This window comes from Pleurodeles waltl, chromosome 7 (genome assembly GCF_031143425.1).
Source record: "Pleurodeles waltl isolate 20211129_DDA chromosome 7, aPleWal1.hap1.20221129, whole genome shotgun sequence".
Taxonomy (NCBI): Eukaryota; Metazoa; Chordata; class Amphibia; order Caudata; family Salamandridae; genus Pleurodeles; species Pleurodeles waltl.
In genome coordinates, this window is record NC_090446.1 from 1,503,539,446 (window position 1) to 1,503,683,624 (window position 144,179).

At 47.1% G+C, this 144,179-nt stretch overlaps 1 protein-coding gene across 1 annotated transcript; it reads left to right on the top strand.

Annotated features, from left to right (window-relative positions):
- Positions 1–48,846: 48,846 nt before the first annotated feature.
- On the top strand, positions 48,847–118,126 carry LOC138247449 (phospholipase A2 inhibitor NAI-like). Its single transcript, XM_069202075.1, has 5 exons — positions 48,847–48,940; positions 88,603–88,722; positions 95,789–95,935; positions 114,320–114,463; positions 115,383–118,126. Exons 1-5 carry the CDS (start codon positions 48,886–48,888, stop codon positions 115,916–115,918), a joined length of 1,002 nt encoding a protein of 333 aa, XP_069058176.1. The 5' UTR covers positions 48,847–48,885; the 3' UTR covers positions 115,919–118,126.
- The last annotated feature ends 26,053 nt before the right edge of the window (positions 118,127–144,179 follow it).

Below are 144,179 nucleotides of genomic sequence, written 5' to 3' on the forward strand. Positions count from 1 at the left end.
GATGGAGGACCAGCAAAAAGAAAACAGTTTTGAAAGCTCACGTCGGGTGAATATTTTTTGGGTCAGAAATAAAAAAAAATGCTTTGTAAAGGCAAGAAAGGTGTACATTTTGCTGGGCACAAGGCACATATTGGAGAGGTGCACATTGAAAGAGGCATGCACAGATTTCAGAAAACAAGCTCGCAGCGAGCGAGCGCTTTTTAGCCAGGAAGCAGTTCGAACCAAAACACGCACACAGGACAGGAGCACGGAGACCGAGTCCCAGGAAAAACAAAACCTTTCTCAAAGTTTGCGTCGGGTGGGCGCTTTCTGGTCACTAAACAAAACACCATTCTTTGCTTTTCTAATCAACTTTATTATTGATTTGTGACCAAAAAGTGCTCACCCGAAGCAAACTTTGAAACTTGTTTTTTTCAAACTTGTTTTTTTGTTTTGCTGAGTTCATGACAAAGTGCTCGTGACTGTCGTATGTGTGTGTTTTTGTCTGCATTGCTTTTAGAAGATGTTTAAATGTTTATTTCAAATAAGCTAATCAAAAGGCCAACAATTGTGTGTCTTTTAATCCAAATGCTAAAAAACATGGTGGTGGGGGGGATCATGGGGAGATTTAAGATTTAATAAAATGCCAGCAGCATGTGTGGGAGGTGTTGGGTGGGGGGGAATGTCACGGGCAGGTGAAGTGATTTAGGAATTTAATTAAAATTAAGTAACTCTGCAGGCAGGGAGGGGATCCACAACAAGCTTGGAGGATATAACGTTCAAAAAGAACTCGGAGCAACACGGAAAAAAGTCCCTGACAATGGAACAAGTGGAAGAGTACAAGTACTAGGGGTTGCTCGTGGGAGTAGACAAAGGAGGCGAAGGTGAGACAAATAGGAAAGATTAACCACTTGGAAGGATTTTTTAAGGACACTCTCTTAAACTAGTGATAAACAGTGGGGGGGAATTGAAGTCCACAAAGAAGTATATACTAAAGTATATAAAAGAGGTCTTGAATACTCGACCTAAAAAGGCCCAGTGCCCACACCAGCAGTCACTGGCTCAAATTAAGCACTGGACTATACTCTGCCCTTTCCTTCGGAAGAGTGCCACTATCACAGGAGCTGCACATATGTCGTGAGCAGGTTCTCTCAGGACATGTAATAGCTGAAGTAAAGCCAGCTGTCACCTGTGCCTGGCTCAGTCACAGTCAGTGCTGCCAAAAGGGAAGCTAATGAGGTAATCACTGTTTACAGGCCGTTCTGACACATCTGGGCCCAGCACTCACCCTTCCAGAGCCTGTGCAAAGAGATATGATCTCTTAAAAAAATGATCTCAGTTTATTGCAAGAAATTAAGGTCTGGCGTTTGTTTTAAGCATTTTGTTATCTTTAAATTCAACAATTTTCTTTTTTTGTATTAAGAAAATATTGATGTTTTCTGCTGTTCTGTATTCTTTTCAGTCTTTATGTCATGGTAAATCCACAAAATCACAAACTTGTGAACCCTGAGTTAAGAGTTTCACTCCTGCCCACTGGAATGTATCACAAATGATTGTCGGTCATCCCATGCTATCCTCAAAGGCACCACACTGAGCCAGAAATATAAAGTATTATAAAAGTACAGTGCTTGCCTTCTCAGGGCAGTCTCTGCATCCTTCCATGGACTTCTGGCATCCCAAATAAGTACAAAGATTTATCTACGAGACATGCACAGCTCATGCAAGACCACTTATAATCACACAGCACATATACACATGAAAGAAAACACTCAGTGTTGCAAAAATAAAGGTACTTAAGGTAATACAAATACTAGAATACTGAATAGGCAGTCCCTCAACTGGAGGTAAGTAAACACACTTGGCATTGGCAAACGTATAGGTACTAAAAAATGGAATGTGAAAGGCAGTCCCTTACACTCGGAAGTGGAATCAGTAGAAGGGAGCTGGAGGAACTAGGAACCCCAAGAGGTGAGTACCAGAGTGACCCCAAGGGACCAGGAGAGCAGAGGTAAATGCCTGTTTCCCCCCCAAAACTAACAGGAGGACTTTGGAAAAGGATTATGCAAAACCCAACAAAGACTGGAAGAACCCAAAGGTGGAACCTGACAGAAGAGGACCTGCAAAAGAAGAGGACCAACTCCAGTTTGAGACGGAGTGTCCGGTTGTGGCAGGAGCCACTACATGCTCTTCTGTGGATGCAGGAGCAGGTCGACGGTGGACAAAGAAGGTCAGCAGTGCAGCAAATGAGCTGAAAAGAAGTCCCAGAAGTGATGGCAGTGATGTCCTACGTCGAGATGCAGTCGGTTAGTGGTGCTGGAAAAAACACCAATAAGCCTTAGTAAATGCAATAGATGAAGATGAAAGTTTGCAAGGCTGAAGCGGACCATCAAGGTCCAGGGCACTCGACCCAAGGAGGGGAGTCCAGACTGACCCTCAGCAGCTGGGAGAGTCCCAAAAAAGGAGATAGCTTCCACAGGCAACCCACTGGCAGCAGGCACAGGAGTCGCAGTGAGGCCCACTCAGCAAACCGGAAGAGGAGTCCCACGTCGCTGGAGCAGCAGGGAGAGGACTGTGCTTTGTAGGAAGGAGTGCTGGGAGCCGGGGATACACAAAGCCTGAAGGTCTCTTGGATGAGTAGCAAACAAGCTTTGGTAGCTGCAAGAGTCACGGTGCACAGGGGTACTGCCCTACAAGGAGGGGCAAGGGCTTACCATTTCCCATGTTGGACAGCTGGTAGGGAAGATGAGGGGGACCAATCCAGACCACCACCTGTGATGCAGGATCCCTGCAGTTCCGGAGTAGAGCAGATCCAGGCATCCGGTCATCATTGCAGTTGATGCCTGCAGATGGAGGGGAGTGATTCCTTCACTCCTAGGGACATTTCTTGTTACTTTTTGTGTAGGCTAAAGACTCACCACCCTCAGAGAATGCACATCCAGCGAAATGTTGCATTTGCTAGAGGTGTCAGTGAAACAATGTTGTAGAGCAGAGTCATCGCTGAAGTTGCATATTGTCTTTCCTGGAGGGTCCATTTGCAGTTCCAGTGGCCAGAAGATGAAGTATACAATGCAGAGGAGTCCTGCTGGAATCTTGTACATCAAAACTGAGGACCCACGCTCGAGGGGGACCGTAAATAGCCCAGGAAGGGGGATTGGTCACCTAGCAGGGTGGCCTTCTATCAGGAGGGGCTGTGACATCACCTACCCGACCTGGCCACTCAGATGATCCCAGGGCCTTTGCCCACCTTACATTCAAGATGTCAGTATCAAGTGACCACCTGGAGGAGCTCTAGACAGGGAGTGGTCACTTCCCTTTCCTTTGTCCAGTTTCACCCTAGAGCAGGGACCCACACTTTTTGCCTGTTTGTCACTGTGTTTGACTGTGTTCACTGGGATCCCGCTAACCAGGACCCCAGTGATTATGCTCTCTCCCTTCTAACTTGGTAACTTAGTTACTTACACCCCACATTTAGCATACTGGTGCCCCCATGTAAGCCCCTAGTATATGGCATCCACGTAACCAGGGCAATGGGGTGCCAGGGGACCCCCATAGGCTGCAGTATGTATTATGCCACCATGGGGAGCCCATGCAAAGACTGTCTGCAGGCCTGCCATTTCAGCCTGTGTGAAAGGGTGCATGCACCCTTTTCACTATAGGTCACTGTACCAGGTCACTTTAAAAGTCACCCCAATTTCAGGCCCTCCTAGCCCAGAGGGCATGGTGCAAGTGAGAGGGCACCCCTGCACTAGCAGAGATGCCCCCACAAACTCCAGTTCTATTTTCCTGGACTTCATGAGTGCAGGGACGCTATTTTATGCGTGTACTGGACATAGGTCACTACCTATGCCCAGCTACATAATAGTAACTCTGAACCTAGGCATGTTTGGTATCAAACATGTCAGAATCATACCCCAATACTGTTGCCAGTATTGGAAGTTTGAATCCATGCACTCTGGGGGCTCCTTAGAGGACCCCTAGCATTGCTCCTACCGGCCTTCTGGGGTTTTCCGGGCAGCCCAAGCTGCTGTCACTCCTCAGATGGGCTTCTGTCCTCCTGCTATTTGAGCAGCTCAAGCCCAGGAAGACAGCACAAAGGATTGTCTTTGGGAGAGGGAAGTAACAGCCTCTCACTTTGGAAATAGTACCAAGTACTGGTATTCAACTGGTATGCTGTGAAGGGCACATTTGGTGCCCTCCATGCATAAACCAGTCTACATCAGTTCAGGGACCTCCAGTCCCTGCTCTGGCCTGAAAATGGACAATGGAAAGGGTAGTGACCACTCCCCTGTCCATCACCACCCCGGGTTTGGTGCCCAGAGCTCCCCAAGAGGGTCCCTGGGCTCTGCCATCTGGAATCCAAGGTATTGTGGGAGCATATAAGTGGCCCAAGTCAGGAGGGGTGATGTCAGAGCCCCTTTATGATAGGTGTTCATCTGGCTAGGTGACCAATTCCACTTTCAGGGCTATTTAGGGTCTCTCTTTTGTGGGTGGGTCCTCAGATTCAGCTTGCAAGATTCCAGCAGGACTCCTCTGCAACTTCTACTTTGACTTCTAGCCACTGGAACTGTGACTGGACCCTCCAGGCACCGACAATCTGCATCCTTGATGAAGACTCAGCTTGCAACATTGTTTCCATGGTTCCTTCCAGCTTTTGAAAAATTTCCCCGGCTGTGAATCCTCTGATTGTGGCAAATCTTCAGTCCGCACAAGAAGGAATCTCTCTTGGACTGAAGGAGTCACTCCCCTACATCCGCTGGCACCAACTACAATGACGACCGGCTGTGTGGATCTCCTCTCATCCTCAGTTGCGTGGATCCTGCATCACAGGTGGTGATCTAGAGTAGTCCACTTTATACTCTTTGTCAGCTGTCCAACTTTGGTGGAGGTAAACCCTTACCTTCCCATGCAGGACGGTACCCCTGTGCACGGCATCTGTTGAAGGTGCCAAGGCTAGTTTGCATCTCCTCCAAGTCATCTTCATGCTCCATGTAGCCCCAGCCCCCAGCAGTCCGTGCTGTAATGCACAGCCCTCTGCATGCTTCTCCTGCAGCGTGGGACCCTTCTCAAGTAGTGCTGCATGGGCTCCTCTGCAACTCCTGGTTCCTCGTCCAGTGGGTGTCCTGTGGGGGCTGTCTCTTCTTCTTTGGACTCTCTGCCTTGCTGAGGGTCCACCTAAGACTCCCCCCATGGATTGAGTCCTCCTGGACCTTGTTGGTCCTTGACAGCTCCACTTTTGCTTCACCGCGACTTCTGCCTTTGCCAAGGCTTGTTGGTGGCTTTTCCATGCCACTTTCCGACTGCAATCATCCATCCAGCATGGGATGTCGAATGCATCCTCAAAGAACTTTTCACCTGCTCCAGGGCTGTATTCCTGACCCTCTCTTCTACTGTCGAACAACTCCTGCCTCCACAGCTAGGTGGGTAGTAGCTCCCACTCCTCCTGGACTCTTCTGTGACTTCTGGACTTGGCCCCCTTCTTCCAAAGGTCTTCCTCTTCAGGAATCCACCACTGGTTTCTTGCAGTCTTGTCGGGGTGCTGTATTTTCTTCATCTTTTTCCTTTTGGGTGGTTTTGTTGAAAATCCAGTAACTTACTCCTTTGTTCCTGGTTGCTAGGGGGCACAGTGGTACTTACCTTTGGGGTTTCTAGGTATCCCCAGCTCCCCTCTACACATTGCATTTACCAAGGTGGTGGTCCTGTGTTCGCATTCCATTTGTTTTGTATATGGTTTTCGCTCTGAAGAAGGCTGGTCTGGTTTGTAGTGGGTACCTAAGGTACTAACACCTTATACCAGGTCCAGTTATCCCTTATTAGTGAAATGTAGGCAGTGTCTAGCAGCTTAGGCTGTCTAGGGGTAGCTGTAGCAGAGCAGCCAAGGTTGAACTAGGAGACATGCAAAACTATTGCAATACCAGTATAGTCACACAGTACTTATACACAATAAAGGACAATACTCAGTGCTACCAAAAATAAAGATACTTTATTTTAGTGACACAAGGCCAAAAATATTTTACAGGCAATACTCCTTCTGAAGGTAAGTATTATAGACAACATATACACTAGTAATCAAAATCAGGTAAGTAAACAGACATAGAATAGTGGAAACAGTGAAAAACACAATAGATTGTAATGGGCCTAGTGGTAACACAAACCATATATTGAAATAATGGAATGCGAAGGTCGGATTACCCCCTAGGCAAGTGTAGTGTGTAGAGGGGCGCTGGAAGTGTAAGAAAACACCAAAGGTAGGTAAAGTACCCCACCTCAGAGCCCAGGAAAACAGGAGTAAAGTACAGCAAGTTTCTTCAGAACACACTAGAAGTTGTGGTGAAGGATGATGCAAGAACCAAGTAAGACTGCAAGAAACCAACAATGGATTCCTAGACCTGAAGACCTTTGGAGAGCGGAGACCAAGTCCAGAAGTCGATGAAGAGTCCAGTAAGAACAGAAGCCCCTGCCCACCTGGAAGAAGGTGCAAAAGTGGATTGTCCGGTTGCAAGAAAAGTACAGAAATGCACCAAAGAAGATAGCTGCGGGTTCCTAGTTGGTGCAAGAGATGTCCGACGCCAAGTCATTGGATGTAGGCTGTTTGCATCGCTGGATTCCCGTCAACAAGCCTTGGTTTACGCAACAACACATTTTGCATCAAAGAGGAGCTGCCCGTACCCAGGAGGGACCAGGGGGTATTAACCCGGACTAGGGAAACAGAGGGGACTCTCAGCACTTTAGAGAGCCCTCAGCACACCAGGCAGCACCCGCGGGAGTCCCAGGAAATGGGGACCTAGGAGTTGCAAAGTGCGGTCGTTGCAGCACTACACAAAGGGATCCGACACCGCCCGAGAACAACTCAGGGAGGTGAGCGTCGCAGGATAGAGTGCATGGGACCTTGTTATGCTGTGCATGAAGAACTTTTGGAAGCAGTACACAGGAGCCCAAGGAGCTGCAGAGGACGTGATGCACAGGGGTACTGTCTGGCACGGGGAGGCAAGCCCTTACCTCCACCAAATTTGGACAGCTGGATCTTTGGGCAGTCAGGATCACATCTGTCCACCACCTGTGTTCCAGGGATCACGCTTGTCGAAAGGAGAGGAGTCCCAGAGTACCGTTCGTCATCGCAGAGAAGTGCCTGCTGAAGTGGGAAAGTGACTCCGTCACTCCACGGGAGATTCCTTTGGTTCTTCTGGTGCAGGATGAAGACAGGCAGTCCTCAGAGCATGCACAACCTGGAAACTGTTGCATTTGCTGGCTGGAGCTGAAGTTGCAGGTCACAGTAGCCTTCCTGGATACTTTGTTGCAGCTACAGCAGTTCCTTGAGCAGTCTGCGTTTTTTCCGATGGTCAAAAGCTGAAGGAGAGGATGCAGAGGAGTCCTGGTGGAGTCTTGCAAACCGATTCTGAGGAAACACCCAGAGGAGAGACCCTAAATAGCCCTGAGAGGAAGATTGGCTACCTACCCACGTATGCACATATCAGGAGGGGTCTTTGACGTCACCTGCTGGCACTGGCCACTCAGATGCTCCCAGAGGGTCCCCACACCATGGAATCCAAGATGGCTAATGCCAGGGACACTCTAAAGGAGCTCTGGGCACCACCCCTGGGGTGGTGATTGACAGGGGAGTGGTCACTCCCCTTACCTTCGTCCAGTTTCATGCCAGAGCAGGGACTGGGGGTCCCTGAACCGGTGTAGACTGGATTATGCAAGAATAGTACCATTTGTGCCCTTCAAAGCATTTCTAGAGGCTCCGGGAAGGTCCCCTCTCAATCCTGTAACACCTCTTTTCAATGGGAGGGGGTGTAACACCCCTCTCCTAAAGGAAATGCATTGTTCTGCTTTCCGGGGATTGAGCTGCTCAATCCTCAGGAGGGCAGAAACATGTCTGTGAGGTGGCAGCAGCTGGGGCTGCAGTGGAAATCTCAGAGAGCTGGTTTGGCAGTACTGGGGGTCCATGGTGGAGCCCCCATGGTGCATGGAATTGGCCCCCCAATACCATATTTGGATAGGGGTTTCAATTTCACAATCTTAGACACCTCACATGGCCATACTCAGAGTTACCGTTGTGAAGCTACATATATGTATTGACATATATGTAGTGCACGCTTATAATGGTGTCCCTGCACTCACGAAGTCTGGGAATTTGGGCCTGGACAACATGGGGGCACCTTTGCTAGTGCAAGGTCGCCCTCACACACAGTAACTTTGCACCTAGCTTTCAGTAACTGAAGGTTAGACATATAGGTGGCTTATAAATTACCTTGTGCAGTGAAAAATAGCTGTGAAATAGTGTGTGCATAAATTTCACTCAGGCTGCTGTGGCAGTCCTGAAGGAGTTTTTGTATGAGCTCCTTATGGGTGCAAATGGAATGCTGCAGCCCATAAGGATCTCCTGGAACACCAATGCCCTGGTTACCTAGGTACCATTTACTAGGGATTTATAAGGGGGGGTCCAGTGTGCCAATCAGAATTAGAATATGGAGTCACTAAACTATAGTGACAGATTGTGTAAACAGAAAGAGCATAAGCACTGGCGTTCTGGTTAGCAGAACTCGAGTGGCACAGTCAAGCATCCTGACAAAACATATAGGCCACAAACTATGAGCACTTGGGTCCTGACTAGCAGGATCTCAGTAAGACAGTAAAAACACACTAACAAACAGGCAGAAATTGGGGGTAACACGCCAAGAAAGATGGTACTTTCCTACAGGCTTCCACTACAGTCACTATTGTCTATCTGCATTTGCACTGTTTTCTATCACTTTTCATACCTATTGCTGATAACTAGTGTAAATATCTAGTGTGTTTCTTACCTTCTATTGGAGGGTTGCTTCTCTAGTACATTCTGGTATTTTTTCACTAAAAATAAAGTGCCTTTGTTTTTGTAACACTAAGTGTTTTCTTTCATATGTGTAAGTGCTGTGTGACTACAGAGGTATTGCATGAGCTTTGCGTGTCTCTTGGATAAGCCTTGGCTGCTCATCCACAGCTACCTCTAGAAAGCCTGGCTTCTTGATACTACGTAAACAACACTAATATGGGATACCTGGACCTGGTTTAAGGTGTAAGTATCTAGATACCCACCACACACCAGGCCAGCGCCCCACAGGCACCAAATGTGCCCATCAAAGCATACCGGTGGCTTGGGGAGGCTACCCCTCCCAAGCGATGTAACACCTATTTCCAAGGGACAGGGTGTTACCTCCCTCTCCTACAGGAAATCCTTTCTTATACTTTTCTATGCCTGAGCTGGTCAAGCAGCAGGAGGGCAGCAACCTGTCAGAGGGATGGTAGCAGTGCAGGCTGCCCGGAAAACCCCAGAAGACTGGTAGGAGTAATGCCGGGGGTCATCTAAAGAGCCCCCAAAATGCCTGGAATCATACAACCAATACTGGCAACAGTATTAGGGTATGATTCTGACATGTTTGATACCAAAGATGCCCAGGTTCGGAGTTACCATTATGTATCTGGACACAGGTAGTGTGACCAGTGTCCAGTACACTCGTAAAATGGCTTCCCCACACTGGCAAAGTCCAGTGCAATGGAGCTGGAGTTTGTAGGGCCACCTCTGCTCATGCAGGGGTGCCCTCACACACAGATATCTGCACCCTGCCCTCTGGGCTAGGACTGCTACCATAGGGCTGACTTACAGTGACCTGGTGCAGTGACCTGTAGTGAAAGAGTTCATGCACATTTTCACACAGGCTGCAATGGCTGGCCTGCAGACACATTTTGCATGGGTTCCCATGGGTGGCACAATACATAGTGCAGACCATGGGGAACCCCCGGTGCCCCAATACCTGGGTACCTAAGTACCATATACTAGGGATGTAAAAGCATACTGACAGCAGGCAAAAACTAGGGGTAACCAAACCAAGAAGAGGGTACTTTCCAACATAATCCCTGCCCCCAAACGAAGGGCAATAAAACTAACCTTGTTGAGTTGAGTCTTCATTGTCTAAGTGGAAGTATCTGGACAGTCCATCTGCATTGGAGTGGTTACTCCCAGGTCTATGTTCCAGTGGATAAACCATTCCCTGTAAGGATATGGACCACTTCAAAAGTTTGGTTTTTTCACCTTTCATCTGCTTTCATCATAGGAGGGGCTTTTGGTCTGTTTGAACAATGACGTGAGTGCCACACAAGTATGGTCTCAGCTTCTTCAAAGCCCAGACCACATCAAAACCTCCTTCTCTATAGCTGACCATTGCTTTACCCTGGGGGTCAACCTTCTTCTTATGAAAGCCACAGGTTGGTACTGGGCCTATTCATTCAGTTGAGACAGTACTGCACCTATCCCTACCCCAGAAGCATCTGTGTGTACAATAAATTGCTTGGAGTAATTAGGGTTTCTTAGTATAGGTGCAGAGCACATGGCCTGTTTGAGGTTATCAAAAGCTTTTTGGCAGCTAGTTGTCCATAAAACTTTCTTGGGCATCCTTTTACATCTAAGGTCATTTAGGGGGCTACAATGGAGCCATAGTTCTTAATGAACCTCCTATAGTATCCTGTTAGGCCTAGGAAGGTTCTGGTTTGGGTCTGAGTGGTAGGGGCAGTCCAATCCAGAATGGTCTGGATTTTGCCCTGTGGTGGTTCAATCTGGCCTCTACCTACCAGGTGGTCCAGATAAACCACTTTTCCCTGCCCTATCTGTACTTTGATGCATTGATAGTGTGGCCTGCTTTTTGCACGGCGTCCACTACACTCCCAAGGAGGACTAGGTAATCCTCCCAGCTGGAGTTAAAGACATCTATATCATCAAGATAAGCTGAACTGAAGCTTTCCAGGCCTTGGAGAACTTTATTCACCAGCCTTTGGGATGTTGCAGGGGCATTCTACAGTTCAAAGGGCATCACTGTAAAGTGATAGTGCCCACTTGGAGAGGAGAATGCTGTTTTTGGTTTGGCATCCTCTGACAGTCTGATTTGCCACTAGCCAGCCGTCAGGTCAAAGAAGCTCAGATACTTGGCAGAAGCCAGTGTATCTATCAGCTCATCTACCCTATGGATAGAGTGAGCATCTGTTATATTTACAGTACTGAAGCCTCTGTAGTCTACACAAAACCTAATTTCTCTTTTACAATTTTGAGAGTGGGGCTTTGGGACAAGCACTACAGGACTAGCCCAGGGGCTGTCTGAAGGCTCAATAACTCCTAGGTCAAAGATATTTTGCACCTCAGTTTTGATGCACTCTCTGACATGATCAGGCTGCCTGTATATTTTACTTTTGACAGGCAAGCTGTCACCTGTGTCAATGGTATGTTCACACCCTGTAGTTTGACCAGGGGCCAGAGAGAGCAGTTCAGAGAACTGTCCTAGGAGATTTCTGCAGTCATCTTTTCGTGACTCAGAGGGGCAATCTGCAAGCACAACCCCATCTACTGAGTCATCCAGCGTATTGTGAGAGAGGAGGTCAGGAAGAAGGGTCACTCTCTTTTTCCTGTCCCTCGTCAGTTGCCATGAGCAAGGTCATGTCAGCTCTATCATAATAGGGTTTCAGGCGATTCACCTGAAGCATCTTGTGTGGGCTTCTAGGAGTGCCTAGATCAACCAGATAGGTGACTTCACCCATTCTCCCCACAATAGTGTCTGGTCCATTCCATTTGTCTTGGAGTGCCCTGGGAGCTACAGATTCCAGGACCCACACCTTCTGTCCTGCCTGGTGAACAGTCAGTACAGCCTTCTGGTCATGCCATTGCTTTTGCAATTCTTGGCTGCCTGGAGATTTTTAGATGCCCTCTTCATGTATTCCGCCATCCTAAATCTGAGGCCTAATACATAGTCTACAATGTCCTATTTTGGAGGCTTGAGAGGATGCTCCCAGTCTTCTTTCACAAGAGCAAGGGAACCCCTAACAGGGTGTCCAAACAAAAGTTCAAAGGGGCTGTAGCCTACTCCCTTTTGAGGAACCTCCCTATAGACAAAGAGGAGGGAAGGTAACAGGATATCCCACCTCCTTCTGAGTTTCTCTGAGAGTCCCAATATGTTGCCTTTGAAGGTTTTGTTAAACCTATTAACTAATCCATTGTTTTGAGGATGGTAAGGAGTGGTGAAATTAAAAGTGACACCACACTCCTTACACATGGCTTTAAGGTAAGCAGACATGAAGTTTGCACCTCTGTCTAATACCAACTTTTTAAGAAAACCTATCCTGGAGAAAATTCCCAGGAGGGCTTTGGCCACTCCAGGAGCTGTAGTGGTCCAAAGAGGAATGGCCCCTGGATACCTGGTGGCATGGTCCATCACCACCAGGATAAATCTATTTCCAGAGGCTGTTATAGGGTCCAGGAGGCCACCAATATCCTCCTTAGCCCTCTCAAAGGATACCCCAACAACTGGGAGTGGAATTAAGGGGGCCTTTGGGGCGTCACCTGTCTTGCCACTGGCTTGGCAGGTGGCACAGGTGTGACAAAACTCTGTGGTGTCTTCAGACATGTGGGGCCAGTGAAAGCAAGGGACAAGCCTGTCCCAAGTCTTGCTTTGCCCCAAGCGGCCTGCAAGGGGAATGCCATGTGCAAGAGTTAATAGGAACACCCTGAACGTCAGAGGGATGACCACTCTCCTGGTGGCACCAGGTTTAGGGTCCCTTGCTTCTGAGTTAAGGAGGCTGTTATCTCAGTACACCTTATGGGTGCCACTGACAACCCATGCCTCTTGTGTTGCAGCTTGCTGCATTAAGCTTTCCAGTGTGGGACAGGTTTTCTGTTCAATACTGAGTTCCTCCCTGGTGCCCCCCCCTGCACCCAAGAGCTCAGCTGTGTCAGCTTTGAGCTCCTCTGCTGTAGACTTCTCCCAGGAAGTAGATTCCTCTGCCTCAGGAGTAGAACCTTCACTGGAAGCTGGAACAGGGGGGTAACTTTTTACCCTCTCTGCTATTCTTTTTAGGAGCCTCCTGGGCCATTGTTCCAAGCTCCAGGGATTCCTGTTTGCTTTGCTTCTTGGCCTGTGCTCTGGTCAGGGAAAAGATATGCCCAGGGATGCCCAGCATTGCTGCAACTCCACTTCAACCCAAGCTGAAATCTCCAAGTAATTTTCTAACAGATATTCTACAGGTAGGTCACAGGATACTACAACCTTTTTAGGGCCAGAACCCCCCCACCGAGATAAAGTCAATAACTGCCATGGAGTAGCACAAAGTGTTATTGTGAGTATCAGTCACTTGGTATGTATGACCAAGTGGGTGTTGCTAAGGTGACACCAGTTTTTGAGTCATCATAGTGACACTGGCACCTGTGTCCATGTAGGCCTCAGCCTCAACACCATTTATTAAGGGATGCTGTTTGTACTTACCCATATTTTTTTGATAAACCAGTTTTATTGACTTTTGGTATTATACATGCAGAAGCAGTAAACAATTAACCAACGACACATGAGCACTTCATTAGCTACTTGGAAACGAAAATCTAATGACCTTCAGCTTTCAAACAGTATGTTCACAGTATGACAGTGTTCGACGTGTGAGATCTCCCCTTATCACAACCACCTAAGCCCAGCTGACCCCACCATTTGCCCCAAATTTGGTTGTGCTTCCATGGACACCCCCTAGCCTCCTCATTCCTGTCATGCACACCAGTCCACCCCCGTCGCCACTCAGATAGTGACGCGGGGAGGTGATATCCAGCGTGCAACAATGTATCTCTTGGCCACCAGGAGGACTGTACCTAGGAATAATCTTTCTGCTCTTGTACCCCCCTGAGCTGTCCATCACCCCAAGTAGTATCAGCATGGGAGAGAGAGGTACTTCCCGGCCTAAGGCCTCCATCAGTTCCTGTGTTATTCTGACCCAATAAAGTGTAATTCCCGGACATAAGCACACCATGTGGTAAAAATCTCCTGGCTCATGTTCACATTTAGGACAGGAGGGGTCGGGACGAAGGCCAGCTTTATGCATTGGGAGGGGTGTGAGGTAGGCAGTGTGTAGGTAGTACATCTGCACTAGCCGCAGTCTGGAGGAGATGGCAAGCTCCCGTGGGACCATCAGAGCATCAGGCCAATCCTCCTTCGCCAGGGGGCCAATCCATCCCTCCCACCGGTGCCACAGATGTTCCAGGGTATCCGATGTGTTGGCAATCAATGTACAATATATTTGGGAGATATCCCCTTGTCCCAGGTTCCCCATAAGGAGTTTTGCCTCGAAAGGACTCAATTCAGGTAATGATTATGACATTGAAATCTGGGCCTGAAGCGCGTGCCTCAACTTCTTCTGTGAAAAACAATGTCAACAACAATGAAGAATTATTCCCAAATTTAACTCGAACAGATGGAATCGTCTACTATGAACCACAAAGAGAGACTTCTGCCAATTCTCCTCTTCCAAACGTGGCTCCAGTTTCTGCACAAACTGCTTCTGGATATTTTGCAGGCGTCAATGACTCTTTCACTGACTCATCAGCCTCTTCTGCAACAAGACTGTCAAGAGCACATGAGCTGATAAATTGGTTCAAAATTAACCATTTCATTCATCCTTGGAACGACCTGCGGCTCTTATTAACTGTACTTGCCTTACTTTTTTGTATTGGGAGTGTCATTGTCTTTTTCTTATTAATATATGGTCATTACCTTCCTGAAAACTTTGTAGTTGAACCGGTGGATGAGGTCCTAAAACCAATTTTTTCTTCCTATGAGGTCCATCGTGATTTGCCCCTAGTGAACATTTCTGCTATATCAATTCCTGATGGGATTGTTTGGGATAAAGTATCCTTTGATATATTTGGCCGATGGAAGTTATTCAAATTCCATATGTATTTAAACTTTCAATGAATGATGTAATAACACCTGGAGTTGTTCCTGATGATTGGGATGTAAAAAGAGTTGATTCTATATTTTTTTAACTAGAACATTTTATTGTATGTGAAAGTGAAGATGTTTATCAATCAAAAGAAAATTATGGAGATATGTTCTGTTATAATTATTAAGGACATCATTTCACTTATAGAGCATGTACCACAAAGACTATTTATAATTACACACAATGGGACAATTGTCCAACTCCTCCAATGGGGAGTTATAAAACATATTCTGAAAAGTTTGCATATTTTTCTAGATACAATGTTAAAAATGCTAAGTCATATTATTTTAAATTGCCTGTAATGGAAATGTACAGTGTTCTATTGATTGATTAATTTATTCTGATTCCTTTGTTTCACGGTTGGCTATAGAAGGCTATGAATATTGGCTGAAGTTGATTAACTTAAAGTGTGTATGGGGAACTAAAAATTGGCAAATAATGGGAAAGGATCTTTATTTAGAGCATGCCTGATACCTGTTCAAATGATATTTGTAAATGAAAGTGTACAACAGACAAGTTGTTTAGGCTTGGCAAAAAATAATACATTGAATGTGCCCACTATCCCTGCCTCCTGCTAAAATCTATAAATGGCAAAAATTAATTAATACAACTGAACATCAGCTTGATGGGTGGGTCCAAAATGGAACATTTAACACATCACTTTCACATACAGGCGGGTGGTTAGTGTGACCAGTGTACACAAATGGTTGTCATGCATGTTTTGTATACGCCACAGGGGTTTTTAGAACAAATAGAGCAGACCCTTGCTATGTGCCATCAGAACATTTGGGTATAGTAACAACATACAGTGCAGGGAAATAATGCCCGCAATGGTTAAAAAGTTCCTCACTAGATGCTGTTAAAGAACACATCAGTCTCCTGTCGAACAACACAGACTTGCAGGGTTTCCTGTTAGGCCCAGACGACAACGTAAAAAGTGCTTCTTATGTTCAGTTTATAATGAAATTTTGGAAACTTTCCCAACAAGAAGACGCTGCCCAGTTCAGGAAAACTTACAGAAAGCATTTGCCATTGTAGATAATGGGATTAACACCTTGTCTGATCGCATATACATTTTTAACAACTTTGTTTCCTCTGCAATACACATCGTACAAAGTGATGTAATTTTTACAATAGCTGTGGTCCATTATGCAGTTAGGTTGGACAATACAAACATTGAAGTCTGGTAGCATTCCCTGGCAACACGTTAGCGCAAGAGTCATTTTTTCAGCATTTAATTTGACATGACAACAGCAAATAATGGCTAAGAAGGAAGCGACTTATGTTATGCTAAACATCCAAAAATTTGAAAAGTTGCCTTTTACCGTGGCTGAAATGCTTTCCGCTGAATGGTTAATACACAGGGTTATCAATCTACCTATTTCAACAATGTAATTCACATCCTGCTTAAAACACATTAAAGTGGGCAGATATGAACGGCTAAGAGCTAGTTACATCCATGAGGTGTGGGAGCTACCCTTTTTGCACAAATGTCTCAATGGCATGAAAGAGGTCTTTCTTAGCGGCAGCAAATGCAAGACTTCTATGAGCCATTCAAGAGTTTGTCAGCAGCTGTCCTTGCACAGGGGGTGCAACGCTTCGGCAGCAAATTTTGCTTCCTATCTGAAGGGAGTTCCAGTCCCCTTGATTGGACCGGTGTTCCAGGTGCTCTCTAATGGAAGTTATGTGCTTCTTAATTGTGAGAGCTCTTGTGTAATGCAAGCCGGAACTGCCTATGTAGTTTCGGTCTCCCAAATTGTCACCTGTTGCGGTAATGTTCTGTTCCCCCCATGCAACACAAGAAAGTAGCAGATATTTGGCCTCATATTGCTTCTTCAAATGAGAATTTTGACAAGTTAAGCAGACTAAAAGTTTTATTGTTTCAAAAACATGTGGTGCTAACATTTGCACGCAAGACCCATGCACTCCAAGTGGCGAGATCATCTGCAAGGATACAGTCCCTTTTAAATACAAACTTTCTGAGACACTTTGGTGAACTTGTGGGACAAATTTGTAACATATCCAGTACTACAGGGATTGTGCATTTCTTGAAGGCTGTTGGTTCTGGTTCCGTTAGCACTTTCACCTCTATATTTGACATAATACATACAGTCATACACTTTATATTTTTGAGTATCTTTGGGGGATTTCCAATTACTTTGGCTATATTAGGTGGCATCTTGCTATTGTTGTTTTTTATTCGCAATGGCTGTCCCAACAAGGAGGACTGATGGTGCTTCTACCAGCGCACCTGTGTAGTAAATGCATGGTGCAGTATTTTAGAACACCACTCCTGGAAGAAGTGGAGTGTAACTGGTCTCCATCATTCAGACAGGTTTTGGATTGTGTGCTGCCCGTGTTTCGATGCCTTTGGTGCCTTTTCGAATGTGCACTAAAAGTTTGTCTTTCTACGCAGTGCTTACTTTCATTGGATGCTGATCCGTTGATGTTCTCGCTGAGGGCTCATTTGCAGACATGCGCGTTGAGGGTGTGTTTCATACAGGAAGCCATCTATGATCTGCCCTTCAGTGATGATGCGGCTCTTGCTTCAACATCTGGCACAACATGGAATGCTGCTGTCTCAGCTGGAGCTCAGGCTCTGGAACATGAATGCGCTATGGGTTTCCTTGGCAACAACTGGTTCACATTACCACCTGCCGAAATGAAACATTTCCTTGAGTCAAAAGTCCCAGCTGTAATCAGGGGGTTTTGAAAGGACATTGACTTTTAAATTTGGCTTCATGGGCGCCACTGCTAAGCTTTTAAATTGTTACCTCCAAATAATTTGAATTCACATGCTCAAGTGTGCTTTGACTTGTCACAGTTGATATTTATGTATATATGTTTTACAGTATTTTGTGGCTTAACGCCGCCTTGTAAATGTGGGCCCCTCTGATGTAGTTTTCTGCATCAGAGGGGCATGCAATGGGTATTGCTGTTGGCATTCCACTGCAACATCCATTTCTTTTGAGGCTGCCACAGATTTACTAGAAGGTGTAAATCAGTGGAAGCGGAAAAAACTAACACCACCCCAGGGGTGGCAATAGCATGGCACAACGAGGAAGAATAATTTTATTCCTCCTCATTTTTTGCTTTTTCCAGAATGCAGCACACATAGAAAGAGCCAAAGGCAGTGAATGATTGTTTATAACAATCATTCAAAAATTAAGATTTGGTACATTCTGCAGCACACATAGAAGTGCCAAATCGCCATTGTAGATTGTTTATGTGCAAGAAGGTATACCTTCCTGCACATAAACAATCACTCCTCTAAACTAAGACACCCTTTGACTATGGTGCAAGGATACCTACGTTGGCGCAGACTGCTTAATTTATCGCCTGTGCAGGGGGAATTGCATGGGTGCACCGTATTCTTGTAAATACAGTGCATCCCTGTGTTTCAAAACTGGTGCAGTGCTGCTATGTTTGGCGCAGCACAGTGCTGCGCCTGTTCCTTGTAGATCTGGCCCATAGTTCCTTAACAGTAGCATAACTAAAAGTAAAAGGATAACTGCTGAATTTCTATGGCTTTGTGTGTGTAAAGGCATGTGCAGTATAGGCATGCTTGGTAAAGGCATCTGAGTGATAACGGCTGTGTGGAAAAGGCATGTGTGGTAAAGGCAAACACTGACCCAAATATATCACAACAGCATGGTGTGGTAGTGTACTGTCATTTATAGACAACACATTCTCCATTGAAATGGCCACAAACTTCACACTGACCTGATGTTTTCCCAATAAAACTATATAACACACAAACAATAATGTGTACAAATCAGGTTTCAGCAAATAATTGTCATTTGCACATCACCTAGTAAAGTCTCTTGATCTGTTTTGATTATATTCAAATCTTTCCATCACACTTTAGAAAAAAAAAAAAGTGTTTCATTTGTGCTTCACTCTCTGCTGGTATATTTTGAAATAGCTGTACAGTCCATTTGCAGGCACTTAAATGTTGTTGTGTTTTAGAAACACACTGCCATCCTAGTACCCCAGCAAGTTTTCCAGTTCACTTTACAAAACCCTTTACCTTTGCAGCCAGAGAACGAGAGGTAAACACCAGTCTCCAGGTTAAAAGAATAAGCACCAGTTTGTAAAAAGGCAAATCCTGACGTTTGACCTCTGTCTTTGAATGCACAGCAAATGTGACAAGATAAAAACATTAAAAGCATCTTTATTGCCCATTCACTTTCAGAACCTGAGCATGCTTACTTTGGGGGTGTTGCTGCACTCCCAGCACCCCTACGTCCAGGGTTTATGGAGATCCACGTGCAGATCTCAGCTTTGTCTCTCTAAACCCACAGAGCACCAAGTGCAGATCTCTGCTTTGTCTCTTTAAACCCTAGAGACCTGTGTGCACATCTCTTCTTTTTCTCTATAAATCTACAGAGGACCAACCACATATCTCAGCTTTGAATCTGTAAACCTGCAGAGGACCATGTACAGATCTCAGCTTTGTCTCTGTATACCCACAGAGGACCATGTACAGATCTCAGATTTGTCTCTGTAAACACATAGAGAACCAAGCAGGGATCTCAGCGCTGTCTCTGTAAACACATAGAGAGCCAAGATGGGATCTCAGCTGTGTCTCTGTGTAGGAGGCTGGCCTGGTTTGTAGTGAGTACCAAGGGGTACTTACACTCAGCACCAGGTCCAGGTATCCCTTATTAGTGTAGAAGAGGTGTCCAGCAGCTTAGGCTGATAGAAAAGGTAGCTTAGCAGAACAGCTTAGGCTGAACTAGGAGACATGCAAAGCTCCTACTATACCACTGGTGTCATATGCACAATATCATAAGAAAACACAATACACAGATATACTAAAAATAAAGGTACTTTATTTTTATGACAATATGCCAAAAGTATCTCAGTGAGAACCCTCAGTATGAGGATAGCAAATATACACAAGATATATGTACACAATACCAAAAATATGCAGTAATAGCAATAGAAAGCAATGCAAGCAATGTACAGTCACAATAGATTGCAATGAGAGCACATAGGTATAGGGGCAACACAAACCATATACTCCAAAATTGGAATGCGAACCACGAATGGACCCCAAAACTATGTGAGCTTGTATAGGGTCGCTGGGACTGTAAGAAAACAGTGAGGGTTAGAAAAATAGCCCACCCCAAGACCCTGAAAAGTAGGTGTAAAGTGCACCTAAGTTCCCCAGAGAGCACAGAAGTCGTGATAGGGGAATTCTGCAAGAAGGAACAACACCAGCAATGCAACCAAAGTGGATTTCCGGACGAGAGTACCTGTGGAACAAGGGGACCAAGTCCAAGTGTCGCGACAAAGTCGAGATTGGGCAGATGCCCAGGAAATGCCAGCTTAGGGTGCAAAGAAGCTGCCACCGATGGTAGAAGCTGAGGATTCTGCAAGAACGAAGAGGACTAGGAACTTCCCCTTTGGAGGATGGATGTCCCACGTCGTGAAGAAGCTTGCAGAGGTGTTCCCAGGCATGTTACCCCCATATTTCACTGTATATATGTTGTTTTAGTTGTATGTGTCACTGGGACCCTGCCAGCCAGGGCCCCAGTGCTCAAAAATTTGTGCCCTGTATGTGTTACCTGTGTTATGACTAACTGTCTCACTGAGGCTCTGCTAACCAGAACCTCAGTGGTTATGCTCTCTCATTTCTTTCCAAATTGTCACTAACAGGTTAGTGACCAATTTCACCAATTTACATTGGCATACTGGAACACCCTTATAATTCCCTAGTATATGGTACTGAGGTACCCAGGGTATTGGGGTTCCAGGAGATCCCTATGGGCTGCAGCATTTCTTGTGCCACCCATAGGGAGCTCTGACATTTCTTACACAGGCCTGCCACTGCAGCCTGAGTGAAATAATGTCCACGTTATTTCACAGCCATTTACCACTGCACTTAAGTAACTTATAAGTCACCTATATGTCTAACCTTTACCTGGTAAAGGTTGGGTGCTAAGTTACTTAGTGTGTGGGCACCCTGGCACTAGCCAAGGTGCCCCACATTGTTCAGGGCAAATTCCCCGGACTTTGTGAGTGCGGGGACACCATTACACGCGTGCACTATACATAGGTCACTACCTATGTATAGCTTCACAATGGTAACTCCGAATATGGCCATGTGACATGTCTAAGATCATGGAATTGCCCCCCCCAATGCCATCCTGGCATTGGTGAGACAATCCCATGATCCCACGGGTCTCTAGCACAGACCCAGGTACTGCCAAACCACCTTTCCCGGGGTTTCACTGCAGCTGCTGCTGCTGCCAACCCCTCAGACAGGTTTCTGCCCTCCTGGGGTCCAGCCAGGCTTGGCCCAGGAAGGCAGAACAAAGAACTTCCTCAGAGAGAGGGTGTTACACCCTCTCCCTTTGGAATAAGGTGTCAGGGCTGGGGAGGAGTAGCCTCCCCCAGACTCTGGAAATGCTTTGATGGGCACAGATGGTGCCCATCTCTGCATAAGCCAGTCTACACCGGTTCAGGGATCTACCAGCCCTGCTCTGGCACGAAACTGGACAAAGGAAAGGGGAGTGACCACTCCCCTGACCTGCACCTCCCCTGGGAGGTGCCCAAAGCTCCTCCAGTGTGCTCCAGATCTCTGCCATCTTGGAAACAGAGGTGCTGCTGGCACACTGGACCAGTGGCGGCCGGCAGCTTTGGGAGGGGGGCGGGCGGGGCACACACGCAAACACACACACAAACACACACACACAGACTCATTCTTTCACACACAGACACGCACGCACGCACGCTCATCCATTAACAACACTCATTCCATTTAAACATACACGCACGCACCAAACATTCGCTTTACAAGATCACACACATTCATTCTTTCACACACACACGCACATCCATTAACAACACTCATAGCACTCAAACATGCACGTGCGCACCAAACATTCAATGTAAAACATAACACATGCATACATACATACACACACACACACTTACCTTTAGCCTCCAGGTCCCAGGAGGGTTGGGACTGCTGCCTTCCCTCACTGGCTGACCTGAGGTCAGCCAATGAGGGAAGGCAGCAGTCCCAGCCTCGTCACAGAGTGGGATGGGGTCAGTGAGACTGCTGACCCCACCCCACTCTGTGACGAAGTGTCACTGATTGACACTCGCCCTGGGCACTTCAGGGCTTAAACCTGAAGCGCCCAGGGAGAGTGTCAATGGGTGATGCTTTCCTTGTCACCCAGGGGAGGGCCTCGAGGCACCTTTGCTGGGCTGAGGAGGTCACGCCCATAGGGGTCGTGATCTCCTCAGCCCAGCAAAGTTCAGCTCAGGCAGCCAGGAGTCTGCGCAAATCGGCATGTCTGCTCCTGGCTGCCTGACCTGAACATGAAGAGTGTCTGTCAGGCTGACCTTTGTTCAGCCTGACAGACACTCTTCATGGGGTGGGGGGGGCGTGGCCCCTCCGCCCTAAAGGACGGGCCGCCACTGCACTGGACTGCTCTGAGCGGCCAGGGCCAGCAGGTGACGTCAGAGACTCCTTCTGATAGGCTCCTTCAGGTGTTGCTAGCCTATCCTCTCTCCTAAGTAGCCAAACCTCCTTTTCTGGCTATTTAGGGTCTCTGCTTTTGGGAAATCCTTAGATAACGAATGCAAGAGTTCATCAGAGTTCCTCTGCATCTCTCTCTTCACCTTCTGCCAAGGAATCGACTGCTGACCGCGCTGGAAGCCTGCAAAACTGCAACAAAGTAGCAAAGACGACTACTGCGACCTTGTAACGCTGATCCTGCCGCCTTCTCAACTGTTTTCCTGGTGGTGCATGCTGTGGGGGTAGTCTGCCTCCTCTCTGCACTAGAAGCTCCGAAGAAATCTCCCGTGGGTCGACGGAATCTTCCGCCTGCAACCGCAGGCACCAAAGAACTGCATCACCGGTCCTCTGGGTCTCCTCTCAGCACAACGAGCGAGGTCCCTTGAACTCAGCAACTCTGTCCAAGTGATTCCCACAGTCCAGTGACTCTTCAGTCCAAGTTTGGTGGAGGTAAGTCCTTACCTGCCCACGCTAGACTGCATTGCTGGGAACCGCGTGATTTGCAGCTACTCCGGCTCCTGTGCACTCTTCCAGGATTTCCTTTGTGCACAGCCAAGCCTGGGTCCCCGGCACTCTAACCTGCAGTGCACGACCTCCTGAGTTGTCCTCCGGCGTCGTGGGACCCTCTTTCGTGACTTCGGGTGAGCTCCGGTTCACTCCACTTCGTAGTGCCTGTTCTGGCATTTCTGCGGGTGCTGCCTGCTTCTGAGTGGGCACCTTGTCTTGCTGGGCGCCCCCTCTGTCTCCTCACTCAATTGGCGACATCCTGGTCCATCCTGGGCCACAGCAGCATCCAAAAACCCTAACCGCGACCCTTGCAGCTAGCAAGCCTTGTTTGTGGTCTTTCTGCACAGAAACACCTCTGCACTACTCTTCACGACGTGGGACATCCATCCTCCAAAGGGGAAGTTTCTAGCCCTTGTCGTTCTTGCAGAATCCACAGCTTCTACCATCCGGTGGCAGCTTCTTTGCACCCACAGCTGGCATTTCCTGGGCATCTGCCCACTCCCGACTTGCTCGTGACTTTTGGACTTGGTCTCCTTGTTCCACAGGTACTCTCGTCAGGAAATCCATCGTTGTTGCATTGCTGGTGATTGTCTTCCTTGCAGAATTCCCTATCACGACTTCGGTGCTCTCTGGGGAACTTAGGTGCACTTTGCACCCACTTTTCAGGGTCTTGGGGTGGGCTATTTTTCTAACCCTCACTGTTTTCTTACAGTCCCAGCGACCCTCTACGAGGTCACATAGGTTTGGGGTCCATTCGTGGTTCGCATTCCACTTCTAGAGTATATGGTTTGTGTTGCCCCTATCCCTATGTGCTCCCATTGCATTCTATTGTGACTATACATTGTTTGCACTGTTTTCTATTGCTATTACTGCATATTTTGGTATTGTGTACATATATATTGTGTATATTTGCTATCCTCATACTGAGGATACTCACTGAGATACTTTGGGATATTGTCATAAAAATAAAGTACCTTTATTTTTAGTATATCTGTGTATTGTGTTTTCTTATGATATTGTGCATATGACACTAGTGGTACTGTAGGAGCTTCACTCGTCTCCTAGTTCAGCCTAAGCTGCTCTGCTAAGCTACCTTTTCTATCAGCCTAAGCTGCTAGACACCCCTCTACACTAATAAGGGATACCTGGGCCTGGTGCAAGGTGTAAGTACCCCTTGGTACTCACTACAAGCCAGTCCAGCCTCCTACATTGGTTGTGCAGGGTTGGGATAAGTACTTGCAACTACTTACCACTTTGTCATATTGTACTTTTCATAAGAGAAAAATATACAAAACAAGTTCAGTGTATGTACACCTAACCAAAAAGTTTTGCTTTTCTTCTCTTACTCTTTTTCTAAGTGCTGAAAAGTACCTCTAAACTTTCAAAAAGTTCTTAAAAAGTTTTAAAAGTTTTTTTTCTGTACTTTAAAAAGTTCTGAAAACTTTTTCTTTCTTTTTCTGTCCCTTAAACCTTTTCTATAATGTCTGGTACAGGCCAAACTGTTGATCTGACCAAACTTGCTTATGATCACCTTAGCTGGAAAGGAGCAAGGAGTCTCTGCATTGAAAGAGGTTTAGGGGTAGGGAAGAATCCCTCTAGAGAACTGTTAGTTAACATGCTCATTGAACAAGATAAGATCTTAGTTGGCACTTCTGTTGAGGGATTAGCTGATGGTTCCCACTCTGATTCTGGGGCACCCCTAGTAAAGGAGTTAGAAGGGAACCTTCCCAGCCTGCCCTCTAGCAAGCCACCTAGCATGGCTGGTACTAATGTGACTTCACATCACAGTAAGAGTGTTACTTCTCATCACAGTAGGAGTGTTACTTCTGTAGGCCAGAATGTTAGAGTGCCATCTGTTAGGGACAGGTCTCCCTCTGTCCATTCACACCATTCTTCTGTGTTAAGGCATGCCCAACCCACCCTCCCTGAAGACAGAATGTTAGAAAGGGAGCTCAATAAATTGAGGGTGGAAGAATCCAGGCTGAAGCTCAAGAAGCAACAGCTGGATTTAGATAGACAAGCATTTGACTTAGAAAAAGAAAGGCAGAGGTTGGGGTTAGGACCCCATGGTGGCAGCAGCAGTATTCCAAATAGTCATCCTGCAAAAGAGCATGATTCTAGGAATCTGCACAAGATAGTTCCCCCTTACAAGGAGGGGGATGACATTAACAAGTGGTTTGCTGCACTTGAGAGGGCCTGTGTTGTACAGGAAGTCCCTCAAAGGCAGTGGGCTGCTATCCTATGGCTATCTTTCAGTGGAAAGGGTAGGGATAGGCTCCTTACTGTTAAAGAAAGTGATGCCAATAATTTTACAGCTCTTAAGAATGCACTCCTTGATGGTTATGGCTTAACCACTAAACAGTACAGGATGAAGTTCAGAGAAACCAAAAAGGAGTCTTCACAAGACTGGGTAGACTTTGTTGAGCATTCAGTGAAGGCCTTGGAGGGGTGGTTACATGGCAGTAAAGTTTCTGACTATGAAAGCCTGTATAACTTAATCCTGAGAGAGCATATTCTTAATAATTGTGTGTCTGATTTGTTACACCAGTACCTGGTAGACTCTGATCTGACCTCTCCCCAAGAATTGGGAAAGAAGGCAGACAAATGGGTCAGAACAAGGGTGAACAGAAAAGTTCATACAGGGGGTGACAAGGATGGCAAGAAGAAGGATGGTAAGTCTTCTGACAAGGGTGGGGACAAATCTAAAAATGAGGCTTCATCAGGCCCACAAAAACACTCTGGTGGGGTGGTGGGCCCAAATCCTCTTCAAATCAAAACAAAGAAAAGAAACCATGGTGCTATTTATGTAAAATAAAAGGCCATTGGACAACAGATCCCAGTTGTCCAAAGAAAAGCACCAAGCCTCCTACCACTACAACCCCTGCTGCTACACCTAGTGCCCCTAGTAATAGCAGTGGTGGTGGGAGCAAACCTACTAATAGCCAATCCAAGGGAGTAGCTGGGATCACTTTTGGTAATTTAGTTGGGGTTGGTCTTGTTAGGGAGACCACAGAGGCTGTGTTAGTCTCTGAAGGTGCCATTGATTTGGCCACCTTGGTTGCTTGTCCCCTTAATATGGATAAGTACAAGCAACTTCCCCTAATAAATGGTGTTGAGGTTCAGGCCTACAGGGACACAGGTGCCAGTGTTACCATGGTAATAGAGAAACTGGTCCACCCTGAACAACACCTACTTGGTCACCAGTACCAAGTGACTGATGCTCATAACAACTCTCTTAGCCACCCCATGGCTGTTGTGAATCTCAACTTGGGGGGGGGGGGGGTTACTGGTCCAAAGAAAGTTGTGGTTGCCTCAGATTTACCTGTAGACTGTCTACTAGGGAACGATTTAGAGACATCAGCTTGGGAAGAAGTGGAGTTGGAGGCTCATGCAGCAATGCTGGGCATTCAAGGCATATTTTTGCTTTAACCAGGGCTCAGGCCAAAAAGCAAAAAGGACAGGGTGACTTGGATCCTGGAAGAATGGACCAAGTGCTCTCTAAAGCTAGGGTTAGTAAAGGTAAAACACTACCTACTATTCCTCCCTCTACAGTGGATTAAACTTCTGAGGAAGAAGAATTTCCACCCTCTGTAGAACCTACACCAGAGGAGCTGGAAGCAGACACTGCTGAGCTTTTGGGTGAAGGGGGGCCTGCCAGGGAGGAGCTGAGTGTGGCACAGCATACCTGTTCCACACTAGAGGGTCTAAGACAGCAAGCTGTCAAACAAGCAAATGGGGATGTCAGTGACTCTCACAGAGTTTACTGGGAGGACAACCTTTTGTATACTGAAGCAAGGGATCCAAAACCTGGAGCTGCCAGGAGATTGGTGATTTCTCAGGAATACAGAAGGTTCCTCCTAACTCTAGCCCACGACATTCCCTTAGCTGGACATTTGGGGCAAATGAAAACTTGGGACAGGCTTTTCCCCTTGTTTTATTGGCCTAGAATGTCAGAGGACACAAAGGAATTTTGTAAGTCCTGTGAAACCTGTCAAGCCAGTGGCAAGACAGGTGGCACTCCAAAGGCACCCCTTATTCCACTGCCTGTGGTTGGGGTCCCCTTTGAAAGGGTAGGGGTTGACATAGTTGGCCCCCTTGACCCTCCTACTGCTTCAGGCAATAGGTTTATCTTGGTGGTAGTGTAGGAGGCTGGACTGGCTTGTAGTGAGTACCAAGGGGTACTTGCACCTTGCACCAGGCCCAGTTATCCCTTATTAGTGCATAGGGTGTCTAGCAGCTTAGGCTGATAGATAATGGTAGCTTAGCAGAGCAGCTTAGGCTGAACTAGGAGACGTGTGAAGCTACTACAGTACCACTTAGTGTCATATGCACAATATCATAAGAAAACACAATACACAGTTATACTAAAAATAAAGGTACTTTATTTTTATGACAATATGCCAAAGTATCTTAGAGTGTACCCTCAGTGAGAGGATAGGAAATATACACAAGATATATATACTCAATAGCAAAAATATGCAGTATAGTCTTAGAAAACAGTGCAAACAATGTATAGTTACAATAGGATGCAATGGGGAAACATAGGGATAGGGGCAACACAAACCATATACTCCAAAAGTGGAATGTGAACCACGAATGGACCCCAAACCTATGTGACCTTGTAGAGGGTCGCTGGGACTATTAGAAAATAGTGAGAGTTAGAAAAATAACCCTCCCCAAGACCCTGAAAAGTGAGTGCAAAGTGCACCAAAGTTCCCCTAAGGACAAAATAGTCGTGTTAGAGGAAAAATGCAAGGAAAACACAAATCAGCAATGCAACAACGATGGATTCCTGACTGAGGGTACCTGTGGAACAAGGGGACCAAGTCCAAAAGTCACAAGCAACTCGGAGATGGGCAGATGCCCAAGAAATGCCAGCGGTTGGTGCAAAGAAGCTCTTACTAGGCTGAAGAACTGTGAATACTGCAAGAAAGACAAGGGCTAGAGACTTCCCCTTTGGAGGATGGATCCCCCACGCTTTGGAGAGTCGTGCAGAAGTGTTTTCCCGCCGGATGGACGCCAACAAGCCTTGCTACATGCAAATCGTGCGTTTGTCGTTTTTGGATGCTGCTGGGGCCCAGGAGGGACCAGGAGGTCGCAAATTGGACCTACAGAGAGAGGGGACGTCGAGCAAGACAAAGAGCCCTCACTGAAGCAGGTAGCACCCGGAGAAGTGCCAGAAACAGGCACTACGAGGATGCGTGAAACGGTGCTCGCCGAAGTTGCACAAAGGAGTCCCACGTCGCCGGAGACCAACTTAGAAAGTCGTGCAATGCAGGTTAGAGTGCCGTGGACCCAGGCTTGGCTGTGCACGAAGGATTTCCGCCGGAAGTGCACAGGGGCCGGAGTAGCTTGCAAAGTTGCGGTTCCCAGCAATGCAGCCCAGCGAGGTGAGGCAAGGACTTACCTCCACCAAACTTGGGCTGAAGAGTCACTGGACTGTGGGGGTCACTTGGACGGTGTCGCTGGATTCGAGGGACCTCGCTCGTCGTGCTGAGAGGAGACCCAAGGGACCGGTAATGCAGCTTTTTGGTGCCTGCGGTTGCAGGGGGAAGATTCCGTCGACCCACGGGAGATTTCTTCGGAGCTTCTGGTGCAGAGAGGAGGCAGACTACCCCCACAGCATGCACAAGCAGGAAAACAGTCGAGAAGGCGGCAGGATCAGCGTTACAGAGTTGCAGTAGTCGTCTTTGCTACTATGTTGCAGGTTTGCAGGCTTCCAGCGCGGTCAGTGGTCGATTCCTTATCAGAAGGTGAAGAGGGAGATGCAGAGGAACTCGGCTGAGCTCATGCATTCGTTATCTAAAGTTTCCCCAGAGACAGAGACCCTAAATAGCCAGAAAAGAGGGTTTGGCTACCTAGGAGAGAGGAAAGGCTACTAACACCTGAAGGAGCCTATCACAAGGAGTCTCTGACGTCACCTGGTGGCACTGGCCACTCAGAGCAGTCCAGTGTGCCAGCAGCACCTCTGTTTCCAAGATGGCAGAGGTCTGGAGCACACTGGAGGAGCTTTGGACACCTCCCAGGGGAGGTGCAGGTCAGGGGAGTGGTCACTCCCCTTTCCTTTGTCCAGTTTCGCGCCAGAGCAGGGGCTAAGGGTTCCCTGAACCGGTGTAGACTGGCTTATGCAGAATTGGGCACATCTGTGCCCAACAAAGCATTTCCAGAGGCTGGGGGAGGCTACTCCTCCCCTGCCTTCACACCATTTTCCAAAGGGAGAGGGTGTCACACCCTCTCTCAGAGGAAGTTCTTTGTTCTGCCATCCTGGGCCAGGCCTGGCTGGACCCCAGGAGGGCAGCTGCCTGTCTGAGGGGTTGGCAGCAGCAGCAGCTGCAGTGAAACCCCAGGAAGGGCAGTCTGGCAGTACCAGGGTCTGTGCTACAGACCACTGGGATCATGGAATTGTACCAACAATGCCAGGATGGCATAGAGGGGGCAATTCCATGATCATAGACATGTTACATGGCCATATTCGGAGTTACCATGGTGAAGCTACATATAGGTAGTGACCTATATGTAGTGCACGCGTGTAATGGTGTCCCCGCACTCACAAAGTTCAGTGAATTGGCTCTGAACAATGTGGGGGCACCTTGGCTAGTGCCAGGGTGCCCTCACACTAAGTAACTTTGCACCTAACCTTTACCAGGTAAAGGTTAGACATATCGGTGACTTATAAGTTACTTAAGTGCAGTGTAAAATGGCTGTGAAATAACGTGGATGTTATTTCACTCAGGCTGCAGTGGCAGGCCTGTGTAAGAATTGTCAGAGCTCCCTATGGGTGGCAATAGAAATGCTGCAGCCCATAGGGATCTCCTGGAACCCCAATACCCTGGGTACCTCAGTACCATATACTAGGGAATTATAAGGGTGTTCCAGTAAGCCAATGTAAATTGGTAAAATTGGTCACTAGCCTGTTAGTGACAATTTAGAAAGAAATGAGAGAGCATAACCACTGAGGTTCTGATTAGCAGAGCCTCAGTGAGACAGTTAGTCACTACACAGGTAACACATTCAGGCACACTTATGAGCACTGGGGCCCTGGGTTACCAGGGTCCCAGTGACACATACAACTAAAACAACATATATACAGTGAAAAATGGGGGTAACATGCCAGGCAAGATGGTACTTTCCTACACAACCCCCCCCCAAACGAAGGACAATAAGACTAGCCATTACCTGATGAGTCTTCATTGTCTAAGTGGAAATATCTGGAGAGTCCATCTGCATTGGAGTGGCTACTCCCAGGTCTATGTTCCACTGTATAGTCCATTCCCTGTAGGGATATGGACCACCTCAACAATTTAGGATTTTCACCTTTCATTTGTTTTAGCCAAAGTAGAGGTTTGTGGTCTGTCTGAACAATGAAGTGAGTGCCAAACAGGTATGGCCTCAACTTCTTCAGAGCCCAGACCACAGCAAAGGCCTCCCTCTCAATGGCAGACCAACGCTTTTCTCTAGGGGTCAACCTCCTACTAATAAAAGCAACAGGTTGATCCTGGCACTCAGAATTAAGTTGTGATAGGACTGCCCCTACTCCTAATTCAGATGCATCAGTTTGGACATAGAATTTTTTAGAGTAACAAGGGCTTTTCAGGACAGGTGCAGAGCACATGGCCTGCTTCAGCTCCTCAAAAGCTTTCTGACAGCTTGCTGTCCATAATACCTTTTTAGGCATTTTCTTGGATGTGAGGTCATTAAGAGGGGCTGCAATGGAGCCATACAGGGAGTGCAGAATTATTAGGCAAGTAGTATTTTTGAGGATTAATTTTATTATTGAACAACAACCATGTTCTCAATGAACCCAAAAAACTCACTAATATCAAAGCTGAATATTTTTGGAAGTAGTTTGTAGTTTGTTTTTAGTTTTAGCTATGTTAGGGGGATATCTGTGTGTGCAGGTGACTATTACTGTGCATAATTATTAGGCAACTTAACAAAAAAAAATATATACCCATTTCAATTATTTATTATTACCAGTGAAACCAATATAACATCTCAACATTCACAAATATACATTTCTGACATTCAAAAACAAAACAAAAACAAATCAGTGACCAATATAGCCACCTTTCTTTGCAAGGACACTCAAAAGCCTGCCATCCATGGATTCTGTCAGTGTTTTGATCTGTTCACCATCAACATTGCGTGCAGCAGCAACCACAGCCTCCCAGACACTGTTCAGAGAGGTGTACTGTTTTCCCTCCTTGTAAATCTCACATTTGATGATGGACCACAGGTTCTCAATGGGGTTCAGATCAGGTGAACAAGGAGGCCATGTCATTAGATTTCCTTCTTTTATACCCTTTCTTGCCAGCCACGCTGTGGAGTACTTGGACGCGTGTGATGGAGCATTGTCCTGCATGAAAATCATGTTTTTCTTGAAGGATGCAGACTTCTTCCTGTACCACTGCTTTAAGAAGGTGTCTTCCAGGAACTGGCAGTAGGACTGGGAGTTGAGCTTGACTCCATCTTCAACCCGAAAAGGCCCCACAAGCTCATCTTTGATGATACCAGCCCAAACCAGTACTCCACCTCCACCTTGCTGGCGTCTGAGTCGGACTGGAGCTCTCTGCCCTTTACCAATCCAGCCACGGGCCCATCCATCTGGCCCATCAAGACTCACTCTCATTTCATCAGTCCATAAAACCTTAGAAAAATCAGTCTTGAGATATTTCTTGGCCCAGTCTTGACGTTTCAGCTTGTGTGTCTTGTTCAGTGGTGGTCGTCTTTCAGCCTTTCTTACCTTGGCCATGTCTCTGAGTATTGCACACCTTGTGCTTTTGGGCACTCCAGTGATGTTGCAGCTCTGAAATATGGCCAAACTGGTGGCAAGTGGCATCGTGGCAGCTGCACGCTTGACTTTTCTCAGTTCATGGGCAGTTATTTTGCGCCTTGGTTTTTCCACACGCTTCTTGCGACCCTGTTGACTATTTTGAATGAAACGCTTGATTGTTCGATGATCACGCTTCAGAAGCTTTGCAATTTTAAGAGTGCTGCATCCCTCTGCAAGATATCTCACTATTTTTGACTTTTCTGAGCCTGTCAAGTCCTTCTTTTGACCCATTTTGCCAAAGGAAAGGAAGTTGCCTAATAATTATGCACACCTGATATAGGGTGTTGATGTCATTAGACCACACCCCTTCTCATTACAGAGATGCACATCACCTAATATGCTTAATTGGTAGTAGGCTTTCGAGCCTATACAGCTTGGAGTAAGACAACATGCATAAAGAGGATGATGTGGTCAAAATACTCATTTGCCTAATAATTCTGCACTCCCTGTAGTTCTTAATGAACCTCCTGTAATACCCAGTGAGGCCTAGGAAGGCTCTCACCTGAGTCTGGGTGGTAGGGGTAGGTGACCGCTCAGCCCTCCACAGGTCGCCCCACTCACTGCTGCCGCTCCTGCCTGCCTTTGCCGCCTCCTGCCTGCAGATTCCTTCGCTCGCTGCTCCTGGGATTTCCCGCCGCTGCCTCCCTGCGGCCCCGCCCCCCTGTGATTCCATTCGCCGGACCGCTCCCGCCACCCAGCTGCTCCTCCCTCCCGGCTCCTTACTTAAGGGGACCGTAGGGGACCACAGAGTGTGACCGCTCAGCCCTCCACAGGGCTTGGTCGCCCCACTCACTGCTGCCGCTCCTGCCTGCCTTTGCCGCCTCCTGCCTGCAGATTCCTTCGCTCGCTGCTCCTGGGATTTCCCGCCGCTGCCTCCCTGCGGCCCCGCCCCCCTGTGATTCCATTCGCCGGACCGCTCCCGCCACCCAGCTGCTCCTCCCTCCCGGCTCCTTACTTAAGGGGACCACAGAGTGTGACCGCTCAGCCCTCCACAGGGCTTGGTCGCCCCACTCACTGCTGCCGCTCCTGCCTGCCTTTGCCGCCTCCTGCCTGCAGATTCCTTCGCTCGCTGCTCCTGGGATTTCCCGCCGCTGCCTCCCTGCGGCCCCGCCCCCCTGTGATTCCATTCGCCGGACCGCTCCCACCACCCAGCTGCTCCTCCCTCCCGGCTCCTTACTTATGACGCCCCCAGAGCGACCGCGCAGCGGACGCCCGCAGCGGGAGCACCGACTGAGCGCCGAAGGTGCGCCAAAGGTAAGCCCGTCTGCGCCCGTCCGCGCCTGGACCGCGCCCAGCGCCAGACCCCCTGGTCCTCGCCCTCGCCAGCACACCCTGCACAGCTACGATGCCAGAACCCTCCACGCACTCAACGCCGGCCGAAACACCGCCTGCTACCGAGCCACCCCGAGACGCACCCACGGACCCTTCACCTGCCTGACCTGCCGCTTCACCAGCCTACGACCCAACACTGCACCTACTAAACCGAGCCCCAGCAACAAACACCTGATGTGCATCCTGCTCAACACCCGCTCCGTTCACAGGCATGCCGTCGAACTCTGGAACCTCCTCGACTCGACAGCACCAGACATCGCCTTCCTGACGGAAACCTGGATGAACGCCTCCTCAGCACCCGACATCGCCATCGCCGTCCCAGAAGGCTACAAAATCACCAGGAGGGACCGCGTCAACCAGACAGGAGGAGGCATCGCCATCATCCACAAGAACACCATCCGCATCACGACCAACTCCGATGACACCTTCACCTCCGCCGAACACCTCCACTTCCAGATACACACCAACCCCAAGACCACGCTCAGAGGCACCCTCATCTACAGACCACCGGGACCACGCACACAGTTCAGCGAAGACATCACAGACTTCGTCAGCCATCAATTCCACCGACTACATCCTCCTGGGGGACCTCAACTTCCACCTGGAGGACGACAAGGACCGCAACACCACTGCTCTACTGGCCAACCTGGCCAACCTCGGACTCAAGCAACTGGTAACCACCCCTACCCACCACGCCGGCCACACGCTTGACCCAGTCTTCTCATCCAGCAAATATGTCACCTTCAGCCACTCCACCAATCTCCAGTGGACTGACCACAGCTGCGTCCACTTCAGCTTCAGTAAAACGACGACCCACCACCACCCTCAACAAACCCCCCGCAGGAGCTGGAACAAGATCACCGGCCACCAGCTCACCACCTTCCTCAGCCAGAACCCCCCCACCAGCTCAACGGACCCCAACGAAGCCGCCAACAACCTCACACAGTGGATCACCAACTGCGCAGACGCCCTCGCACCACTGAAGAAGAACCCCCCCAGCAGACGCAGCAGCAAGAAAGCCTCCTGGTTCACCGACGAACTCATCACCTCCAAGAAGAACTACCGCTCCCTGGAGAACACCTGGTGCACCAACCAGACCACAGACAACATGACGGCCCTCAAACACGCCACCCGCAAACACCACCAACTGATCCGCGCCACAAAGAAGACAGCCTTCAAGGAACGACTGGACAACAACACCCACAACAGCAAGGAACTCTTCAGCATCGTCAAAGAGCTCTCCAACCCCGACGCCGGAAACAATGACATCACTCCCTCGCAAGACCTCTGCGACTCCCTCGCAGCCTTCTTCCACGACAAGATCGCCAACATTCACAACAGCTTCGGCCCACCAACCACAAACCCCACCACCGAACCGATGCCCCCCACCGCCACCCTCCGCACCTGGACCCCAGTCAGCACCGAAGACACAACACGCACAATGAACACCATCCACTCCGGATCCCCTACGGACCCCTGCCCTCACCACATCTTCAACACGGCCGACCACATCATCGCACCCCACCTCCGTGACATCGTCAACGCCTCCTTCAACACCGCCACCTTCCCGGAGTGCTGGAAACACGCCGAGATCAGTGCCCTGCTGAAGAAACCAACTGCAGACCCCTCCGACCTCAAGAACTACCGCCCCATCTCGCTCCTCCCGTTTCCTGCCAAAGTCATCGAGAAGACCGTCAACAGACAGCTAGCCGCCTTCCTCGAGACCAACGGATCCCTCGACCACTCGCAATCCGGCTTCCGAGCCAACCACAGCACGGAGACCGCCCTCATCGCAGCCACAGACAACATCAGATCCCTAATGGACAATGGGGAAACTGCGGCCCTCATCCTCCTGGACCTCTCCGCAGCGTTCGACACTGTCTGCCACCGCACCCTGGTACAGCGCCTGAACAACACCGGCATCCAGGAGAAGGCCCTGGAGTGGATCACCTTATTCCTCGCCGGAAGAACCCAGAGAGTCCGCCTCCCCCCGTTCCGGTCAGCGGCCACCGAAGTCATCTGCGGAGTTCCACAAGGGTCATCGCTCAGCCCCACCCTCTTCAACGTCTATATGAGCCCCCTCGCAACCATCGCACGTCAACACAACCTCAAGATCATCACCTACGCCGACGACACCCAGCTGATCCTCTCCCTCACCAGCGACCCGGACGCCGCCAGAGCCAGCCTACACGAAGGGATGAAAGACTTCGCCGAATGGATGAAGAACAGCCGCTTGAAACTGAACTCAGACAAGACGGAGGTCCTCATCCTGGGATCATCACCATCCGCCTGGGACGATTCCTGGTGGCCCCCCGCCCTGGGAGCCACCCCCAAGCCAACGGACCACGCTCCAAACCTAGGCTTCATCCTGGACTCCTCCCTCTCGATGACCAGACAAGTCAACGCCGTCTCATCTTCATGCTTCAACACCCTGCGCATGCTTCGAAAGATCTTCCGGTGGATCCCCACCGAGACCAGGAAGACGGTCACCCAGGCCCTCGTCACCAGTCGGCTGGACTACGGGAACGCCCTCTACGCCGGCACCGCCGCCAAACTCCAGAAGAAACTCCAACGGATCCAGAACGCCTCAGCACGACTCATCCTGGACATCCCCCGACACAGCCACATCTCCGAACACCTGAGAGACCTGCACTGGCTCCCCGTCAACAAAAGAATCACGTTCCGACTCCTCACCCACGCACACAAGGCCCTCCACGACGTGGGCCCCAAGTTCCTCAACAGCCGCCTGACCTTCCACAAGCCCACCCGCCAGCTCCGCTCCGCCAGCCTCGCTCTCGCCACCGTCCCCCGCATCCGCAGAGCCACCGCCGGAGGAAGATCCTTCTCCTACCTGGCAGCCAAGACATGGAACTCCCTCCCCATCCACCTCCGGACAACGCAAGACCATCTCGCCTTCAGGAGGCAACTCAAGACCTGGCTGTTCGAGCAGTAGCGTTCCCCCCCACCCCAGCGCCTTGAGACCCTCCGGGTGAGCAGTGCGCTATACAAATGCCTTTGATTGATTGATTGATAGGGGGAACCCAATCAATAATTGTTTGGATTTTCCCCTGAAGTGGTGCAATCTGTTCCCCACCAACAAGGTGTCCCAGATAAACCACCTTACCCTGCCCTATCTGGCACTTTGAAGCCTTGAAAGTGAGGCCTGCCTTTTGCAGGGCCTCCAAAACTTTCCATAGGTGGACCAGGTGATCATCCCAGCTGGAGCTAAAGACAGCTATATCATCCAAATATGCTGCACTGAAAGCTTCCAGCCCTTGCAGGACTGTGTTCACCAACCTCTGAAAAGTGGCAGGTGCATTTTTCAAACCAAAAGGCATTACAGTAAACTGGTAATGTCCTCCAATGGTGGAAAATGCAGTCTTAGGTTTAGCATCTTCTGACAATTTGATCTGCCAATACCCTGCAGTCAAATCAAAAGTGCTTAGATACTTGGCAGATGCCAGTGTATCTATAAGCTCATCTGCCCTGGGTATAGGGTGAGCATCAGTTTTGGTTACCAAGTTGAGACCTCTATAGTCTACACAAAACCGCATTTCCTTCTTTCCATCTTTAGAATTGGGTTTTGGTACCAGTACCACAGGAGAAGCCCATGGACTGTCAGAGTGCTCAACCACTCCTAGTTCCAACATTTTCTGAACTTCTTGCTTTATGCAGTCCCTGACATGGTCAGGCTGCCTATAGATCTTACTTTTGACAGGTAAACTGTCTCCAGTATCTATAGTGTGCTCACACCAAGAAGTGGTGCCTGGCACAATGGAGAAGAGTTCTGAAAATTGTCCTAGGAGATTTATGCAATTATCTTTCTGCTCAGCAGTAAGACAATCAGCCAAAACTACACCTTCCACAAGAGCATCTTGTTCTGTGGAAGAGAAGAGATCAGGTAGAGGATCACTGTCTTCTTCCTGTCCCTCATCTGTTGCCATGAGCAGGGTGAGATCAGCCCTGTCATAGTAGGGTTTCAGGCGGTTGACATGGAGCACCCTAAGGGGACTCCTGGCAGTGCCTAAGTCAACCAAGTAGGTGACTTCACCCTTCTTTTCAACAATTGTGTGGGGTCCACTCCATTTATCTTGGAGTGCTCTTGGGGCCACAGGCTCCAAGACCCACACTTTCTGCCCTGGTTGGTACTGAACCAAAACAGCCTTCTGATCATGCCATTGCTTCTGGAGCTCTTGGCTGGCCTGAAGGTTTTTACTGGCCTTTTTCATGTACTCAGCCATCCTTGATCTGAGGCCAAGTACATAATCCACAATATCCTGCTTAGGAGCTTTTAAAGGTTGTTCCCAACCCTCCTTTACAAGTGTGAGTGGACCCCTAACAGGGTGTCCAAAAAGAAGTTCAAAGGGGCTGAAGCCCACTCCTTTCTGGGGTACCTCCCTGTAGGCAAAAAGGAGGCATGGTAGAAGGATATCCCATCTCCTGCGGAGTTTTTCAGGGAGTCCCATAATCATGCCTTTGAGAGTTTTATTAAATCTCTCCACCAGTCCATTTGTTTGTGGATGATAGGGTGTTGTGAACTTGTAAGTTACACCACACTCCTTCCACATGGCCTTTAAGTATGCAGACATGAAATTGCTTCCCCTGTCTGATACTACTTCCTTTGGGAAGCCCACTCTGGAAAATATTCCCAGGAGGGCCTTTGCCACTGCAGGAGCTGTAGTGGTCCTTAAAGGAATAGCTTCAGGATATCTTGTGGCATGGTCCACTACCACCAAGATAAACCTATTGCCTGAAGCAGTAGGAGGGTCAAGGGGGCCAACTATGTCAACCCCTACCCTTTCAAAGGGAACCCCAACCACAGGCAGTGGGATAAGGGGTGCCTTTGGAGTGCCACCTGTCTTGCCACTGGCTTGACAGGTTTCACAGGACTTACAAAATTCCTTTCTGTCCTCAGACATCCTAGGCCAATGAAACAATGGTACCAATCTGTCCCAAGTTTTCATTTGACCCAGGTGCCCAGCTAAGGGAATGTCATGTGCCAGTGTTAGGAGGAACTTTCTGTACTCCTGAGGAATCACTAATCTCCTGGCAGCTCCAGGTTTAGGATCCCTATGCTCAGTGTACAAGAGGTTGTCCTCCCAGTAAACTCTGTGAGAGTCACTGACATCCCCATTAGCCTGTTTGACAGCTTGCTGTCTGAGACCCTCTAATGTGGGACAGGTTTGCTGTGCCACACTCAGCTCCTCTCTGGCAGGCCCCCCTTCACCCAAAAGCTCAGCAGTGTCTGCTTCCAGCTCCTCTGGTGTAGGTTCTGCACAGGGAGGGAATTCTTCTTCCTCAGAAGTAGAATCCACTGTAGAGGGAGGGATAGTAGGAAGTGGTTTGCTTCTACTAGCCCTAGCTTTAGGGAGCACTTGGTCCATTGTTCCAGGATCCAAGCTTCCCTGTCCTTTTTGCTTTTTGGCCTGAGCCCTTGTCAAAGCAAAAATATGCCCTGGGATGCCCAGCATTGCTGCATGGGCCTCCAACTCCACATCTGACCAAGCTGATGTCTCCAAATCATTCCCTAATACACAGTCTACAGGTAAATCTGAAGCTACCACAACTTTCTTTGGACCAGTTACCCCCCCCCCAGTTGAGATTTACAACAGCCATGGGGTGGCTTTGTGTTATGTTGTGAGCATCGGTTACTTGGTACTGGTGTCCAAGTATGTGTTGTTCAGGGTGCACCAGTTTCTCAATCACCATTGTGACACTGGCACCTGTGTCCCTGTAGGCCTGGACCTCAACACCATTTATTAGGGTTAGCTGCTTGTACTTCTCCAAGTTATGGGGGCAAGCATCCAAAGTGGCTAAATCAATAGCCCCTTCAGAGACTAAAGTAGCCTCTGTGGTCTCCCTAATCAGACCAACCCCAACTAAATTACCAAAAGTGAGCCCAGCTACTCCCTTGGATTGGCTATTAGTAGGTTTGCTCCCACCACCACTGCTATTAGTAGGGACACTAGGTGTAGCAGTAGGGGTTGTAGTGGTAGGAGCTGTGGTGCCTTTCTTTGGACAACTGGGATCTGTTGTCCAATGGCCTTTTATTTTACATAAATAGCACCATGGTTTCTTTTCCTTGTTCTGATTAAAGGAGGATTTGGACCCACCACCCCCACCAGAGTGTTTTTGTGGGCCTGATGAAGACTCATTTTTAGATTTGTCCCCACCCTTGTCAGAAGACTTACCATCCTTCTTTTTGTTGCCATCTTTGTCACCCCCTGTATGAACTTTTCTGTTCACTCTTGTTCTGACCCATTTGTCTGCCTTCTTTCCCAATTCTTGGGGAGAGGTCAGATCAGAGTCCACCAAGTACTGGTGCAACAAATCAGACACACAATTATTAAGAATATGCTCTCTCAGGATCAAGTTATACAGGCTGTCATAATCAGTAACTTTACTGCCATGTAACCACCCCTCCAAGGCCTTCACTGCCTGGTCAATGAAATCAACCCAGTCTTGTGAAGACTCCTTTTTGGTTTCTCTGAACTTTATCCTGTACTGTTCAGTGGTTAAGCCATAACCATCCAGGAGTGCATTCTTAAGAACTTGGAAATTATTAGCATCATTTTCTTTTACAGTAAGGAGCCTATCCCTACCTTTTCCAGTAAATGATAGCCATAGGATAGCAGCCCACTGCTTTTGAGGGACATCCTGTACAGCACAGGCCCTCTCAAGTGCAGCAAACCACTTGTTAATGTCATCCCCCTCCTTATAAGGGGGAACTATCTTGTGCAGATTCCTGGAATCATGCTCTTTTGCAGGATGACTATGGGGAATACTGCTGCTGCCACCATGGGTATCTAAACCCAACTTCTGTCTTTCCCTCTCTACTTCTAAAGACTGTCTATCCAAATCCAGCTGTTGCTTCTTGAGCTGTGAATACTGCAAGAACGACAAGGGCTAGAGACTTCCCCTTTGGAGGATGGATCCCCCACGCCTTGGAGAGTCGTGCAGAAGTGTTTTCCCGCCGGATGGACGCCAACAAGCCTTGCTACACGCAAATCGTGCGTTTGGCGTTTTTGGACGCTGCTGGGGCCCAGGAGGGACCAGGAGGTCGCAAATTGGACCTGCAGAGAGAGGGGACGTCGAGCAAGACAAAGAGCCCTCACTGAAGCAGGTAGCACCCGGAGAAGTGCCAGAAACAGGCACTACGAGGATGCGTGAAACGGTGCTCGCCGAAGTTGCACAAAGGAGTCCCACGTCGCCGGAGACCAACTTAGAAAGTCGTGCAATGCAGGTTAGAGTGCCGTGGACCCAGGCTTGGCTGTGCACGAAGGATTTCCGCCGGAAGTGCACAGGGGCCGGAGTAGCTTGCAAAGTTGCGGTTCCCAGCAATGCAGCCCAGCGAGGTGAGGCAAGGACTTACCTCCACCAAACTTGGGCTGAAGAGTCACTGGACTGTGGGGGTCACTTGGACGGTGTCGCTGGATTCGAGGGACCTCGCTCGTCGTGCTGAGAGGAGACCCAAGGGACCGGTAATGCAGCTTTTTGGTGCCTGCGGTTGCAGGGGGAAGATTCCGTCGACCCACGGGAGATTTCTTCGGAGCTTCTGGTGCAGAGAGGAGGCAGACTACCCCCACAGCATGCACAAGCAGGAAAACAGTCGAGAAGGCGGCAGGATCAGCGTTACAGAGTTGCAGTAGTCGTCTTTGCTACTATGTTGCAGGTTTGCAGGCTTCCAGCGCGGTCAGCGGTCGATTCCTTATCAGAAGGTGAAGAGGGAGATGCAGAGGAACTCGGCTGAGCTCATGCATTCGTTATCTAAAGTTTCCCCAGAGACAGAGACCCTAAATAGCCAGAAAAGAGGGTTTGGCTACCTAGGAGAGAGGAAAGGCTACTAACACCTGAAGGAGCCTATCACAAGGAGTCTCTGACGTCACCTGGTGGCACTGGCCACTCAGAGCAGTCCAGTGTGCCAGCAGCACCTCTGTTTCCAAGATGGCAGAGGTCTGGAGCACACTGGAGGAGCTCTGGACACCTCCCAGGGGAGGTGCAGGTCAGGGGAGTGGTCACTCCCCTTTCCTTTGTCCAGTTTCGTGCCAGAGCAAGGGCTAAGGGGTCCCTGAACCGGTGTAGACTGGCTTATGCAGAATTGGGCACATCTGTGCCCAACAAAGCATTTCCAGAGGCTGGGGGAGGCTACTCCTCCCCTGCCTTCACACCATTTTCCAAAGGGAGAGGGTGTCACACCCTCTCTCAGAGGAAGTTCTTTGTTCTGCCATCCTGGGCCAGTCCTGGCTGGACCCCAGGAGGGCAGCTGCCTGTCTGAGGGGTTGGCAGCAGCAGCAGCTGCAGTGAAACCCCAGGAAGGGCAGTCTGGCAGTACCAGGGTCTGTGCTACAGACCACTGGGATCATGGAATTGTACCAACAATGCCAGGATGGCATAGAGGGGGCAATTCCATGATCATAGACATGTTACATGGCCATATTCGGAGTTACCATGGTGAAGCTACATATAGGTAGTGACCTATATGTAGTGCACGCGTGTAATGGTGTCCCCGCACTCACAAAGTTCAGTGAATTGGCTCTGAACAATGTGGGGGCACCTTGGCTAGTGCCAGGGTGCCCTCACACTAAGTAACTTTGCACCTAACCTTTACCAGGTAAAGGTTAGACATATAGGTGACTTATAAGTTACTTAAGTGCAGTGTAAAATGGCTGTGAAATAACGTGGACGTTATTTCACTCAGGCTGCAGTGGCAGGCCTGTGTAAGAATTGTCAGAGCTCCCTATGGGTGGCAAAAGAAATGCTGCAGCCCATAGGGATCTCCTGGAACCCCAATACCCTGGGTACCTCAGTACCATATACTAGGGAATTATAAGGGTGTTCCAGTAAGCCAATGTAAATTGGTAAAATTGGTCACTAGCCTGTTAGTGACAATTTAGAAAGAAATGAGAGAGCATAACCACTGAGGTTCTGATTAGCAGAGCCTCAGTGAGACAGTTAGTCACTACACAGGTAACACATTCAGGCACACTTATGAGCACTGGGGCCCTGGGTTACCAGGGTCCCAGTGACACATACAACTAAAACAACATATATACAGTGAAAAATGGGGGTAACATGCCAGGCAAGATGGTACTTTCCTACAGGTAGTGGACCATGCCACCAGATATCCTGAAGCAATTCCTCTAAGGACCACTACAGCTCCTGCAGTGGCAAAGGCCCTCCTGGGAATCTTTTCCAGGGTGGGCTTCCCAAAAGAGGTGGTATCAGACAGGGGAAGAACTTTCATGTCTGCTTACTTAAAGGCCATGTGGAAGGAATGTGGTGTGACATACAAGTTCACCACACCCTATCATCCACAAACAAATGGACTGGTTGAGAGGTTTAATAAAACTCTCAAAGGAATGATAATGGGACTCCCTGACAAACTCCGCAGGAGATGGGATATCCTGTTACCTTGCCTCCTTTTTGCTTACAGGGAGGTACCCCAAAAAGGAGTGGGCTTCAGCCCCTTTGAACTCCTATTTGGACACCCTGTGAGAGGTCCCCTAACACTTGTGAAGGAGGGTTGGGAACAACCTTTAAAAGCTCCTAAACAAGACATAGTGGACTATGTACTTGGCCTAAGATCTAGGATGGCTGAGTACATGAAAAAGGCCAGTAAAAACCTTCAGGCCAGCCAAGAGCTCCAAAAGCAATGGCATGACCAGAAGGCTGTTCTGATTCAGTACCAACCAGGGCAGAAAGTGTGGGTCTTGGAGCCTGTTGCCCCAAGAGCACTCCAAGACAAATGGAGTGGACCCCACATAATTGTTGAAAAGAAAGGAGAAGTCACCTACTTAGTTGACTTAGGCACTGCCAGGAGTCCCCTTAGGGTGCTCCATGTCAATCGCCTGAAACCCTACTATGACAGGGCTGATCTCACCCTGCTCATGGCAACAGATGAAGGACAGGAAGAAGAGAGTGACCCTCTCCCCGATCTCTTCTCTTCCACAGAGCAAGATGCTCTAGTGGAAGGTGTAGTTCTAGCAGATTGTCTTACTGCTGAGCAGAAAGATCACTGCATAAATCTCCTAGGTCAGTTTTCTGAACTCTTTTCTACTGTGCCAGGCACCACTTCTTGGTGTGAGCACACTATAGATACTGGAGACAGCTTGCCTGTCAAAAGTAAGATCTATAGGCAGCCTGACCATGTCAGGGACTGCATAAAACAAGAGGTTCAGAAAATGCTTGAACTTGGAGTGGTTGAGCACTCTGAAAGTCCATGGGCCTCTCCTGTGGTACTTGTACCAAAACCTCATTCCAAGGATGGAAAGAAGGAAATGAGATTTTGTGTAGACTATAGAGGTCTCAACCAAGTAACCAAAACTGATGCTCACCCTATACCCAGGGCAGATGAGATAATAGATACACTGGCATCTGCCAAGTATCTAAGCACCTTTTATTTGACTGCAGGGTATTGGCAGATCAAGTTATCAGAGGATGCAAAAGCAAAAACTGCATTTTCAACCATTGGAGGGCACTACCAATTCACAGTAATGCCTTTTGGGTTGAAGAATGCACCTGACACTTTTCAGAGGTTGGTGAATACAGTCCTGCAAGGGTTGGAGGCTTTTAGTGCAGCATAGCTAGATGATATAGCTGTCTTTAGCTCCAGCTGGGATGATCACCTGGTCCACCTATGGAAAGTTTTGGAGGCTCTGCAAAAGGCAGGCCTCACTATCAAGGCTTCAAAGTGCCAGATAGGGCAGGGGAAAGTGGCTTATCTGGGACACCTGATAGGTGGAGAACAGATTGCACCACTTCAGGGGAAAATCCAAACTATTATAGATTGGGTTCCCCCTACAACTCAGACTCAGGTGAGAGCCTTCTTAGGCCTCACTGGGTATTACAGGAGGTTCATAAAGAACTATGGCTCCATTGCAGCCCCTCTTAATTACCTCACATCTAAGAAAATGCCTAAAAAGGTATTATGGACAGCTAGCTGTCAGAAGGCTTTTGAGGAGCTGAAGCAGGCCATGTGCTCTGCACCTGTCCTGAAAAGCCCCTGTTACTCCAAACAATTCATTGTCGAAACTGATGCATCTGAATTAGGGGTAGGGGCAGTCTTATCACAACTTAATTCTGAGGGCCAGGATCAACCTGTTGCTTTTATCAGCAGGAGGTTGACCCCTAGAGAAAAGCGTTGGTCTGCCATAGAGAGGGAGGCCTTTGCTGTGGTCTGGGCACTGAAGAAGTTGAGGCCATACCTGTTTGGCACTCACTTCATTGTTCAGACAGACCACAAACCTCTACTTTGGCTAAAACAAATGAAATTAAAAACCCTAAATTATTGAGGTGGTCCATATCTCTACAGGGGATGGACTATACAGTGGAACATAGACCCGGGAGTACCCACTCCAATGCAGATGGACTCTCCTGATATTTCCACTTAGACAATGAAGACTCATCAGGTCATGGCTAGTCTTATTGTCCTTCGTTTAGGGGGGGGGGAGTTGTGTAGGAAAGTACCATCTTGCCTGGCATGTTACCCCCATATTTCACTGTATATATGTTGTTTTAGTTGTATGTGTCACTGGGACCCTACCAGACAGGGCCCCAGTGCTCATAAGTGTGCCCTGTATGTGTTACCTGTGTTATGACTAACTGTCTCACTGAGGCTCTGCTAACCAGAACCTCAGTGGTTATGCTCTCTCATTTCTTTCCAAATTGTCACTAACAGGCTAGTGACCAATTTCACCAATTTACATTGGCATACTGGAACACCCTTATAATTCCCTAGTATATGGTACTGTGGTACCCAGGGTATTGGGGTTCCAGGAGATCCCTATGGGCTGCAGCATTTCTTGTACCACCCATAGGGAGCTCTGACAATTCTTACACAGGCCTGCCACTGCAGCCTGAGTGAAATAACGTCCACGTTATTTCACAGCCATTTACCACTGCACTTAAGTAACTTATAAGTCACCTATATGTCTAACCTTTACCTGGTAAAGGTTGGGTGCTAAGTTACTTAGTGTGTGGGCACCCTGGCACTAGCCAAGGTGCCCCCACATTGTTCAGGGCAAATTCCCCGGACTTTGTGAGTGCGGGGACACCATTACACGCGTGCACTATACATAGGTTACTACCTATGTATAGCTTCACAATGGTAACTCCGAATATGGCCATGTAACATATCTAAGATCATGGAATTGCCCCCCCCCATGCCATCCTGGCATTGGTGAGACAATCCCATGATCCCATGGGTCTCTAGCACAGACCCGGGTACTGCCAAACTACCTTTCCCGGGGTTTCACTGCAGCTGCTGCTGCTGCCAACCCCTCAGACAGGTTTCTGCCCTCCTGGTGTCCAGCCAGGCTTGGCCCAGGAAGGCAGAACAAAGAACTTCCTCAGAGAGAGGGTGTTACACCCTCTCTCTTTGGAATAAGGTGTCAGGGCTGGGGAGGAGTATCCTCCCCCAGCCTCTGGAAATGCTTTGATGGGCACAGATGGTGCCCATCTCTGCATAAGCCAGTCTACACCGGTTAAGGGATCCCCCAGCCCTGCTCTGGCGCGAAACTGGACAAAGGAAAGGGGAGTGACCACTCCCCTGACCTGCACCTCCCCTGGGAGGTGCCCAAAGCTCCTCCAGTGTGCTCCAGACCTCTGCCATCTTGGAAACAGAGGTGCTGCTGGCACACTGGACTGCTCTGAGTGGCCAGGGCCAGCAGGTGACGTCAGAGACTCCTTCTGATAGGCTCCTTCAGGTGTTGCTCGCCTATCCTCTCTCCTAAGTAGCCAAACCTCCTTTTCTGGCTATTTAGGGTCTCTGCTTTTGGGAAATCCTTAGATAACGAATGCAAGAGCTCATCAGAGTTCCTCTGCATCTCTCTCTTCACCTTCTGCCAAGGAATCGACTGCTGACCGCGCTGGAAGCCTGCAAAACTGCAACAAAGTAGCAAAGAAGACTACTGCGACCTTGTAACGCTGATCCTGCCGCCTTCTCGACTGTTTTCCTGGTGGTGCATGCTGTGGGGGTAGTCTGCCTCCTCTCTGCACAAGAAGCTCCGAAGAAATCTCCCGTGGGTCGACGGAATCTTCCCCCTGCAACCGCAGGCACCAAAGAACTGCATCACTGGTCCTCTGGGTCTCCTCTCAGCACGACGAGCGAGGTCCCTTGAACTCAGCAACTCTGTCCAGGTGACTCCCACAGTCCAGTGACTCTTCAGTCCAAGTTTGGTGGAGGTAAGTCCTTGCCTCCCCACGCTAGACTGCATTGCTGGGAACCGCGTGTTTTACAGCTACTCCGGCTCCTGTGCACTCTTCCAGGATTTCCTTTGTGCACAGCCAAGCCTGGGTCCCCGGCACTCTAACCTGCAGTGCACGACCTCCTGAGTTGTCCTCCAGCGTCGTGGGACCCTGTTTCGTGACTTCGGGTGAGCTCCGGTTCACTCCACTTTGTAGTGCCTGTTCCGGCACTTCTGCGGGTGCTGCCTGCTTCTGAGTGGGCTCTTTGTCTTGCTGGGCGCCCCTTCTGTCTCCTCACGCAATTGGCGACATCCTGGTCCATCCTGGGCCACAGCAGCATCCAAAAACCCTAACCGCGACCCTTGCAGCTAGCAAGGCTTGTTTGCGGTCTTTCTGCACGGAAACACATCTGCACGACTCTTCACGATGTGGGACATCCATCCTCCAAAGGGGAAGTTTCTAGCCCTTGTCGTTCTTGCAGAATCCACAGCTTCTACCATCCAGTGGCAGCTTCTTTGCACCCACAGCTGGCATTTCCTGGGCATCTGCCCACTCCTGACTTGCTCATGACTTTTGGACTTGGTCCCCTTGTTCCACAGGTACTCTTGTCAGGAAATCCATCGTTGTTGCATTGCTGATGTTGGTCTTCCTTGCAGAATTCCCCTATCACGACTTCGGTGCTCTCTGGGGAACTTAGGTGCACTTTGCACCCACTTTTCAGGGTCTTGGGGTGGGCTATTTTTCTAACCCTCACTGTTTTCTTACAGTCCCAGCGACCCTCTACGAGGTCACATAGGTTTGGGGTCCATTCGTGGTTCGCATTCCACTTCTAGAGTATATGGTTTGTGTTGCCCCTATCCCTAAGTGCTCCCATTGCATTCTATTGTGACTATACATTGTTTGCACTGTTTTCTATTGCTATTACTGCATATTTTGGTATTGTGTACATATATCTTGTGTATATTTGCTATCCTCATACTGAGGGTACTCACTGAGATACTTTGGCATATCTGTGTATTGTGTTTTCTTATGATATTGTGCATATGACACTTGTGGTACTGTAGGAGCTTCACTCGTCTCCTAGTTCAGCCTAAGCTGCTCTGCTAAGCTACCTTTTCTATCAGCCTAAGCTGCTAGACACCCCTCTACACTAATAGGGGATACCTGGGCCTGGTGCAAGGTGTAAGTACCCCTTGGTACTCACTACAAGCCAGTCCAGCCTCCTACATGTCTCCGTAAACACATAGAGAACCAAGCAGGGATCTCATCTGTGTCTCTATAAACTAAGCAGGGATCTCAGCTGTGTCTCCGTAAATACGTAGAGAGCCAAGCAGGGATCTCAGCTGTGTCTCCGTAAACATGTAGAGAACCAAGCAAGGATCTCAGCTGTGTCTCTGTAAACACATAGAGAGCCACGCAGGGATCTCAGCGCTGTCTCTGTAAACACATAGAGAACCAAGCAGGGATCTCTGCTGTGTCTCCGTAAACACATAGAGAGCCAAGCAGGGATCTCTGCTGTGTCTCTGTAAACACATAGAGAACCAAGCAGGGATCTCTGCTGTGTCTCTGTAAACACATAGAGAACCAAGCAGGGATCTCTGCTGTGTCTCTGTAAACACATAGAGAGCCAAGCAGGGATCTCAGCACTGTCTCTGTAAACACATAGAGAGCCAAGCAGGGTTCTCAGCGCTGTCTCTGTAAACACATAGAGAACCAAGCAGGGATCTCTGCTGTGTCTCAGTAAACACATAGAGAGCCAAGCAGGGATCTCTGCTGTGTCTCTGTAAACACATAGAGAACCAAGCAGGGATCTCAGCGCTGTCTCTGTAAAAACATAGGGAACCAAGCAGGGATCTCTGCTGTGTCTCCGTAAACACATAGAGAGCCAAGCAGGGATCTCTGCTGTGTCTCTGTAAACACATAGAGAGCCAAGCAGGGATCTCTGCTGTGTCTTTGTAAACACATAGAGAACCAAGCAGGGATCTCAGCACTGTCTCTGTAAAAACATAGGGAACCAAGCAGGGATCTCTGCTGTGTCTCCGTAAACACATAGTGAGCCAAGCAGGGATCTCTGCTGTGTCTCGTAAACACATAGAGAGCCAAGCAGGGATCCCTGCTGTGTCTCTGTGAACACATAGTGAGCCAAGCAGGGATCTCTGCTGTGTCTCGTAAACACATAGAGAGCCAAGCAGGGATCCCTGCTGTGTCTCTGTGAGCACATAGAGAGCCAAGCAGGGATCTCAGCGCTGTTTCTGTAAACACATAGAGAGCCAAGCAGGGATCTCAGCGCTGTCTCTAAAAACCTACAGAGGACCGAGTACACACTTGACCCATTAAACAGGATTTGTGTTAATCGGATCCTGTAATGCCTGACACCTTACACTATGTAGAAGGAGGTTGACGCCAAGGGGCGGACAGATTATCAGTGGGCAGAGTTTGACACACAGTTGGCGCTATAACAAGAGTTCTAAACCCAGCCATGTCACACCAGCGCTCTGCTGGAAGTCTACACAGTGCAATAACCACTCACCGAGCTGTCATGGAAAGCGTGCTGCTGACTCAGGCTTCAATCAGCTGCTTATTAGCCCTTTATCGCCGCTGGAGTTAATCTCAGTGGAATATACTATTGATTTTTGGGTACCGCAAGCCCTATAAGTGCAGGCCCAAGGACCAGGCGCGGTTCAGTGCGTGGCCGCGACCTGAAGCCGTCCTGTGGCTCCCTCACCCTCTGGTCACCATGACTTCCACTCCGGCCATCATCACCTTCATCATCACAGGGCTGATCGCTGAAGGTGAGGTTCCTCCTTCCGCCTCTTGTGGGGCCCTCACCACAAATCTTCGTCTCTTTCTTAATCCGCTGCACATACTTTTACCAAATCACACCAAAAGTTCACGCACATTCGATTGCCCAGATGATACTTAAAAACCTCAGTGACTGGGGTGAATAAAAAACACCCCCGCAGCATCCAATAGAAAAGGAGCATTCTGTCATTATCTGCAGATCACATACTGACAAAACTGATCACTACACCACACCTGATGCCTCACAGGTGTTAATGTGCTCAGTCTTACTGGAGCTTAACATATGGACCCTGCCAGGATGAAAGCCTACGATTCAGGCCTCTACCATCAGGTGATACAGAGATCTCTACAACACGTGCTTAGCCCATTCAGCTATCTTTCCAGCCCCTGTGTTACTGAGCAATCTGTTTTCATCCCGATACCGCAGCACAACCAAGAGCTGTGACGGGGCCTCCACATTATGTTGTTATTCTGATTTTTCGTGATTATTCACGGGGACGTTGCACCCACCTTGGTTCTGGGGTGTTGCCTTGAGTGGAGCTTGGACTGTAGCTTTTCGCAGGCAGTGTGTCTTGCCATTGCTGCATACAATAGAATATAATTTTACCTCGGGCAGCTGTTCTTCGGCATTAGCCATCTTCCAGCCTGACCTGCTGTCATTTGAAAGTACGGAACCCCCATCTGAGAGGTCTCGTTCTTTAACAAATTCACTTTTAAAGAACCTCAGTAAAATCAGTGCTTAATTTTTGTTCCTGGTGCGGGGCACCAGCACTTAGTTTGGAGGGCCGGCGTTTAGTTTTCTCTATCGGGCTTTTACAGAGCAAAAGACACTAAGGGGAAAGACAGAGGAAGAGAAAAATTAAAAATCGTCACAATGGGAGAAAGCAGAAATCTGCAAGAGTGAGCTGAAGGGGCAGGGAGTGGCTGTAAATGGATTAAAGAGGCCCCGAGATGGCTTCAAGTTACGCTGCCTCAGTATTATGTGCTGGCACACTTAAATGCATCAGCCTCGTGTTTCTGAGGAGGGCTTTGGGCACCGGCACGTTTTTATTTACAAATTAAGCGCAGAGTAAAATCCAACCACTTATATAGGCACTTAAACTGTAGTTGCCTTTGTGATGGAGATCTCACCATGCGCGTGAACACTCTCCAAGACACTTAAAAAATGGAAAGAAAGAAACTGAGAGTGACAGAAAGAGAGACTGACAAAGTGAGAGAGAAAGTGAGAGAGAAAGAGGGATGAAGGGGAGCATAGATAGGGAGGGGAAGGAAGAGGCAGAGAGACGGAGAGATTTCAAGAGGTAGAGATGAAAGAGGGGATAACACGCATTTGCAAAGCAACAGGTAAATGCATAACTGGACTTTTCTTGCCACATAAATTGATCAACCCTGCCACATAATTTGGGCCTCTCTGCCGCATAATTCCTGTGGCCCTGTATACACTTAAAGCACTTCCTTTACCTTCTCCCTCCACCTGCAGCAAAAAATGAAAATATTGCCATTTAGCATCCTAATTTAAATCTGCCGTGCTAATTAGACTAGAATACCACTTTCAGTGCCCACCATCGGAGTTGCTGGCTGACTAACAGAAACGATGGGGGAAGGCTAGGAGTAGAAATATTAAAAATAGCGGTTAATGTTTTGCTAAATAGTTGAAGCATCTTGGATGTTGTGACAGGGTGAGAATGCGTCTTGGGGAAGAGGCAACGCCAAACGGAGAGCGACAACACGAGCTTGAGTGTTTAAAGAGAGAAAATTAAAGCTATCTCATATTAAATAATCACTGCTTTTTGGAAACAGTGCTGTGACCGCATCGATTTGAAAGCAAAAAAAATATTGCACTTTTCAAAGGCAACAGAGTACTTTAGTAGGTGCAGATGACACTTAGTAAAAGATAGTTGCTGAAGTTGCTGAAGAAGGGTAGAGGAGGAGGCCGCAGGCATCTTTCTGTAGCAGCAAGCCTTCTGTCTCTGCTAAGCTCACTTGTAATTAAAGCGTTAACACTTAACACTGCCCTGCTGTGAGGAGGCAAAGGGGGTCATTCTGACCCCGGCCGGCGGCGGAAGCCGGCGGCCTGGCTGGGACCGCCAGAATACCGCTGCGCGGTCAAAAGACCGCCGCAGGTATTCTGGGTTTCCCGCTGGGTTGGTGGGCGACCGCCAGAAGGCCGCCCGCCAGCCCAGCGGGAAACACCCTTCCATGAGGATGCCGGCTCCGAATGGAGCCGGCGGAGTGGAAGGGGTGCGAAGGGTGCAGTTGCACCCGTCGCGATTTTCAGTGTCTGCATGGCAGACACTGAAAATCTTTGTGGGGCCCTGTTACGGGGGCCCCTGCAGTGCCCATGCCATTGGCATGGGCACTGCAGGGGCCCCCAGGGGCCCCACGCCACCCCATACCGCCATTCTGTTCCTGGCGGCCAAAACCGCCAGGAACAGGATGGCGGTATGGGGGTCGGAATCCCCATGGCGGCGCAGCAAGCTGCGCCGCCATGGAGGATTCCCCAGGGCAGCGGGAAACCAGCGGTACACCGCCGGTTTTTCGTTTCTGACCGCGGCTGTACCGCCGCGGTCAGAATGCCCATGGGAGCACCGCCAGCCTGTTGGCGGTGCTCCCGCGGTCGTTGGCCCTGGCGGATTTTACCGCCAGGGTCAGAATGACCCCGAAAGTATTCTGAGCCTGTGTCCCATAGGATCCAGTAATTAGTCTCATCCAGTGAAATGTGTAAATGCTGAAGGCATCCAAGACACTCACCACTGCCAGAAACAACGTGTGTTTCCAATCTAAAGCATTTGTTTTCCACCAAAGTTCATATTAACTACTTGGATGTATGTTCTTTTCAAATGAAATGTATAAACCTTCACCAAGAACAAACAAATACATTTTTAAAACTATATCCCTTGCTTTATCCAACAATAAAGCGAGCAAAAATGATTTTGTGTACTTACAATTGTAAATGCAAAGCAGCATTTGAGGCTTTTTTAAGAATCGTGTTTTAGATATAATTCATAGACAAAACAGCAATCCTTGTTTTCTACTGGCAAGCTTATGTTCTGGAGCCTCTACAAAGTATTTCTTTCCTTTCTGAATGTAAAACGCACAACCAATGTGAGTTTTCAAAAATGTCTACAATTCGCAGTGATGGAGGACCAGCAAAAAGAAAACAGTTTTGAAAGCTCACGTCGGGTGAATATTTTTTGGGTCAGAAATAAAAAAAAATGCTTTGTAAAGGCAAGAAAGGTGCACATTTTGCTGGGCACAAGGCACATATTGGAGAGGTGCACATTGAAAGAGGCATGCACAGATTTCAGAAAACAAGCTCGCAGCGAGCGAGCGCTTTTTAGCCAGGAAGCAGTTAGAACCAAAACACGCACACAGGACAGGAGCACGGAGACCGAGTCCCAGGAAAAACAAAACCTTTCTCAAAGTTTGCGTCGGGTGGGCGCTTTCTGGTCACTAAACAAAACACCATTCTTTGCTTTTCTAATCAACTTTATTATTGATTTGTGACCAGAAAGTGCTCACCCGAAGCAAACTTTGAATATTTGTTGTTGTGTTCTGGGTTCCTGACAAAGTGCCTGTGTCATATGTGTGTGTTTCTGTCTGAATTGCTTTTAGAAAATGTATAAATGTTTATCTCAAATCACCTAATTAAAAGGCCAACAACTGTTTGTGTTTTCATCCAAATGGTAAAAAAAACAAGCAGCGAAGAGTGAAGGTGGAGGTGGGGGGGATCATGGGGAGATTTAAGATTTAATAAAATGCCAGCAGCGATGTGTGGGAGGTGTTGGGTGGGGGGGGGAATGTCACGGGCAGATGAAGTGATTTAGGAATATAATTAAAATTAAGTAACTCTGCAGGCAGGGAGGGGATCCACAACAAGCTTGGAGAAAATAACTTAGCCTCTGGCTCAAAAAGCACTCGGAGCAACAGGAAAAAAAGTCCCTGACAAATTTGCTATAATGGGACAACTGAAGGGGTACAAGTACTATGGGCGTGCTCCGTGGGAGAAGACAAAGGCGGAGAAGGTGAGACAAAAAGGAAAGATTAACCACTTAGAAGCAAGGATTTTTAAAGGACACCAATATAAACTAATGAGAAGCAGTGTGTGTCCACCAAGAAGTACATACTAAAGTATATACAAGAAGTCTCAAATGATCGACCTAAAAAGAGGAGCGGTGGAGAGGGAAAGATGTATATATGTATGTAAGTGGAATTTCTAAAGAATGAACTTAGCCAAAGAGGCAGGCGACCGTTGTACAGGTTCAAAGGTAATCATAAGATCGGGTGATAGGGGAGGGAGCTGGTTATTGAGCGCTGCAGCTTTCTGATGTAGTTTCCTCTAAAGCGGCAAGTCTTCAACGCTTTCCTAAATTGGAGCAGCGTCGGGTGGTCCTGATGGATGCTGTCTTCAGTCTGATGGTGGCTTGGATGCCGGTGTGCTGAGAGTCCCAGGGATGGCGAGCTTGTCCCCAAGATAAGCAGAGGTGCTTTCAAGATGGCTTTGTAAATGATGCAGCTGTTTGTAAAGATGGTGTGGGCCGCCAAGGGGAGCCAATGGAGTTCCATCAGGATTGGGAGACGTGATCATATTTCTTCTGGCGCTGGATGAGAGATACTTTAGGGAGTAAGGTGCACTGAAGAGGTGCTGGTCTGGAGTCTGGGAGGCCCTGGAGCAGGGCATTACACCCTCCAGATGCAAGCAGAGGAGGGCCTGGACAGTTCTGTAGCTGCTTTCTGAAGGAAACAATTTCAATTTCTATGGGGAGAGAGCTGGTACCAGGCTGCCTTTGTGTTTTCAAGGTTCATTCTATTGAGCCAGGCTTGTACTATTTCCTGCTTATTGTTATTGGCAAATAACATTAAATCTGTCTTAGAATGACACAAATTCTGCCTTGGTGCACAGGGACAGTGAAAGAACAGTGGAAAAGAGCACAAGGAAAATGTGAGATGAAGGGATAGGGATGGAGTTAGTGAGAGGGAAGAGAAAGAAATATAGGAAAGAACAAGAGAAAGTCACAAAAAATAGAGTAGAGAAAAGAGTTTGAGTGATGGTCAGGAGAGAGAGTGCAACAGGAGAGAGAAAGATAGAACAATAGATGGAGGTACAGAACGTAAAAAGAAGAATAGGGAGATAGCAACCAGAGAGAAAGGGTGAATGATGGGGAGCAAGAGAGAAAAAGACTGGGAGAGAGAGGGAAAGAGAGAGAGAGAGAGAGAAAGAGAGGCAGAGAGAGAGAGAGAGAGAGAAAGACACAGAGAGAGAGAGAGAGAGAGAGAGAGAGAGAGAGAGAGAGAGAGAGAGAGAGAGAGAGAGAGAGGAGTAATAAACAGATAAGGAAAATGACCTACAAATAGAACAGAATCAAGAAAGAATGAAAGGGGAGGGAATATGAGCTCGAGAGGTGGATATAGAATGAGAGGAAAAGTCTAATAACGCCTAGGAGCGAGAGAGTTAGGGAAAACAGGAGAGAGATAGAGAGAGAGAGAAAGAGAGAGAGAGAGAGAGACGAGAAAAGTTTTGAAGAGAAGACCATATGAGACTTCTACATTGGAAAGGGTTTTCTCTAAAGTATGACTCCCTCAGTGGAACCCTGGATAAAACAGTTTGGTTCCTTGTCATAACTGATATTCCTGAAGCAGTGAATGTGGAGCTCTGTTGAAGCCAGTGATTATAACATGTGGAGCCCAAAAGGAAACATGTCCCTACTGGTGCTGTGCAAACAGGTACAGAAGATGGACACAAAGCCTTCCCACTATGTCACTGGAGAAGACTAGGTGGTGAGTTTGACTTCTAGGAAGGCTGACTCGGCCTGTCATCCTTCTAAGATCAATACGTTGAGTGTCGCTAACTAGGGTAATAGTGGCAACTGTTGTTTACAGCAATATGATGCACTGTATTAAAGCAAATAATTAGTATTTTTATTGTTGTTATTATGACCAGGACACCACCCATTGCAGCTTGGCAGTCACAATCTGCTCCAGTCCTAACAAATCAAGAGAAGTAGAAGAAATTCTTCCACCACAAAAAATATGCAACCCATAAACAATGTGATCAGAAATCCCAGCATAATGGAGGAACAGCACCAAACCTAAAGAAGCAGACGGGGTGGATTACCAGTGGCTGAGGCTGATTCAAACTCCTCATCCTTCTGTTTGTATACTTTAGCATGTCGCCCTATGTGGGATGGGCATGCCCAGACATGGGTCCTGTGCTTACTGTCTCACTGAAAGCAAGCTGTACCTGGCTGGTGAGCACTAACAAGGGTGAAACCAGTCTTGGGTTACCTGTGTTCTGGTTCAGGGAGGACCTGACCTGGCAGATCGTGCTGGACTGTTCCAAGTGGAGCAGGGACAATACTGGTTTGCATATTGATGGGCCCAAACTGAGGTGGCATGGTGGGTAAAATAAGGATGGACTGGGATGTGGACCTGAGTGATTACCAGTGGCTGAGATTAATTCAAGCGTTCCATCCATCACTTTGTTGTACACATTCAGGGCTGTGTTTTATAGAGTTAACTCAGCCATACGTAGTTGCACATCCAGCAACAGATCCAGACCAAACAGTGGCTCTGGAACTATTTCCAAGTGAGTGCTGGGCAACAACATTACCTGACTGAAGTCCTGCTGTTGTACTTTCAGTCCTGGTGTTCAGTTATCAATAGTGCAGCACTTGCAGTGGCACTAGTGCCCTGGAGGAGTGAGGGGCTCTCTGCACCCCGGTTAAGGCATTTTTATTCTATTAGGGTCACAGCCCCTGCCAAGACTCTGCTCAATGCTGCTGACATACATTAGGTGTTTCTTATTTACTTTCTGAAGTACATTAGTCTCTTTACTGCCCTATGTGTAGAAAACCCCTTGAAATACTTTCAACTCTACCTCATCAAGAGTGTCACCACTTAAAATGATAAAGTGCTCTAAATTTGCAGTCCAAGAAAGGAGCAGTAAACACAGTTCTGGTGCTCAAATAATTAGCAACAAACCACTAAGAAGGTTGCACGTCACATGACAGTCTGTACTCCATTGCCTTTTTACAATTAATTGCCCTGAACGATGTTTGAGGGTGCTGCAGTGGCCTCACCCCTCACCCCTGCTTCCAGAGCCACTGGTTATGCAACTAAACTAAGTTTAGAAAGTCACTGAGTTCATGGTCTCACGCACTGAGGCCCTCACCAGCACCCTCTCACTGACTACAATCTCACGCTTTCTGCACTCTGTGGAGGCAGCAAGTGTCTAGGATACAGCGCTTAATTTGTGAAAGAAAGAGTGCCGGAGCCCGAGGTTCTGTTCGGATGTTCCTTGATCCACTATCAGACACTCCCTGCCGCTTAATCACACTCTTGCAGGCTCCTGTATTCTCTCTCGGTGTCGGTTTTTCCATCATTCTCATTCTCTGCCTTTCAGATGTGAAGTCTCTACTGCGGGAAAGTAAGTGCTTGTCACAACAAAAAGGCCCAGCGCCCCCACTGGCAGCCACTGGCTCAATTAAGCATTGGGCTGTACTGCCCTTTCCTTCGGAAGAGTGCCACTATCACAGGAGCTGCCCACATGTCGTGAGCAGGCTCTCTCGGGACATGTGACAGCTGTCTGGCTCAGTCACAGTCAGTGCTGCCAAAAGGGAAGCTAATGAGGTAATCACTGTTTACAGGCCGCTCTGACACATCTGGGCCCAGCACTCACCCTTCCAGAGCCTGTGCAAAGAGATATGATCTCTTAAAAAAATGATCTCAGTTTATTGCAAGAACTCAAGGTCCGGCGTTTGTTTTAAGCATTTTGCTATCTTTAAATTTAACAATTTCCCTTTTTCGTATTAAGAAAATATTGATGTTCTCTGCTGTTTTATTCTTTTCAGTTTTCTTTTTGTCATGGTAAATCCACAAAATTACAACTTTGTGAACCCTGAGTTAAGAGTTTCACTCCTGCCCCCTGGAATGTATCACAAATGATTGTCGGTCATCGCATGCTATCCTCAAAGGCACCACACTGAGCCAAAAATATAAAGTATTATAAAAGTACAGTGCATGCCTTCTCAGGGCACTCTCTGCATTCTTCCATGGACTTCTGGCATCCCAAATAAGTACAAAGGTCTCTACTGGTTTGTCATGGAGCGAGGTACATGTTCATAAGTGCTGGTGTTGATCTATGCAGGGGTTTAAATGCCTTGTGAGTATGATGTGGTCTGGTGATTGGGGCAGATACATCAGGTTCGGTAACATAGGTACGAATGGTGTTTACTGGGCACTTCCTTGGGCAGCATTGTAACATGGCGGACGGGATATCCATCACGTTTGTGACAGAGTAACCTCCAAACTCTAACCCCGGCTCTAATTTTTATGGGCCAGGAATTATTGTTACCAGTGCTTTAAATGGAAAAATAAAAGTGCAGGTACTCTGTGATAGAGTACCTGCTTGTTTCTGAGAAGTGCCGGTACTCTCCAATTAAAAGAATTACGTTTATCTTGAAATATGCCGGTACTCTCCCTCTCAAAATAAAAAAGTGCCGGTACTCAGTACCGGAGAGTACTGGCCCATTTAAAGCACTGATTGTTACCAAGCCCGTCTGGATCTGAACTGGAATTAGAAAAGTTATGCGATGACTGAGGGAGATCCCGGCTAGATGGAGTGGAGGGTTCAGAACTTACCTGCAGGGATGTGAAATACATATGTTGATATGTGTGTTTTGGTATTTCTAAAGTGTGAACCTAGCTGGCTAAGAATGGGTCCAAAGTTGCCAACATGCACTGTAAGGAATAGTTGTCATTGCAGCCTGCTTCAAATGGGTGCATGCACCCGTTTTCCCTACAGGTCACCGCAGGAGGCTGGCCTGGTGTGTGGTGGGTACCTATGGTTCTTACACATTATACCAGGTCCATTTATCCCTTATTAATGTATGTATAAAACTAACCTCTTTCTAGCATAGTTACCCACACTTTTGGAATGGTTGTCAGTGTGTAATCGACTGTGTCTACTGGGATCCTGCTAATTAGGACCCCAGTAGTTATGCTTTCTCCCTTAAGTTATGGTTATAGGGTACTGGCAATCCACTATTCCACCCACAATTGGCAAACTGGAGCCCCTTTATAAGTCCCTAGTATTTGGTACCTAGGTACGCAGGGTATTGGGGTTCCAGGGGATCCCTATGGGCTGCAGCATTTCTTTTGCCACCCATAGGGAGCCCACGCAAAGGCCATTGCAGCCTGTGTGAAATGGTGCATGCACCCTTTCACTGCCATATACACTGCACCAGGTCACTTTATAAGTCATCCATATTGCAGGCCTTCCAACCCTGATGGGTGCAGAGTACCTGTGTGTGAGGGCACCCCTGCACTAGCAGAGGTGCCCCCACGACCTCCAGGACCATTTTACCAGAATTTGTGAGTGCGGGGATGACATTTTACACGTGTACTGTACAGAGGTCCCCACCTATATACAGCTTCACAATGGTAACTCCGAATATGGCCATGCTTGGTATCAAACATGTTGGCATCATACCCCAAGGCTGCAAGCATTGGTTGTATGATTCCATGCACTCTGGGGGCTCCTTAGAGGACCCCCAGTACTGCCATAACAATCTTTTGAGGATTTGAAGCCTCAGCTGCTGCCCCCTCACAGACAGGCTTCTGCCATCCTGTTGCTCAAGCAGATCAAGACCAGGAAGGCAGAACAAAGGATTTCCTTTGGGAGAGGGAGGTAACACCCTCTCCCTTTGGAAATATGTGTGGCTGGATTGGGAGGGGTAGCCTCCCCAAGTCAATGGTTTGCTTTGAAGGGCACATTTGGTGCATAAATCAGTCCACACCAGTTCAGGGACCCACAGTCCCCGCTCTAGCGTGAAACTGGACAATGGAAAGGGGGGGCACTCCCCTGTCCATCACCGCCCCAGGGGTGGTGCCCAGAGCTCCTGCAGAGGGTCCCTGGGTTCTGCCATATTTTTTCCAGGGTTGGAAGGAAACTCTGGGAGCATCTGAGTGACCAGCCCAATCAGGTGATGTCAGAGCCCCCTCCTGATAGGTGCTTACCTTCTTAGGTGACCAATCCCCCTTCCAGGTTATTTAGGTTGTCTCTCTTGGGTGGGTCCTCAGATTCAGCTTGCAAGATTCCAGCAGGACTCCTCTGCAACTTCTGCTTTGACTTCCGGCCACTGGAACCGAGACTGGACCCTTCAGAAACCAACAAACAATGCTACAACGAAGAAGACTCTTCTGCAACTTTGTTGCCAGGTCTCCTGCCAGCTTTGCAACATTTCCCTGGCCGTGCATCCTCAGAAGACAGCAACTCTTCAGCACGCACAAGTAGAAGAAGAAATCTCCCTTGGAGTGAAGGAATAACTTTCCTGCAACCGCAGGCACCTACAACAAGCAACGACCGGCTGTGTGGATCTCCTCTCATCTTCAGCTGCATGGATCCTGCATCACGGGTGGTTGTCCAGAGTAGTCCTCTTGGTCCTGTCTGCCAAATGTCCAACTTTGGTGGAGGTAAGCCTTGCCTCCCCAAGCAGGACAGTACCCCTCTGCACTGCTTCTTTTGCTGCTGCCAAGGCTTGTTTGCATCTCCTCCAAGGGATTTTCAGGTGATGTGTAGCTCCAGCCCACAGCACTCCATCCTGCAAAGCACAGCCTCCTGGAGTGTAAGTTCCTCTTTTGTAGTGCTGTGTGCGCTACTTCTGCTACTCATGTGTCCCCATCCTGTGGGACTCCTGTGGGTGTTGCCTCTGCTCCTGTAGACTCTCTGCAATGCTGAGGGTCCCCTGTAACTGTCCCTCCTTGGTTGAGTCCTCCTGGGCCTTGCAGGTCCCTGGCAGCACCACTTTTCCACTAACCACGCATTTGCCTTTGCCAAGGCTTGTTGGTGGAATTCCTGCACCGACACCCATCTGCAATCTTCCTTCCAGCGTGGGACTTCATCTGCATCCATCAGGAACTCTTCTCCGGCTCCAGGGCTGCAGTGCTGACCTGTTCTTCCTCACCGTCGACCACTACTGCATCCACAACTCGGGGGTAGTAGGTCCTACTCCTCCTGGACTCCACTGTCACTCTTGGACTTGGTCCCCTCTCTCCACAGGTCTTCTTTCTTCAGGAATCCACTGTGGTTTTCTTGCAGACTTGTCTGAGTATCTTCTTTTCCTCCTTTTGGGTTTGGGTTTGGGGAAAATCCAGTGTTTTATTCTTGATCGCTGGGTGGTACTGTGATACTTACCTCTGTGGTTTTCTAGTACTCCCAGCTCCCCTCTACACATTTTACTTAGCTAGGTGGGGGTACCTTATTTGCATTCCATTTTTTGAGTATATGGTTTCTGATCCACCTAGGTTCACTATTGGTTATTGCTATTTGCACAGTTTTCTAACCTTTTCTATGCCTGTTTCTGATTACTAGTGTATATATTTAGTGTACTACTTACCTCCTAAGGGTGGGTTACCTTTCTGGCATTTTTGTGGTGATTTGTTAAAATAAAAAAGTACCTTTATTTTTGTACAACAGAGTGCTTTCTTTCCTGTGTTTAAGTGCTGTGTGACTACAGTGGTATTGCATGAGCTTTGCATGTCTCCTAGATATGCCTTGGCTGCTCATCCACAGCTACCTGTAGAGAGCCTGGCTTCTAGACACTGACTACAGTACACTAAGAGGGGATACCTGGTATAAGGTGTAAGTATCATAGGTACCCACCACGCACCCGGCCAGCATCCTACACCCAGGTTGGGCTCATTCAGTACTATCATACAGCCCTGGATCTCCTCCATGTGAATGGTCTGATTTCAAGAAGAATTAAGGCCATTTGATCATTTTTGAGACTATGGAAGGGCCAAGAGGTGACCACTGAATTCGAAGAGGCACACATTTTTAATGTGTTAGGTGAAGTAAAATACTACTTAACAGACACAATCATTACATAAACTGGATTCTATCAATGAAATGGATTTAGTTTAACTGAAAAACGCTTTTTTGTCATTGGGTTGTGAAAACAAAGGGAGCAGAGAAATGTCTCTTCACCTAGGATGGCAAAACAATCCTGGCAATGGCTCTGTCAAGGAAAGTCCTGATCCCGATCAACCTATGCCTACATCTTGGTACAAATCAGGTTTTGTCCCTGGTCAGACCTATTCTTCTCAGGACCTCTGTATTACAAGATCCTCTGACTGTGGGCAGAAGAAAATCTACCCTGAAGCTTGACTATGCTAATACCCTATTCTTTGGCACACCCGTATTCATCAAACGCTAAGTACAGCTCATCTACAACGCTGTTGCAAGGCTTCTTTGTAAAATCATTCCTTCCAAAACCATGAAGGAGGTTGACACTTTACCTGCTGGAGAAAAAAAAACCCTTGCATGGGGAAAATCTTCCTTCCAAAACCATGAAGGAGGTTGACACTTTACCTGCTAGAGGAAACCTGCTTCTTTACCTGCTGAAAAAAAAAAATCCCCTTTGCCTGGGGGATTCCACCGTGTCTGATTCTGCGAGAAGTGCTTCACCAAGTACTTCTATGAAAGCAGCACAGCAAAAGACACATGGCTTTTCCAGAGATGGACTTAAGCCACCTCCTCAAAAGAAAAAAACTGGAGTCATCTTAGGAAAATACTCCAAAAAGGGATCAACCTCTGTGAAACATGTAAGTAGAAACTAACTGCATTGAGGCTGTGTCAGGTCTGCTATCCTCACTGTGTACAACAAAGCCTGCCTCATTAAAAAATATTAAGTTGTCTGCCATCTCATAAATGACCACTAGGATTTGATGATATTTCACCACAGGATAAACACCGTCACACTCTTGATGCTGGTGAATGTAATTTTCTTTTAATGGGAGTGCCCCCACTACCATCCCCACATGCATTTTGTTACCTACAACTGCAGCACTGTTTTATTAGGTGCTGCAATGCAGGTGCCAAAATGTCTGTCGGGATTGAAAAAGCAACTCAAATTGCACATACCATACCGACAACTCCTCCACTGTAACCTATGATGGAAGCTTGTTGACGGCGACCAAGAGTAACTTGGTCGCTGTCATGGATGGCCGAACCAAGCATATCTATCAACCCACTGTCAATGAGGAGTACTTCTGTGGTAACCCTATTGACAACAGACCTTTCCTCCTCGGTGTCTACAGAAATTCAATTTCCAGGAAAGTTATCTCCATGGGAAGTGACTACACACCTACCTACTCAGAAGTTATAGTCAGAAATTAAGGCAGGCATAAGGAGAACACCTTTCATACGGCGTACAGTCCTGTGCAACTTGATGTGCACCTTGCAAATGATTTTAAAGAGAAGACTGATGAGTAGACGGAATATCTAGAATATAAATACCTACCTCAGACCTTTATGGTAGAGTTGAGTACCATAAAATGGTTTCTCTGTCATCTTATAGTCATTAACACTTATAAAGTACCTACGGTGATGCAAGTATCTGTTCCATTCATGATGATGTTGCAACAAATCTGATTAAATCACACAACCTCACCTATTACAACTATGGAGATGACACCAGAATCACTTTCAAAATGGATAGACCTCTACAATCAGAGCTCAATGACACCTTTTGTGCCATAAACACATGAATGATGAATAACCATCTAAAGCTCAAGACTGCAAAGACAGAGATTGTGACTTACGGACAATGTCAAAAGTACAAGCCTATCAACATATGGCCTAAAGAACATCAAGCCCCTCCAACAACATCCAGAGAAGTTAGAAATCTAGTAGTAACCATAGATTCAGAGTTATCATTTATCCTGTATGACAGTGTAACAAAGAGTGCCTTCTACACAATGAAAACACTATGGGGGTTATTACAACTTTGGAGGAGGTGTTAATCCGCCCCAAATGTGACGAATATACCACCAGCCGTATTACGAGTTCCATAGGATATAATGGACTCGGAATACGGCTGGTGGTATATCCATCACTTTTCCGTCACTTTTGGGACGGATTAACACCTCCTCCAAAGTTGTAATAACCCCCTAAGTCACATCTTCCTATTTCCTGCATATCAATACAAACTGCAAGACATCCTCACACTCATAATCTACACGCTTGATAATGCCCATAGCCTATACTTTGATCATATGCAAAGTACAGCTCATCGAAAATGCTGCAAAAGGCTTCTTCTTCACTTTCACCCAAGAGAACGCATAACTCCAGTCCTACAATCACTCCACTAGCTACTATAACTAAAGGGCAATGTTCAAAGCACTCTGCACTGCCCACAGAGACTCCCATGGAAAAGGACCACTATACCTACAAGTTAGATTCAAGCAACACAAACAAAACTGGACACTGCGTTCCAGGCTTGCACCACTTATTATCTTACCAACTTATTATAGGAAATTTGTGGGAGGCACTGCTTTCTCATAGCAAACTACCAACCACTGGAACACTTTGCAAGCCAACATTTAAAGCACCCAGGAGCATATACCATTTTGAAGAATGTTGAAAATATCACAGCAACAGAGTCCAGAAAACAGTTGCACCCTCAAGTGCAATTTTCAGCTTACAACCCACAGATTGCAAACAACTCAACCGGGCTATGTACTTGCACATATATCAGTTATGGCCCATATTAATACTAAACCATAATGCACATCAGTCAGCAACAAACTATAACATTTACCACTTGAATTCACTTAGGGCAGTGGTTCCCAACCTTTTGACTTCTGTGGGCCACCACCTTCTGATTACTGGAACCCAGGGACCCCCACAATATAATTATTAGAATCTCAGGGACCCCATACGGAGTCAATAATGGAAGCCAGGGACCCCAGCCTAAGCATGATTTGACCTGCACAATAGTACACAACAAAATACAGAAACTAGCATCCCATCAAACACATACACAAATGATAACACATTTTATAGGCATCACCAAATAAACATGGCATAGAATAACTGTTGAGATCTGACACACATTGCTGAACAGGTCAGAGAATGTTAATGCAGTCCACCACTGCAGGTGCCAAATATCTACAAAATCTAACTGCTTCTTTACATTTCAGAATGACACTCGCATATGGAATGATGAAAAATGCCCATCCCAACAGATCTCCGCACTTCGCTCCCTCCAACAAAGACCAGCTCAAGGACACAACTATACACAAAATCTCAGATTTGACAAACCAGTGCAGTAACCAGCTAAGCAGACTATATCATACAAAATACCATTGAGGGACCTGCAGAGCTGTTCAAAGCTACCTGCATTCTGAAAATTATAAAATTGTGTGCCGGGCTCTCACACGTTATCATCCAACTTACTGCTATGCACTACGTTTGACAACACAATAACCTCAACTTGGTGGTCATCACACACAACATGAAAACACTTCTCATATCTGATCAAAACAAAGAGAGCATCATTCTAACCACACACCCTGCACAGTATAGCATACTGCTTATGCAAGCACCTCACAAATGGGTAGTAAGTGCTATATAAATGCTGCAATACACTACAATAATCCTTATGGTCAGATGTAGGCCCTGGCGGAGGGGATTACTCAGTCACAAATGTGACGAATATCCCATCTGCTGTATTACGATCCCATAATATCCTATGGAGATCCTATTACGGCGGCGAGGATATCTGTCACATTTGTGATGAAGTAATCCCTCCGCCAGTATCTAAATCAGGACCTAAGTTCTGGTCCGAACCTGGTAAATCTACAATTACTTAGGACCAAATTAAGGCTGTTTCCTGGTCTTGTCTTCACAGAGCCAAGTACTCTCCCGAACTTCGTACCACAACTTCACACATATAAATGTGCAGATTTGAGCCATGGCACCATTTACCCTCAACCAACTACATCCTGGCATAAGCCTTGCCACCCTACATCTACACAGGACCAGGTAAAGTGACTCTCCTGGACACACCCTCACATAAGAAAGTACTGTTCTGGGCCTTGGCGCCATAACCCACATGCACTAAAAATGCAGATCTTGTCATGGTTCCATGACCAAGTGCATCTAAGAGCCTATTCAACACATACTCACACAAAATCAAACAGATCTGTTCATGGTCAAACTGAACCTTAAAAACATTAAGGACACATCTGATCCCTTGAAGCATGAACTCACACATTTTACAGAACAAATGAGAGCACTAACAACACAAACTCACATATGTCACAGAAACATCTGAGCATGGCCTCCGTAAACCAAACCGAATCAGATTGCTTGCTGGTCACCATATATTTTCATTCACCAAATACACATTTAAACACGTTTATTATAAATTTGTTTTTAACCAAGTGTAAATCTCTACTGGGTCACCATAAAATCTCACAAACCCAACAATCTGATCTCTGTCTGCTCATTGAAGAATCTGACTCATCAAACTACACATCCTTGCCTGGACATCACCACAAACTCACAATCAACCAAGTACAGACCTCTGTACCAGTCACCAAAAGCTCTCATTCACCCAAGCACAAATCTCTTCCTCGTCACCACATACTCACTTGGCCAAGAAACAGATCTCTGCCTAGTCAACATAAACTCACATTAAACCAAGAGAAGATCTCTCTCCAGTCACCATAAACACTCACTCAAGTACTTATCTCTGCCTGGACACCATAAATACTCACTCACCCAAGGGTCAATCTAGGCTTGGTCAGCATAAATGTGTACATCTCTAAGATGTTTTCAAAGTAACTAACAAACAAATTGTATGTAGCGCCTGACGCTTATCAGTAAAGAGAAAGGATTATGGGAAAGACCATGGCCACTGGGATTTAGTGTAGGAAGGTAGCCTCTTTCTAGCCTTGTTACTCCCACTTTTGACCAGTTTGTGAGTATATGTCAGGGTGTTTTTACTGTCTCACTGGGATCCTGCTAGCCAGGGCCCAGTGCTCATAGTGAAAACCCTATGTTGTCAGTGTGTTTGATATGTGTCACTGGGATCCTGCTAGCCAGGACCCCAGTGCTCATATGTTTGTGGCCTATATGTGTTCCCTGTGTGGTGCCTAACTGTATCACTGAGGTTCTGCTAACCAGAACCCCAGTGTTTATGCTCTCTCTGCTTTTAAAATTGTCACTGCAGGCTAGTGACTAATTTTACCAATTCTAATTGGCACACTGGAACACCCTTATAATTCCCTAGTATATGGTATCTAGGTACCCAGGGTATTGGGGTTCCAGGAGATCCCTATGGGCTGCAGCATTTCTTTTGCCACCCATAGGGAACTCAGACAATTCTTACACAGGACTGCCACTGCAGCCTGAGTGAAATAACGTCCACGTTATTTCATAGCCATTTTCACTGCACATAAGTAACTTATCAGTCACCTATATGTCTAACCCTCACTTGGTGAAGGTTAGGTGCCAAGTTACTTAGTGTGTGGTCACCCTGGCACTAGCCAAGGTGCCCCCACATTGTTCAGGGCAAATTCCCCAAACTTTGTGAGTGCAGTGACACCATTACACATGTGCACTACACATAGGTCACTACCTATGTGTAGCGTCACAATGGTAACTCCGAACATGGCCATGTAACATGTCTAAGATCATGGAATTGTCACCCCAATACCATTCTGGTATTGGGGGCACAATTCCATGATCCCCCGGGTCTATAGCACAGAACCCTGGGACTGCCAAACTGCCTTTCCGGGGTTTCCACTGCAGCTACTGCCAACCCGTCAGACAGGTTTCTGCCCCTCTGGGGTCTGGGCAGCCCAGGCCCACTAAGGCAGAACAAAGGATTTCCTCTGAGAGAGGGTGTTACACCCTCTCCCTTTGGAAATAGGTGTGAAGGGCTGGGAGGAGTAGCCTCCCCCAGCCTCTGGAAATGCTTTGATGGGCACAGATGGTGCCCATCTCTGCATAAGCCAGTCTACACCAGTTCAGGGATCCCTCAGCCCTGCTCTGGCGCAAAACTGGACAAAGGAAAGGGGAGTGACCACTCCCCTGATCTGCACCTCCCAGGGGAGGTGCCCAGAGCTCCTCCAGTGTGTCCCAGACCTCTGCCATCTTGAATTCAGAGGTGTTGGGGGCACACTGGACTGCTCTCAGTGGCCAGTGCCAGCAGGTGATGTCAGAGACCGCTTCTGATAGGTTCTTACCGCTCTTGGTAGCCAAACCTCCTTTCTTGGTAGCCAAACCTCCTTTTCTGGCTATTTAGGGTCTCTCCTCTGGGGTAGTCTGCAGATAACGAATGCAAGAGCTCACCAGAGTTCCTCTGCACTTCCCTCTTCGACTTCTGCCAAGGATCGACCGCTGACTGCTCCAGGACGCCTGCAAAACCGCAACAAAGTAGCAAGACGACTACCAGCAACATTGTAGCACCTCATCCTGCTGGCTTTCTCGACAGTTTCCTGGTGGTGCATGCTCTGAGGGTTGTCTGCCTTCACCCTGCACTGGAAGCCAAGAAGACATTTCCTGTGGGTCTTCCCCCTGCTAATGCAGGCAACAAACTTCTGCATCAACGGTCCTCTGGGTCCCCTCTCATCCTGACGAACGTGGTCCCTGGAACACAGGAGCTGGGTCCAAGTGTCTTCCACAGTCCAGTGGCCCTTCTGTCCAAATTTGGTGGAGGTAAGTCCTTGCCTCCCCACGCCAGACAGCAAACCTGTGTACTGTGTGATTTGCAGCTGCTCCGGCTTCTGTGCTCTTCTCCAAGGATTCCTTTGTGCACAGCCTAGCCTGGGTCTCCAGCACTCCGTCCTGCAGTGCTCAACCTGCTGAGTTGGACTCCGACGTCATGGGACCCTCCTTTTGTGACTCTGAGTTCACAGATCTTCTAAGTGTCTGTTCCGGTACTTCTGCGGGTGCTGCCTGCTTCTGTGGGGGCTCTCTGAGTTTCTGAGCGCCCCCTCTGTCTCCTCCTCCAAGGGGTGACATCCTGGTCCTTCCTAGTCCCCAGCAGCACCCAAAATCCTCAACTGCGACTCTTGCAGCTAACAAGGCTTGTTTGCGGTAATTCTGCCTGGAAACACTTCTGCAACATCGAGCCCGCTGTGGGACATCTTCCATCCAAAGGAGAAGTTCCTAGTCCTTTTTGTTGTTGCAGAATCTTTGGCTTCTTCCACCCGGAGGCAGCCCTTTTGCTCCTTCATCCGGGGTTTTCTTGGCTCCTGCCCCTGCTGGACACTATCATGACTCTTGGACTTGGTCCCCTTGCTTTACAGGTCCTCAGGTCCAGGAATCCGTCTTCAGTGTTTTGCTGGTGTTTGTGGTTCTTGCAGAATCCCCCTATCACGACTATTGTGTCTTTCTGGTGTAGTAGGGTAACTTTACTCCTACTTTCTAGGGTCTTGGGGTGGGGTATCTTGGACACCCTTACTGTTTTCTTACAGTCCCATTGACCCTCTACAACCTCCCATAGGTCTGGGGTCCATTTGTGATTCGCATTCCACTTTTGGAGTATATGGTTTGTGTTGCCCCTAGACCTATGTTTACCTATTGCATCCTATTGTGATTCTACATTGTTTGCACTACTTTTCTTACTGTTACTTACCTGTTTTGGGTTTGTGTACATATAACTTGTGTATATTACTTACCTCCTAAGTGAGGGTATTCTCTGAGACAGTTTTGGCATATTGTCACTTAAATAAAGTTCCTTTATTTTTGGTAACTCTGAGTATTGTGTTTTCTTCTGATATTGTGCTATATGATATAAGTGGTAAAGTAGAAGATTTGCATGTCTCCTAGTTCAGCCTAAGCTGCTTTGCCATAGCTACCTTCTATCAGCCTAAGCTGCTAGAAACACCTCTTCTCCACTAATAAGGGACAACTGGACCTGGCACATAGTGTAAGTACCACAAGATACCCACTATAAGCCAGGCCAGCCTCCTACATTTAGCATCTGTATTTTTTCTTGGATAAAGAGTAATGAACTCCACCATGTCACTCCTGAGCATTGCCAAAAGTCCACTCGTAGGCCCGGTCACAAGCAGCACGAGGGTAGGAGGTTTTTACCTTCACGGAGATGTGCTATTCACTGGTCACTGGACCACCTGACATTTTGTCGTCACCTGACACCATGAGGTCATCTGACACCGTGACGTCACCTGACTCCGTGGCTTGAGGAATTTACTGGAAACGCGGGATTGCATGGACTGGGCATTGGGTGTGTCCTTGGGAAGCTGGTAGGGTGGGCTTCGCGTTGGTTACAGTGGGGCGGTTTTGTAGCAGTGCAGCAGTTTTAAAAGCACTGCAGAATTCGTTGTGTATCCAACAGTTTTCAGGCAACAATAAAAGTGCAAAGATTACTCTGGTGATTAATGTACCTGCTGGACAGTGATGGAGTTTTGTCCAGAGGCAGTTTTGACCCATCTAAGGTACCATAGATGCCTGCTGCAAAAGAAGTGTACAGTAGCTCACAGAACAGTATTTTATGTACAATGCTCAGTGGGCTACTTCTTTTGTCTCAGAGATACTTCTGTTACTGTGCAGTTCATAAGTTACAGCCATAACCTAGCTCAGTGAGCTATGACCTGCCATCAAAGAGCTGCCTGCAGACTGCATGGTACAGGTTAGAAAGTTATGTTTTGTTCCATGTCTTTGATTATCCTAATTTTGCTAAAAAGGGTTTGTTTGGGTAGAAATATTTTTTTAGTAAAGTCACACTTGTGTTAGGTTCTGAATCCTGAATTTATGCTTCCACAGACCAAGCACCCTTCCCTGGTAACACAAACTAAATCCATGGGAAAAAGGGACTAGGGAGAGATGAAAGGGACTGTTAGAGGGTGATTGTGATAGAATCACTGAAGATCCCCGAACGAGCACATTTGAACATATGATGTAAAATGTGTTGTAGAATGTACCGTTTTTGCAATTTTTCCCAATTTTTCTTGGGGCGGGGGGCTCTAAACCCCGTTCTTCTGGTCAGGCACCCTGCGGGGCTGGTCTGACAGCATTTGCCACGGCTGCTTTGGGTTCCCAGTCCCGCCGTGTTCACTGGGTCCTGTGTATTCCCCCCTGTGAAGAGTTCACACTCAGACATAGTGCATGACATGCACAAACCTAAGGCTAGGCACCGCGTGCCCCGGTAGTTACCAGACAGTGGTTCTCCCTAGTAGATTGTTTGACGGAATATTACAACACTGCAGCATTTATCACGCCCAACAATCAGACCAAATGCAGTAAACGCCGCATTGCTTGGAATCCAAACCTGTGATCGGATTTCACCTTCCATGTGTGTTCAAGGCCGCGGAGTATGAGAACCGTCACGGAAACTCTTGTTCTGAACCAGGCGTCAATTAGAGCCGGCCCTTTAGCACCGCCGAATCTAATCTCACAAGAAACACAATATTGATTATTTGGTCCCAGAAACTATGTTAGATTAAACTCAAACATAACTCTCAGCGCGCGGCAGCCATGGGCTCCCTAAGTGGCTCTCCCCATGGGGCTAATTCTGGCCATCGCCAGCATCGCCACCTTGGCCTTCTTGTGGGTCTTGGGGTGGGTGGGGGCTGGGACGTGGCGAGGAGCCCACTCTGCCGTGCAGGCTCCAGACCCAACCCGACCTACATCCAGGTCACGTTCAGGACGGGGAGAATTCCTTCACTTTGCCGCCCCCCTTCGGCGTCCCTCTTCATATCGCGTTTGGCAGAAGTTGAGGAAAAGTCTCAGGGACCGAATTTTTTAATGTTTAACTTTTTCCTGATTCTGCTGCAATCCACACGGGTCACATGTGTCTCCCTCATCAAGTGCCAGGCAGGGATGGGACCACCAGCCTCAGGGATGGGTAGATCATGGCTCTAGAAGAGGTCTGCAAATTGGATCAACTTACTCCCTGCTCCTGGCAGCTGGGAGTGAAATGACTTCTTAGGGAGTAAAAAAAGCGGATCTCGTGATTGGAGTTTTTGTCCACAGCCAGCAAAAGAAAAACTATGGCCCTGATTCTGATTCTGGCGGGCGGCGGAGGCCGCCCGCCAGAATTCAGCCCTCCATAATACCGCTCCGCGGTCAAAAGACCGCGGAGGGTATTATGAGTTTTTCCCTGGGCTGGCGGGCGGTCTCCAAAAGACCACCCGCCAGCCCAGGGAAAAACTCCCTTCCCACGAGGATGCCGGCTCGTAATCGAGCCGGCGGAGTGGGAAGGTGCGACGGGTGCTGTTGCACCCGTCGCGTATTTCAGTGTCTGCTAGGCAGACACTGAAATACTTTGCGGGGCCCCCAGGGGCCCCACGGCACCCCCTACCGCCATCCTGTTCATGGCGGGTTTCCCGCCATGAACAGGATGGCGGTAGGGGCTGTCAGAATCCTCATGGCGGCGGAGCGCGCTCCGCCGCCATGAAGGATTCCCCCGAGCAGCGGTAAGTCGGCGGGAGCCCGCCGACTTGCCGCTTCTGACCGCGGCTGAACCGCCGCGGTCAGAATGCTCGTGGGAGCACCGCCAGCCTGTTGGCGGTGCTCCCGTGGTCGGTGGCCCTGGCGGCCACCGGCCGCCAGGGTCAGAATTACCCCCTATATGTTTATTTATTTAAATATTTAACGAGGGGTATTTATTTGATACCTTCCACGTTTTTCTTTGTAGCTACAAACAAATGTCAAATAAACATTATAAATTAATGTCAATAAAACACCTTGAACCAGCAAAGGCAGTGTGGCTCCTCGTTGCTTATTACTGGCAATGTCACTGACCAACTCTAGGATCTGTACTTACCTGTAGACACGTACCTGTTTGTTGTTTTTGTTGTCCAAATTCTAGCTGTGATATGTTTTGAGGTCGATATTCTGGCATACAACACAACCCACGTTTTGAGGGTGTTTGGCCTGTGGTTGGTTTTCAGATTTTGGGCCTGATTACAACTTTGGAGGACGGTGGTAATCCGTCCCAAAAGTGACGGATCTACCACCTACGGTATTACGAGTCCATTATATCCTATGGAACTCGTAATACGGTAGGTGGTATATCCGTCACATTTGGGACGGATTAACACCGTCCTCCAAAGTTGTAATCAGGCCCTTTATGTTTTTTGCATCTGTCCGTAAAAAGGGTGTTTTTCCAGTGGGTTTGATGTGGATTCTAGCAGTACTAGTTCAGATGTGCAGACGGAGAAGGATTCTATTCCAAGAAGCGGGACAGAATCGGAGTATTAGTGGAGAGGGCACAGTGGCAACATGCCTAGGCTTGTGAGGGCCGTACTGAACCCCAAATTAATCTAGCTGTTTTTCCTCCCCGGGGACGGAGATATTTTCTATCTCTACAAAAATGGTCCTTGGCACCGCTGCTCGCTACTCAACAGAACCATGGGGAACTCTGCTGGTTCCACCCAGCAGCACTTAGGGGCATATTTAAGGAAAGTGGGGCTGCACCCAGTGAGCGCCGCTTTCCTTGCGACCCTTACGGCCCCCCTTCGCCACCTGTGTGCGTCGTATTTAAAATAAAATATGGCGCACCATGACACAGGGTAGAGGGCAATAGCGTTATATTTTTGATGCTGTTGATGTACTCTCCAGGAGTAGCGCCAATATTGTGACGCTACTCCTGCAGAGTACATAGGGGCCCATTATAAATAATAATATGTCGCCTTTTAACGCATGCTCTGAGCAGGCATTAAAAGTGCCCAAAAAAACGGAGCAAGGAATTCTTTTCAATTTCCGTGCGCCACTTTTTCAAGCCCCCTAACAGGGGAACGTCCCCCCTTGCATACATTATGGCTGGTGCAGGCATAATGTGGCGCAAGGGTTTACAAAGTGGTGCAATGCATGCATTGCGCCACTTTGTAAATATGGTGAGGGGAAAATGCCACTTTATCGCCGCCTAAGCGTAACAAAAATTACGTTATGTCGGCGATAAGATGGGGCTGGATGCTCTTAAATATGCCCCATTATGCCTGGCACAGGCATAAAGTGGCTCAAGGGTTTCGAAAGTATTGCAATGCGTGCATTGCACCACTTTGTAAATATTGCATGGGGAAAATGGCGCTTTAACCCCACCTAAAATTAAAGAAAATGACGCTATGGCGGCACTAAGGTGGCGCTAGTGGCTCTTAAATATACCCCTTAGTTTCATTAGGTTGCTCCCCAGAACAATGGAACGTCATGCGGCCTTCGTTTAGTGTTTTCATTAAAAAAAGCTAACAGTAATGGAAGACAACCTTGTGAATTTTGCATCTGATGGACACATTGGTGTATATTTCTCTTTGACAATGCATAATTTCTACAGAACGTTCAGGGGGCCACAGCAGCTGGTTCGAGCAGCTCATCCATCAGAGGAAGCAGTCACACCTCAATGCTCAGAATGAGGTCCGGCAGAGGGCATAAAGGAGTGAGTGCTGGTGAGGATAGGATTGATGGGGGATGTGACAGGGTAAAGAGTGAGCGCTGGTGTGGCACAAGATGGGGTAAAGGAAGATCCGGAGGGCTGCGAGAGGGCTGAGCACTGGGCAGGAAGAGATGAGGTGTGGTAAGATCTGCCAGGGGCAGGGTCGGCTTTAGCACTGGTGGTGCCCTGTGAGACAGCCTTTTTTGTCGCCCCCACGACCCCATGACCACCTCCTCGGATTTTCTCACTACCTCCCGGCATATGTGCCTGCTAGACCTGATAACCTTAGGGTGGTCATCCCCCAACTTTTTGCCTGCCTTCCTCCATTCTTATGACACTGTATTTGCTGGTGTTAGGACTCTGCACACTTAACCATGGCTAACCAGTGCTAATGTGCATATGCTATCTCCCTTAAAACATGGTAATATTGGTTCATACCCAATTGGCATATTTGCTCTACTTGTAAGTCCCTAGTAAAGTGCACTACATGTGCCCAGGGCCTTTGGATTGAATGCTACTAGTGAGCCTGCAGCACTGGTTGTGCCACCTTAATAAGTAGCCACATAACCATGTCTCAGGCCTGCCATTGCTAGGCCTAAGCGTGAAGTTTCACTGCCACTTTGACTTGGCATTTAAAAGTACTTGAAAAGCCTTAAACTCCCTTTTTTCTACATATGCCACTCCTAAGGTAGGCTCTAGGTAACCCATAGGGTAGGGTGCTGTGTAGGTAAAAGGCAGGACATATACTTGTGTGTTTTATATGTCCTTGTAGTGAAAAACCCCTAAATTCATTTTCCACTGCTGTGAGGCCTGCTCCTTTCATAGGCTAACATTAGAGCTGCCCTCATATACTGTTTGAGTGGTAGATTCTGACCAGAAAGGGGTAAACAGGTCATATTTAGTATGGCCAGAATGGTAATACAAAATCCTGCTTGTTTGTGAGGTTGGATTTTATAGTACTATTTTAGAAATGCCACTTTTAGAAAGTGAGCATTTCTCTGCACTTAAAATCCATCTGTGCTTTACAGCCTGTCTCCAATTAATGAATGGGGTGGGCTGGTTGACAGTTTCCTTGTGCATTTCACCCAAACAACCACAAACACAGGATACTCAGTCACACCTGCACTCATCTGCATACTGAATGGGTCTTCCTGGGCTGGAAGGGTGGAGGGGCCTGACACCTACATTTCAAAGGCTAGAGGCCTGCACTCACACAATAGACTGCCACACCCCCTACTGGGACACTGGCAGACAGAACAGTACTGAAAGGGGACCTTGTGCACTTCAAAACCACTCTTTGAAGTCTGCCCCATTTCAAAGGCACTTTTGGGTATATAGGGGGTCATTCTGACCTTGGAGGTCAAAGACCAAAGCACTGCCAACAGGCTGGCAGTGCTTTTTTCCCTATTCTGACCGCGGCGGTACCGCCGCGGTCGCACCGCCGGGGCCGGTGTTTTCTGCCGTTTATGCCCCGGCGGGGATAATCCACCAGGGCAGCGCTGCAAGCAGCGCTGCCCTGGGGATTATGACCCCCTTACCGCCAGCTTGTTTCTGGCGGTTTGCACCACCAGGAAGAGGCTGGCGGTAAGGGGTGTCCTGGGGCCCCTGGGGGCCCCTGCACTGCCCATTCCACTGGCATGGGCAGTGCAGGGGCCCCCTAACAGGGCCCCGGCCAGCAAGCGCGACGGGTGCAACTGCACCCGTCGCACGGCCGCAACACCGCCGGCTCCATTAGGAGCCGGCTCCTGTGTTGTGGCCTCATTCCCGCTGGGCCGGCGGGCGCAAACTTGGTTTGCGCCCGCCGGCCCAGCAGGAATGTCAGAATGGGGGCCGCGTGAGTGCGGCCGCATTGGCGGCCGCATGGCGGTTTCCACCTGGCGGGCGGCGGTAGCCACCCGCCAAGGTCGGAATGACCCCCATAATCTGGACTCTTCCTGGGACAGACACTCTAAACCAGATCCTGCAACCTGCCAAGAGGAGCTGCCTGGCTGCCCAAAGGACTCACCTGGACTGCTTTGCTGTGAAGGACTACTGCCTTGCTGTTGCCCTGCTGCCTTGCTGGCCTCTGGCTCTACTGAGAAGTGCCCTCCAAGGGCTTGGATTTAGCTTGCCTCTTGTTCCTGGCATTTCAGGGCCAAAACAACTTCTATTGTTTAAGGAAACTCCTTGTGCAGCGAAAATCAATGCACAGCCTGCCAGAATTGACGCACAGCCTGCCCAGCAGCAAAAGAATCACCGCATCGCCGAACCGGAATGACACAGTCCGGCTCTCTGAGTGGTAATCGACACATCGTCTGCATTGCGACTGGAATGTTGACACACAGCCATACCGGATTGATGCAGTACCAAGCCGGAACAAAGCAGCCCGACTTCCTGCGTGAGGAATCAATGCAGCACCTTCCGTGCGATAGAAACTCCAACGCATCGAGACATCGGATCGACGCAGCACATGTGATTTCATCCTGCACGCCCAGGATTTCCACGCGTCGTCCCTGGGCATCAAAAGACCCCGCATCGCATGGAGGATCCACGATTGCACGCCAGATATTGCCGCAAAGCCCTTACAGCGTGGGAAGAATCAGGAAATCCGATGTACACCTTCCTTTTTCCACGCATCTCCTCCTCTACGGTCTTCATGCGTGTAATTTTGACGCATACCATGTACTTTGTGCACACAAGAGACATCTGTTGATTCTTAAAGACTTAAGACTCTTTTTATTATTGCAAAAGTGATATTTTCAACTTGTGTTTATCAAATCTTGATTGTTTTGACCTTAATTTAATCAGATTAATACCTCATATTTTTCTAAATTTGAGTGGTGAATATTTGTGGTGTTTTCACTGCATCATTGCATGATTATTGCACACATATTTTACATATTGCCTTCTAAGTTAAGCCTGACTGCTCACTGCCAAGCTACCAGAGGGTGGGCACAGGATAATTTGGATTGTGAATGATTTTCCCTGAATAGGAATGTGGTCCCTACTTGGACAAGGGTGTATACCTCTGCCCTTTCTAACAGTGCCCCTCATCTCTCAACAGCCTCCCTTTCACACACATTTAATTTGTGTTAAAAACGTTTGTAAAGGCTGGCTTTACTAATCCACTCAGCGATCCACATAAAATATAGTTCTGTTCTTTGCAGCATGCATATTAACCCTCTATGCTACTTTATGGTGAGTCAAAGCTGCCACTAGACAAAACTCCTATCCCTCTCCCTAGCAGGAACATTAATCACAAGAGGTATTGTGACATTTTAAATGCTTCATTAAGGCTGTACACACAGGAAACCTTTCATTAGGTGATTTTGAATCGCAAGTTTCTAAGTTATAAACACAGCACCCCTGAGGTCAGTGGCCCCCAATCCAAGTCAGCACCCAGTGCAGCCTCACCGCTCGCACACCCCTAAAGCCGGCCCTGGCTGGGGGGCATAGAGGAGTGAGTGCTGGCATCAGACTAGATAGAGGAAGACAAGACAGGCAGTGAGTGTTGCGTGGGATGGGATCTGGGGCTGAAAGAAGATCTGGAGGAGTGCAGAAAGGAGTGAATATTGTAATGGGGTGAAATGAGTGTGGTAAAATATGTCAGGGAAGATTAGGAATGATCAGCAACTCAGTAATTTATTTACTGATTATGCAGGCAGTCATGTATGCAGTGCATGCAAGTACTTTCCATATATACCTATTATATATATATTTATATATAGCTATCTCTCTATATACAAATGCAAACATACACACAGATATATATTACCCTGTGGCGGACTCCATTGGGTATTTATAGTTAGGATCATGTTTCCATAGGAAATCTATTTTTTGTGTTGCTATTAACTTTGGCCCCATTTGACAAATCTCCACAAAACTTTAAAAAAAAAAGTGCTACTTTTTAGCCACTTTGCGCATGGAAAGTTTCTGGGTGATCCATCAAGCGGGGCTGAGAAAAAGGAGGGTACCAAAACACATTTTCACTATTCATTTTCCATAGGAACTGTAGGCTCAGAGACAGCCCAAACTGCTGAACAGATTTACACCAAATTTGGCAAAACGCTAGATCTTTGTCTGGAAAGAGTGCTTGTTTGTGTTTTAGTGTAAATTGATTTAGTAGTTTTGGAGAAATTAAGGTTCCAAAAAATTATATATATCACCCTTCCACAGACCTGACAGATCTCATATTGAGATCTGATTGGCTGCCACCACCTTAACCAGCAAGTGGTGGCAGCCATTTTACGACTCAGGAATCTGGCCTGAGTCCTCAAAATGTGAACTAAAGATATGATTGTGGCAAGGTAGGTATCCCCTGATCCCCTAGGCCTAGTGGGTGGGAGGTCCGAAAAATGTTTTCCTTTTTATTAAAATTCCCACAAAACGAGAGCCTACACAAAGTCTGCTCCTAATGGGAGTTAGCTTTAAAAATGCTTCCGGTGGTCCATTTCCCTGAACAGATCGAGACATTACTCTCACTTGAAGGGAGCAGCATAAGTAACTGCTTCCTCTGGGTGGGAGCAATGCCAGTTCCCGCACAGTGCCAGGAGCCAGCTGGGGCCATGGGGGCTTTGGAGCTCCCACTGTACCTTTAAAAAATGCAGGCCCTGGGATATTGGGTCCCCTGCGCTATTATAGGATTCAAAATAGATACTGCCCTGGGGGGTGGGGGTTCCCAGGGCCTGATGAGGCTCGGAGAAGGGGCCATGCAGCCCCCTTCCCCTTTTAAAGAAGGTACATCCCCAGGAGATGGGGTCCTCAGGGACTATAAAGGCTCAGGGAGCGGTGCTGCACAACACCCCTCCCCTTTTATTTATAAAATATTTATATTTTTTTAAATAAACACAAACAGAAAATCACCTACAATCTATGTATGGGAGCCTATGGAGATACATTATCATTATTGCAATGTACAAAAGGCGATGCTTATTCAGGTACATTAGTAATTACAAGCAGATGCAGCAGAGAGGTCGTCAGTGTTAAATGGGGTCATCAGAGGCAGCCAGAGGTATAGATTGTGTATGTAGTGCTACATATTAGGACCCTAAGTAGGTGATAAGTAAGGGGAATCACAGTGGCATTCAACACAGTCTAGTAGAGTTAGGGGGTGATTCTCCGCCGCCCGCCAGAATTCCGCCCCCATTATACCGCTCCGCGGTCAGAAGACCGCGGAGGGTATTATGAGTTTTTCCCTGGGCTGGCGGGCGGTCTCCAAAAGACCGCCCGCCAGCCCAGGGAAAAACTCCCTTCCCACGAGGATGCCGGCTCGTAATCGAGCCGGCGGAGTGGGAAGGTGCGACGGGTGCAGTGGCACCCGTCGCGTATTTCAGTGTCTGCAAGGCAGACACTGAAATACTTTGCGGGGCCCTCTTACGGGGGCCCCTGCCGTGCCCATGCCATTGGCATGGGCACGGCAGGAGCCCCCAGGGGCCCCGCGACCCCCCCTACCGCCATCCTGTTCATGGAACAGGATGGCGGTAGGGGGGGTCAGAATCCTCATGGCGGCGGAGCGCGCTCCGCCGCCATGAAGGATTCCCCCGAGCAGCGGTAAGTCGGCGGGAGCCCGCCGACTTGCCGCTTCTGACCGCGGCTGAACCGCCGCGGTCAGAATGCTCGTGGGAGCACCGCCAGCCTGTTGCCGGTGCTCCCGTGGTCGGTGGCCGCCAGGGTCAGAATGACCCCCAAAGTCTGTATTGAAAAGATCTTGCAATGCTAGGTAGTCTGTGAGGGGTTGCCATATGTCACTGGGCCAGGAGGTTATAGGTTGGAGTGATGCATAGACCTCACTGGTATTATTGTAGTATATCATGCTGCGAATCCAGTCAGATGACGATGGGAATCGTTTGCTGTGCCACTGCAGGGCAATCTCACACCTGGCCAATAGTAGCGCTATTGCAGTAAATCTTCAGATCCCATGGGGCAGCTCGGCCACGTAGCCCACCAGGGCCACTAATGGGTAGGGCGCAATGGTGGTCTTGGTCATTGCAGATAGCTGCATAAATATGCCTTGCCAGAATGCACCAATGAGGCAACAATTCCAGATCATGTGTGAGAAGTCCACATCCGGAGCCCTACACTTTGGCAAAGAGAAGATTGAGAAGCATCTAACCTGGGCAGTGTATGTAGTGCGAGGTATGTTCACCTGAGGAATTTGTAGTGTAAGAATTTGTGTATGTGGCTAGGGGATATCAATTTGGTCTGTCTGCAACAAAAAATCCATATTTTATCCAACAGTTGCTGATCCAAATCATTCCCATTTCCCCCTAAGCCTGGTATTGTAGGTCAGTAGCAATACAACCAACGCATAATATAGTTTAGACAATAGATGGTCACCCTTGAAGTCAGCAATCTCCTTCATCAGAGGGGAGAAGTCACCTGAGGATAGAATATAGGAGGGGATCTGGACTTGCAGAGCACTGTGTATACGTCTCAAGGCAAAGTGATCCAGAACAGTGGCACCGGCGAATCGATTATTATCTCCTTGTGATAAAGCATGTCCCTCAGGGAAAAGATCACCAAATGTGTAAAGTTCATCGTGTGAGAGGGTACACTGTACCAGTTTATACTGTGTCGGTGACACCCATTAGTTGTTGTATAGTGGCATGGCTGATGAATAGAGGAGGTCACTCATAAATAAGCGAAGGAGCTGACGCCATGCCCAGCAGGTGGTGGAGAGGGGATGTATGTCACTGGGAACCAATGGGATACCCTGTGGAAGAATAGAAGCTAGGGGAACAGGGTCTCCTTGACCTCGCTCCAGTATAGCATAAGGGGCTTCAGGGTGGAACCAGTGATATGCATATTGACATTGTGTGGTCAGAAAGTACAGTTGAAAATGTGGGACACCAAATCCGCCCCTGTCATAGGGCAGCACTAATGTGTCCAACTTACACTGGGCCCACAATTCGCCCATATCAACTGAAGAAGTAAGGTTTGAATGGTAGCAAAAAAAGCATTAGTGAGGGGAATCAGTATGTTTCGGGAAGAGGTACAGGAATTGGGGGAGGATCACCGTCTTAATGGCTACGCGGCCTGCCATCGATAGTGGGAGGCAGCACTGCCGCTCAAATTGCAAGACCAGGAGGTTCCATAACAGGGCCATAATTTACACAAATTATTAGCTCTCTGTGGAGCCAAATACCTCGATAGGGGATGGGGCCCGGAGTCCAGAGCAAAGAGTAGGAGCACATTAATGATTTTGTGGAGTCAGTAAGGAGGAATATTTTCATCTTATCCTAGTGTAGGAAAGTACCCTCTTTCTTGGCATGGTTACCCCCATTTTCTGCCTGTTGTCAGTGAGTTTAACTATGTTCACTGGGACCCTGCTAACCAGGATCCCAGTGATTATGCTCTCTCCCTTCTAACTTGGTAACTTGCACCATGTTCAACCCACATTTGGCATACTTGCCCCCCCATGTAAGTCCCTAGTACATGGTACACAGGTACCTAGGGCATTGGGGTACCAGGGGATCCCCATGGGCTGAATTATGTATTCTACTACCCATGGGAAGCACATGCAAAATGTTCTTCAAGCCTGCCATTGCAGCCTGCGTGAAAAGGGTACATGCACCCTTTTTCATTATAGGTGACTGCACCAGGTAACTATAAGTCACTCCTATGGCAGGCCCTCCTAGCCCAGAGGGCAGGGTGCAAGTACCTGTGTGTGAGGGTACCCCTGCACTAGCAAAGGTGCCCCCACAAACTCCAGTGCCATTTTGATGGACTTTGTGAGTGCAAAGACGCCATTTTATGTGTGTACTGGACATAGGTCACTACCTATGTCCAGCTACATAAAGACAACTCTGAACCTAGGCATGTTTGGTATCAAACATGTCGGAAACATACCCCAATACTGTTGCCAGTAATGGAAGTATAATTCCATGCACTCTGGGGGCTGCTTAGAGTACCCCCAGCATTGCTCATACCAGCCTTCTAGGTTGTTCCCAACAGCCCAAGCTGCTGCCGCCCGTTAGACAGGTTTCTGCCCTCCTCCTGCTTGAACAGTTCAAGCCTAGGAAGGCAGAACAAAGGATTTCCTTTGGGAGAGGAAGGTAACACCCTCTCCCTTTGGAAATAGATGTTACATGGCTTGGGAGGAGTAGCATCCCCAAGCCACTGATTTGCTTTGAAGGGCACATTTGGTGCCCTCCTTGGATAAACCAGTCTACACCAGTTCAGGGACCTCCAGTCCCTGCACTGGTGCGAAACTGGACAATGAATAGGGGTGTGACCTCTTCTCTGTCCATCACCACTCCAGGGGTGGTGCCCAAAACTTCTCCTAAGGATCCCTGGGTTCTGCTATCTTGAATCCAAGGTTGACAGGGACCTCTGGGAGGATCTGAGTTGCCAGGCCAGGCAGGTGATGTCAGAGGCCCTTCCTGATAGGTGGTCATCTGGCTAGGTGACCAACCCCCCTTTCAGAGCTATTTTGGGTCTCTCTATTGGGTGGGTCCTCAGATTTGGCTTGCAAGATTCCAGCAGGACTCCTCTGCAACCTCTATTTCGACTTCTAGCCACTGGAACTGCGACTGGACCCTCCAGGAACCGACAATCTGCATCTTTGATGAAGACTCAGCTTGCAACATTGTTTCCATGGCTCCTTCCAGCTTCTGCAACATTTCCCCATCTGTACATCCTCTGAGGGTGGCAAGTCTTCAGTCTGCATGAGAAGGAAGGAGTCACTCCCCTGCATCTGCAGGCACCAACTGCAATGATGACCAGATGTGTGGATCTCCTCTCATCCTGAGCTGCGGGGATCCTGCATCGTGGGTGGTGGGCCAGAGTAGTCCTCTTGGTCCTCTCTGCCAGCTGTCCAACTTTGGTGGAGGTAAGTCCTTGTCTTCCCACACAGGACAGTACACCCATGCACTGCATCTCTTTCAGCTACCAAGGCTTCTTTGCATCTCCCCCAAGGGATCTTCAGGCTCTGTGTAGCCCCAACCCCCAGCACTCCTTTCTGTGACGCACAGCCCTCTGAGTGCTTCTTCTGTGGCGTGGGATCCTTCCCCAGCTGTGCTGCATGGGCTCCTCTGTGACTCCTGATTCCTCAACCAGTGGGTCTACTGGAGGGGCTGCCTCTTCTTCTGCGTACACTGAGTGGATGGAAACACGTTCCACTCGCTGGCCCAGCGGGAAAGTCACATCAACATTGAAGCCAGCTCGTAATCGAGCCAGCAGCAATGTTGATGTGCAGCGAGTGCAGCAGCACCTGTCGCGCATATCACTGTCCGGAATTCGAGTAGTGAAATGCGCGATGGGGCTGTGACTGGGGGCCCCTACACTGCCCATGCCAAGTGCATGGGCAGTGCAGGGGCCCCCAGCGGCACCCTGAATCCGCCTTACCGCCAGTCTTTACATGGCAGTGTTTACCGCGTTGCCGTGTTGGACAGGCTGGCGATTGGGGACTCATAATCCCCAGGGCAGCGCTGCTTGCAGCACTGCCCTGGTGGATTACGACTGCCCGGCTGCAGCCTGGCGGTATACTGGCGGGACCGGTGGTATGACCTTGGCGAATGCGCCACGGTCATAATACATCAGCGTGACACTGCCAGCCTGTTGGCGGTGTTACCGCGAGTGTTCCGCCATCCGCCAGGGTCAAAATGACCGCCTGAGTGTTTTCTTTGATGTGTGTAAGTGCTGTGTGACTACAATGGTGTTGCATGAGCTTTGCATGTCTCCTAGATAAGCCTTGGCTGCTCATCCACAGCTACCTCTAAAGAGCCTGGCTTCTAGACACTGCCTGCATCACACTAATAGGGGATACCTGGACCTGGTATGAGATGTAAGTACCTTAGGTACCAACCACACACCAGGCAAGCTTCCGACATTGGTGGTGCAGTGGTGGGATAAGCACCTGCAATTGCCTTACCACTCTGTCACTTGGTACTTTCCACAGGAAAGTCCACTTTCTAGCTAGGGGTACACACTGTACCTAGTATCAGGGAAGTAGTCTTTTGGATTTGGGTAAGCTGGGGGTCTAGGCATAGCCCTTGCTCCAAACTTCTTTGGAGAGTCTTAGTTAGAGTAGTTATGGATCTCTCACTACTCTAGCTAGCTCACATGTCTTCAGTACCGCATGTAGGAGGCTGGCCTGGCTTATAGTGGGTACCTTGTGGTACTTACACCATGTGCCAGGTCCAGTTATCCCTTATTAGTAGAATAGAGGTGTTTCTAGCAGCTTAGGCTGATAGAAGGTAGCTATGGCAGAGCAGCTTAGGCTGAACTAGGAGACATGCAAAGCTCCTACTATACCACTTATATCATATAGCACAATGTCATAAGAAAACACAATACTCAGAGTAGCTAAAAATAAAGTTACTTTATTTTAGTGACAATATGCCAAAAGTATCTCAGAGGATACCCTCACTTAGGAGGTAAATAACATACACAAATTATATGTACACAAACCCAAAACAGGTAAGTAACAGTAAGAAAAGTAGTGCAAACAATGTAGAATCACAATAGTAGACATAGGTCTAGGGGCAACACAAACCATACAGTGCAAAAATGGAATGTGAATCACAAATGGACCCTAGACCTATGGGAGGTTGTAGAGAGTCGCTGGGACTGTAAGAAAACAGTAAGGGTGTCAAAGATACCCCACCCCAAGACCCTGAAAAGTAGGAGTAAAGTTACCCTACTACCCCAGAAAGACACAATAGTTGTGATAGGGGATTCTGCAAGAACCACAAGCACCAGCAAAACACTGAAGATGGATTCCTGGACCTGAGGACCAGTAAAGGAAGGGGACCAAGTCCAAGAGTCACGATAGTGTCCAGGGGGGCAGGAGCCCAGAAAACCCCAGATGAAGGTGCAAAAGGGCTGCCTCCAGGTGGAAGAAGCCAAAGATTCTGCAACAACAAAAAGGGCTAGGAACTTCTCCTTTGGATGGAAGATGTCCCACGGTTTGCTGGAGGTTGCAGAAGTGTTTCCAGGCAGAAATACCTCAAACAAGCCTTGCTAGCTGAAAGAGTCGCTGTTGAGGATTTTGAGTGCTGCTGGGGACCAGGAAGGATCAGGATGTTGCCCCTTGGAGGAGGAGACAGAGAGGGCACTTAGCAACTGAGGGAGCCCCCACAGAAGCAGGCAGCACCCGCAGAAGTACAAGAGCAGGCACTTAGAAGATCTGAGAACAGCAGTCGACTCAGAGTCACCAAGGAGGGTTCCACGACGTCGGAGTCCAACTCAGCGGGTTGAGCACTGCAGGACGGAGTGCTGGGGACCCAGACTAGGCTGTGCACAAAGGAATCCTTGGAAATGTGCACAGAAACCGGAGCAGCTGCAAATCATGAAGTACACAGGTTTGCTGTCTGGCGTGGGGAGGCAAGGACTTACCTCCACCAACTTTGGATAGAAGGGCCACTGGACTGTGGGAGACACTTTGACCCAGCTCCTGTGTTCCAGGGACCACGCTCGTCAGAATGAGAGGGTACCCAGAGGACTGGTGATGCAGAAGTTTGGTGCCTGCATTAGCAGGGGGAAGATTCCATCGACCCACAGGAGATTTCTTCTTGGCTTCCAGTGCAGGATGAAGGCAGACAGCCCTCAGAGCATGCACCACCAGGAAACAGTCGAGAAAGCCGGCAGGATGAGGCATTACAATGTTGCTGGTAGTCGTCTTGCTACTTTGTTGAGGTTTTGCAGGCGTCCTGGAGCAGTCAGCGGTTGATCCTTGGCAGAAGTCGAAGAGGGAAGTGCAGAGGAACTCTGTTGAGCTCTTGCATTCGTTATCTGAGGAATAGCCCAGAGGAGAGACCCTAAATAGCCAGAAAAGGAGGTTTGGCTACCAAGAAAGGAGGTTTGGCTACCAAGAGAGGTAAGCACCTATCATGAGGGGTTTTTGACGTCACCTGCTGGCACTGGCCACTCAGAGCAGTCAATTGTGCCCCAACACCTCTGAATCCAAGATGGCAGAGGTCTGGGACACACTGGAGGAGCTCTGGGCACCTCCCCTGGGAGGTGCAGGTCAGGGGAGTGGTCACTCCCCTTTCCTTTGTCCAGTTTCACGCCAGAGCAGGGCTGGGGGATCCCTGAACCGGTGTAGACTGGCTTATGCAGAGATGGGCACCATCTGTCCCCATCAAAGCATTTCCAGAGGCTGGGGGAGGCTACTCCTCCCCAGCCCTTCAGACCTATTTCCAAAGGAAGAGGGTGTAACGCCCTCTCTCAGAGGAAATCCTTTGTTCTGCCTTCCTGGGACTGTGCTGCCCAGACCACAGGAGGGCAGAATCCTGTCTGAGGAGGAGGCACCAGCTGCAGAGGAAACCCCGGAATGGCAGTTTGGCAGTACCCGAGTTCTGTGCTAGAGACCCGGGGGATCATGGAATTGTCCCCCCAGTACCAGAATGGTATTGGGGTGACAATTCCATGATCTTAGACATGTTACATGGCCATGTTCGGAGTTACCATTGTTATGCTACACATAGGTAGTGACCTATGTGTAGTGCAGACGTGTAATGGTGTCCCCGCACTCACCACGTCTGGGGAATTTGCCCTGAACAATGTGGGGGCACCTTGGCTAGTGCCAGGGTGCCCACACACTAAGTAACATATAGGTGACTAATAAGTTACATATGTGCAGTGAAAATGGCTGTGAAATAACGTGGACGTTATTTCACTCAGGCTGCATTGGCAGTCCTGTGTAAGAATTGTCTGAGCTCCCTATGGGTGGCAAAATAAATGCTGCAGCCCATAGGGATCTCCGGGAACCCCAATACCCTGGGTACCGAGGTACCATGTACAAGGGAATTATATGGGTGTTCCAGTGTGCCAATGAGAATTGGTTAAATCAGTCACTAGCCTGCAGTGGCAATTTTAGAAAGCAGAGAGAGCATAAACACTGAGCTTCTGGTTAGCAGAGCCTCAGTGATACAGTTAGGCACCACACAGGGAACACATACAGGCCACAAACTTATGAGCACTGGGGTCCTGGCTAGCAGGATCCCAGTGACACATATCAAACACACTGACAACAAAGGGTTTTCACTATGAGCACTGGGCCCTGGCTAGCAGGATCCCAGTGAGACAGTAATATACTCACAAACAGGCCAAAAGTGGGGGTAACAAGGCTAGAAAGAGGCTACCTTCGTACAGCGCACACCTCTCAGGCCATGGATTCTCCCTATGAGAACCTGACCTTCCAAGAACTTAGGGAGATGTGTGCTCAGAGAAATCTGAAGGCAGGGAGAAATCCCAACATGACTCTACTTCTAGCCCTGCTCCTCCAGGATGACCAGGAACATGATGGTAGCCAGGAGGAAGAGGAAGAAATAGACTCTGACACTCCAGTGTAGAGAAGGAAAATTTAGCCACTGAAGTGGGTCAGGAAGAACCCAGGGAGGATGAGATAAACTATAGGCACACCCACAGTCATGTTTGGAACACTGTTAGCAGTGTAAAGGGGGGGAGGTCACACCAGTTGGTCCACCTTTGTACCTAGGGGGATGGTTGAGTGGGTGTTCAAGGGCAGAAACAGATCCTACTCTGTACACACTCACATCTCCTCAGTATCTGAGGGGATCCACTGTTCAACTCCAGGGAAAGATTCACTCGACGGAGAGCTCAGGCAACTGAGACCTGAAAAGGCCAAGCTGAGGCTGCAGCAGCAACAGCTAGCCCTAAATAGTGAGTGGAGAGAGAGAGGAAGGGTTTGGGGTTAGCACCCCCTGGTGGCAGCAACTTTAGTTTCAGGGAGCCCAGAGGCAGGGAGGACTCTTTTGATTTCAGAATATTGGACAAGGTTGTTACCCTCTACAAGGTGGGGGGTGACATTTACAAGTGGTTCACTGCTCTGGAGACGGCCTGTAAGGTACCAGAGGTCCCTTGGAGACAGTGGGCTGCTATCCTCTGGCTCTCCTTCTCTGATAAAGGGAGACACAGACTTCTTCCTGTCAGAGAGGAAGATGCTGACGACTAAGCTGTTCTAAAATCTGCACTGTTAGATGTATTTGATCTCACCACTAAACAATACAGGATCAAGTACAGGGAGATCAAGAAAGAGTACTCCCAGGATTGGGTTGATTTTGTGGACTGCTCTTTTAAAGCTTTGGAAGGCTGGTTATATGGCAGCAAAGTCAGTAATTATGAGGGCTTGAATAATCTGATTGTATTACTCTTTCTGATCTGCAGCAATACTTTACATATTGCCTCTAAGTTAATCCTGACTGCTTTTATGGCAAGCTGCTAGAGTTAAAAAGAGGATTATTAAGAGACTTTTGTGGTTCACCTTGACTAGGATGTGGCTGGTGCTTGTGACGGGCTCACCAACAACCCAGATTATCATATTTTTGCTCAGGAGTAGGATTCAGTACTTGAGTTCATGCAATGCCATACAGTGATTTTGTGTAACACTAAAATCCCATTTAAACAATTTGATACCATACATAACCTTTTTTTAAATTCTTTTATATTGGCTCTTTTGCTTTTTTTAAATTTACTTCTATTCTGCATGACTGTCTTCAATTGTGACCTTATAAGGATAGAGTTTGAGCTTATCCAGTTTGAAAGATACACTGCAGCTGAGCTCAGGGAATTCTGCCAAAAGAGGGGGCTGCCAGCAAAGAGGAGAACAGAGAAGTAAGAACTCTAAAACGACCTTAGGGCCTGGTCAGAGGACCAGCAGATGCTGGCAAAAAGAGGACCATGATGAAGAGTAGGGTATGAAGGAGCAGGAGGAGGGGGACCCGGGCACAGGTCCTGAGCTGCAGCACCCCGGACAGTTGAAGCCCCCTGCCGTTGCAAGTGAGAATTTTGTCTTTCAATGGTCTGCATACAGAGGAGCTAGAGGACAGAAGGGCTGACATAGAGTTTCAGCTGGATGGCAAAATTAAAATTGGAGGCAGCTGCTAAAAGGCTTTAGAGGAAAGGAAACTGGCCCTGGAGGAAAAGCTGACTGAAGAAGAAAGGAGGGCTGAGAGAGCCTTGAAAGGAATAATGGTGGCAGTGAAACCGCAGTGCCCAAATGGGGTCAAGAGAGTTTGAATCCTAAAGACCTGATGCCTAACTGTGTGGTGGGAGAGGACATTGACAAATGGTTTTCTGCTTATGAGGTAGCCAAATAATTCATATAGACCCACAAGAGAATTGAGGGGTGAGTCTCTGGAAAAACATGTCCACGATGGGGAGGGATACCCTGCTGACACTAGAGGTGGATAACCACATAAAGTATAACCCCATGGAAGCTATTCTTGTCACCAATTTTGTGGTTTTTCACCCCCTTAACCAACAACCCAATTTGTCACAGACATGATAATTCAAAATGTATTTTCAAAAATAATACCTATTTGAGACTGAATTTAGTTTACTTGATACCTATTCTGCTTGAACTCATCGTCTAAGCATCAGCTCTCTGCCACCATCGATAAACCTTGTCTCTTTGACGTCCCTACCCCTGAGAGTCAAACAATGAAAAGGAAGTGCTTGGATCTGAAGGGTCCTCTGAGTGTAAATAAATACTAAGGTAACTTTTGTGTCCTTTATTCTAGGATTTGCACTGCAATGTCTAACCTGCTCTGGAGACTCTCCGAGCAACTGCACAGGGAGTGTGAAGAACTGCACCTACTGGCAAGATGCCTGCATAGCTAAGTACTACATACTGACAAAATGTAAGTATGCATCATACAAAGAATTCTAAAACCATTAAATTATAGTGGGGCAGATGGTGGAATGTTTATTGAATTCATTCTAGTCCTCAAAATATAGTGCAACAGATTCCAAACCTATCCCTTCTGTGTCAGAATCACTTAATACAGTCAGCTGAATGACCAAATCCCCGGTAAGCAACAAGACACCCATCTCAGAATTTTTTCATTTCTGGGCCATTATACATGTTAAAATTAGAGGCACTAGCTCATCTATGTCGGTCGCACATGCCCACTAAACTGTGTGTCATTATCACAGAGTCGCAGTGCTGCTAAATATTAGCTACCTAACCCTTCATTTCACACTGATTAAAACTTCTCTGTGTGTTACCAAAGTTCTCCAATCTCAGTTATTAAACCCTTCAGTTTTCAAGTCACCTTCAATATTGGAGTTATCCAACCTTTAAAATTTTAAAAATCAGTCTCACCAACTTACTACAGCCGTCACCAAGATGCTCAATATATGAGACACCAATATCACTCACTTCAGGATTACCCGCTCTTTCATATCAGAATCACAAAATGTTGTCCCAACCACTGTCACCAAGCATTTCTATATCAGAATCATGAAACCATCTACTGGTTAATTACCAAACCTTTCTACTTCAAGATGTCCATGCCCCTCCATCTCAAAGTGGCCAAACGTCTCAATCTTTAAACTCTCATCCTTTTCTATGTGAGCATCATTAAACTCCCTCATTATTATCTACCAGTCCCCTCTACCTGAGTATCTCGAAGCCCCTCCATCTCAGAGTGAATCAACTCTTCCCCATCCTGGTCATAAACCCCTTCTGCTTCAGAGTCATTAACTCCTCCATCTCAGTCACTAAGCCCTTCCAAACTATTATCATCAAACTTTTCTGCCTTCACTCCATGCCAGAAGTATGAAAGCAGTGATGGTCCTATGCATCACAGTTTTAACCCTCTCCAACTGAGCAATTGAGATTCGTCACCCAGCTATCTCAGAATCACAAATCCATCCATTTTAGGATCAACAAGCTCTCCCACCTCAGAATTACTAAACATCTTTTTCACACCACTATAATTGTCATCAAAAATCTCCACTCCACAAGCCCTAAACCATTATTCTCAGAACCACTAAATACTTCCACCTAAAATTCCCAAACTTTTTTAATCACAGCAATCCAAACCTCCTATTTTAGAGGCACCTGACACTTCTGCATCAGGTCCTCCAAACCTTTCCACCACGATTGCATGCTGGAACCACCTATGCCATTACCATGCATGCCTTTAAAACACAATTTTTATTAGACACATATGTCTTTACAACACATGCCTGTACTACATAACTTGTTACTACTCAGATGCCATTACCATGGATGCCTTTGCAATGAAAATGTAAGTGTATAAGAGGTAAGTATAAACCATTTATATAGGTAGTTATAGTTACAGCCATGTTTCCATAGAAAAAGCATTTTTTACTTGCCTATATCTTTGGCACCATTTGACAAGTCTTCACAAAAGTTTCTTTCAAAAAGTGTGCCAGTGACTCTTGTTCCGCATGAGATGTTTTGGGGTGATCCGTCAAGTGGGGGCAGAGAAAAAGGGCAGGGGGTCAAAAACACATGTTTCCTGTGTTAATAACTATAGGAGTTTGAACACGACTACAGCCCGAACCACTGGCGGAATTCCATCAAATTTGGCAGAAAGGCATAGATTACACTGTTTGTTATTTGGTGTAAATCCGTTCAGATTTTTAAGAGGAATTAAAGGAAAACCAAATATGTATATCTTGGGTGCGGATCTGTTGTGACGTTTTCGTGATTATCTTGGCAAATTCACGAATGTGCGCTGTAGGAGGCTGGCCTGGTTTGTAGTTGGTACCAAAGGTACTTACACCTTATACCAGGTCCAGTTATCCCTTATTAGTGAAATGTAGTCAGTGTCTGGCAGCCAGGCTGTCTAGGGGTAGCTCTAGCTGAGCAGCCAAGGCTGATCTAGGAGACATGCAGAGCTATTGCAATACCACTGTAGTAACACAATACTTACACACATGAAAGAAAATACTAAGGCCCTCATTACAAACATGGCGGTCAGTTTTAAAGCGGCGGTAGTACCGCCAACAGGCAGGGGGTAAAAGAAATAGGATTTGGACCATGGCGGTTGCTGCCATCCAAAACCGGCACTTTAACACACTGACTGCCAGGGTGGTAACCGCAGCTGGGCTGGAGACTTCGGTCTCCAGGCCGGCGGCTGCCACAATCCCACCCTCGGGATTACGACCCTGCCTAATACCATGGTTTTCGTGCCAAACTTTCTGCCACGAAAACCATGGCAGTAGGCACTATCAGCGCCAGGGAATCCCTTCCCTGGCACTGATAGGGGTCTCCCCTGGCCCCCTCCCCCTCACCTGATACCTTCCCCACCCTCCTCCTCCCGCTCCTGCCCCGCACATATACACACCCACACGTGCCCTATATATACACATGCACACATGCATACTCACCACCACCCATGCATGCACACATACATACCCACACACCGCAACACACACCAACATACCTTGTCACACACATGCATTCACAACACACAACACTCACAATCACTCATTCACGCATGCATCCTACGCGACTTACACCCACATACCAATACATACACACCCCACAACACACATACACACAACACCCCACCCCCCTCTCCGGTCAGAGAACCCAACTGACCTGCTTGCAGGGGGTCCTCCGGCTGGAGATGGTCAGCGGCGCTGCTGTCAGCAGCAGTGTCCGCCAACAAAACACTGCCAGGCCGTATCATTGCCCCTGATACGGTCAGCAGTGTTTTTCTGGTGTGGTGGTGCTGCTGTCAGCAGCGCCGCCTTAACGCCATCCGCCGCCATGACCGTCGGCGGTGTTCCGCTAGCATTCTGGCAAAATACCGTCGGAGGTCATGATACCAGTAGATGGCTGGTAGCCACGGCAGCGGTATCTTGATGGCTGTAGCCGTGGCGCTATGCGGTCAATACCGCCAATGTTGGAATGAGGGCCTTAGTGTTACAAAAAATAAAGGTACTTTATTTTTAGGGCCACAATAACAAAAATACCTTAGAGACTATACTCCCTTAGAAGGTAGGTAATATACACAGTATATACACTAGAATGCAGAAATAGCTGTAAAAACTGTTAGAAAACAGTTCAAATAGTGAAAATCACAGTAGGTTGCAATGGGCCTAGGGGGACACAAACCATATACCAAAACAGTGGAATGCGAAAGTTGATTTCCCACCTAGGCAAGCAAAGTGTGTAGAGGGGCGCTGGGAATGTAAGAAAACACCAAAGGTAAGTATATTAGAACTCACCCCAGGGCCCTGGAAAACAGGAGTAAATCAGAGTAAGTTTCCTGAAACACACAAGAGGTCATGATAGAAGATTATGCAAGAACGAGAAGAGACTGCAAGACACCAATGGTGTATTCCTGGACCTGAAGACCTGTGGAAGAAGGGAACCAAGTCCAAGAAGCACTGAAGAGTCCAGGGAGAGCAGGAGCCCCTGCTAACCCAGATGAAGGTGCAAAGGAAGAACCACAGGTGAGAAGACAATGTCAGTTATGCACCCAAAAAGACAGATGTGGGTTCTTGGTTGGTGCAGAAGATGTCCCACGCGGACTAGATGATTGCAGTCTGGTTTGCATTGCTGGATTTTACCAACAAGCATTGACACTTGCAAAGCCCGGTGTTAGCGGAAAATTGCGCTGCCCGGGACCAGGAGGGACCTGGTGGCCTCTACCCAAGAGGGGGAGACATAGGGGGCTCTCAGCAACTCAGAGAGCCCTCAGAAGACCAGGCAGCGCACGCAGGAGTCCCACAGCATGGGGACAAATCAGGTGGAAATGGAGGCCCATGCAGCATGACACAAAGGGATCCCACACTGCCGGAGAACCACTCAGGATGTTGTGTTTGCAAGATGGAGTGCTGGGGGCCTAAGCTGTGCTGTGCACAAAGAACTTCTTGTAAGGTCGCTCACAAGCCTTGGCAACTGCAAGTCACATGGTACTGTCTTGCGTAGAGGCAAGCTCTTACCTCCACCATAATTGGACAGCTGGACCGGGGGACTGTCAGGGTCACTTTAGTCCACCACTCATGTTCCTGGATCCATGCTCATTGTCTGAAGAGAGGTCACACACCACTGGTCATCCCTGCAGAGAGGTGCCTGCTGAAGCAGGGAAGTGTACCCGTCACTCCACTAGAGATTCCTTCAGTTCTTCTGGTGCAGGCTGAAGACAGGCAGGCCTTGGAGGATGCATGATCTGGAAACAGTTGCAGTTGCCGACAGGAGTTGAACATACAATGTTGCAGAAGTCGTCTTTGCTTCTTTGTTGCAGTTTGTAGAGTTCCTGGAGGGTTCAGCTGTGGGTCTGTTGGTAGAAGATGAAGTAAAGGATGCAGAGGATTCCTGCTGGAGTCTTACTATCTGAATATGAAGAAACACCCAGGAGAGAGACCCTAAATAGCCCTTAAAGGGCTCTGGGAGGCTACCCCTCCCATGCCTGTAACACCTATTTCCAAAGGGAGAGGGTGTCACACCCCTCTCCCAAAGGAAATACTTTGTTCTACCTTCCTGTCTTGAGCTGCTCAAGCAACAGGAGGGAACAGAAACCTGTCTGTGAGGTGGCAGCAGCTGGGGCTGCCTGGAAATCCTCAGAAGGCTGGTATGGCAGTAGTGGGGGGCCACTGTGGAGCTCCCAGAGTGCATGGAATTGTAAAACCAATACTGGAATCAGTATTGGGGTACAATTCCCAGGTGTTAGGCACCTTACATGGCCATATTCGGAGTTACCATTGTGAAGCTGGACATGGAGATATGTCCAGTGCACACATAAAATGGCACTCACGAAGTCAAGGAAAATGGTCCTGGACAATGTGGGGGAACCTCTGCTAGTGCAGGGCTGCCCTCACACACAGGTTCTTTGCTTCAGGGTTGGAAGGCCTGACATACAGGTGACTTATATGTGACCTGTTGCACTGAAAAATGGCTGTCAATGGCTGCATGCACCATTTCACGCAGGCTGCAATGGCAGTCCTGCAGAAGCCTTTGCATGGGCTCCCTGGGGGGGGGCAAAAGAAATGCTGCAGCCCATGTGGATCCCCTGGAACCCCAATGCTCCGAGTACCTAAGTACCATATACCAGGGACTTATAAGGGGTGACTAGTATGCCAATTTGGGATAAAATACTGAGTTACCAGTATGTAGTAACAACTTTGAGAGGAGAGAGATCATAAGCACTGGGATACTGGTTAGCACGACTCCGGTGACACAGTCAAACACACTGACATCAGGCAGAAATTGGTGGTAACATGTCAAAAAGAGGGTACTTTCTTACATGCGCACCAACAGGAATGCTGTGATTGGCTGGATGCAACCTGACCAGAAAGTTGCAGCTGCCATTTTAGGTAAAGGGACATGATCCCCTGGGCTGAAAAATAAAATGAAAAGTAACTTATTGGGTCAGGGTGGAGGTACCCTGAACTCTGGACTGTAATATAGGGGTCTTTGAGGGTGAAATTATGGCATTTTTTGTTTTTTGTTTTTCACAACACGTGATATTCGTGAATACATAGCGATGCTCAGCGTGGCCCTCCTGTGTAACGTTGCACCGAATTCACGAATATCGGGGATTTAAAAAAAAAAAGAATTCACAGACTTAATCATACACTAATTCATTCACTCATGGTAGAACTCAGACACTCATGTAGCTACTTACAGAGCCACCCAGACACTCACACACCCACTAACAGATGCACACAGACACTCACGCACCCACTCACACACCCACTCAGACCCTTATGCACCCACTCACAGACCCACTCACACACTGACGCACCGAATCAGAGACATACTCAGACACTGACGCACCGATTCACAGACTCACTCAGACCATCATGCACCCACTCACAAACCCACTCTGACTCTCACGCACCCACTCACAGACCCACTCTAACACTCACACACCCACTTGTCAGCAGACCACCATGCCTGTGTTTGCTTTTAAATTAAGCAATATTTTTTTTAATGCTGCTGTTTCCGTAAAGGAAAACAGGATACTTTTAAAAGAAAAATAAACTTTACAGTTTCATTTTTTGAGAGTAGACACTTGTCCATGGGACCACTGGCTGCTTCTAAAAAATATTATTATTTACATTCTCGAAGGGGAATGGGCCCCTTGGGGACCCCTTCTCCTTTGCAAATGGGTTTCCACCAGTTTTAAACTGGTGGTAAAGTATTACTGTTTTGCGAACAGAATTCAATGGCAAAACAGTAATACCTACCATATTGATTTGGTATGTGGAAGCAATGCCCTTAACAACCCCCTTCCAAATACCAAATCACAAATGCAAAATGCGATTCTGTAACAAGTTATTGAATCACATTTTGACTACTGTACATTAGAATAAGCATTTTTCCGGTCGCAACTGGCTGCCTGATTCTGCACATTGGGCGGTTTGCGACTGTAAAAATGCTTTGTGCATGTGGCCTATAATTTTTTGGCCACCTGCTTAAATACTTATAGTGTCAATCTAATCAACTCAAACAATGGGATTTATCAAGATTCAAATTTTATAAAGTGTCTTCATAATTCAAATGTTTGAAATGTATTAAGTTACCTTCACCTGTTCCCACACAGTGAAGGAGACAGGCTTCTGCCGGTGGTGGAGTCACCATTGTAGTGTCCTGCTGGAGACATTCTAGTGTTTGTTACACAGCCTCTCCTTGAGGATTGGACCTTACACCCAACCCAACACCCATCCAAAACAGGTGTCACCGGTCAGGTGACCCTGCCAATAAAAGATCCCGAGCGCACATGCTCATGGCCAGTTACCACTTCTACACACATGTGTCTATGTCATTCCTTTCTATAGCATGTGGGCCCTTGGCCCCTGGCACCACAACCATCAGAGCATCAATTTTCAACAGCCATGTCCAATTCTTTCATGTTGTAGCTTCTGGTGTACATGACTGTGCTCGTTTCTGCCGTACCACTGGTTTCACTAGTGTTTCTGTTTTGCCTTTTTCTCCAGTTGGATCGGAAAGTTCGGTGTACACCGTGGGATGTGGAAAGTCGAGTCACTGCAATTTCACCTACAGCATGACTGTCCCCACCGTCAGGGAAGTACTGAACTCTTCCTGCTGTCTGACGGACAACTGCATCCCAGACACACCTGCGGGTAAGTCAAGCTTATTCCAGGTAGCATCACTGTCCTCTGACACCTGTCATTACCTTTTCAGGCTTGTTAAAAAAGGCAATTTAAGGAGAACCCGGCCTATACTCGAACAAGCACCGAGAAAGCAAACCGGTCTCGCCTATGCAACAGCTATTGGCTTAATCAATGTTTTTTTAGCCGTGTTGTACAGCAGCGTCTCTGTCCTGCAGCATGGCTGAGAGTAAAGAAAAGCAATCACTATGAAGCGTCATAACACTTTTTATTATCCTTACTTTTCCCCATGTTGTACAGTAGCTGTACAATATGGATAAAACACAGACAAAGTCAGTAGCTCTCACATAGGCGAGACCTATTGGCGTTGACAATGCTCATTTATCTATGTAGCTTAATCAAAACAGCTCTTAAAAAAAGAAGGTTTTTAGAGGGATTTATTTTTTTAATAAAACATTAGCAATTCTGAAAAAAGAAACATAACCACTTTAATCACATTTGTCAGTGATTTTGGATAACCATTTTTGAACTGAAGTTTTATATTCTCAAGGACCCTGCCCCTGCGGTAGGATAGTTTTTGAATGTTTATACCTAGGTCCTTATGGCAGAAAGCAGAGGGTTCCAATGGAAAAAAATGGATTTTGACAACAGAAAATCTACGGCCCCACCACTTTTCACAGATAGACTATCAATACTTGAAAAAATGCAATGCTAATGTATCTGGATCATCCTGTTGTGCAAAAGGGATCAGGGGCGGTTTATCTTTTAGGGCTGAGCCCCGCTGAAATTCCTATACATTCATATAAAGATTATTAAATAGATCCATTTGTTTAGAAATTTATATCTCTAAACAAATCAATGCATTTAAGTCTGGACTCTCTGTTCCAGGCTGCCTGCCAGTGACTTTTGGGCATTGGAGTCTTCATCCCTGCTTGAAGGCAGCTATCTGTCATTAATAGGCATACATCCCACCCTTTCCCCATCTGTCACACAGTAGAAGTGGATGCAAGCATGTGTGATTTAGGGCCAGATGTACCAAAGGATTTTACCCATTCTATGTTATGGGAAAAAGCTTTCATACATATGGCCCTTAGTGCCTTGTCTTCTGCGGAAAGCGTCATAATGCTAATCTTTTGTAATTTTAATTTTACTGAGAACCCGTGTCACGCTAACCTCCCCATGTGACACTCCAGGCCCTAGCTGCAGATCGCTGGCTCCTTTAGAAGTGTAGGTGCTTTATTTGTTCCTTGTGAAACTGTTCTAAAAGTGAGCAGGGTTTTTGCTCGCTTGCAAAATGGATTCAAATATCCGAGTTAAGTGCAAGGGGATAACTACATGCTTACAGTAAAGTCAGTAATCTGCCGTATAGCGTCAAAACTGGCTCTATCTTCATGCACTTAACATTAATGGCACAAACATGGATTGATATGCAAACAATGAATGTTAAAATGTATGTAATGTGTGTCAGCCATTTAGTTCCTCTTATTTCATGTTTTACTTAATGTTGCATTCCCCAAGAGAGTTAGTTGTTTCATCATGCTGTGCTTCTGTGCTTTGTATCACTCTTGCATAGTGCATACTTTGACTTGTGCCAAGTGTTTATGAGCGTCTTTGATTGAGAGCATTAGTGCTGAGGCTAGAGGCAAAGTGTCAGACAGTGAGTTCATCTCTCTGAAGAGCACACAGAACAATGGTCATGTATTCCAGTTGCACATTAAATTCAGTGTAAATGTGTGTGAAGGGATGCGTAAAGGTCAAAATGTTTAGAAGGTAAAAGCAAAACGAAATAAAGTGCTTAAATATGAATGAGTGCAGTGTATGTTTGGAGTGGTAAAATTAAGGAGATGTGAGGGAGTGCATTCAGGGGAGAGGGAAAAGAGAGTACTGAAGAGGAAAGAGAGGAGGTTGAAAATATGCAGATGGATGAGATGTGAAGAGAAAACAAGCATACATATCTAACGTAAAACACACACAACTGAAGGCCATATTTCTTCGATAGGCCTCAATCATATTTAATTTACAGTCTCACAATTTCAGAATTGAAACATTTCCAATGTTAATTATTCATAACTATCATTGTTGTCACTTATCTTAAACAGCTAACAACAATTGACAAAGCTAATAGTACCAACATGTTTTAGGTGTATGTCAGGTTGTGGTATTGAAGTATGCCATCCTACCTCAAAGACACTAAGGATGTGCTTTGTCTTTTTAACAAGTTGAGTTTTGACTCTAGTCTAGACTTGCTTATGAAAATGGACATAGAAGCTTTATATACTTCAATACCACAAGAGCAAACACTCAGAGGTATTGCAGATGTTGATAAAGAACCGGATAGCAATACTATCATGCCCATTGAATTCATAATAGTTTGCGCTAGACTAGCCCTAACTGAGAACTTTTTTTGAGTACAAAAATATAAAATGCCATCAGATTAAGGGCACATCAATGAGAATCATATTTGCACCAAGTCTGACCTGTCTCTACGTATATCAGTTTGAATGTGACCACATCTATAGCAATACCAACCGATACTGGACACATATTAGGTTATGACGCCAATATATTGATGATGTTCTCATCATATGGAGAGAAGACACGACGACAGCCATGGAATTTGACATATGGATTAATGGCAGAGGTCCACACTGTAGACAAAGAACTATTACTTTCCTAGACCTGGACGTTAGGATTGTAGGCAATACAATAACCACAAGAGTGCATGATAAACCAACTGATAAGAACAGCTTATTGAGATTTGACAGTCACCTGCCCAGATCATTAAGGTAAAATCTACTCATCGGCCAATGTTTACGTGTTAGGTGCAGTTGCTCTGAAATTACTAAATATAATGAACAGGCCAACAGATTGGCACAAAAACTAAAGGCACATAGATACACCTCCAACGTGGTTTCACGAGCAAAGATGAGGGTCCGCAAATACCATAACGAGGCATTCCTTGAAACACACCCAAAAGAACAGTCAGAAGTACTCACACGTGTTACCACTTTTACGGTAATATCGAACAGGGTGAAAATGATAATTGCTAAACATTGGAGATGATTCACAAGAACAGGTATGGAGTGGCCACTCCCACTGTTTTCATTTAAACAGAGTGTAAACCTTAAGGATAGTTTGGTACATACTCGTACCCATAATGATACCAATATTGCCAAAGGGACAGGAACCCTTTGGGGCCTGCCACAAGTAATAGGGCACTACCCATGTGGGAATTGGTCTGCATGTCCATTTACTAAACATTGGAAGGAGGAAGATAGTGGCACTGGTCGTCCTTGGGTGCTAAAACAACATACCAACTGCAATACAGAGAATGTAGTGCATATGGTTACATGCCCCTGTAATATAAGGCACGTAGGAATGACCACTCAGAAAATCCGGTTAAGAGTTAGTGAACAACGGAGCACTATTTGGTGTAAAAATAAAAGTGCCACATGCATGACTAAACATTATTTGGAAAAACACCATTGTAATAAAGACCTTGTATGGGTCATCTTGGAGACCATTACACCACATGTAGGCACCAATACAAGTCACTTATTACTGGAGAGAGAATAGTGTTGGGTTTCCATTTGGAAACCCTTGGCCTGAACAATGATATACCCTGGTTACACATACAACCATAAATTGGTAACTTTGGATATTTCACATCTTGGAATTATTAATATCAGGCCCACTTGCATGTAACAATACCTATCAGGTCCCGTTAGTTGACATACATACACCAACTTTTTTGTATGAACCGTTAGCATAGAATTACCACCAAAATCACTACCCCTGTCTGTGCAGTGAACTACCTGGTTGAAGTGATTACCAGATGAGTGATTACATGGACTACGCAGTATTGCACATTACGGTTGTGGCAATATACCAGTTGGTCTAAGGAGCAGATATTGTTACAATGCTGTATTTCTGTATCAGTCTCACGATATAAGGGAGGTCATGTGGGTAGGGTTCCCCATGTTAACATGTGCCTTATATATACATTTCTTAACACTGCACAATTATGAGTACTGCTCTGACCTGCCCAGCGTGCTGTATACATGTAGCCAGTTAGTTTCCCCCTTCTACTTTGCAAGCTATCGTTCTTGGGGAAGCCTAATCTAGACCGTCATTCCTGGGTGCACCATTGCGCCATTGCGCATGAATAACCTACATTTCTCAGCTGACACAGTGCGGTCACACTGTGCTCGACCGTGCCACTGAGCATCCTATATGGCGTTAATGGCCTACATTTCCCAGCTAACAGAGTGTGGTTGCACCGCGTCCAGCATCACATGCTGGACAATGGCTTGCACTCATAATCCCAAGCTACTGTTTGCATGGGTAGGTTTGGGAGGATGAGAAGGTGCTCTGGCCGGGGAATACCTTTGACGAAGTAAGTGGCAAACTAGTTTTTCCAAATAGGATTTACATGGAGAGTTGTGTACTCATTTACTCAGCTTTAGAGTTTTGTTTGCTCTTGCAATGTGTGACTACAAGTCTTCCATACTCCACTCCTTCATAATGCTTGGATGTCCTTGAGTTAGGGTGACTTGTTTTACAGCCTGTTTGTTATGGGGCATTCCACCATTCACAAACTTTTTGGCATGGTATTTGGTGATTGGGGTTCACACAAGCATGAGCTCGTTTGTCATGTGTAATACTCACCTCAATGAGATATTGTCACAGGGAGCTGTCCAATTGTACCCCCTCCTGAAACCACTTTCCTTATTTGTTCCTGGTGACCAAACTTTTTATGTACATGTGTAATGCTATCTGTATTCAACCACTGACTCCATTTTGTGCTTAGCTTAGCTTCAGGTGCCTGCTGTCACATCGGTGGCACAGGGTTTTTCCACCCCAAGCGTTTTCCACATAGAAAGTGTTTGCGTTTCTTCCCACCAGCACTGGGTTGCACCGTGGAGGAACATAACACGGAGGATGTGGACAGTAGACGTGATCAGACAGTCTCAGCTTGGAAATGTTCTAAATATTTTCATTATGGGGCAGGGCCTGTTCCTTTGCCTGATTTTGACAAAGACTGAGTACAGCCAGTGCTTGAATTTCACAACTTACTCAAAGGGACGGGTAGGTTGCCAGAATCTTCCTCTTGGGTTTGTTTAAGGTATATAAGGTGGGGAAGCTTGGCACTAAGGCAGAAGGAACTCAGTTTGAGGGTGGACGCACTGCCCAAATCAAATGCCATCGGGGAAGTTTCTCCTGTCTCAGCTGTCTAGGGTTCCTCAGCTTGATGTTGGCAAGGATGATGCTGGATTCAAACCCCATGGTGATGCATTTTTATTCTTAATTATCTAGCTTGGATAGATATATATATGCATATATAAATATATATATATATATATATTTATATATATATATATATATTCACTGCATATATTCATTATTGACATATTGCACTTTTTACGCCTGTTATTGTTTAACTGCTCTATTTTAGCATTTATACGAGTTTTACTGCATTCAAGTTAAATGTTCCTGTTCATATTTTCGTGTGCTTTTCTTTCATATCTGAGAAGTGCCTTAATAAATTCTTTACTCAAACTAGGAGTGCTGCATTCCTTGACATCGTTTTCCTCGAAGTTTGAAGCAGAGCAGAACAACATGTGTTATGATTTTTGTGTCATGATTTGGTTTCATGTTATGTTTATTGTGCAGATTGATTAAATAAATGTATATTCATGTTTTTTCCATACATCTATTTCTAAGGAGGGATATCCACCTTTAAGGACTGACCAGAGATTAGAGATCTGGTATAGAGTGCATGAGCACAACCAATGTATATGTGTGTATAGTGTTAAGAGAAACAAAACAGGGTCGTATAGGGTTTGGTTGGTCCTGATGAAAGCCTGGATCCTAGGTGGACTGGTAAAAGGGCAAAATATGTCAACCTGAATAGGGATAAGGATGCCATAATAGTGTTTCTGTAAAGATTAAGCTCCAACGAAATCCGTTTGGCATGAAATCTTTATTTCTCCACAAGACATCCCCAGCTGAGCTTCACTGCTCTCCAACTTTCTTGACGTTCTCCTCTACATTCCATCTCATGTCGTAACTACCTCACTACAGTCTAACATCATTGTTCTACTGAACATGCCTTGTCTCCACATATCTCCTCCCTCATAGACAGACCATATATTATATTAATAGCTTTAAATTTCTTATTCAAAACTTATCACACAATTATATTCTTCCTACATTTCACATAGTTTTATGATATTGTTACAATGAGGATCGTATATAGGAGGATAACAACATAACACTTTACTACCGTGTGACTCTTTCTTGATGGTTAATTTGTGTTTCTCAATCCTTTTCATTACTTCATTGAATAACAAATCATGTTTATTTGCACTGCTTCCCACAACCAATGAATCATCTTGAAAACAAAGTACTTGCTTCATATCTCCAAAAATATTTTCCATCATTCTTTAGATACCACAGAGGCTGGGGCTAGTCCAAAAGGCATTCTTTTGTAACAAAAAGCTCCCAGTGGTGTTTCAAAGAATGTAAGATGCCTAGATTGTTCACATATCTTTACTTGATGGTATGCGGATTCCATATCGAGAACACTAAATATCTCGCCTTTTCCCACCATTGTTAACATTTAAGATAGATTAAGAAGTGGTTGCCTGTCTACCCAAATGTTCTTATTGAGATCTTTAAGATCTATACATAGCCGAATTTTACCTCCCTTGTTTGGCACAATTACAACTAGTGCAAGCCATTCAGAGGCTTCAGTAGGTTCAATAATGTCTTGTTCCAGCAGCTTATCCAATTCTTGTTTTAAGGGTTCTCACATCAAATTAGGGATATTTCTTACTTTGTGGATTACTGGCTTTGCCCCTTCCTTTAATATTATTTTATAATAAAAACCCTTCAACAACGCCAGACTATTAGAAAATACTTTTGGATATTTTTCATCCACATTTGTTACAACATCCTTCAATTACTTCTCCCATAGACTCTTTTTCTGCTAACATAACCAGTTCTTTTGCATTTGGGTTTATTATTAGACATAAATCTTTCTGATGATGCCACCCAACAAATATGAACCATAATCTGTAATATATATTCTTCCAATCACAGATCTGTTCCTAAAAGTAATCATCATCCATATAATTTCTTAAATCGTTATTTTCTTTCCTGAATATCCTACAACCCTTATATCTGCTTTGACTTAACTGGGCATTTTGCATTCCCACACATTTGGCTTCATATGTTTCCTTTGATATAAGGGTGAATAAGCTTCCTGAGTCTATTAACACCTTAATGGGTGCACCATTAAAAAAAACTTTACAATGGGGATTTCAAATTTGTCAGTACTCTCTGGATTAACTCCTTGCATTTCTATAGTCATCTCTTCCCTACATTGATCAATTTACTTTGATTGATCTACATTTAAAATCACCTCATGAATACTTCTACACTCATCTTGACCTTCCTGGTCTACTACTTGTATCCTTTTATTACCTCTTGAGTCAATTTGTGGTTTGCATACTTTGGCAAAATGCCCTCTTTTGCCACAATTTCTACAAATTCCATTCTTTACTACACGCATTTTACTGGATGCAATATGACCTGTAGCACTACAATGAAAACATTTCACTTCCCTCCATCCAAAGGTTTTTTGCTTCAATTGTATCCTGACCTTGGTTGTTTCCTTAGTTTCCTACACATATTTATTCCTCTCTTTAGTTGTTTCCTTCCCATTGTCATTTTTAATTTAATTTATTGCATCATATTTGTTTACATCTTATTTCTTGTAACCACACTGCTGTATGTTCCATTCCTTTAACTATTTCTATAGTGTCTTCTAATTTGGGATCTTTCATCAATTATTTTCCTTTTACCTTCTTGCTGTGTGCACACCTTGCAATTTGATCTCTTATTGAAGAATCATTTAAGTGTTCAAATTGACAAGATAGTACGAGGCCTCTCAACACTGCTACAAATGATGCAATATCTTCATCCTCCCTTTGTACTCTTGAAAAAAATGTATAGCGTTCTAGAACTAAGTTTGTTTTAGGAGTAAATTGAATGTCTAACATTTGCCTTGACGTATCAAACACATTGGTAGGTTGACCATCACCCATTTCTAGGGATAGTTCTGGTAGGTCCTCTGAAATCCTCCTGCCCTCAACTCCTAAGTGATGTAATAAAATGGCTTGACATCTAGGTGGTCCATATCGGTCTCATCCAATTGCTAACAAATATGTTATGAAAATCTTTTTCCATTGTTGCCAAGGAATAGGTGGATTCCCAGGTGTTGAAAGGAATGGTGGTGGTGAGGACATAGATTGTTCTGCCATTTTTCTTCATTCAAATATAGCCTTAAATACCAATTTTAGCCAAATATACTTTATATAAAAATAAATATATGTATATATAACTAGATGATAACTTAATGACAATCTAATAATGCAATGCAATAATGCTAATGCAATAATGTAAATAAATAATCAGTTAAAAATTAACTTGCATTAACTTCAAACGATATTATATAAATAGTCCTATTTTTACTGTCATTAATGACTGCAGATCCTACCTAAAATTATCAGTCCTTTGTTCAAAAATATGAAATGAGAGTTGAGAATAGTCCTTTGTTTATCACTATGATGTGAGACTAAGCTTTAGTGAGAGTGCCACTTTTCCTTGTTCTTTAAATTCCTCATCGATGGGTTCCTTAAAGCAGTGGCACGTTAGGCGCCTTTTAATCAGGTCAGTTGCTTTTTACTTGTTTATGCCGCCTCAGGCATTTCCTCGTTCTAACAAAACCTCATAAAATCCTTGCACTCCTTCTAACGACTCGCGCGCATACAGAGCGCTGCGCTGACAATCGTTTGTGTGGCCTAATGCTTGCCCCAGTGTTGTTCCTCAACGGCTCACGAGAACAACGTCAGCAAGTCTGTTTTTTAAACTAAACGTAATGTGAGACAGTTTTGCTTATATTTCCTTGCTGTAATTACAAACGCTGTATACAAACGTGCGTTTGAAAATCAACCCCTGCTGAAAATCAACCTCTACCAACCTGACAAACCAAAAGACCTGCAGACCCATCTCAATGCTCCCCTTCCCAGCCAAACTCATCAAGAAAGCCATCATTACCCAACTCTTTGAGTTCATCAAAATGAGCAACATCCTAGACGTCTCCCAATCTGACTTCAGAAGCAACCACAGCACAGAGACTGCGCTCCTCGCTGCTACAAAGGACATCCGCATACTCCTCGACCAAGGCGAAACTGCTGCCCGCATCCTCTTGGACCTCTCAGCCACCTTCGACACTGTCTCCCAATACACCCTCCACGCAAGACTCCATGATGCCGGCATTCCTTACAATGCCCTAAAATGAATCCGCTCCTTCCTCACCGGTCCGAACACAGAGAATTAGACTTCCTCTGTTCAACTCAGAACCCACAGAGATCAGCTGCGGAATGCCTCAGGGATCATTCCTGAGCCCCACCCTCTTCAACATCTACATAGCCCTGCTTGCAGCCTTCATAAAAAGCCACAAACTCAACATCGTCTTCTATGCCGACAACACCTAGCTGACTCTCACCCTCACAGATGAACCCACAACCACCAAGAGCAACTTCACAATGGGATTAGGGCAGTCGCCACCTGGATGAAGGACAGGTGCCTCAAGCTTAACTCAGACTAAACCGAAGTCCTCATCCTGGGCTCCAGCCCCTCCGCCTGGGACGCCTCCCGATAGTCCACAGCACTTGGAACCCCCTCCCCACACCCACAGATGAAACCTCAGCATCATCCTGGACTCCTCATCCTCAATGAAACGCCAAATCAACACTGTTTTGTCCTCCTGCTTCCATACACTCCACCTGCTTTGAAAGATCTTCAAGTGGATCCCCACCAAATTCAGAAAAAACGGTCACCCATGTGCTCCTCAGCAGCAGTCTCAAGTTCAGCAACACACTGTATGCTGGCATCACCCAGAAACTCCTAAAGAAACTATAGAACATCCAGAACGCCTCTGCAAGACTCATCCTGAACTAGCCGCAGCCACATCACCGGTCACCTGAGAAACCTTCACTGGCTACCTATTAACAAAAGAATTACCTTCAAGCTCCTCACACATGCCTACAAAGCCCTCCACAATGCCAGACCTGCATACCTCAACCACCACCTCTCCTTATACCATCCCACCAGACATCTCCGCTTCGCCCAACTAGCTGTGGCCACCATCCCACGGCCCGCAAGACCATGGCTGGAGGAAGATCCTTCTCGTAGCATCGCTGCTACAATTTAGGAAGGACCTCAAGAACTGGGTCTTCAACTAATCTGCAGGTCCACCCTCCTCAGTGTCTTGAGATCCTCACGGGTCAGTAGTCGTGCTTTATAAAAACCCTGATTGATTGATTGATTGATTTTCAAGCAGTTTAGCACAGAGGCTCGTGATAAATTAACACAGATTGATTTTTTTTGTGAAGGATTGGTTTGGTTACGATGCCAAAAGGCAGGCTGGAGGAGGAGACTGGCATTTTTTCACTCTAGCTTTCACTTTCACAAATGTGAGAAGTTCTCTAAAGCCTTGAGAGAGGGGTACCATAACTTTATTTACATTATGAACAACCCACCATCTCTGCTGATGAGCTAGCACCTTCATCCTGCACTGCTTGGTCAGTAAAAGTGAGCCACAGGTGACTGCAGCAATAATCACGTATCCAGTTGAATAATGTTTTATTGTTGATGCAGTTTCCTACTTGAAATGAAAAACATGCACATCTCTAGATTATTTTGTCACTTTTTTCCAGTTGTGATGTGAACATGAATGACTGAAAAATAGCGAGCAAGTGTTTATAAACAAGCTATGTGGTTATAGAAAAAAAAAAACAATGGGAGATCTCACCACAGGTTGAAGTAACAAATTAATGTGAAGACATGCATGCTTTTCATATAAAGAATGTGACTGAAGCAACAACCAAGCAGCAAATAACTGCTTGTGTGATTGTAGCTGCAGTCATGACTGGGTAACTTTGAATGGGCAAGGCATACAAAAAGAAACTAGTGTTAAGCATTGGCTCTGTCTCTCTAAAGGAGTATTTAAGTGTCTCGTAAGAAAGGAGTGGTATTTTGCCATAGTAACCTTCAGGTTTCTTATACCATGTCTAAATGCTGAAGACAGGCTGTGATACGGGCGAGCGCAAAGCGCTCCGTAACGTGTTGTTATCTCTCTTTGGGCTTCAAACCACACCCATGTCACGTCAGTGTCTTTCATTGGTTCGTGGGCTTGCCTTTTAAAATCTGCTTGCTTTCATTAGTGGAAGGCATGCATACGTCATGCCTTTTCCAGTGATTAGCCCTCCTCGAGTGCAGCGGGCAAGTACTGAAAACATACAAGGCTCGCTGTTTTCCGTCCGGTTTGTGGACTACTTTTTCTCTTTTTTCGCAGCGCGATCTCGCTTGGCAGAAGTCCAGCGCTTTGCATGACATCGACCCTGTTACATAGTTAATTGCACTTTTGCAGGTTATGTAGATAATTGCACTTTTGTCTATAGGTTTCACTATGAGTGAACTGTTATTTCCGTTTGTGTGTCTGCTTTGCACTGATGGCGGCCGTCAGCTCGCTTATGTGAAACTTTTACTTTTCAGTTTCTATGGCAAGAAAAGTCCAGTTAGTTATGTGAAACTGTTTTATTTTCATTTTCAATTTACGTGGCAAGAAAAGTCCGGTTAGGAGTTTACAATGCTAATTGCTTGAGCTCAAGCAAACGCGAGACCGTTTGCATTGCAAATGCTTGTTTTTACATGTAGCCTGTGTGATGGTGTTCGGAAAGGAGATTGATTAAGAGTCTTAAGGCATTAGCCTTTTCACGCCAGTGAGTTCCACTTGCAAACACCATTATAACAAGGGTTTGAGAGTAAGAATACTATGTTGCTTACAATATGGATGATTCATAAACAAACATAGATTTGGAAATATCACTTTATCTGTCACATTCGGTAGTTATAGATATAATTATTGATGAAACATTTACACACAAGCAATGGGTTTGAATAAGGCAATACTTTTAAAAACTGAAAAAATAATGTAGTTTTTGGATGAATAAAACTTTAAAGAAAGTTTTCCCACTCCTTCCCAATGAGCTCAGAATGCCTGTGATCCTTGCTCTTGTCATTTCTAGACCAGACTACTGTAATACATTACTGCTGAATATTAATCAGTGCTCCTTACATAAGCTCCAACTCATACAGAATACTGCAGGTCACTTAGTCTTAGGTCATTCAAGTCGGCCTCAGCTAGTGTGAGTCTTTAACAGTATCACTGACTTCCTACTAGAAAGCGCATTTCCTTCAAAGCTCTTTGTCTTAGTCACAAGGCTCCTCATGCCCAGGGATCTGAATATCTCCATCCACTATAAGGCGGTACACTCCTAGCTGCCTTTTAAGATCACCGGGCCTCCGCAAGGTCCTTGTCCCCTGCTGTAAGAAAGCCAGATGGGGAGACAGGGCCTTTTCGGTTGCTACAGCTAGGCTTTAGACTTCTCTTTCAGGACACATTAGAAGGCTGGAGGTTCATACAGCTTTTCGTAAACATCTCAAAACTTGTAATTTTGTTCTCTTCTGTTTTGCTGTCTCTGCTCATCTCACTCTCTAGCGGTTCGATGCCGGTATGCGCTCTATAAATGCAAATACATTCATAAATAGGCATACTTTAAACCATTAACATTATGCTTACATTTTCAAAAGGATTACCGCAATCAATTCTTTATTAATTTGTTCCTAAAATAACTATTTTGAACGTATCTCTTCTGCAGGTTAGAAAGGACAGGGGCATTTAATGTGTCATCTACTGTTTTTAAGGTATATGTGCAGCTAGATTGCTGCTTCATTCACGTGTTCTTTGTACATCTGGAAAGTTTCAAAGCAGTTTGAAGTTCAGAGTCAATCATCTGCTGGACAATACCTCTAAGCGCAGGGAAGATGGGGTGCAGCCATGCCACCCTCAGCATGTATGTAGGAGGCTGGCCTGGTGTGTGGTGAGTACCTATGGTACTTACATGTTATAAAAGGTCCAGGTATCCCCGTATAAGTGTAGTGTAGGCAGTGTCTAGAAACCAGGCTCTCTAGAGGTAACTCTGGATGAGCAGCCAAGTCTTATCTAGGAGACATGCAAAACTCATGCAATACCACTGTGGTCACACTTAGTACTTACACACATGAATGAAAACACTCAGTGTTACAAAAATAAAGGTAGTTATTTTGATGACACAAATGCCAAAAATACCATAGAGATTACACTCCCGTAGGAGGTAGGTAATACACAAATTATTTACACTAGTATGCAGAAATAGACATAAAACAGTTAGAAAACAGTGCAATTAGTGAATATCATAATAGTTAGAAATGGGCCCAGGGGGAGCACAAACCATATACTAAGAAAGTGGAATGCAAAAGTCGGGCCCCCACCTAGGCAAGTGTAGTGTGTAGAGGGGAGCTGGGAGTAGTAGGAAAGCCCAAAGGTTAGTACCACAACCCACCCCAATGACCAGGAGGGCAGGAGTAAATCACAGTAAGTTTCTCAGAACACACACAGAGAAGTAAAGAAGAGTATTGAAAAACCCATAAGAGACTGCAAAACACCAACAGTGAACTCTTGGACAAAAAGACCTGTGGAAAAAGGGGACCAAGTTCAAGAAGCACAGAAGAGTCCAGGAAGGGCAGGAGCCCCTAGCCACTGGGATGAAGGTGCAAGAGGAGAATAACCGTGAGGAAGAAGTGTCAACCCTCCACCCAAGAACACAAAGTCAGGTTCCTGGAGGGTACAAGTGATGTCCCATGATGGATGGAGGACTGCAGTGGGGTGTGCGTTGTTGGATTCCACTAACCAGCCTTGGCACACGCAAAGCTCGCGGATAGCATAATATGACGCTGCTGAGGACCAGAATGGACCAGGTGGACTCTACCCAGGAGGGGGACCCAGAGGGGGCCTTCAGTGACACAGAGAACCCACAGAAGACCAGACAGCGTACACAGCAGTTCCACAGGATGGGGACAGAAAAGTTGCAGAAGAGGCCCACGCAGCAATACGAGAAAGGCTGCCATGCCGCCGGAGAACCTCTCAGGGAGCTGTGCGTGGCAGGATAGAGTGCTGGGGGCTGCAGCTTCAAGGAGCATGAAGATCTTGAAGGAAGGATGCCAACAAGCCTTGGCAGGTGCAAATCAAATCAAATCAAATCATTAACATTTATAAAGCGCGCTTCTCACCCGTGCGGGTCTCAAGGCGCTAGGGGGGAAAGGGGGGGTTATCGCTGCTCGAACAGCCAAGTCTTTAGGAGTCTCCGGAAAGCGGAGTGGTCCTGGGTGGTCCTGAGGCTGGTGGGGAGGGAGTTCCAGGTCTTGGCCGCCAGGAAGGAGAAAGATCTCCCACCCGCCGTGGAGCGGCGGGTGCGAGGGACGGCAGCAAGTGCGAGGCCAGCGGAGCGGAGGGGGCGGGTGGGGACGTAGAAGCTGAGGCGTCTGTTGAGGTATTCCGGTCCCTTGTTGTGGAGGGCTTTGTGTGCGTGGGTGAGAAGACGGAAGGTGATCCTTTTGCTGACTGGGAGCCAATGCAGGTGTCTCAGGTGTGCAAAGGATGCAGGACACATGGGGGCACTGTCTTCTATGGGGAGGCAAGGTCTTACCTCCACCAAAGTTGGACAGTTGGAAGAGAGGACTGTCAGGACCCCCTCAGTCCACCACCCATAATGCAGGATCCATGCACATCAGCAGGAGAGGTGATCCACGCAGCCATTTGTCGTTGCAGTTGGTGTCAGCAGATACAGGAGAGTGACTCCTTCACTCCAAGCGAGATTCCTTCTTTCTTCTGATGCAGGCTGAAGACGGCCTGTCCTTAGAGAATGCACTACTGGGAAAATGTTGCAGTTGCTGGAAGGAGCCAGAGATACAATGTTGCAGGAGACGTCTTGCTTCTTTGTTGCAGCTTGTGGGGTCCTGAAGAGTCTAGATGCAGTTTCTTCGGTCAGAAGTTGAAGTGAAGGGTGCAGAAGATTCCTGCTGGAGTCTTGCAGTCCGAATCTGAGGAACCACCCAAAAGAGAGACCCTAATTAGCCCTGAAAGCTGGGTGACCACTTATCAGGAGGGGGCTCTGACATCACCTGCTGGCACTGGTCACTTAGATGCTCCCAGAGTTCCCTGCCAACCTTGAATCCAAGATACCAAAACCCAGGGACCCTGCGGAAGAGCTCTGAGCACCACCCCTTCCTTTGTCCAGTCCTTTGTCCAGTTTCGCACCAGAGCAGAGACTAGGGGTAGACTGGTTTATGCAAGGAGGTTACCAAATGTGTCCTCCAAAGCATTTCCAGTGGCTTGGAGAGGCGACCCCTCCCAAGCCTGTAACAACTATTTCCAAAAGGAGAAGGTGTAATACTCCTCTCCCAAAGGATATTTTGTTCTGCTGTCTTGGGCTCGAGTTTTTCAAGCAACAGGAGGGCAGAAACCTTTCTGGGAGGTGGCAGCAGTTTGGGCTGCCTGGAAACCCTGAGAAGGCTGTAATGGCAATACTGGGGCTCCTCTAAGGAGCCACCAGAGTGCATGAAATCATACAACAAATGCTTGCAAAAGCCTTGAGGTATGATTCCAACATGTTTGATACCAAACATGCCTATGTTCGGAGTTACCATTATGTAGCTGGACATAAGTAGTGACCTATGTCAAGTACACACGTAAAATGGTGTCCCCTCACTCACGACATCTGGGAAAATGGGCCTGAATTTCATGGAGCAGGTACTTTGCACCCTGCTCTCTGGGCTAGAAGCCCTACCATAGGGGTGACTTGAAAGTAGCCTGGTGTAGTGAAAATGGCAGTGAAAGGGTGCTTGCACTTTTTCACACAGGCTGCAATGACAGTCCTGCAGAAGCCTTTGCATGGGCTCACCATCTGACCCCTACCCTCACCACATCTTCAACAAAGCAAGTTCTGTCATTGCACCCCTCTGGAAGATCATCAACAGTTCCTTCGAGTCCGGCACCTTCCCGGAGAGGTGAGATCAACGCCCTCCTCAAGAAACCTAAGGCGGACCCAATGGACCTCAAGCCCATCTCCCTGCTCCCCTTCCCGGGAAAAGTCATAGAGAAAGTTGTCAACAAACAACTGACCCATTTCCTCAAGGAGAACAGCACTCTGGATCCATCCTAATCCAGATCCCCCATCAACCACAGCACCAAAACTGCACTCATCGCCGCCACCTACGACATCAGAACCATACTGGACAACAACAAAACCACAGCCCTTATCCTCCTGGACCTCACAGCCACGCTTGTCACCATCTGCCACCACACCCTTCTTATACGCCTCATCAACACAGGAATCTGCGTCACAGCCCTGGACTGGATCACCTCCTTTCTCACCGGCAGAACTCAGAGAGTCCACCTCCCTCCATTCCACTCTGAAGCCACCAAAATCATCTGCGGCATACCCCACGGTTCGTCCCTCAGCGTGACCCTCTTCAACATCTACATGGCTCCGCTTGGTAACATCACCCGATCTAACAACCTCAACAACATCTCATACGCCGATGACACCCAGTTGATCCTCTCCCTCACCAAGGACACCGCCAAGACCAACCTCCACGAAGGAATGAAGGCCATCGCCGAATGAATGAAGAACAGCTGCGTTAAACTGAATTCCAACAAGACTGAGGTCCTCCTCTTCGGCCCCACCCCCTCCGCATGGGACGACTCCTGTGGGACTGCCACACAAGGAACCGCACCAACACCAATCGACCACACACACAACCTCCTCACTCTCTATGACCCAGAAAGTCAATGCCATTGCCTCCTCCTGCTTCAACACCCTCCGCATGCTTCAGAAGATCTACAAATGGATCCCCACTGAAACCAGATGAACAGTCACCCAAGCCCTCGTGAGCATCGAATTGGACTACGGCAATGCCCTCTACGCAGGAACCACGGGCAAACTCCAGAAAAGACAGCAATGCATCCAGAATGCCTCTACACACCTCATCCTGGACATCCCCGCCACTGCCACATCACAGCCCACCTGAGAGACCTGCATTGGCTCCCTTACAACAAGAGAATAAACTTCAAACTCCTCACCCACGCTCACATTGCACTGCACAACACGGGACCAGAATACCTCAACAGACAGCTCTCCTTCTACACCTCGACCCAACAGCTTCGCTCCCCCGACCTTGCCCTCGCCACCATCCCATGCATCCACAGAACAACCATCGGCAGCAGATCATTGTCGCACCTCGCCGCCAAGACGTGGAACACTCTTCCCACCCACCTGCGTCAGACCATGGACCTCCGTAACTTCAAGAGACTTCTCAAGACTTGGCTGTTTGAGCAGTGGCAGCCCTCCCCACCCCTCCCCCCCTCAGCACCTTGAGACCCTCACGGGTGAGTTGTGCGCTTTACAAATTCCATGATTGATGTGGGGGGCAAAATATATGCTGCAGCCCATAGGCATCTCCTGGAAGCCCAATGCCCTGGGTACCTAGGTACCATATACCAGGGACTTATCATGGGGCACCAGTGTGCCAATTGTGGGTGAAATACTGTGATAACAGTAACCAACAACTAAATTTAAGGGAGAGAGCATAACTACTGTGGTCCTGGTTAGCAGGATTACAGTAGCCACAGTCAAACACACTGACAAGCATGCCAAAAGTGGGGGTTACCAAGCTAAAAAAAGGCTACTTTCCTACAATGTGACTCTTAAAGGTAGAAGTGTATTCAAGGATAGTCAGTTTCATTTCAAGGCACAGTCTCTGAAAGTTCTGAAAAGTTCTCTCCTCTTCCTCCTTGCAAATTTTTGTCGGTCTAGTGTCTGGAGACCCTAGTAAGAGGAGGCTTCTACCAACAATAATGAGAGGAGGGAGTAACAGATGGCCAGAGGATGTGCACAAGAAAATCACAATGAGACATCTCAAGTTGGGTCAAAGTGTTGCTGGGTGAAAGATAGGCTCAAGGTTTGTTGCAGGCTAGGAACCAGCAATGGTTGAAATCATTAGGGACTGTGATGCGCAGGGTCCAAGGGCTGCTTTAAACACAAGGCAGCCATGAACCCCAACGGAGAGATGTTGCACTGCATGTGCTGTGTTCTTGAATAGACTGCATTATCCTGTATACCACTGTGATGCAACCACACACTGCGCTCTCCACCAGTGCTGTGAACTGGTGGATCAATTAGACACAATGTGGAGAACCACCAGTAGGATCGAAGGTATTGATGCCACCAGGGAAAAAGATTGGATTAGCTGATCATGGGCAGAACGGCTCAATGCAAGGCAAGGGCTTTCCTCCACACACAGGCTTCAGCACCACCATGTTGTCTCTTAGTCTTTCCACTTACAGACAATATGAAGTTCACCTTTTCTTTCCCTTTCAATCTCCAGTGCCATCAACAACAGCTGAGCCGAATGGACTGATGTGTGATTCCTGCTTCTCTGAAAACTCTGGATCCTGCCCAAACCCAGGGACCATGGAGTGCTCTGGGATGGAGAACAAGTGCCTTCAGTTTGTCATAACTGTGACAACAGGTAATGGTAAAGATGGGGCTGTGGCTCAGATCTAACCTCAGGACAAAAGGCACTAGTTCCCTTGGAGCAAGTATTGCATCTTTATGGTACCTTTTTATATAGTTTATAGCTAGCCTTTAGGTACCACCTATTTATGATAACAGACAGTTCTGTTGAGAGGCATGGTCCCAGACTATCATTGTGAGAATATAATCTGAAAGAAATATTGTCGCATTGGAAATAATATTACAAATGCACAAACAATGGGTTGATAATATTGTAAATAATTTCTAGAACACATTATTTATCTCAGATGAGATTTTTGTCTGCAATATTCTCACACACAACCATACACAAAACAGTTGGGGTGCAGGGCTGAGTTGTGAGAAGGGTGGGAAATGTAATTGGGTGATGCTAGATAGCAGAAAATGCAGTTAGCCATTAGATATTTACATTACACATGGGTATACATTTTTACATTAATTACACAGTCCTGTTCATCTTTGGGTCCCAGCAAGAGCATGTCATAGATTTGTTCCATACCTTGAACAAAAGTTACCAATCGTTTTTTCCGCACATACATGAGTTGCAGCTACAGGAAGCGCTATCAACCAGGCTGTGTAAATCCATACACTGACATCAGGAATGGCAGTTTGCATGGAGCTGTAATGGGCCCAACAAAAAGTGGCACTGTGTCACGTCTAATGAGAAACATTATATGTGTGAAGAGTATGTGGGTATGTGCTGTAGTTATAGGTTCTGGCAGAGAATTGTTGCACCACTTGCTCAAACAGAAAGATCCAGAGTAGGTGGGTTGTGGACTACGATTATATGATAGAGGACTAGCCACCATATTGTGATATCCCCACCTGTCTGACAGTGGGGCAGAGGGTTTGTTTATTGAATCATTGTAATAACATGTCTGCATCTCTATATACAGGTATGGTGGGCTACAAAGCAGCCTTCTCTGGATGTGCAAGTGAAAGTTACTGCAGAAATTCACCAGTCCTGAACTCACGAGGACTAACAGTTAAAATTGACATTAACTGCACAAGTGGTGACACCAGCCCAAGCTCAAGCCCCATCACTACTGTTGAAGACAGCACAGATGACAGCTTTGGGACTGAAAACACTAGCACTGATGACAGCATCGGCACTGACAAAATCACTAGTGTGGACAGTGGTGTGACCAGCAGGCCCAGCATGCATCAAAGCACAGGTTTCTTGGCAGGAACAAGTTCCGTGATGGACCACAATAGAAGAACAAGTTCCAGCACCAATCCCAGCATACACCTCAGCACCAGCAGTAGCCCCAGCACCAGTCATATAATCACAAATACACTAAGCAACAGCATGAGTAGCAGATCAACCCGAGACACTAGCACTGCCAGGAGTGGTGCCAATGCTATCAACAAGGGGCAACATCTGCTCTTAGCTGCACTGATTGTGCTGTTTCTGCTTAAACTGTTCACCTAACCTTAGGTAGCATGGAGATGTTCAGAGATGTTTATATCTCACCAAAGCATTCTTGAAGCACAGCAGATTTTTACCAAAATCTTCACTACTCTGTTTGCCAGGTGAAATAGATCAGCACCCCAACCCATAGACAGTAGGGTCAACATAGTACTTGTGGAAACCCATGTACCTTTTAACGGTTTAGTGCACTACATGCTGGTAGCACAATCTGTTGCATTAATGACTGCAATATGTATGTCTGAGGCACCATCCAGGCAGTGAATCAATTAAGGTAGCTGAGCAAGTTGACCCACCATTGCTCATGACATGTTACATTGAAGGATGCGCTGGTAAAAACCCATCTACCCTCCTGCCAAATACCTGATGTACCATTTCCAGACTGCATACCTGGCTTCAATGAAAAATCTCCTGTGAACCCATTCATACTTGTTCATTAAATTTGATTTTGTAACAGGATGTAAGTGGTTGAAGGGTGGAGCATCTCCAAAGCAGATGTGATTTTGTTATGCATTTGTCCCAGCATGTCTTTTAAGATAAAGAGAAAGGGCCTCATTACGAGTGTGACGGTCCTCGGACTGCCATACTTGTGGTGACGGTTGGACAACCACACTCCAGGCAGTCTGACTGCCACATTGCAACCCTGGTGGGCTAGCCCGCCAGGGGACCGCCATTTGCGCCGGGACCGTGGTTCCTGACACGTGATGGCAGTCCGAGTTGTACTGAGTCAGAGTGGCACTGAACTTAGAGCCACCTGGCTGATTACAACTCATCTTACCGCCAGCCTTCTCATGGTGGGGCTGCCGCCACAAGAAGGCTGACGGAAAGCCAGTGCCGGGGGCCACAGGGAAGTCCCTGCACTGCCCAGTCCCATGGCGTGGGCTGTGCAGGGGCCCCATATCCAGCACCCTCAGAGTGCTTTACAGACAGTGCACATTCTTAGGGTGCTGTGTGCTACGGTATTGGCCTTGGCTCCCTTAAAGGAGCAGAGACCAATATCATAGCGCTGTTCCCGCTGATCAGCCTGGCAGGAGAAAGTATTACAATGTTCCTGCCAGTCAGCCCAGCGGAAACATCGTAATATGCTCGGGGGTACCACCGCCATGGCATCCTCCTTGGACCACCAAACTCATGATTAGGCCCTAAATTACTTATATTTGTATCTGACCACGAGGTGTCTGTGGTTATGAGTAGCATCTCACTGCACTAGGGATTGGGTGGGGTGGTCTCTAGGCAAGTAACAAAAAGCTTTAATGATGCAGGTCCTCAACGGCAGCCCTGCTACAGATGTATACGTTCTCAGAAGCTGTTGTCTCCTTCCCAAGATAGCCCATGGCTGGAATTAGGAACACTCATGCATGGAAAGACTGGAATTCAGCTGTATTCTGAGTATACCCAACCTCCAGGGATAATAAGTGATCTCTGAAAGTATAGATGTAGCTCTACACCTTTTTCTGACTTAAATGATCTGTATGTGAAGGTTTCAAACAACGCAATAAATATGACACTCATCTACTTATTATTTTGCTTTGTACATGCTGCAAAACTACAGAGTCAATTTCTGATACTGTGAATGATTGTTTGGGATGCAAAAAATGGTTCAATCATTTGATTGAGTGTTAGGTCTTGCTAGCTTTATGCCTGCAGCAATGTACTTTAACTAATTACCTTCCTCTAATCCTAAAATAAACTACTATATTAATTTGTCTCTTTATGTCTCCAAACTGAAGCTGCTTTTTAAAAATTACACATGAAAATATTGATCTTGCTCACCATAAAGACCAACTTCCAAACCATAAACCTAAACACACACTGTGAAAAAGTACATCCATATAATTAAAAGTTAAAGAACTCTAAACATCCAAATATTAAAAATAAAACTAATAAACAAACGAATGCAAAAAAATAATTTAAAAACAAAATTAAAAAACCCTATATCCTACAGAAAAAGAAAAACCTGACCCACATCTCAAAAATAATTAACAGCTTAAAAAAAGCAGCACATTAAAAGGACAGCAACTATGTACATGTAAAAGGTGAATATTGAAAACATACTTAAAAATTGTAATTGTGAATTAAACACAAATTATTAGTTAATTAATCAAATTATACCTCTAACATTTGTGGATATAATGTCAGAAATATCTACTTCCAAGAAAGGTATAAAATTATTAATGCACTTGAGATATGCATACAGCCGAAAGACACCAAACACAGAAAATTTGCATTGAAAATGTACAAAATAATATGCTAATGCTTGTTATGGAAGGGCTACAACTAGAATTGATGCCATAATTAATGTTAGAGAGCACAGCCACCCCACTCTACAATAAAACAGAGATGGAATTAAGATGTGTTAAACAACCTGAGAGAAGGCAGCACTAGTTTCTAGGGAACCCAAAGGAAAAATCTTACAAAATATGCTTGCAAATATTCTAACAAACAACAAGGCAAATGCCAGAAATCCACAATATAAAATGATTAATAGCATGCACCAAAAAAGTCACAAGAGAAAACCCTGCTGCCCGCAGAAGATAACAAGACACAGACATTCCTGAAAATTTAACTAATACTGCTGAAGAACCCGTTTCTTGTACGACCATAAAAATGATGGGGGAATAATAAAATACGCAAGAGAAAATAATCTCCTCAGACTAAGCCAAACCCAAACTTGGATGATGAATGGCATTTTCAAATTGTACCCTCTCCCATTCACACAGAGATTATGATACATGGTGAATATCAGAACAATAACATAAATCTCATTTATGTGGTCCTACGTAACCCAATTGCAATAAAAACAAATTATTCACCCATAATCATAATAAACTTTTACCAGTCAATAATGTAATCGATTTTAAAAGTCTAGTCCCACACACCCATGCAAGCCACATAATTGCACTTCAACTGCTTACTACCAAACCCACAAGCAAATTTGAGGGTTGAACCACCTGAAACAGTGCAGCATCATTGACCTTGGCTTCTTCAGGAAGCTGAGGCCAATTGACACTGCACACAGCACCCTCAGAATGCACCTGCCTGCCATAGCAGACAATGCGCATTCAGAGGGTGTTGACAGGTGGGCCCCTGTGCTGCCCAAGTCATGGTTCTGGGCAGTGCAGGGCCCCTCCCCAGATGCTCCAATTCTGCAGTCCCAAACTCAGCACTGCCGTGGCTGACCATGACTTTCACCGCCAGGGATGCAGCTGTCGGACCGCCACAGCAGGTACGGAGATCGTATGGACCACCATACTTGTAATCAGGCCCTAAGTCTTGTAATGGATTATGTTTAATACATATGGGTTGGCAGATTGCACCCTTCTTGCCACAGATGCCAACATAAGTTTCAAATACTATGGTGGAATGTCTATGACACCACCATGGCACAACAAGCGAAAACCAACAAAACCAAAATCATCCTACCTCGTTCCAATTCATAGAAATATTTTAAAAAGAATAAAGCTACCAAGAAGTTAGACTAGAACAATCTTTAAGCCAAATTAAGCCTGAACTATCCAGGCGGACCAAAGAAATGCACAAAATGCTAAAATGCAAAGTAAAACTCTTTATAAAAAACAAAGGCATCTAATACCATGACAGCATAGCCAGGGCCCTTCTATAAACCACTCAATAGTCCAATTTAACATCCAACAAGATACATTTATTCATCAGTCTAGATAGATATTTTACATAAAACAATATGCAACAAGACTGATGAATAAAAATAATTTAATTTAAAATTGCTAATAAATAAATGCATAAGTCAAACTAAATAACATAAAACTAAAAGAAATTCCAAACAAACATAACATAAAATCTATATACAAAATACAGTATTTAATTTAAAACAACATAATAGCAGAAAAACATAAACATAGCAAACATCAACCACCCAAAATGAAAACGTAAAAGGACTGACAGTTCGGCAGCTAATTCCAGAAAAATACACAAAATGTAACCCTGAAAAATGTAAAAATGAAATAAGCAAAAAAGCAAACCCATAAAATCGTTCCACAGTCCTAAAAAACATAAAAAACAGAAACATTTGTTTAAAATATGCTTCCGGAAAACTGAAGAATAAGCAAAAAGTAACATTGGTTAATATATAAGCAAAATAATTTCATTTATAAACAAAACATATGCATAAAGTAAAGAAAGTCTTCCACTCCTCCAAAACAAACATAAACAAATACATTCTATCCTCACATAACAAACACCCCAATAAACGTAAGATACAATATAAAACACATTTGTAAACTATACTCATATCATGAACCTTATCTGGAGATTAGAAGCAGGAAACTGTGACCAAGATGAACCAAATGTGTCTACAATGATGTTAACAGACTAAACATTATAGTTAGTGGTAAACAAAAATGGGCGCTAAATTAAAATAAAAAATAAGAATATGTTCTAATAAAAGTGCATTAATACTTTAAGACATTATTACAAATATAAATTGTATGTGTCTAGATATGTTTGTAAAACATGTTTACAGTTATAAAAAATATAATAAAGATGTAAAAGTAGTTTTGTAAAATATATATTAAAAAGTATTGCAAAAATAATATAGCTAACAGTGCTGCTTATTACATATTGAAATAAACATTATTATAAAATGTATATTTGTTCAAATAAAAATGTATAGGTTAAAAATATAAAGAGTAAGAAACAACAATATACTTCCTTTTATTTGTTAAAGCAAGTGTAGCAATAAGTAAAATAAATGTATGTTTGGTAAATAACTTAAAAATGTATAACTAAAGTATATGTTAAACAAGTGTATTGTTTATGTATCAAAACAACACAGACCACCCAACATTAAAAAAAACATAGAAACACTCAATAAAACCTAATTACGTATCCTATCCCCCTGTACATTGCATTATGCATTAAACTATAGATTACACAGTTAAAAAAAGATGTACTGTACAAAACAATACTTTTGGAGACGTATATTTAAAAAGTGGTACACACTGTTTAAAAAGTAGCAGACACTTTCCTACACCACACATTAGAAAAGCATTTAAATAATAATGGAATTACAATTAGTAGTCCCACTCCAGTCTAAACCACTTTGGGGATGGTGGTGGACACTGAAAGGACCAGATTTACTATTCTCCATCCAACCTAAACCACTTTGGGAAAGGTGTTGGACATTGGAGATTTTATAATTTAGTATTCCTACTCCAAACCTTAGCCACTTTAAAGAAGGTGTTAGATACTGACGGGATCACACTTACTATTCCCTCTCCAACCCAAACCACTTTGGTGCAGATGTAGGCTACTAGAGGGGTCAGATTTAATATTCCCATTCCAACCTAAACCACTTTGGGGAAGATCCAGGACATTGGGTGTGTCAGATGTACTATTACCACTCCAATCACCTACTCTGGGAAACATGTTGGGCACTAAAGAGGGGGTACATACATGATTGCTCTAGGCAGCTTCATCCAGTCTCACAAAATCAACATCCTCCCCATGCCAACAACAGACAATTCATTCTCTCCCTGATGGTGAAAAAGCCTAGTACCCGGATGAAGGTCAATGCCTGCATGACTAAAATCGCCCACTGGATGAAGATCCACTATCTCAAGCTGAACACATACAAGACCAAAATTGTGTTCTTTGGGTATAGCACATCACTATGGGACTCCACCCCACCACCCATGCCAAGAACCTCTGGATCATCAACAGCATACGCTGAAGATGCTGAGGAAGGTTTTCAAATGGCTCCCAATCAGCACCCAGAAAAGCTTCGCACACGCCCTAGTCACAAGCAAGCTGGACTATAGGACACCTTCTATGCCAGGATTAACAAAAAACTCACTAAAAGGCTGCTGACCATGCAGTACTCGTCAGCCAGAATCACTTTCAGCCTCACATGCCGCACTCACATCATACAACACCTGAAGGAGCTCTAATGGCTCCCTATGTGTACATGAGCACAATTCAAACTCCTCAACCACACTTTCAAGGCACTACATAACTCTTGCTCAGCACACCTCAACTGTGACATCTGCTTTGCAAACCATCCAGATGCCTCTGCTGAGCCGGGCTCCTACGTGTACAAATACCACAGACACAGAAAACCAGATTCTGCAGTCGAGCCTTCACCTATACAAGTCCTAAAGCGTGGGTCGATCTGCAGCTTCACTTCTTGAATTCCACAACCATCTGAAGACGTGGCACTTCAGATATTGCCAGTGGACCCTAGTTGTGCCTATACTCACACCTGCTCAGCCCCAGGATACCCTCCTAGGTTATAGTGTGTTCTACAAATCTGCATAACATAACATCATAACTGAAGATGTCAAATTTACTATTCACACCCCAATCTACTTTTGGGAATTTGTTGGACACTGAAGGGTTACAGTTTACTATTCCCACTCCAGTCTTAACCAATCTTTTTTTTTCAATCCCAGAAAACAGATTATAAAAGGTGCTAATAATAAATAATTATTTAAAAAAAACTGTACATCGATGATAAAATCTAATATATTCATAAATGTGAATTACAGATACCATAAAAAATGGTTAAAAACATTAGTTGTAGAATACACGCATTGAGTTTAAAATCATAATATATAAGAGAAGAAGGGCCCAGTTTGCTTTGTATTTAAATTGACAGAGAATACAAGCACCATCGTAAAAATATCATAAAACTTTTTTTTGCAGGTAAAATATCCTTTTTGAGTTGAAGCCTGTCTACATTATATACAATAAGGCCCACCAGTTGTAACAAAAAGAAGCCAATGCCATTAATAAGACAGCATAATTGTTAAAACATCATAGAACTATGAAGGTAAAGTGCGCTTCTTAGAAAGGAGCCAACTGTAATACATGCCTCATGTATTATTATCAATATGCACCAGGGCACACCATGAAGTAGTCCAAAATAGTTCGTCCAAGTTGAATTAACTGAAAGTCCAAAGCCACTTAGTAGGTTGTGATGAAGTTTTATTCTTATTGGGAACAAATAGGTCCAAAATACAGCTTAGAGCCGACACATGTTTCATCACAATGACTTTATCAAGCCTAATGTGGAAATCATCAGAAATAATGTCCAGTAGTTCAGGACAAAGCAAGTTAATACATTATGGTCACTATAAATAGAAGAGGGTGGATGCTCAGAAAAAAAAACATAATCGATTACAGAGCCACACCCCTCCCTGTGCAGGTCAGAATAATAGGGGTCACCGAAGCAGGGACAGCACTAAGGGTACCAAGAAGGTGTAAAGTGGGTGCCCTCTAGGGTCCATAACATCCCCCGCTAGCTTCATCAGAATCCAAGTAAAAGACCGATGGTGAGAGGGTATGCAAAGTGCCCACTATTGGTTGTAATCACCAGCCAGAATTAGATTAAATGGTCCTCTTAGGTAATAATTGTTCAAAGCAAATTTTTAAATCAGGGCCAATAACCCAAGAATATTCAGATTTTTCCTGGCAGCGAAGTTGTTGTTATAAAAATTAAGCATAACAAATACCAAATACCATTAACAATACCAAAGTTTGGGCCCCACCTTAGATCAAAGGCCTGCATTGTTTCCCTCTCCATCAGGAATGGCAAAATTTTACATCCGATGCCTACTTTAGACCAAGCTGACCTTAAGAATCAGCAAGGTCTTCATAAATATGGAGGCAAAAGCCAAAGGGGTTGAACACTCAGGTTTTAGTACTGGAAGAAGTTCCTTTGGATCCGGAGGATCTCTGAACAATTTCATGTCCCCTTCCATGTAGATCCCCAGTATTAGTCTGAGCTGACATGGTTGGGTGAGTTGTCCTTGCGTCTACGCATGATTGTTTTTGAGGTGAGCCTGATAAACACCCCTCACATTTTTTGGCCACGATTTTCAGTCATTCTGAAATAACAGTAAGGTGACCAAACAAATGGATCAATTTCAAGATGAGCTGCTTATATTGACCCATAAATCAGAGTCCGCTTGTGGTGGGCTAGGTACCATACTCTGCTTTTTGTTAACCAGCAGGGGTTTTTGGATTCTCCATCTTGGGTTTCAATGCCCTTTTTCTTCGTTTAATCACAGGGCCAGATCCGGGTGACAGCACAGTGAGGTCAGAGCTAGTTAATCCTGCTGAGCAATCCATAATGTCAATACTATCAGCATTTCCTTCTAAGGGGTCAAGGACACTAGTGGTGCCATCGGCCAAAGCATCGCCATTAGAAGTGTAGAAGGTGTAAGTGTGTAGAAGGTGACTTAGGTGGAGCACTAACATCACATGTGAGGGATACCCAATGCTCCACCAATTGGATCTCCTTAGAGATAACATCAACTGCCCGAAAAAGGAAGCTGTCAGTGGTTGTATGGGAGTGCACTTTTAGTGCCCCAGGGGTCGCAGGGATAACTTTACATTTTCCAATTTTGCTGGGAAGCTATAAAGATATAGAAAAATATAAAAATACTCCGGACCTCAAGAGTCAGCAAGGTTTTCGAAAATATGGAGGCATCTATAGGAAAGAAAAACCGGGGGTGGCTCAGCCTCTTTTTGGCGATGGCAGATGAAGACGGGCCTGTCTTGGCCCAGTCTTGAACCGAGAGCATCGCGTACATGTCCTGCGCCACTGAGAATGTCAGGTGTTTTAAGCACATTGCCTGCCTCTCCTGTAGCTCTGGAATAGTTGGCAGATGAAATCCCACTCTAGCTAGGCTTCTAAAAGTCACTACGGGCAAGAGAAACAGCCCAAATCTCAAGCGAAGCATCCCGTGCCACTGGGGAAGTCAGGTGCTTTTTAGTGCTTCGCTTGCCCCTTCTGTAGTTCAGGAATAGCTGGGGATGAAGTCTTAGTCCAGCAAGGTACTTTTAGAGTGTTGCTTGCCCCTTCTGTAGCTCAGAGATAGCTGGGAGATGGAGAGCCACCTCATCAAGGCCACCAAAAGTCACTGCGGCCAAATCTCTATGACAAAGATGGTAAATATTAAAAGTAAAAATTTTCCTATTCCACTTACACTCTAAACTAATTAATAAAAACAATTTACATACTTAAAGAACCATATTTACTATAATAAATCCAAAATTAAATAATTTATATAACTATTAAACCACTCAAATATTTAATGTTCTAATAAAAAATTGTGGTTAAATATTACAAAAAAATAAATAGTTAAAACATTTTAAATACAAACTAAACATAATCAAACAAATGAAACAATATTGCAATCTATAATAAAATACAAAATACTACACAATTATTAATTATTGTTTTATTTCTTAAATAATATTTTAATAGTTTGTTATTTAAAACATTGTTTTACTTGGTTCCTAAACCTCATGGCCTTGACACAAAAAAGTTAACAGCGACCTCAATCGCTGAGATTCCCTTTTTTTGAATGTCCTGGGCTGCATCGCTCTATATAAGATGATGATCCTTCCAAGGTTCCTATATATTTTCCAAAATATCCCTCTTATCATCCCGCGTTCATGGTTCAGGCCCTAGAGAGTACAAAGGCTGCGTTTTGTGGTGTGGCTTCAGATGTTGCATTGTCTTACACCACTGCCAACGTGCCCTGCATGACAGGGGCCTGGGAATGTCTACCTATTACCTTTATTAGCTGGCCTCCCACCTTCTAGCAAACCATGACTGGTTCAACAGTGGGTGGTAAGAGCCAGCCTATCAGCCGGAGCTCTCCCAGTTTGGCTTCCCCCAAATACTTGCCATGCTAGATGGCTCCCGATTCCCCAGCACCTTCCCCAGTGATCAAAATGGTCCTTCTGGCTTGGAGAGCTGCACTGCACCACATCCGGTAGGCCAATACATTTACTCAACAAACACCTCTATGGCATGGCACATGCCTTGGGGAACGGCAACATTGCAAAGCTTTGAAAAATGGGATCTTATTGGCCTCTCCCAACTGGGCGATGTCTGGACGTGGACACACAAGTCTTATAGACTTACAAAAACTCAATTCTACAAATACCTCCAGCTGAGACATGTCCTTTAATCACATACTTCTTACACAGATCCTCTTCTAGAGTTCAGCCCACTTGAGGCTAAGCTCCTTATCGGGACACTAAGTAGGAGGGGTGTATCCCAAATATATAAAACACTGATTGTTCATGCTCCTGGCACCTTGGACCACCTTCCACCTTCGACCCACTGGGAAAACTGGTTGGGCCCGCTCAAAAATGGTGACTGAAGAGACGCCCTAATGGCACCAAGACTAATGGCCATTTCCTCCCGTTTGCGAATGATACAGACATACTATTTATACAGTGCCTATCTCTCCAACCAGGCTACACCAAGCGGGGCTACTCCCTGACCCGACCCGCCCTCATTGTGGAGATACCCCAGCAGACTTCTACCCCATGGCCTGGATGTGTCCTCGGATTCTGAAGTCCTGAATTGCAGTGGTGGGCGAACTCACTGAGGTACTGGGGTGGGAGGTGCCGTTATCCCCACTGGTGATTTTTCTAGGGGTCCTCAATACTTCTAGGGCTACGAGGGCTGATCAAACCTTTTTTGGGGACTGCTCTGATGATCACCAAATGAGATATAACAATGCACTGGAGGGCTTCCTCTCCTCCCACTCTTTCCTACTGGCGGCGTGGGATGGTTGGGTGTGCGCAACCAGAGAGACCAGTCTTTGAGGCCCGGGGCTGCCCCCACAAATATAACCAAGTATGGGAAAAACGGCTTGAGCAAATATCTTAAAGTTTCTGCAAGACCTAAAAAATCACCGGGGTATAATTACATGCTATTGGTTGGAAATCTGTGGCATGTTTAAACAAATATGTTTTACAGTTTCTGCATTGTGCTATCTTGCTGTACTTTTGACTTCTGTAACAAAATGTAATAAAATTTGTTGATTAAAAAAACATTACTTTGCATTTTGTATTTAAAAACAATGTCAAAACCACCCAACACTCAGTTATAAAACCTTATAGATATATTAAAAAATATCCTTATAAAAATAACCATTTTAAGCTAAAAATATATATGGTATTTAAACATCCAAATGTATACATTTGAAAACATACTAAAACAATTCTATACAAAAATAACAAAATATTTAAGCTGTCTAATTTTAAAACATGTCAATACATTTTTAATTATATATATATATATATATATATATATATATATATATATATACATATATATACGTATATATATGTGTGTGTGTGTGTATATATATATATATTTATGTATATATATATATATATATATTACCTAGTTAGGGCCATGTTTCTATAAAAAATCAATTTTTGCTTTGATAATAACTTTGATGCCGCTTAGGGAATCTTCACAAAATTTTCCAAGAAAATACAATGCTCACTTACCTGCTGTCTGGAAAGTTTTGGGGTGAACCATCCTAGGGGGGTCCCAAAACATTTTTTCCATAGGGATTTTGAACAGCGATAGCGCTTAAACCACTTGACGGAACTACAGCAAATTCGGCATAAAGCTACCTCTTGGTCCAGAAAGAGCCCTTTTGAAATTTTGTGTAAATACATTCAGTAGTTTTTGAAAATTAAACAAAGTCTAAATTTGTATTTATAGTGACTCACATCCATTGCAAATCCAAAGAGAAACATTTAGGCCCTCATTACAACCCTGGCGGTTGGTGATGAAGTGGGGGTAATACCGCCAACAGGCTGGCAGTAACTACCACCAAATTATGACCATGGTGGTGAGAACTCAGATAGACAGCCACTTTACCACACCGACCGCCATGGCGGAAACAACAGCCACCACGGCGGTAGCCGCCTACAGCCAGGCAGAAGACAATGTTCCACTAGCCGTATTAAGACCCCAGAAACCGCCACCTTTTCCGGGGCGGTACCAAAGACATCAAAAGCCTGGCGGAAACACTGTACAGAAGGGAAAGGACTTACCTTTGGAGATACAGGGAAGAACTTCACCGCCTTGGAGCCCGAATTGCATGTCTTCCAAATGATTTTCTACGTCCTGCTCCACCACGAACACCAACGAAAAAGAAGACTACGGTGAGTAGAGACACCTAGCACAGAGGAGGGGGGAAGAGAGTGACACCCAGGCACAACACACCCCCCCACCGCCAACACCATAAACACAATCAGTTGCAGTAATGTAACATATTTACCCCGTACCCCTGATGAATAATGCAAGGACCACAGGAATGTACGAAAGTGATTGTAATAAGATCAATACAGTAGAAATAAGAAAATGCAATGTAACTGTTATATACATATGTACAGTTCAAGGGACACTGCCCAGTCCTCATTGTGCATGGGACACAGGCCCACAGGCCAAAGTCCAAGGCCCCACTGGTCACCTGCACCAACACGGAGAGAACACTACAGGGGCATCAGTCGGAAAATAGGCAGGCACCTCAGTGGACGGGGAGCGCCTCAGCCGGTAGATGGAACAAGACCACTGGTTCTGGAGGGGGCAACATGCCCTGTGCTTCGTTCGGGGGAGTGAAAGGCTACAGTCTCTCAAGTGGGTGACTTGCCCACTGGCTCTGGAGGGGGCCACAAATGCCCTGTACTTGGTCCTGGGGAGTGCAAGGCCACAGTCTCTCAAGTGGGTGACTTGCCCACATGCTCTGGAAGGGGCATTGTGCCCTGTGCTCTTGATCCTGGGAAGTGCAAGGCCACAGTCTCTCAAGTGGGTGACTTCCTCACATGCTCTGGTGGGGGCATCGTGCCCTGTGCTCTTGACCCTGGGGAGGCTGGGGTAGATGGCTGTCTTACCCAGTGGTTCTGGAGGGGGCATCGTGCCCTGTGCTCTTTATCCTGTGGAGGCTGGGGTAGGAGGGTGTCTTACCCACTGGTTCTGGAGGGGGCATCGTGCCCTGTGCTCTTGATCCTGGGAAGTCTGGGGTAGGTGGGTGTCTTACCCACTGGTTGTGGAGGGGACCTCGTGACCTGTGCTCTTGATCCTGGGGAGTGCAAGGTCACAGTCTCTCAGGTGGGTGCCATACCCACTGGATTTGCAGGGGCCAGGCTGCACAGCAGCCCATGGACGCAGGACTACATGCCGTCCGCTGGCGGTGACGGCTGCTCAGTGGTGGTAGTGGTGCTGCTGTAGCCGCTGGGGGGGAGAAGGCCCCAGCCCATCCCCTGCAGCCTCGGACGGCTGCCCACTGGTGGTGGTGGTGCTGCTGTTGGTGGAGGGAGGCTCCAGCCCATCCCCTGCAGCCTCGGACGGCTGCCCACTGGTGGTGGTGTTGCATGCTGGTGGGAGGTTCCAGCCCATCCCCTGCAGTCTCAGACGGCTGCCCACTGGTGGTGGTGGTGCTGCTGCTGTTGCTGCTGCTAGTGGGGGGAGGCTCCAGACCATCCCCTGCAGCCTCGGATGGCTGCACAACCGTGGTTGGTGGTGGGGCCGCCGTCTGATGGCTGTTGGGTTTCTGAGTGCTTGAGTTTGTGTACTTTAGGAGTGGAGACAGACACAGTGGGAGAGGACACGGGGAACGTGTGCATGGCTGTTGTGGAGGTGTCTGCCAGTGAGGTGTGTGTTCTGCTAGGTGTGGTGGTGATGATGGTAGTGGATGAGGATGTAGTGCATGCAGGTGTGAGTATAGACGCAACTGGGAGGGAGGTGGAGGTGGAGAAGGAGGGCTAGACAGTGGAAATTGTGGATGTTGGTATGTCTGCATCTGGATGGTGTTTGTGTGAGTGCCTGTGGGATGATGTGTGGTGCTTGTCTTTGCCAGTGCCACTCTTGTGTGTTGTCTTGTGTGCATGCTCGTCTGCCTGTGTGCTTGGGATAGGTTGAGGGGAATGGTATTGGGAAGTGGAATTTGAAGGGGGACGATAGAAACAGGGACAATGGCTACCATCAGAGAGGAGGCCAGAGCCTGGATTGATCTCTGTTGGGCCGCCAATCCAGTGTGAACACCCTCCAGGACTGCATTATTCTGTTGCATCTGGGCTGCCAGCCCCTGGATGGCATTCAGAATGGTTGACTGCCCTACAGAGTTGGATCTCAGAAGGTCAATAGCCTCCTCACTCAGGCCAGCAGGGCTAACTGGATCAGGGTCTGAGGTGCCTGGGGCGAAGGAGATGCCCACCCTCCTGGGTGAGCAGGCATGGGCAACTTGATGAAGGGCTGCTGGGAGGGCGCTGCTGGTACAGGGGTGGCAACTGTGCCTGTAGCTGGGGTGGTCACAGAGGTGTCCGCCACCACCAGGGAGCTTCCATCGGAGGATGTATCTGTGTCTGAACTGTCCCCTCCAGTCTCCGCCGTGGTGCGCCCCTCACCCTTCGTCCAACTGGTGCCCTCAGCGTTGGTGGACTCTGCCTCCTGGGTACTGTGGGATGCAGCTCCCACCATCGCCGGTGCCTCTGCTCCTCTGCCAGATGATGCTAATGCACATAAGGACAGGGTGACAAAACAAAAAGGGGGGAGAGACAAAGTATACACTGGGTCAATGGCTGCACCAATAACACTGTTGGCGGACACACCACTCCCACACACAGGAAGCAGCCCTACGCACTATGGATTGCACTACCAGTTATATTGCTAGCCACCAAGGCATGGGGAGGGGCACTCACCACTAACTGCAGCACACAGGGGACCCAGGCAGTCCTGACCAGTAGTGGATGCCTACGAGCTAGGTAGCACGTTGATAAGTTCAGAACCCTGGCCACCAGGGGACCTACTCTGCAATGTCAGGCCTGGCATAGGGGCACCCAATGACACACATACCCCACCTGGATACTACCCTACCATGCATAAGTAGTAATGATGGGAATTGTACTCACCCCCTTGTGGCTGCTGTGATTCCCTCAAGCGCCCATCCAGCTCTGGATAGGCCACCACCAATATGCGGGCCATCACGGGGTCAGGGTTTGACGGGCACCCCTTCCTCATTGTGAGGCCATCCCCAGCTGGGCCTCTGCCATCTTCCGTGTCCAGCGTCTCAGGTCCTCCCACCATTTCCGACAATGGGTGCTCCCCCTGCCGCATGAGTTTCTGAGTGGGACTGTGAGTGGGTGAATCAGTGTCTGACAGGGTCTTTCAGAGGGTGAAAGAGTATGTCTGTGACTGCATCAGTGTCTCTGTGGGTGTCTGAGTGGATGCATGACTATATGACTGGATCTGTGAGTGGGTGCATGATGGTCAACATGGGTAAGTGGGTCCATGCATGTTTGAGTACATCTGTGACTGAGTGCATCGGTGTCTTACTGGGTCTGTAAGCTGGTGCATTAGTGCCTGAGTGGTACTGGGAGTAGGTGAGTGAAGGACTCAGTGGATCTGTCAGTGAGTGCATGAGAGTCTCTTTGCATGTGTTAGTCACTGCTTATGGGTGTCAGTGGGTCTGTGAGTGTGTGCATATGTAACTCAGTGGGTCTCTGACTCGGTGTGCAAGTCTCTAGCTGTGTCTGTGACTGGGTATGGAAGCATCTGAGTGAGTCTGTGAGTGGGTCCATCAGCTTGTCAGTTGGTCTGTGAGAGAGTGAGTGAAAGTGTGAGTGGGTCTGTCAGTGAGTGTATGAGGGTCTGTGTGGGTCTGTGTGTGCACGCATGAGGGTCTCAATGGGTCTGTGAGTAACTGCATCAGTCTCTTTGTGGGTCAGTGAGTGGATGTATAAGGGTATGAGAGTGGATGTATGAGTGACTCAGTGGGTCTCTGTGGGTGTGCAAGTGTGTCTGTGGATCTCCCAGTGGGTGTGTTAGTGTCTCAGTTGCTTTTTAAATGAGTGCATGTGTGTGTGTGTCTGTGATTGTCCTTTTTTTTTGTTTTAGCGCCAGGGTTCGTGGCTCTGTTGCGACATTACACAGGGGGACACAACAGAGTCTTCACTCCACGATCGTGGAAAAAAATACTTTTGATCCATCTCAAACATATAAGGGGTCACTCAGACACTCCTTGGTCTACTCTGACCCCTTTTGCTGTTCGCACCAACTATTCTAATTCCCGGGGGCTGTGCACCAGTTCATAAGATGGCAGCTGCAACTTTCTCCACAGGTTGCGGCCAGCCGATCACAGTGCTTTCTTCTGACACACGGAGACTTAGGCCCTCATTATGACATTGGCAGTAAATCCCACTTACCGCCATGCTGACTGCCACTAACATACCGCAGCCCCGGCAGATATCCGTTCACCATATTATGACATACACACACCAGTCTGTCACTATTCAGACACAAGTCCGCCACACCAAAGGTCAGTGATAAACTGGCAGTATCAAAACCCACACCGTTACGTCAACAGAACAACGCCCATCACATTATGAGCCACTAATCACCACGGTGGACAATTCAAACAACACACACCTGACACCCATACACACACCACACCCAAACGCCCACACCACTATAAAACACACACACATTACCCACAACCCCTTACAACTACAAACCATTGGCAGGACCACAGACAAAACCAAAGCCACACACTACCTACACCTATACACTACCCTGCCACTTCACATCACACACTCCAACACATCACCTTTTACACCCTCACCTACACAACTCACACAACACCCATGGCACTACAAAGACACCCCCGATTCTCAGTGGAGGAGCTAAGGGTCATGGTGGAGGAAATCATCAGGGTAGAGCCACAGATATTTGGAGCAAAGGTGAAGCAGATATCCATTGCTAGGAAGATGGAGCTATGTCGAAGAACCGTGGACAGGGTCAGCGCTGTGGGACAGCACTTAAGAACCAGGGACGACATCAAGAAGAGGTGGAATGACCTAGGGGTAAGGTGTGTTCCATAGCAGCAAGACACCAGCTCGCTATCCAGAGGACTGGCGGTGGACCCCCACTTCCTCCCCCACAACTAACAACATGGAAGTCTTGACAATCATGCATCCTGAGGGCCTGGCCAGAGTAGGAGGACTGGACTCTGGTAAGTCAGTTCTATACTACTACCACTACCCCCCACCTGCATGCCATCACATACCCCCACCCTCACTCCCATCACTCTGCCACTTCCCACACACCCCACCATCACATCCCAACCATCCCAATGTCAAGCTCTGCATGCACCACCAATGCATGGACATTACTCACAGCCCTGCATGGACACCAATCACCAAAGCATGATCAATAGAGAGAATCACCTAGCCCACCACATACCAACTTACACAAGTTAAAACTGCCAGGGCAAATACAACCACAGAGGGTAATCCACCGATGCACAATATATCACATACAGAAACAATAACACAGCATTTAAATCCCCAACAGTATCCCAGCCAATGTCAGTGCAGAAAAGGTGCCAGTACTATCCAGTCCCCCAACTGAAGTGGCCCACAGTGATGACAGTAACTCTGGTCGCCTGGATCTGGATGACCAACCTGGCCCGTCAGGGACCTCTGGACAGTCGGTTACTCAGGCACAGTCATACACCACCACAGAGACTCCCCCATCTGGAAACACCACCACAGCACCCACCCAGTGGACCCACACCTCTGTCCCCAGGACACGTCAATCAGCAGTGTGCCCACCTGTACAGGGACCCCATGCCACACTTCATATCCAAGACAATCAGGGACCTGGGTTCAGTGGCAGTGGGCACACTGTTCAGGAGACAGAGGCACAGGCCAACCGGGTCACTGGGAAGCCTGCTGTGCGCTGTGAGAGGACAGGACCAGGGAGCCAACTCTCCAGGAGGCACTCTCCGATATCCTGGGAGCCTACCAACATTCCCAGGACACGATGGGCCAGATCCTTGACAACGTACAGGACAACAGGTGGCTGCAGGAGGGACAGTATCAGGGGATCAGGGAGGACTTGCAGGCAATTAACACTACCCTGATCTCCATAGCAGGGGTGCTGGCAGACATGGCCAACATCATGAGGAAGGCAACAGAAAACCAGCTGGCCCCTAACACTAGCCAGTCCATTGACCAGCCCTCCACTTCCACTGCAGCTAGTGGGCAGGAGGGCCCTCCTCAGGACCCACAGGCCACTAGCACCCCTCTCCCTGCAGAAGGTGAACCACCCCACAAATGTTCCCTGCGACCCAGACAGAAGCCAGAGACACTTGCCAAGACCCCGCCAGGAAATGAGACTTTCCTGATTGTCCCCCTTGTGCCCCACTCAGTCACCTTGTCCACTTTGAACTGTAGCTGATCCCCTTCCTATGGCCCCTTGGACACTGCACCTGTGCTACAAACAGACTGGAACAGTACCCTGGACTTTCCTCCATCATCACCCCATTCCTTTGCACTTTCCCCTCAATTTCTTAGCACTACGATAAACACCTTTGAACACAACTTAACTAGTAGTATTTTATGTCTTGAAAATGTGTATTTATGGAAACAGTCATATCTAGTGCAAATGAACTGTACACTGTGAGAGCATAGAAATAATGACCTGTAGCTGGCTGTAGTCAGCACATCAGTACACAGTTGTTATATCACCACCATCTATAAAATGACAAACCATAGGTGACAGTAAGTTGAGATGCAAAGGAAGTTAATGCCATCATGGTAAAGCCACACATAATACACCAATAGTCATAGGAATGTGCTGTTGCATTGTCTCACCTGTGTGTCATTGGAAGTACTGGTGGACAACTGATGTTCTGTTGTCCTCATCCTCAGCCTCTTCATTCTCACTGTTATCAGTGTCTACTGTTGCCACAGAGGCATCTCCAGTCTCTTTCTACTGCTGAAAAGGTACATGGAGTCTTAAGTTCAGGTTGTGCAACATGCAGCATGCCACTACTATCTGGCAGACCTTCTCGGGTGAGTACCTGTCAGATGGAGCTACCTCAACCTAGCCTTCATGAGGCCGAAGGTCCTCTTGATGATCCATCTGGTTGGCCCATGTGCCTCATTATAAGGTTCCTCAGCCCCTGTTCTGGCATTCCTCACAGGGGTTAGCAGCCACAATAGGTTTGGGTAGCCAGGTCACCTGCAAGTATTGAGGGAACGCATTTAGCCTCACACAATCCTATGGGGTTAACACCAGAAGGCATACACTAACATACAATGGGTGGGGACCAAGGCTCACTTATTAGCCACACCCTGTGCCTCTGTAGTTGGGCCATCACATTTGGTTTGCTGCTATTCCTCAGAACAAAGGCATCATGCACCGACCCAGGATACTTAGCACTGACATGGGAGATGTACTGGTCCGCCAGGCACACCATCTGCATATTCAGTTAGTTCAAACTCTTACGATTCCTGAACACCTGTTCATTTTGGCAAGGGGGGGCAAATGCAATATATGTACCGTCAATTGCCCCAATAATATTGAGAATATGTCCCATTGCATAGAATCTGGCCTTCACAGTGGCCAATTCTTCCACCTGGAGGAAAGAAATGTAGCTGCACATGTGTTTTACCAGGGCAGACAACACTCTTGCCAGCACGATTGAGAACATTGGCTGTGACATTCCTCCTGCCAAGCCCACTGTCACTTGGAAAGAACCAGTTGCCAAGAAATGGAGCACTGATGGCACTTGCACAAGAGGGGGGATCCCAGTTGGATGAGGGATAGATGAGATCAGGTCTGGCTCCAATTGGGAACACATCACTGTGATTGTGGCCCTGTCCAGTCTATAGGTGAGGTTAATGTGCCTGTCCTCCAGTGTAGCTAAGTCCACAAGGGGTCTGTACACGGGGGTATGTCTCCACCTCCTTTTCATCCACAGCGGTAGGTATCTAAGGGACAGAAGAGTGAGCAGGCTGTCACAATTGGAACAATGGAATCACAACTTAAGCCTACTTGGTGTAGTTATGTAATGGGACAGTGTTAATGGTGAGGTATGTGCCAATCTAATCTGTGAGGCAGTTAATGTCAATATAACAGTTTCACCCCCTCCCTGAAATGGCGACCGCCTGTCCTGTATGTAGGGACAGGTGCAAGTGAGGTAATTCCGCCGACATTGGGCGTCGTGGCAGAAGGCGGTCTTTCACTCCAGTGTAATTCCTCATTGGATATTATGGGGCTCTATGGAGTACAGTGGCCAATGGAGATCTCCGTCGTGGACATGACTGCCATTTTCTATCTGATCACTCACTTGATTCCTGACCTTCAACAGGAGAGGACCTACACTGCATGTGCTGCTGTGACCTGTGTCTGGAACCCACCATGGCCCATGTGAACAGGAAAAGGGCCCCTGCCTTCACTTCGGAGGAGTTGGAACGACTGGTGAATGGGGTCCTACTCCAGTACGGACTACTGTATGGGCCTCCAGACCAACAGGTGAGTACACATTGGGCACAATGCATGTGGGAAGGATGCCTGGAGATGTGTGTGCAAGTATTGTGTCATCGGGAGGTGGGGGAATGTCTTGTGGTGGTGTTCATGGTGTGCGACGGGTGATGTGTGTGCCAATGGTGATGGAGGCGGGTATGGGGGGCCATTTGTGTGACAGGCTGGACTGTTTGTTGAATGGTGTTCTCCTGTCTGTATTGCCTCTGCAGGTCAGCGCCCATCAAAAGAAGGGATTATGGCGTATATATATATATATATATATAAGTATATATATATATATATATAAGTATATATATATATATATATATATATATATATATATATATATATGTATATATATATATATATATATTACTTATATATATAAGTCGAAGCACCCACTGTCGGAAATGGTGGAAGGACCTGAGACTCTGGGCACAGAAGATCGTGGAGGCCCAGCTGGGGATCGCCTCCCAACGAGGAAGGGGTGCCCATCGAAACCTGACCCCTCTGATGGCGCGCATACTGGTAGCGGCCTACCCTGAGCTCGATGGACGCTTGAGGGAATCACGGCAGCCACAAGGGGGTGAGTACAGTGGGTATCATTCTACATTTTGGCAGTTGGGGTGGTATCCGGGTAGTGGATGTGAGTTAGTGGGTGCCCCTAAGGCCAGGCCAGACATTTCAGCGTGGGTCATCTCTAGGGTAATGGGTGTATATCAAATACAGGTAAGCTAGCTTGTTAGCAGTCTATTTCAGGCAGGGCATCATGGGTCCCAGGAGGGCTGCAGTTGGCGGTGTGTGGCCCTCATCTTGCCTTAGCATCTAGCCACATCACTGGTAGTGCAATGCATAGTACTAAAGCCTTTTTCCTGTGAGTGACGGTGCTGTGTATGCCAACTGTAGTGTTGGTGCAGTCACTGACTCAGTGTTTCCTTTGTCTCTCTCCCCCCTTTTTTGTTCTATTATCCTGTCCTTGTGTGCATTAGCACCATCTGGCGGAGGAGCAGGGACACTGGTGACCTAGGGAGCTGCATCCCACAGGACCCAGGAGGCAGAGTCCACCGACGCTGAGGGAACCAGTGGGACGGAGGGCGAGGCGAGCACTACGGCGGAGACAGGAGGTGACAACACAGACTCAGATACCTCTTCCGATGGAAGCTCCCTGGTGGTGGCGGACACCTCTGTAACCACCCCAGCTCCAGGTACAGCCACAACCCCCCGTACCAGCACTGCCCTCCCAGTAGCCCTTCAGGAGTTGCCTGTTCCCCAGGCACCTCAGGCACTACCCCAGTCAGCCCTGCTGCCCTGAGTGAAGAGGCTATTGACCTCCTGAGATCCATCTCTGTAGGGCAATCAACCATTGTGAATTCCATCCAGGGGCTGGGATCCCAGATGCAGCAATGCAATGCATTTCTGGAGGGCATTCATGGTGAATTGGCAGCCCAAATGAGATCTATTGAGGCTCTGGCCTCCTCTCTGATGTCAGCCATTGTCCCTGTTTCTACTGTCCCCCCTCCAACTACCGCTTCCCAGTCACATTCTCCTCAACCCCACCCCATCCAAGGCACACATACTGACGAGCATGCACACAAGACAACACCCAAGAGTGGCACAGGCAAACACAAGCACCACACTCCAACCCACAAGCACTCACGCAAACACCAGACAGTTGCAGACACGACAACATACACTGCCTCCACTTTCTCCCTCTCCTCCTCCTCCTTCACCTCCCTCCCAGTCATGTCCACACTCACACCTGCATGCACTACATCAACATCCACCACCAGCATCACCACACCAAGCAGCACACACACCTCACTAGCAGACACCTCCACAATATCCTTGCACGCGTCCCCTGTGTCCTCTCCCACCCTGTCTGTCTGCCCTTCCTAAAGGACACAAACGCAAGCACTCACACACCCAACAGTCATCCACCTCACATCAGCATACAGCCCATGCACCTGCACCCAAATCCAGCAGAAATCCAACTCCTACAACAAGTCCCTCAACCTACACTCCCATCACTCCTCCCTTCTCCCGCCACACCGTCCCTAAGAAGCTTTTGCATTCCAAACTTGAACTCTTCCCCTCCCTCCCACCTCCACCCGTACTGCTCGTAAGAGCAGGGTCACAACGACCCAGCTCAGCACCTCAGCCAAACAGTCCACGGGTACAGTGGTGGCACCACCTGCCCAGAAGGCTAAGAACCACGTACAACCTGCCATGAAGGGGAAGAAGCCAGCAACCCATGCCAGGAAGGGTAAGGAATCCACGCCCCATGGAATAGAGAGGACAAAGCCCTCTACTCCAGCGGAGGCTGTCAGTGTGACACCTCTACTACCACCAGCAGTCACAGGGCCCCCAGCTGAGGAAGTGCAGCCATCACCACCTGCAGAGGTTGGCCAGGAGGCACCTTCATCTGCCACCACACTGCAGCCATAAACACCTGCAGAGGCTGCCCTGGAGGCACCTCGATCTGCCACCACACTGCAAACATCACCACCAGCGGAAGCCATGTAGGCCACACACCAGGGGTTGCTGTAAGTGGAACCCCCTCCAAAACCAGTGGGAAAGTCACCCACCTGAGAGACTGTGGCCTTGCACTCCCCAAGACAGAGAAATGGGCATGGAACCCCCTCCAGAACCAGTGGGCATGTCACCCACTCCAGAGACTGGTTGCCTTGCACTCCCCAGGACAGAGTAATGGGCATGGGGACCCCTCCAGAACCAGTGGGCAAGTCACCCACTCCAGAGACTGTGGCCTGGCACGCCCCAGGACAGAGTAATGGGCATGGAGTCCCTTCCAGAACCAGTGGGAAAGTCATCCACCTGCGAGACTGTAGCCTTGCACTCCCCAGTACAGAGAAATGGGCATGGAGCCCCCTCCAGAATCAGTGGGCAAGTCACCCACTCCAGAGACTGTGGCCTTGCACTCCCCAGGACAGAGTAATGGGCATGGAGCCCCCTCCAGAACCAGTGGGCAAGTCACCCACTCCAGAGACTGTGGCCTTGCACTCCCAGGATAGAGTAATGGGCATGGGAACCACTCCAGAACCAGTGGGCAAGTCACCCACTCCAGAGACTGTGGCCTTGCATGCCCCAGGACAGAGTAATGGGCATGGACCCCCCTCCAGAACCAGTGGGAAGGTCACCCACCTGAGAGACTGTGGCCTTGCACTCCCCAGGACAGAGTAATGGGCATGTAGCCCCCTCCAGAGCTAGTTTGCAAGTCACCCACTCCAGAGACTGTGGCCTTGCACTATCCAGGACAGAGTAATGGGCATGGGGACCCCTCTAGAACCAGTGGGCAAGTCACCCACTCCAGTGACTGTGGCCTTGCACTCCCCAGGATAGAGTAATGGGCATGGAGCCCCCTCCAGAGCCAGTGGGAAAGTCACCCACTCCAGAAACTCTGTGCTTGCATTCCCCAGGACAGAGAAATGGGCATGGAGCCCCCTCCAGAACCAGTGGGCTTGTTCCTGACTCCGGCTGACGTGCCCCCCCACTTCCCCCTGAGGTGCTTGCCCACTTGCAAACTGATGCCCCTGCAGTGTTCTATCCGGATGAAGTCAGGATTCGAGTTGGGCCTTGGACTGTGGCCACGTAGGCACTTTGAACATTGGACTGGGCAGTGTCCCTTTGTGTACATGTGTACATATCTGTTTCACGGACAATCCCAATATTTATTAGCTGTTGATATTAATACATTCACCTTCATGCATTCCTGTTGTCCTTGCATTATTCTGCTGTGTATCAGGAGCAAATTGTTTTTCGTGTGCAGCTGGATGTATGTATGGTGTGTGTGTGTCGGGTGTGTGTTGTGCGTGTGTCACACTCGGTTTCCTCCCTCCCTCCCTTGTGTGCTAGGCGGCTGTACTCACCATTGTCGTCTTCATCGGTGTTGGTGTTCCAGGTGGAGCATAACGTAGAAGATCATCGGGAAAATTTGCAGTTCGGGATCCATGGCGACATTGTTCTTCCCTGTGTCTCCGATGGTGAGTCTTTTCTCTTCAGTGATGTGTTTCTGCCAGGCTTTAGATGGCATTGGTACTGCCCTGGAAATCTTGGCCGTTTCCTTTGTCACAATATGGTGGGTGGTACTTTGTCTCCCGCCTGGCTGTTAGCGGCTACCGCCGTGGTGAGTGTTATTTCCGCCTTGTCGGTTGGTGTTGTACATTGGCTGTCTATGTGAGTTACCACCGCCAAGGTCAAAATTTGGCAGTAATTACCGCCAACCAGTTGGTGGTATTACCACCATTTTATCACTCACCGCCAGGGTCACAATGAGGGCCTCAGTCACATATGTACTCAGATATGCATGGATCCACTCACATACCCACGTTGACAGACATGCACCCACTCACAGATCCAGTTATATACTCATGCATCCACTCAGACTCACAGCAAGACTGATACAGTCACTCACAGACCTACTGACAACGTCACTCACACATTCGCAGTCCAACTTAGATAGTCTTTCACTCTCTCAAAGACACTCTTACTCACTGATTCAGTAGCTCACAGACCCACTCAGAAACCCATGCACCCATTCACAGACCCACCTTGACTGCCATGCACCCATTCATAGATCCACTCAGACACTCATCTACCCACTGATAGACATACTCTGAGCATCATGCACCAACTTACAGACCCACTCAGACATTTGAACACCCATCCACAGACCCAGACAGAGACTTGCACACCCTGTTAGAGACCCACTGAGTCACGCATACACCCACAGCCACACCCACTGATACCCTCATGCATGCCCTCAGGGATCCACACAGACCTCATATACTTACTGATAGACCCAAACAGACTCTCACTCGTTCACTCACAGACCAACTCATATACTGATGGACCCACTCACAGACACACTCAGACAGTTGCACAACCATACACAGACCCAGAGAGACAGTTGTACACCCACTCAGAAACACACTGAGTCACTCATACCATACTCACAAACCCACTGACACCTATATGCAGTGACTGACAGACACCAACAAACGCGAATGCATTCACTGATAAACCGAGTGAGACCTTCAGTGACCCACTCAGAGAACCACTCAGACACTGACAGAGCCACTCAGACAGCAACACACTCACTGAGATATGCAGTCAGACATGCATGGAGCCAGTGACTCACCCATGTTGATTGTCATGCAGCCACTTACAGATACACTTACATAATGATGTAACCACTCACAAACCCACTCTGACTGAAATGCACCCACTCATAGACCCATTCAGACACTTGCACACACATCCAGACACACAATTTCACACCCACTCATAGATCCAGTTAGTTACTCATATACTCACTCACGCACCCACTTTGAGACTGTTATGCAGCCGCTTCCCAAGTGACAGATTTAGTCAGTCTTACTCATCCACTCACACATTGATTGAGGATGTTACATAGTCATTTCTAGAGCCACTGAAATACTTATGGATGCAGATAGAGACTTCATTAGACTTCCACTAAGGTTTTGAGAAATGTATTGCCATATGAAGAGAGTGGAAGATAAACATATGAACAATATGTTGGTGTTTCGCATTTAATGTGAGCTTTTGGTTTGCGGATTCGCAACGGAGTCGCAACTCTGAAACTATTGTTGAAAATAAATGCAGAATTTCTTTGTAAATAAAAGAGTGCTTGGGGTGTAGGGCAGCTTTAAAAAAGGTCTTTGGGAGTCATTACGGGTTTGGCGGCCCCCGGACTGCCAACGGGCCAGCAGTAAAGACCGCCAAATTATGACCATAGCGGTCTTCCTCACAGAACACACCCAAACAACCACCAGTATCACCAGTGGAGACATGCCACCACAGACGGCAGTAGACACCTTCAGGCCAGTGGTGACCATGTTCCCGCCGGACATATTACGAGGCTGCACACCGCCAAGGTTTCCACAGTTGTCGCACCACCACGAAAACCCTGGCGGAAACCAACTGTATAAAGAGAAACACCCACCTTCTGGAACGCATTCCTGAGTAGAACCCTCATGGAACCTGAACTGGAAGTCCTCCCACTAGTCCCTCTCGCACAACAACTCCGGAACCAGCGACGACGATGAAGAAAACAATCGTGAGTACACACACCTACCTGACACTCTATGGAAAACCCACACTACACACGCACACACAACATCCACATCCTGAACGGCTTGCGATGACGACACACACATAACCACACACACATGCGCACATGCACACACCTACATACACACACGACACTCAGACTATACACACCAGGGCCCTTACTACACACACCACGGCCAACACACACGTGCCATACACACGCCAACCCGCAGACACACAGCACCGGCACTCTCCAGCACAACCATACACAACAGGACCGATACACAAAACAACATCACAACCGCAACTACACAAACGCTTCACCAAGCAATGTCATTACGCACCTCCACATGACAACGCACACTAACAACAACACGTAACAACACCAGACAATCAATATACACAATCACACTGCCATATAACGAAGCATACGTCACAAGATGCTAACATCACACACAACGGAATATGACATAGAAATCACCACACACACGGACACACACCCAACAACCACACAAAGGCACACAACACCACCATAACACATCTCCATACAAACACAACACAATTTTGCAGCATACATGCATGTGACAAACACAAACATATCTTCACACATTACACAGCAATGACAGCTGGACAAATGGCAGTGCCACACCCACACATGCAACCCAGTGACAGACATGTCACACACACACAAACCAAAGAACACAAACACCAAACAGCCACGTTGAAAGAAAGGCAGGACAGGTATGTCAACATCGAATCCAACAACATGTTGGGCCAGATGTATTAGGTAAGAAACATATATAAAAACAAACATATTTACAAATAAAAGGCCAATGGCCAGCTATCAAATCAATAATTCAGTCCCATGAAGGCCATCTGTTGTGGAACTGCAATGGTAGCCCCACATTCAGTCAATACCATTACCAGTACATAATGGCCCTCATTACAACATTGACGGTAAATCCTGCTTACCACCGGGCAGAAGACCGCCAACACACTCCTGCGGCAGCGGAATTCCACTACAGATATTACAGTCCACAGCTCGGAATCCGCCATAATCCAGACACCCACACAAGTTCGCCACACCAAAGGTCAGTGATAAACTGGCAATAACAAAACCGACACCGTCACGCCAACAGGAATACGCCCACACTATCACGACCCACGAATCCACGTGGCGGTCTTTCAACCACGGTATTCCATTGGCGGTACACACCGCTGCGCTCAAAATACACACATTTACAAAACACAACCACATTGGACAGTTCGAAATACACACACCTGATACACATACACACACCACTCCCACACACCCAATCCAATATGAAGCACACACCCACATCACCCACAAAACATTACTACCAAAATTTCGAAAGAAGGCCAGAGAGAGACACCACCAGAAACAACACTAGCATCCATAGACACACAACATCATCACTCACACAACATCCACGCACCTCAAACAACACACAACAACACTTCCCCTCACACATCACAACAGACACCACCTCACACATCACCCACACCACATCATGGCACCTCAACAACACCCCAGGTTCTCTGAGGAGGAGCTCAGGATCATGGTGGAGGAAATCGTTAGGGTAGAGCCACAGGTATTCGGATCACAGGTGCAGCACACCTCCATTGCTAGGAAGATGGAGCTATGGCGCAGAAACGTCGACAGGGTCAATGCAGTGGGACAGCATCCAAGAACTAGGGATGACTGTAGGAGGCTGGCCTGGCTTATAGTGGGTACCTTGTGGTACTTACAACTTGTGCCAGGTCCAGTTATCCCTTATTAGTAGAATAGAGGTGTTTCTAGCAGCTTCGGCTGATAGAGGTAGCTATGGCATAGCAGCTTAGGCTGAACTAGGAGACATGCAAAGCTCCTACCATACCACTTATATCATATAGCACAATATCACAAGAAAACACAATATTCAGAGTTAATAAAAATAAAGGTACTTTATTTTAGTGACAATATGCCAACAGTATCTCAGAGGATACCCGGACCTAGGAGATAAGTAATATACACAAATTATATGTACACAAACCCAAAACAGGTAA

Coding starts and splice junctions, on each gene's coding strand:
- LOC138247449 (XM_069202075.1), top strand. CDS start 48,886: ATGACTTCCACTCCGGCCATCATCACCTTCATCATCACAGGGCTGATC. Junction 88,723..95,788: donor GTACTACATACTGACAAAAT/GTAAGTATGCAT, acceptor CTTTTTCTCCAG/TTGGATCGGAAAGTTCGGTG. Junction 114,464..115,382: donor TGTCATAACTGTGACAACAG/GTAATGGTAAAG, acceptor CTCTATATACAG/GTATGGTGGGCTACAAAGCA.